The sequence below is a fragment of the Streptopelia decaocto genome (assembly GCF_964273445.1).
Source record: "Streptopelia decaocto genome assembly, chromosome: 3".
NCBI classification, from domain to species: domain Eukaryota; kingdom Metazoa; phylum Chordata; class Aves; order Columbiformes; family Columbidae; genus Streptopelia; species Streptopelia decaocto.
Window position 1 is genome coordinate 75,439,233 of NC_138656.1, and position 136,253 is coordinate 75,575,485.

General features: G+C 40.7%; 1 protein-coding gene across 3 annotated transcripts; it reads right to left on the bottom strand.

Moving 5' to 3' along the window:
- Positions 1-5,794: 5,794 nt before the first annotated feature.
- On the bottom strand, positions 5,795-91,057 carry LIN28B (lin-28 homolog B; the record flags this gene model as incomplete). 3 transcript variants are annotated; one of them, XM_082047191.1, is made up of 4 exons in its annotated part: positions 5,795-6,164; positions 42,334-42,518; positions 83,725-83,909; positions 91,024-91,057. In XM_082047191.1, 4 exons carry the CDS (start codon positions 91,055-91,057, stop codon positions 5,795-5,797), a joined length of 774 nt encoding a protein of 257 aa, XP_081903317.1. The 3 variants fall into 3 exon arrangements, with proteins under 3 accessions (XP_081903317.1, XP_081903315.1, XP_081903316.1); XM_082047189.1 differs by having other exon boundaries at positions 83,725-83,912; XM_082047190.1 differs by lacking the exon at positions 91,024-91,057 and adding an exon at positions 84,340-84,370 and having other exon boundaries at positions 83,725-83,912.
- Between the last annotated feature and the right edge of the window lie 45,196 nt (positions 91,058-136,253).

The following is a 136,253-nucleotide window of genomic DNA, read 5'->3' on the forward strand; positions in this document are numbered from 1 at the left end:
TTAGATGGTGGCATGTCCAACATGTCCCCTCCCATTCCTGAAAACACTGGGGTCAGGCAGGCCAGGAGCACGTGTAACGTCCCAGTGTGAACTGTGTTCTTCAAAGAAGACATTCCTAAGATGTTTTAAAGAAAGCCTTGCTCCTCACAACTGACCCAAGAAGTGGGACGTGTGGGAGATCTTAGCCAAGGGGATTTGGACACACCTCTTCCCCATTCCAGGGCAGTGATGAAACCATTTGGCTACGGGTTGGGGATAGGACTGGTAGGATACATGTTTGGGACACACGTTTGTAGCTCACTGTCTTCTAAGGCCATGAATTAGAGGTGAGGGAAGTAAATGAAGTTTTATTTGACTAGAAGAGATGATGGAGTGAGTAGATGGTAATCTTTCATTGCAGACATTTGTACAAATAGAAAAAACCCTTTTCTGCCTTGTAGAGATTGTTGCAATACAGGGCTCTACATATAGGGGATGAACAGCAATATTTAAAAGAGGCACTGAAACTAGCATATACATGCCCTCAAATATTTTAATACACAACGATGAGCTAACACTATCTGATTCACTAATACACTTCATGTAATTTAGAGATGGAATTTCAAGGTAATGGTCGATGACAGCATTTTTATTTCTAAAAAGTAACAACTTTTCAAATAATTTAAAACCAGCATGTAATAGATACATACAAGATTACAGATTATGAAAGAAATAATAAAGATGGGATGAGACAAATACTAAAAGGTTTTCATCCCAGAGAATAACCCAAATGTCTGATAACTTTAATGTCCAGTGTATTCTTACAGAGAGTAAGTACAAAAGCTGTAATCTTGCAGTTTTATTTTGATAGCTGAATAGAGTTTGGGGTGCAATTTCTGCAGCATTGTTAGTATGATCCAGGTGTGCATTAATAATTTATTTCTCCCTCCCCCCCTACAACAGCTTACATAACTAAAATTAAATTTTCCGAAGATAACAGCCTAAAACTAAGTGAATGTAGGTGCATATGAAAAGGCTGCCCAGTGACTGTACAGTGCTTTTTTATAATGCAAATAAAGAAAATACTGAACGCCTGCTGTAAATGCCAACGTTATATGTTTTATTTTCAATCAAGTAATTCTTTTAAACCTCACAATATCCATGACTGACAGGAAAAAAAGACATTAGGCATGAAATGAGAATATAAAATACATGATATGTAGAAAGGCAATCAGTGCTTTAGTCCCTCAAGACAGTAAACAGGTGAATTTACCTTCAAAACTTCAGCCGTCTTTTTTAAAAACATAAAATTCAAGTGATTTTTCTTTTATTTCACCTTGTAAACAACATACAAGTCAAAATGGACAATGAGGTAATCTATACTACAGAAGATAATTTAAAAACACTAGATAAGACACAGTATTAAAGACATATAGAAATCAGTGTTCACTTTGGTCTCTAGTATGGTTATTGTTATTATTACCACAAGCAACACATACTAGTTTAAGCCAGTCTGGTGATGTTTGTCAGCCAGTTGTTTCTTAACTTAGTAATCCAAGAGGTAGTCAAAACCATTATCTTCCATAAAGATGGTTGCTCTCACATTTGGTTCAACGACAATGGTGGCAAATACCTTGGTACTTTTCAACATTCTCATAAAAAACACTCCCAAAGCTGCTAACATACAGCTCTGGTTTAGTATAAAAAACGAAGCGTGTGTTCATAGATCAACCTCTTGTTAACAGTCAACAGTTGTAACAGGGGTAACACAACCAACGGATCTTAAAGAAGAGGCTGTTGATATACTAAAGCAAAATAAGATCGATGCATTTAACAAGGCTCTGCTTATTTCTAAAACAATACTCAAATCTCATTAAGACTTCTAGAAAATTAAAATCAGTGCATCTGCACATGTACATATCTTCCCAATTACTTTTATATCTAGCACAGGGGAATACATATATAATTTTATGATAAACATTTCTTACAGATAAATTAATTAAATTAAATTTAAGACTCGATGAGATTTCCCATGTTCTTTTATAATTCTTCTTACAAAGAATGTTACAAGATCTATAAACACTTTGTGGGGCTCTATTCACAAAACTAAGTATGACTAAGCAGGAACTCCAGGATAACACTGGTGCAGAGTAAAACTGGGCTGAAAGAGCTGGCCTACAACGGGAAGAGGCAGGACCAAATGTGGTGTTTGGCACTCCCTGAAAGCTGGCTAAAAGCAAAACATTGCCAATGGTATTACAGTGCCAGATTTACCATCAGCTTATGCAAAAAGTTATTTGGCTCTGCCTCCAAATACAAGTTTTCTTCAAGGCCTAACTTTTGCAGGCGTGTAAATAAATGCCATGACCTCTCCTTGGGGACAGTAACAAAATACTTCACAACATCCCTTATGATTAAATCAAATTGAGTATTCTGGAGTGGGGGAATGGGAGGGAGAGATATTCTTGTTCCAGGTTTAACCTTACCTCCGGTATTGTTAAGAGCAAAATACATCTCTCTGAGCAGATATTTGAACTATTTCTACTCAAACGAGTTTTATTGTGAAGCATTCTGGCAAGGGCAGGCTGGTGAATAGGGGAAATCTAGGCTGAGCCAATGCTGCAGAATATTAATTTCATCCTTGGACATGAAGGAAGAATCCTAAACTCAGTCTGTGCCTCTTCCTTTAAAGGGTTCTTTGCTTATTTGGAGCAGCCTATTGAAGGAGTATAACTAGATTTTTTTTTTTCTGCTGCAGCCCAGTGCTAAGTAGTTACCTGCCCCAGCTTGTGCTGCTATATGTTTAACTTACGCGTGTACATTTCTCTCTCTTCTGGAGATGTATCTATTTTCATGAACAGTGCCCATAATCCTTTAGACAGGAAAATAAAAACTTCAAAGAAATGTTTGGAAACGTCTCATCATTTCAAATGGATGCTTCATCTTAAACAAGTATTTGCCATAATGTATGCAGTGGTGAACTATCAGTTACATATTTAGTACAGATAAAAACTATGTACCATAAATCAACAGCCACCTTTAAGGCTAGAGCAGCACAAAGGTGTGTTTATGCAGTAAATATGAGGTAGCATTTTGCTGTAAACAGAGTAATAATTTTATTGTCACCTATGTAAACAAAGTGGACCTCGTCCCCCATCCCTCACCTCCCAGAAAAGCCAAGCACCAGTAACTCCGACTGGAAGTCAGTGGGAGCTGTTGGTTGCCCAGCATCTCTGAAAACTCAGACCCTGTGAACGTAAAGACACAAATGCTCACATAAGCAGCTAGTACAGAATACCACTTCATCATTTCACAGGAACTTATAATACAAAAGGCTGAGATCTGATTATCAGAAATGTAGGTCTATGTCAACTCAGAGGTAGTTACTAATATCAGCACATAATACTTATATAGAGATAAAAAGGTCTAAGACTATTTGGTTTGTTCTGAGTAAGCAGGTCTGTAGACTATTCTGTAAAAAAACTCCAACATTACGTGGTATATTCCCTGAGCAAAGTTCTTTGTCCTGAGTATGTTATGTAATAGTGATAACATTCTAATATATAAAAATAAAACCTTAAGCTTTCAACAATAAGATAGGGTTTGGTATGTGCTCTTAGCAGTTCAGTCTGACTTCGGTGCACACACTGGTTTCAAACAGCACCAATAAAAAATCTGCACGTTGAAAATATCACCTTATCTCAGCTCTGAACTTCTTACATATAAACAGGGAATGACCAGTTTTCAAATCCACAATTGCCTATTTCTATAAGGAACTTTGGTTTAAATTTTCAAAGTGACCTAAGTTTTGCATCTTTGCTGTTTAACCTGGTTTTTACACCGGCTAGAAGGTTACGCAATGCCACTTTGATTTGTCTACATAATTTAAATAAGTTTACTATCCTTACATAAGGCAAGGAAGTTCTTCTCTATAGATATATCACATTCAATATCGTCAAAGGTAAGCTTTGCATTAGCATATTGAGAACTTCAGTATAAACCATTGAGATACTCGCAAACACTGGCAAAGAATTCACACAAAATAGTTTTCTTCAAATCATGCCCTTCACTGAGGCGTCTGATTACTACCTGTTTACTGAAGCAGCAGCAGCAGCAACAGTAAAAGTCTCATCTGGCAGGAGAAGGGGGAGGCCGCGTAATGAGCCAGCTGCATACCTGTTGTAACTATCGGCTGCGAAAGAGTCACCACGGGTAGGACTTTGGCTCGCCGCAGCCTTTTTCTTCAGTTTGATTATCCGAGCTTAAACCTACCTGACTCTTTCAAGCTTTAATAGCCTGTGTTTATTGCCAATGTTAAGGATTATACAGGTTTCTCTAATTAACTTACATCCGCAATGGGATTTGTCAAAGTATGTTATCTTACGTATGACTTGGTAATTCAGAAGTTACAAATGGAAAGCGACTTGAAGTTTTGATAGGCTCCAACTCTATTAACCCCGAGCAAGGGCTGCAGCCCAGGGAGTCTCACTCTGAGGCCACCAATCTTTCTCCTATTTAATGCAGAAGTGTGTGGTCCCAGCACACGCTCAACCAGGGCTGGTCAGCAACAGTCTCCAGTTCACTAGAAGCTGATGATGCCCAGGGCTTCTGGCAAATTTGCAGGTCCCCTCACCAAGGCTTGTCTGCAGCAGGCACCTGTCCTTCTTGACTACACACGTGCCGTATCACCAGCAAGGGAGACTGGCTGAGCAACTGCAAGCAGTCATCTGCCTTTACTCTTAAGAATCTATTTAGCCCAGGATCTCATTAGCTTTGCATTTTGCTTTCTTTAAAACCAAAACAGAAGGCAACAACAAAAATCCCTAGGGAGTTCTCTCTGTGGCACTTCAACAGAAAACATGGGGGAAATCCCTTCAAATTGAGGGGCACTACTCGGGACCAAGAGAAATTGCTGCTGCTGCTGCTACTACTGCCACCAAGGTCCCTTAAATGTTCACAGAATACAAAGGGTTAAACAGGATGGTATCCTGATACCACTCAAAAGGGTCTGTTTGGTAACCACTTATACATTCTCCCCTACACAACAGTCATCTAAATTACAGTTACAACCATATTAATTTAACAAAACATTTTGAGAAACCAGCACAGAAACTACACATTCATTGTCTTTTTCTGGAGCCTTAAACTCCTTATCAACAAAGGATGGTGGCAATGAGAGCCGTGTTGAGTCATGACACTGCCCTGAACAGGCACAGGGAGGGGAGGGTTTTTGATACTTTGTGGAGATGAGAAAGAAAATTACTAAAATTGATGGTATGGGGGATGTCTTAGTATCTTTAGTACCATATGGCAGCTTCAAAATATGAAAGCATCCTTTGGTTCATAACAGAAGTAATGGTCTTAATCTCAGTTCTGTGTGTGGTTTTTCAGGTTTGGTTTGTTTTAAAATGAGATTTCTTGGGTTTTCTCGTTTGCTTTTTGTGGAATGCATTTGAAAATAGGTTCTAGGAATGAGTTCAGAAACGTTTGTGGATACTGTGCCTATTGCTTCACAGTAACGTCTTGTGGGAGCTGGAGAGTGGTCTGATGGAAAAAATATATATTTTTAGATATGTACACATACACACACGCGCGTGCACACTCATACACACACATACAGAAGGTAAAACGTAATGCACCCTGCTCAAATGTATTTTGCTTGGAGTGATTTGTCTATCAAAGAAAAAAAATTCACAGTTCCTCAACAGTAGTTAAAATTCCAGGTCAGCTACTGATAATGACATTATTTCCCCTGTACTTGCATGAGGTAGACATCCCAAGAGGATAAAGAAAAAGGAAAGTTATGACAAACAGTTTAAGTTTTTTTCCTTTTCTGAACAGAAGGCCCCTTTCTGCTCAGTTCTTCGGGCGATACAGACAACTTACTCGACGAAGCCTCCTGCGGTGACCTGCCCGAGCACTCCGAGATCTCCGACCTGCCCTCCTGAGAGTACGATGGAGACGAGTACCCGTGCGTTCCTCCCCCTTCCTTCGGGAAAGCAGAAGTGGAAGGCTGCGGTTCGGCTTCGTGTCTTCCCTGAGAACTAGTGGGCTGCTGCGAGACAGTTTTGTGGGGGCAGTTCGCCACCATGTGCATGATGCTCTGACAGTAATGGCACTTCTTTGGCTGTGGAGGTAGACTACATTCTTTCGCGTGGTGGTCGAGGCCACCGCAGTTGTAGCATCTAAAAAAAAAAAAAAGAGAGAGACAGCTCGTTATAAAATGCAGCATCAAACAGCAAGATTTGCTACATCAGGTAAGCTCAGTGTGCACAGAGTCTGCGGGTGAAACGGCAGAGACTTCTGCACTGATAACCCACTGCCACGGGCTGTGGTAGATTTGAGGTTGTGCAGTTTGAGGTTGTGCAGTTTGTGTGTGTGTGTGTGGGGGGTGTTGTTTGTTTTTGTTTTGTTTTGTGTTTTTTTTTTTTTTCCGTCTCACCTTTGTCGCACAGGTGCCAAAACCCACGTTGTGCTTGGTGCCGAGAGCTGCCTCCCCGGGGTCCCGGCCCTCCCGCGCCTCCCGGGCCCGGCCCGGCCCCGCTAGAGGGCACCAGATACTCGCGCATCCTGCCGCAGCGAGCACCCCCGTTCCCCGAGGTGTTCACAACGTTCAAACGCTGCGGGCACCCGCGCTCCAAGGCCTGAGAGGACGAACGCCCCAACGCGGGGCGAGGGGACGAGGTGACGCAGCAGCCACCACGGCCTCCTCACCGCTTCGTTCTGCCCGTGCCCGTCGCCGGGTCTGGGCCATGGCCATGGCGAAACGTGCGGAGAGATGCTGGGGATGCGGTACCCGGTCACCCGGCACTTCGCCTCCTCCAGCTTGGCTGAGGCACAGAGTGAAGGGGTGTGGGCCAAACTTTTACGTTGCAGAGGGTTTGTCACGGCACTTAACGGTTTCGATTCAAAAGAAAATAAATAAAGCTCCGACAAGAGTCGTAAAACAGGGTTGGTTTGTTTTCACTCAAAGTTCCCAAACCGCGTGTGAGTGGCTGTGCCCCAGGACGCCACCTACAAGAGGACACGGCTGCCCCAGAGCCATGGGCCACAGCCACCTCCGCCATGTCACACGGGCAAGGCCTCCCTGGCTCCCAAAACCACTAAAATCCACTAACTACTCTTCTGTGGACCTCGTTAGCCAGAGGAGTCCTGAAGAAATCTCCAGCAATTCCTTACTGAATCCTCTTGCTTTGTAACGCCAGCCCTTGCATTACGTTATTCTAACACGATACAAAGAAATAATTATACTCCTTTGGCATAAGTGACCCTATGCCAGTCATGTTCACCACTGAGCTTTCTATTTTGGATATTTTTCTATAGTTTCTGTTTCTCTGTTTTATAAAACTCACACTGAATGCACAGTCTATTTTATTATAATCTAACATTTAGAAAACAACTGCACAAATACTTAGGCCTATTGGAGTCAACTGAAGGATTTAAAAATACTGTAACTGTGTACAAAACAGTGTAATATGTTCTGGCTCGGGCCCACATAAAAATATTTTAAATGTTGAGATTCCTGGAAAGCAACAAGGCGCTATTTCAGCTAGTATTTAGTGGTAACTACTAGTCTATACAAACCCAAGAAGTTTAGTCCATGCAAAGCTGCAGGCACAGCTGGAGTCTCACCTACAGAATTTGCTTTACCTTCCAAAGAAATGCTCCTGATAAAATCTGTGTAATTTTTAAAAAGGTTGCAAAATGGCTGTAAACATTTTCAAATCCATTCCAAGAAACAATCCCTCAGCACTTCCCTCTTCGTACCACTTCTTCAGTATTAGCAAGATACTAACCATATCTTTGTTTCAACAGACAAATCAAAGAACAGTGTATAAGTTGCCCATGACATGCTGTCATGTCCTACAAGACTGACCTATAATTTAGAGAAGTTAAATGATGAGCAGAACTTCATTATCCTTTCAGAAAACATTGTGATTAAATTGTCCTATCTTCCCTGAAAATTAATAAGAAACAAGGAAACAAACGCATTATACTGAACTCTGCACTTCGATGACAACTGCAATAACATTCTAGGCAAACTGGTTCCATTTCTGTCACCACTGCACTGAAGCTTTATGTGGAATTTGAAGACTATACTTACACTAGGCTGTCTGCACATACTACAAAACATCACAGGAAGAGACACAGAACATAAAGTTTCCCTTGAACCAAGAAGAAAATAACATGTACAAGCCCCATTGTCATTTAGTATTGATTTCCCTAGCACGAACATAATAAATACGATGTAAAATACCAACATCCTAAGAAGAAAACATCGAGCTTTTTCCCCCTATAATAAAAAAAAAAAAATAAGGTACTAAACAATATCCATCTGACTACTTTTTTCCAAATAATGTTTTCAAATTAGCAACCCTCACTTAACAGTAACATTCAGTCTTTTTAACTGACATTCAGCTCTGTTTCCCCAACAAGCTTTCTAAATGCTTTCCGGATAAAGTAAAACACTTTCTGGATAAAATAGTAAGGAAGTATAACTCGCAATTAGAAAAACAAAAGGACAGCAACAACAAAAACTCTCAAGTGTTTTACTTCCCCCCGCCTCCAATAAATACATTTAGGATTTCACAGATGTGGTATTTTTTATAATTTAGGTTATATTAAATAATGATATTTATCATTACTTTCTTCATCGGTTTCTAGCAATATACTTGTTCCTGGGCTAAGTATAGTATAACAAAATATAACATGAGTGTGCAGACATTCCGAAAATTGTGCATTTTATCTTAATTCAGAATACAGAATTTTATAGCTGTGAATGCATCTTGCTTCCTTTCCTTCATATCACATGTATTTAGAGTGGTTTAAAAAAGAAAAAAGTTTGAAAATAGATTAAAGGGCCTGAGTAGCAGGGCGGCCATGGACAGATCAATTTAATCAGTCACTATGGTATGCACTGTGTTATCCAATTCAGTGAACCATTTCACCTCACCAATTGACCACGAACCTGCTGTCAGGGCCCCTGCTTCCACTCAAGAGGCCTCCATCACCTTGTGCATACATATTTATCAATACATCCTACTTGCAAAATATTGTAATTCCCTGCATTTATTCAAATCGCTGCTAAAACATCACCATAAAAGCAAACTCTATCACAAGCGGTTGCAATTAAACTATGATTTAGCTTTTCAGGAATGTTTTTTGTTAACAACTAACTCAAACATCTGGCTAAAGTGTCGCATTAGAATATATATGTGCCAGCCGGGGTGTGCCTGGACTTAAACAGGAGGGTGGTATTTATTCAGTTCTTTTAACGATTTATTCATTCCTTGTCAATCACTCTTACCAGGAGAACAGATCACACCCCGCTCTGAAATGCCTTCCCTCTCAAGGGATTTACACCAAAATGGAAATGGTCAGCCACCTCAGAGCTCACAAATGATACCACATGGCATCATCCATGCATATTAAGGTACGGTATTATTAACCCTTTTGTCCAAGATGCTTCGACTCTTTCCTCCTTTCTGCTGCATATACTTATGTTACAACATAATGAAACCTGATAGCACATGATATGCGCACACAAGCTTACACATCTACATCTCTATAGATCTATAGAACGTACAAGCTGACTCCTGCTAAGAAAATTAGCAGATTCTCTTTTGAGTACATTCTCAGAAACTCTAGATTAGTCCAATTACAACAAGTATTTCTTCTCTTCGGAAGCACAGGGAAATAATGTATGTTAGCTTAAAAGCAACACAGAAGTTTATATGTAAATTACATCATGAGATGAATAAACCACAAAAAGCCTTTAAAAGTGCAATTATAGTAAAAGTAACCCTTACAAAAAAGTGACAGCAAGAAGGATTTGTTAAAATAGAGCTGTCTTTCTCACAGTAGCTTCCCATGATTTACTATGTAGCTTCAGGCTCAAATAACAATGCAACAGAGTAAATAAAGAGACAGCAATTATCCTAACGGGGAATCCTTTCTTCACTACAGCACTGACAGGAAGGCAAATCAGGGCAATTTTTTGATATGAAAAAGATGAACATTTTAATAAAGGAACACTTTGAGGAACCTGCCTAGCACTATATTTCAATATTTTCAAGAAAACAGTAACAATAATACCTACTAAGGAAGACAGAAGACAGCATATAGCAAGGTTAAAAAACACCTCTAAATTCTCCTTCACTATGGTTTGTGATTGCACAGAACCATACATATTAAAGGAAACATGAACAAGTAAGAAGCACACTGATTCCAACATAAACTATGTTGTATTAATTGCAATAAACTGATGACTGAAATTCATTCAAGTACTTGATTTCACAAGCAAATGCAAAATAAAATACTCTCTACTGTTTTTTTCCTTGTCCCAGCAGTCAGCTCCTAGTGAGGATGCACATCCTAGGCCTGGTCCTTTTAAAACGACAATACCCCTGCCTTGCAAATACCCTCGCCACAACAACAGCTCCTGAGCTAAGCAGTAAGGAGGGTAAGGACAACTGCTTGCTTCTTCATGCTGCTTTATAATATGATTTAGATGATAATCCAATAGATATGACAAGTAGAGAATCATTTGTGTGACTCTACACTATTATCTGTTGAGAGAAAAAGCTTTAAAATTACCATGATGACTTTTTCGGGGCGGGGGGTGAGGGGGCGAGGGAGGAAGGGAGGGGTTAACATCTAACAGGGATTCTAAAGGGAAGAAAGCCAGTATAATCAGAGGAAGACTAAAATAATTCACCAGGATATTCCCCACACCAACTCCTCTTTTGTTTTTTCCTTTCTGAATGTTATCAGACAACAAAAAAAATGCATCTTGGCTGCTAACAATACTCTATCTAGCAATGGCAAGGTATTCTAACAGCATGTGCAAGTGTGATGTTTTTACGATATTCTGAATGCCAACTAAGCAGTTAAAGCATAAAGGAAACGTTTAAAACTGTACCTAAATGTGCTGTCTTTTTTAGCAATTACTTTCAAACATACCTAAAGAAAGGCCAGTTCTTGCAGACAGAACACACAGCAGATCGCTTTCACCACCTATCTATCCACAATCTAACAGAAATTTGGTTCTTGGACAAATTTAAGATGTTTTACTCTTAAGGGCTTCAGTGGCTTGTTTTGAGAAGCAGGCTGTGGGCCTCTGGGAGGGGACGCTTGTTGGCTGGTGGCTGTGAAAACAGAAAAGCTCAGGGAGGTGTGTGCTTGCTCAGGCACCACCTGGGACAAGTGAGAACCATCTCCAACACCTCCGCAGTACTGAAAGAGGCTTCTGGGCTGTCGTGGATCTGCTAATTTCAAATTGTCTTTGAGATAAGTACAAGTATATTTTAATTGATTACTTAAATATTCCATTAGCCAAATTCTGTATATCAAATTTGTCACAGCAGCGCTCCAAAGACTGACAGGATCACAGGTGACTGCTGCTGAACAGGCACTTCTTGTATATTACTGTATTATAAAAGGACTAATCACTTCAACTTAATACAGGTATAATATCAAAACCCTTCTTGCTAAGAACCCTACCCTTAAAAAAAATACAAAAACCTGAGCATTTTTTGAAAAAGGCCATTACCCTTATGCCCTATAGCAGCACAGGCAGACCTCATCCTTTTAGAACAATAAATGCTGAAACTAAATATGAAGCTGCAGTCGCTGCAACTTAAAATCAGGCAGCAGCTGTCCCTGGAAAGTAAAAAAGTTTGGTCGGCTGCCAGGGCAACAAGCAGCAGGAGCAGCAAGAGCAGCAGCAGCGTGTTAGCAGGGGGGAGCGGGAGGCAGCGGGGACCCCCAGGCACCTCACGCCTGCTGGCAGTCCCATGCTGGACACCAGCTCCCCTGGCATTTCACCCCTTCCTCTGTGGCTTTTATCAGGGGATTCCCTTGCAGGCATTATTTTAGGAGGTTTCTTCCACTCCACCCCCTCCCAGCGGGGAATTAACCTGCAGAAACGTGGCCCAGCTTTTCGTTTTTAAAGGATGAAAACCCACTGGTGAGTCAACGAGACAGACACAAGATGCACGGAATGTCCATGCTCTCTGCCTGTGCCCTCCGGGAGGGAAACTGATGGAATGTTTCTGCTCACATGCACATTGCCTGGTTTTATGCCATTTTGCTTATCAATCTTGAGTTCTTAAGCTGTAGCTGAATGCAGGTAACTTTGAAAACACTCTAATAAGGTATTAGTATGCAAAATACTGAAATAATAATGAAAAACTAATTTGAAGTCAAGTGAAATTATCTTGTTAAATAAACTAGAAAATGGAACATTTAGCATCTTCATCAGAGCATTTATGGTGTGCCCAGCAAGCAGGGTCACACTAAGGCAAAAAAACGTCACTAGCACCCTTATTTATCAATCTGTGGAAAAAAAAATCAGTTTAATTTTGAAACTGTAATTATTTTTAGCCAAGTATGTTAGAAAATGGTGTATTATCAATTCAGAAAGCAGCACACCAGGGCCACACTTAGATTCTGGGCGTATTTGCTATCCTGAACCCCTCATTCACGTGAAACACTGTGCAGAGACGACATGCTGGGAAAGTTAATTGCAGGCTGTTGTTCTTCAGTAAAATTCACTTAGAAAATTTCCTATGCTTTACTAGCTTTTTTAACAGAATATGATATTCATAGTCTAAAAAAAAAACCCAACACAAAACCCAAAACAACAACAAAAAACGAAAAAAAGAAAGATGTAATGAAAATGCTCATCTATCTATTTCTCTTTCAAATCCTACAACAAATGATAATGCACCAGAGATCGGAGACTTTCAATTTTGTGAGGAAAAACAAGGTCCCTCCATTTCTTTAAGCTCTCCTTCTTCCATCTTACAGATAGCCCCAGCCCGCTGACACAAACCCGCTGTCTGCAAGGCTTCCAATAACACAAGGTTGAATATTGATGATGTTTACTCTTGTTACAAATAAATAAATAAAAATGCTCTGTTGTAAACTCAGCAGATTGACTAGTTTTCTGTGGTTAGTCCTAAATCAATCTATTTTCCCTGGTGTATCGCAGGAGTAATATCAATAGGTTACAGTCTTTTGTTGCTTGGGTTTCCCCTCCCCCTCACCCCCCAACAAAGAAGCTGACAAACAACGTGGGGCATTTGTCTGATAAATCAGGCCTGTTGGGATACTATTTAGCTTAAGTTTGTGAGGAAATGAATTTGTTTAAAATTTGCCAATACAGTTTTACTGGTTTGTAGATTTTTTTTTTGAGAACCAAGAACAACAATGAAACAGAACGGTGGTTCAAAATGCATAAAATGCAGTCTTTTTTCTCCACAAAAATGGAAAGGACTACACAGACAGCAGCTCTTAAAAAATAACCTCGACGATGTCGCTTCCATTCTTTCTTCCTTTCCGTGAAACCTTATCTCTGCTATCCAGTCAGCCCTCTTTACAGCCACGGAGGAAAATTATTTTTCACATAATCACATAAAAATCCTTATGAAATGCATCCTCATGGAGTAACACTTTGGATGTACTTTCATTGGTTACAATAAAAGGGTTTTCTTTATATTGAGAGTTAAGGACTCCTGAAATAACAATTTACAAAGCAAGGTCTTTTTTTTCTAAATAACATAAAAGATGGTTTTGCTCCAATAGTATCAATATGGCTTGAAAAGAATGTGTATATTTTAACGGCTTTAACCCATCCAGATAAAGCAGATACAAGATCAGTGATGGAATAAGTAATTTATGTTTTAATCAGTCCTATAGCATGCATTTTGAACATGAAATGTTAGACCATCACTTCAAATAAGTCTCCTACTATTAATCTTTTTGCATTATGAAACCACACATACACAAATATTCACAACCACAAATTTCCCTTGTAAGACTTAATTTCTGTGTGAATATTCTTAAACAAACAAACAAAACACCAACAAACATGAAAAACCCCAAACAATCCCATTAAAACAGTTCTGTATGCAGTACTTCTTAAACCAATAAGTATTTTCCAGAGTTCATGTTGGTGGGAAGGCTGCCAATAAAGATTTGCTCTGGGTATTGCTGCAGTGAGCACCCACACCCGCAGCCCTGTTGCCCAAGTTATAATAACTGGGGTGCAGCGCTGGGCAGGCGTGGGGCTGGACACAACTACGTAGACCTTGTTTGTCTGTGTTTGAAACCACTCCTGGGTGCCCCTGTTCACAGAAGCATAGTTCAGTAACACCAGACGCCTTCACAGGGGTGGCTTGAGCCTCCTGGCCATGCGGATAAGGATGCACGCTGCATAAAACTGGCTCAACACTTTCTGGGTCAGTGAGGTGCTGCTCATGAGCTAAGAGGCACGCCTGACCTTATCTGCCTTGCAGCAGAGCCGGTTCTAGGGTTTCTACATCCACTCATCAGCTAATCCACAGATGAGATAAAAGGGCGGTAGGTAACTGGAATTTGTTGTTAAAAATTGCCGTTTCCCTTTTGTTCCTTATTTCGTCACTAAGGTTAGCAGCAAATACAAGTAACACCAAACAGGAAGCAGCAAATGGCATCCTGGCAGTTGCTGGGGCACTGAAGCAAGCAGTGGTGGAGGAAGAGGAGGAGGAGAAAGCCTGCTATGGAAATTCATAACCTATTCTTCTTCCCCAAATACCAGTTTAGAGTCACATGATTTCAGGTATCCCTTATAAGTCAGTATCATGCACCAAGTTTCAGAAATACCTAGTGACAGGAGTACAGGCTTGGATCCTGGCCTTGAAATGCATTCTCCAAAATGTAATAGAATGACTTACATTAATATAGGTTTCACAAGTGTTAAGGATTGCAGGATTTGACCAGCGACTCACATCTTCATTTCATTCTTCAGAAATAAAGGACAGCTACTGTCTGACACACTCACTATATGAGCTATCTCTATGGGGATTCTTTCCAGAGCTCATGGAGTTGATAGAGTATGTCATGTCACATGAAATACACACAGGGCTTCCTTTCCCAACTGTGTAACAAAAGAACATCAAACTTGGTGGCTGGTTTTCCTTGAAATAGCATTTACAAGTTCACAGGTTCAACACCTGCAAGAAAAATTCAGCCATTCAGATGCTCTATAACCACATTTCACTGGCAAGGGAAATAGGTATCACTCTGATGCACTGAGAAAGAAAGCAGTCAGTTCCTAATTCACTTTTCCAAACTTGCATCTTAACATGTCTAAAATGGACTATCTCCATATATCAACATTATTACTAAATGGCTGTGTTCAGCATTTTCTATACCACATTTTTCAGAGGCTTTCAATATCTTACAGAAAAAGTTAATTTTGAAATTTTTCACATCAAAATGCCGAAGCAACAGTAAAGTGTGAAAAGAGGATTTCAGCTGCAACAGGATTAAGCCTCATATGTTAAAGCTTTTAATTCCCACCTGAGGCAGGTATTTCTGTTGTCCCACACTGCCCGAACTCTGAGAATTAAAAATGAAGTAGGGCCATTTTCTGCTACTCCGCCCTCTCTCACCACCAGAATTATCTTTATTGTTAATTATCTCTAGAATTATGTACATAAAAATAGAAACCACATTTGTGCACATAAAAACAACATTGTTTATTCAAAATTTCCTGCCTCTTTTTTCTTAGTTTGACCACAGGAGGGCAAATATCATGCACAGGTTTAGTATGCCTTTCTCTGAATTCTGTTAGTTCTGTATACAATTAAAAAATAATGAAACATAACTGAAATAATTTCCCTGGATGTGGTATATTAGATCACTTTATCCCTCTTGGTTTTGATTATGTAGATTAAGTTTGATTATGTAGATTAAGTGGTATCACTCCAGTAAAATTATAACAATGGGGTTAATATAACTTTTTAAAAATATTGCATCTTCCCAGAAACAGAGTATCTTAATGGTCTTAATTCTGCTCTCAGTTACATGGGTGTAAATGCAGAGCAATTCTGATTACTTCCTTAAGCTTATTCTCCATTAACTTTGTTAATGTAGCTGAGAAAAAAATTCCCACTAGGTATGATACTGAAGAGTCACACTGCAGCAGGCAAGGCTGGTTGCAGAGGTCTGGCTGAGACAAGCTGCGAGGCAACGCAGCAATGCAGGCCGAGGCCCCTCCGTTCCACCTGTAAATCTGCGTTTGCTGGTTGATGTAAGACTTGAAAGCATAACACAGAATCAATCACAAAGTCAAAAAAAAAAAAGAAAACCAAAGAATTATGGCCAAGGTAGAAGAGTGATGTGTTTGACTCTTCTGCCCATTAATGCTCAGCCATTCAGGTTAAATAAAATGAATGAACAATTTCAAAAGAAAGGAAGTTTATAGGCCAAGGATCAATTTTCCTGGCATGACGGATGAACTCCGCATCAGGAGATCTAGATAAAACAGGAACCCTAGACTTAAAATATTTGAAAGCAAAGAACCATTCAGATAAGGGCACCACAGTCGTGATCAATGCAAAGGGACAGCAGGTTACAAGTCAGACACTCAGTGCACTGGCCAAAGAAAAATGCAATGGATATGCTGACTGAGCACAGCACAACCAGCTATCTGTGGTTTAGATCAGAAATTTATACCCAAGCCAAAACTTCAATTATGGGAGCCCTGAATCTACAGTTTTGAAAGCAGTCACAAAACAGAAGAGAGATTAATATCAGCACTGTGTCTGTGCCTGAACAATTCATCTATACTTGAAACCAAACAACCCTCCAGTTACCCAGTAGCACTCACTGTGCAAGGCAGGAAAACTGGACGTTAAGAATGGAATCGCAGAGAAGCACAAAGGGCAACACATTTTTAATGCAAACCCTGAGGTTGCTGTTGATGGATCAGACCCCTGGCTGGTGGAAGAAGGCACGTGTGTCTCTGCAGCCACTTATGCACGGGGCAGCACAGTCCTGAACTTCTGTAGGGGGAATGGTTAATTAGTTATTCTATTTTAGAGGGCAAACCCCAACTTCTGGCAAAATAAAGGATTACTCAGTTACGCTGGTAGCCTGTCTCTGATCCCAGGCTCTGGGGGCAGGTTAGAAAACATGGAAAGGTGACTGGGACTGCAGTGGTTAGGAATGGAATGTGTAACATGTCAAATCCATGGGATTTAATTAGCCCTGACTGAAACCTAGTTTCTTTCTGTTATTATTGGCCATACCGCTATGAGGTTATGGAGACAACTCTTAGTATTCATCAAACAGTTAATTATTCCAGTGGCAGATCTTCTGCAGGAAAAATTGAGAGCATCCTTCTCCCACAAGACCTTAAAATACCACAGCTGAATCATCTTGGGCAGCAGATTTGAACTCACAGCTAGACAGAGAACTGATCTATGCTTTTTGCCATTCTGGATAAACGCCCATTGTTGGGTAGCAGGAGCAGGGAGTTGGCTGGCAGGCAGAGTGAGGGAGCCTGGCTGCTCAGCACCAGCCTGGAGCAGGACCCCTACCCCTGGCTCAGCATCCTCCATTTGCCTGAACCCTTCCTCACAGCTCCTCTTGAGGGGTGGCATGCAGATGCCACAACCCTCAATCTGTGCAATAACAAATTGTATCTGTGTCAGTTTTAGGTATCTCTATTACTGCACCATTGTAAAAACCACACCACCAACCTTAGGAGCTGCTGTGGGCTTTGTAGCTGAACTCTTCTCCCTGTACTACCCAGAGCCCCCACTGCTGCCTGTGCTCTTCAGGCACAGTCTCCTCCCCCACATCCTCACGCTGCTTCTAACCCTGGGTGTAATCCTCCTGGAAATGGCCAGTGACCCCTGCTCCCCAGATGAGAAACCCCTGTCTCTTACCTAGTGTCTCCTAATCTTTCTTCAAAAGGCTGAACAACGACCAGCTGGAGATCACAGCAACCTCCTGGCTGAGGGAAGACTTGCATCCAAACCTGTCTTTCACACTGAGCAAGTTACGTGGTGGACTCTGAGGGGCCTTTTGTGTAGGCTGAAGTGTGCTCACTGGCTTGGGCCACAGAGGTGAGGGGAGGGCTCAGGAGCCAACCTGATAATTTTGTGGGGCTCAGCCGTAAACTAGAACACCAAGTTGCTGACTGTCTAGTAGAAACCCCGATTGATACAAGACACAGAAAGCAAGTAAATTCACATTTTGAGGCTCCTGGCAGTACTCAAACATTAAATCTAGGAACCCGACACCATGCGTGTCATTGGAAATAGTAACACCTGAACAGTTTTAGCCACAGAAGACAACGGACCAGACCTTTAAAATCCTGACACTTCCTACACTATTCCTGGATACTTCCATGAACAAATCAAATGTTTATTAAACCAGCCTCACTCTTGAAAACCTGGAAGGCCAGAAAACATGGCTCTTAAATCAAGACGCCTCCGGTCCTCCTCCTTACAAACCTTCTAATTCTAAATATCCAAAATACTTGAAAATAATCATTTCCAAATAACCACGGAGTAGAGGGAGACTGTGTCCCATACCTGGGACTCAGGACCTCAAGCATAGCCCACAGATTTCCCTCATGAAAAGTCTCATCCTTCCCAGGCTCAGAAGCTGGTGACATCACCTTCTTTCTCTGTCATAGGCAGCTTGTGTGATACTGTTGTGTATAATCAAATGTTTACAGTATTTAAATGCATAAGTTTCACTGACTTCAGAGGCAAGAGAGATCCTCATAGCTTCAAGGATCTGAGTCTGCGTCCATAGGGATTGTATCTGGTAAAGCAAAAAACCCCCCAAAAATTTATGAAAAAGTTATGGTACAGAGTAAAACTGTATGGGGGTCAGGCCACAAATTAATTGTCATTCACTGAACTAGAGCAGGAATCAAGCACATCCTGGACAATACGTAAGTACTTGATTTTGAAATTGTCGTCTTTGTTTTGGCTACTTCACTGCTGCCCAGATAGTGCGACTAATAGACAAGTTGCGAAAAGTCATTTAACTTATGTCTACAATCCAAACATCACATGGAAAATGAGGGCTATCATGAGCTTAATTGGACTTCTCAAACACAGAAACCCTCCCCATAGGTCTTTTTAATTCCCTGTTGGCAGGAACCACAAAAATTAGAATCAGATGCAGAAAACACAGTTTCTACATGGTGCAAAAGTCTGAACCAGAATGTCTTCAACAAAGTACTGTGCTTAGCTTTCACCCTAGTTTTCTACAAAGCTTTGCACAGCGAGTGCCACCACTGCTTGTTGTCTCGGCAGCATCAGCAGCAGCTCCTGGGGTGCCCTCCTGTTTTCACACTCCGTACAGTAGAATGAGCCAGCAACAGCATACTGTGCCAGACGGAACGTGGGGAACTGCCAGGGATCCTGCTCGAATGACGCAACCCAGCCAGAACTGTAAGCAGTGACCAGGACTCCAGCTCTACTACTCTGCATTTCATTCATAGCTTTTCTTCGGTAATGTGAAAATAAATGCAAGATAACCACCCAGTAAACAGCCTCCCTTTCAAGAAGAACACTTCCAAAGACATATCATATGCTTTCAAAAAGTCCTGAGGATGATTAGTGCAATAACTAAAACTGTTAGCCAATTCTCAACAGCAAAAGTTTTCAGTTAATTCATCTACTTTTTTTCAGCTTGTAGTGTTTGTTTAGCTTGGTTCACATCACACCTCCAGTTTCAAGGCAAAATAACACACCATTGCATTGGCACAACTGCAGGTGTGATAAACACTGGCAGGAGGTGGGAGGGAGTACGTTAATCAGTGAGATTCCCATCATCCTCTAACACTCTCACTAGAGGAACTGCAACGTGGAGTCGCACTCCATGTCTGGGACTTGCCCCTGGTCACAGCACATGCACAGCTTTCACATAAATCTATACCGGATTTCCACCTGGGTTCACAAATACGTCAGTCATAATATTTCATTTATCTGATCTGCACCAGTAAGAGTGTGTATGTGAAGAACGGATGAAAGAATCATGCACTGGAAGGTCAGGCACAAGATGCAGATGTTGAACTTAGTTTTGTAAACAGGGTAGTTGTGGCTGAATTCCCTTTCAGTTAGAGACAATGAGCTGGAAGAGAACTTAACTGACCAAAAAGTAGCCGAGTTGGCTGCAAAGCGTGCTGAGTTAAATACATGCTCAATACAGCACACAAACATGCATATTTTTCCTCCTCCAAGTAAATAGGGTTTTACATAATTCTTTTACATATTCCCCATAAAATCAAACATCTCTATTTCAGGTTGATTAATCCTGTTTTTTTGTGAACTCTCCCTTTACTTGCACCTAGCTAGCTGGGGCATCTCCCACCTTATGCACACGCAAGTGCTACATACAGCTGGACAATTTCCCTTCTACGTCCTTCACAGGTTCTGCCTTGCTGCATTATTCTTTCTTCATCTTCCTTCCACTGCAATGCTTGGTGTGGAAGCATTGCGCCTGTCAGGACTCAGCAAGAATAGCTCTCCAGCTATCTTCTGATAAAATTGTGAAGATAGAGCTTGAGTCAAAAGCTGCAGCTCATAGACAGAGGGCAATCTGGTAGCTACAAAAGCAGACTGTCAATGGTTTGTGACCAATTAGTCATGAGATGATTTCTCAGTTCCTTTTACCTTGCCTGTAGTTACCTCAAACGCGGCAAGCAGAAGCCTTTGAGAGGAGTTTGCACAGGTCACTGAGGAGGAGATGCAGCGTGGTGAGCTGCTGGCTTGGGGTGTTCCTACATGAGACAACTGACATCACTAGGGTAACTGTTAGTCAACATCTGCTGGTTTTATGGCCTGCAAGTTTAATTGTTTAACTTCAGGAGGAGTATGAAGTTCTACTCTGCTACTAAACTGGGTTCGAAGGCAGATGAGATGGCTAGGTTTCTTGTATTATATTTGTTGTTTGGTGGCCTGGATCTGTGGATTGCCTTGAGCACCTCTGCAGCAACAACAGATGTATTCTCTCTCAGGAAATCACCTTGTATCTTTACCACAGAGTTAAATGCTCAAATGCTTGTCTTACAGATCATAAACCAGCTCCACAATTACATTATCAACTTTGATATTCATTCAATAACAACTGAATTCTTATTCAAGAATGCGACAGCCTATAGGACTGTCAGGTTCCCTTGAAGCATCTCAAAGCCGAGACACAGAGCACGATATCTGCAAAATGCTCTTAAACTTCGAATGCTTTATTACACTCAATGGAATAGAGATTAACAGGCTAACCCACCTGTTGATGTATCACTGGCTCTCAACAGCTAAAAAACTTTAAAGGTCATTATTTGCCATGGCTAAGTATTATGGTGGCTCTGAAAGCAGAATGCTTTATAACAGAATACATTTCCATATATCGATATCCCTTTCAGCTTAAAAGTGGATTTGAGTTTTCAGGTTACCATACCATAAATGCTGGTGGTAACATTCCCAGGCCTCCAATAATTTCTGCTCTTAGCTGAATTCAGCCAGTTTAATTCACTGATAATATTTTGAGTAAACAATAATTGACTTTAATTCTAATTTATTAACAGGAATTTTGTTTTAATGATTTAGCAAAAAAAATAGCACTTACAAATAATCTAAGTGCTACTACTCTGTATCTTTCAAAGAGCATCAATACCGAAAGTATTCAGCATACATGTTAGGAGACCCTTGCCACGTGGATTTAGAATGGTGCTCCCTCCAGTCCAGCTCCAGAGTTAAAGCATCTGAAGTGTAAATTGTATGTGACACAGCCGAGGAAACCCACTTTACTTTAACCTTGTTAATGGCGAGGCAGATGGAACTGCTGAGGCCACCCATTGTTCAGGTTTGCATTTTTGTGTAGTGCCATGGTGTAGGTCCACAGGGCCTCATGAATTCCCCTCCTCTGAATATACACTGTGCTGTTAAAGGCACTGAAAGGATCAAGCTCTGCTCTGAGAGCAGCTGGCTTTGTATTTTTTAATGGTTGTTAGCAGCAGCAGCAGGTCCATTCTACTCCCCCATCCTCCCCCTGCCCTTCTTAAAATCCTGATCTGTCACTTCTTGAGTGAAACCAAGCCCTGTGTCCTATGCAGCACATCATACGTTACCTCAGATTTATTCCCCCAAATATTCCTCAAAAAGTCTCAGATTGTCCCTCCCTTGCAGACTCAGGCTATGCCCCAGCAGTTCTTAATCACATGAATAATCATCATGGACTTCATCAACACTCAGGTCGCAACTTCCTTCCTGCCAAAGCCAGGTCACCTGCATAATTTCTGTTAGTGATCATTGCTTTCTGAAAATTGGGTCAAATTTCCCTGTCTTGATCTATTTTGTGCCTTTAAGATGAAAATGGAAGCAAGAGGAGTTTTGAGAAAAGATTGCCTGCAGCAGACTCCTCCATCTGAGAAATCAGGGGACGCTTGCAGATTGTTACATGCCAAGACCCATCTGTAGAGCACTGGTGATGTAAAAGATAACATCTCGCAACGCCTGTGCTATGATGCTGCAACGTCAGATATTTGCTGATGAAAAGCTGCAACACACGATGAAGCAGAGGTAGTGAAAACCTGGCTGGGCTACAGCTGGATGCCTCGCAGGCTTCCAGCTGCGGTATGACCCAGAAGGGGTCAGTGGCTGGGAGAGGGGAATAGCGTTCTCTACGTTTACTCTAGCTGTGGTGCGTGCTGTTTTGAATGGGGTGAGGCAAGTGGCAGGCCATCCCTCCCTCCTTCTGCTATCAGAAAAGCAAACTGCACCTCACGAAAAGGAGACTGCAACTAGACATGACTGAATTGCACCACCAAGCACCAAATTGTGTGTCCACCTCTTTGAGAGAGGACCTTGACATACTGGCTCCCGAAGACAATGAAGTTAGCGTAACTTGCAATGATATTAGTGGGATACTGCAGACAATTAGCTGTTGTTACAGAAACTACACAGAGGCTTTTGCAACACTGGGGCTGATCAGGTTATTAAAAGGGCTGACAAACCATAATCAGTACTTCAGAGCAAATTCCCTGACTTGTTCAAAGGGACTTGCTTTTGCACTTCACCGGCAGAGTAAAGAAGGATCCCTACCAGATCCTCAGGTCAGTGTCTCGTCTCGTGTAGGAGACACACTACTCATTGAAATATATTATATTCCTGTCGGTCCCAGCTGGCTTACATGGCTTTGGGAAGAGGAGCCAGAAGGCACCTGAAGCTCAGCAGTGCTGAGCCTGCTGTAGTGTGAACCAGAATATGCAATCAAGGACACAATCATTTATCTTCTTTTCCTTCCCCAAGCTGCTCTACGCACCATTGGGCAGAGCAGCTTCCCTCTTCCTACATGTTCTCCAAAAGCAGAAAAATGCCAGCAAAACTCCTTCCAGAGGTTCCTGTAACTTGACATAAAAGCTCTGGGGCAAGCATGGCTGGCTGCCAAAGGGGAAGACCAATGAACTGCGGAACCACAGGAAAGATCCATTGGCATGAGAGGCAGGACACTTTCTCCCCGCAGCAAGAAGATCAGTATAAAATCTGTCCTTCACCCCTTCATCTTTTACATAGTCAGGTGCAACTTACGAAAGTTATTTTTAACTTGAATCGTTCTTTAACGTGCTTGTCCTTAAAGGCTGCCTAGATGCTATGAGATGACTCAGTGGGATACACTGCACAAGGCAGAGCAGTTTTGCACTGACCATTTTGTTAAAAACATTACAAATTCCAAATCATAAATCACAGGGGAGCACGGGAGGGAGGTTCAAAACCAAGTGAAGCTCTAGGGCTCAGTAAAGTATTTTTGATGAGTTTCAGAGTTCACATGATAAAGCTTATTTCAACTGATAATTTTCCCTCGCACACAGATCCCTTTTGAAGGCCAGATTACTTTTAGTTCATTTCCATGGTCTAAGAAAATAATCTAGTTAGCAAAATACAAATGCTAGGTAAGGTATAATAATACAGGTAAGGCATGATTTCCAATTGATAAACTAACGTTGCACTTCATCCACTTTTTCTGATTTTTCCAGGTCTTCTCTATTAGTAGGATGCAAGGCTGTCATACATATTTTAAGATCAGACTGGCTTGATTGCTGTTGCCTGCAGTTTTTATGTCCTTCTTTCATGAGTACTCTTTAGCCCTAAATCCATACCCCAAAGCAAAAGCTGTTAATAACCCTGGATGGATGTGATGCTCGTCACTTTAGCACCCTGGGATGGAGATTATATGCTCCCCTTGCTTTCAGCATGTTAAGCTTCCTTGAAGCTTTGTTTCTTTGAGAGGCAGCTGTCTGCATTTCCATACCTTACCCTGGCTCTTGCTACCAGAGTTAAAAATCACATGTGTATCAGTTAGAAAAAATATCTGCAAAATTTTTTTTCCTATGAAGTCTTGTAGAAAGAATTAGCACAGCTGGTAACTCTCCTCTGATGATGATGACAACAAGAAAACCTTAAGCTGTCTTATGGAAGCGGGAGTCATCACTAAATCAGAACTTTAGTTGCCAGTATCACACTCTTTGTACAAAAGGAACTCTGAATAACATTAGTATCACTGTAGAGCTTTATAATATTTTTTTTTTAAATGAAATAAATGGTTGGGGTATTTAAAAAAAAAATTAAAGTACTTGTTTCACTTTCCTGGTAACTGAGGGCAATTGCAAAATTAGCATTTTATAACATACTTCTATACTGTATCAGAATTTATGAATGCTTTGAAAGCTCACTGATTCCTAGCAAAGACTAGGAAAACATGCAAGTCTGGAAATACCAGGGAATATACACTTTCCTGTTTTGGAAGCCTGGAAAACACAACATTGAATGGATTGTATACTGAGTTTCACAAGGTTACTGACACTTATAAATACTTTTCAGCATTAGAGTACTACTAGCTTTAAGTGTTGATTTTATAGAATCCTTTCTTTACATTGAGTGAGAAAATTTCATTTGAAGAACTGTCATTAAGACACTTGAAACATTCACTTCTTGTGTGTTACACACACTGTGCAATTGACGCATGTAGTAAAATCAGACAGAAAGAATATAGTTTCTGCTACTCTGTGTGAAATTTATGTTATTTTTTTTCCTTTTCACAAAGGCAGGTTATCATTTTAGTACATTTAAGTTCCAAAGTAAAACTCTGGAACTGTAACACACTTAAAATAATATGATCACTGGTGAAATAGCAGAACACTACAATAGGAAATGCTAGTTTTAGTACATATCTCCAATTGTCTTCACATCATTCACAGCAGTTCAAATTAATGCAACAGAAGCAGAAAAAAAATGAAACATTGCTTAGAGGAAGCTGGCAGGGAAGGAAGAGCTGTGATTACACCACAGGCCGCACTCCTCCAAGCCTACCGCTCACATTTTGCAAGTTTTGAGGAGCAGCCAATGAAAGGCAGGAACTGAGAAATGACCACCACATACATGCTGCTCTGCCATACTAAAATGCCAGACCAGAAGTTAACAGTGAATTAAGCCTGATCACTGCAGCTTTTAAGGGCTGCCCGTCAGCCCCAAGAGGATGTCGGGCACAGAGCTGAGGAACGCTGCTCACCTTCCCCATCAGTCGCTGCCTTCCTGCTACAGTACAGTTCAACAGACAAGTTAATTGTGTGGTGGCACCAAAGTATCTCAAATACAAGCTGCAGCCCTGCTAAAAGCACAGCCCATCGTTCTTGTGGGGAACTGGTGTGCAGCAGGATCTGGTACTTCAAATCTGCACAGCAGTCTGACAGGACAACCTCAAATAGAAAAGACCTGGGATGCTCCCCAAGTATGAATCCAGAGGGTTCTCTGTGAGGTCTTGCCTTTTGGAGGCCAAACCCAACTCCCCGCTGGGTTTTGTGCTCCTGACGCTTCCGTCCAGTGAACCCTGCCAGCTCTTAGATGACCACCTGCCATGAGTGAGAGCAGACCTCGCACTGCCCCTGCTACAGGGACCACAAAGCCACTGCCACACTGTGGGGAACGTCTCTGCCACGCCGAGCAGAAAGTACAACATGTTTCATGCTGAGCTGTCCATAGGGTTTCATACCCCAGATAAAGCCACTGAATGCAGAGCTGCTACCGAGAGGCATTCCCCTCTCTGCCTCCACCCTATTTGCTTGCTACTCGGTACCTTTTTTTTTTTTCAGGATAAATTTTTCCTCAGTTAACCGTCCCTGAACCGGATCTCTGCAGGATTAGCTCAGCATCAGCGACCCTGCAGGGAGAGGACCACAACTCTGGCTGAGGGTGAGGAGGGGGCACATCAGCCAGCCTGGTAATGTGAAACTGCAACCTGGCAGAGACCTGCCTTACAGAGCCAGAAGCAGCAACCACTTATTTTAAAGTCACAGTTCCCCTATAGGAAAAAATAACAAATGGGGTTCCAATCTGTTAATGCTGTCCATTATCTGGGAGATTCCTGTTTCTTCAGCTTGTAGAACACATTGCAGAATAATCAACAACAACAACAACAAACTAGTATGCTTTATACTTAAAACTAGTGCAGTATCACTTTCTGAAATTCACAGTATTTTCAACTTAATAGTGTCTCTCTAACAAGCAAAAACACCATGAAAGGCATAATCAGCCACACACACACACAAAATCAGTTGGATTGTGAAGCACAGCTGTCTGAGTCTTTGGCGATTGTTGGGGAGAGTTTTGGCAACCCTGGACCAGATGTAGCTGAACACTAGCTGTGTGTCCCAGGGGATGTCAGCACGTGATGAGGAAGTCCCGAGACCTGGCTATGTATTAATAAACATATGCAGGAGATACAGAACCAGCTGCTGGAAGTTTATGCTCTTGATATTCAGCATATATGATTTACAAGCACATACAAAGAAAATAAAAAAAATCTCAGGATCTTCAGTGCCTACATCTGCAATAACCTAAATGTACATGTTTATTGCATGTTTAAGAACACTATTATTGATGCAAAAAATTTTAAGTTAACCGCTAAATCTGACGGAATCTGTCTTGAATTCTCCTTGAGAAAGGGTATGGCCTGGGGTTGTGCCAACGCCACCTCTGTACTTTTCTCATCTGGTGAGGGGTACGTAGCAATCCAATTGCACTTGGTAGGGGAACGCTGACCTGACTAGACTGCAGACTTCATCCTTCTTCCAAAGAGGCTCTTTTCCTCTGTTGAAAGAGACTGCAGCATAGGCAGAATTAACTTATTGGCACACTCTGCCAAACAGGTCTCCAGGGCTATATCCATTACAGCATCCTCAAGAGAACTCTCCTGGCCATGCTGTTTGACCATCTCAGCAGTCCCAGCCCAGGGGTGTGTTTGGCAGCATCACATGCGCTGCCTCCTGAAACACCAGGAGGGGAATTTTACAAGCCCCTGTTTTTACAGTGAGCACCATGCAACCCATCCTCTCCCAGGAGGGGCCACCCTGGGACACCTGAGTCTGCTCATCCATATCCCACCCAGCAGCAGAAGCCCTACCTTTGTGGCATCCTTCCTCAAATAGTCTGTGCAGACAGGAAATCCACCCTCCTGCTCCCCAGGGTACACAGCAGCCACGGCACACCTGCAGGGAGCCATTCCCTCACCAGACCACAGTGCAACCACAGCTGCAGCACATTTGCAGTCTTTATTTGTGCTGGCTTTCATAGATAATGACACCCCACACACATGCACACAGCATGCGAGGGGCCCTTGGGGGCTACAATGGGGTGAGCACCCAGCCTGCCCCAGCAGAGAGCCCTGGCCACCCCTTTAATCCTGGACCACAAGTGCAAAGCACACAGCCACGACCTGTGCTGTTCTCTGTCTTGGCCACCTCATGGCTGACTCATGTTTGGCACGCCACTATCTCTGAATCATGTGAAACAGGCATGTTAAAGAAGCTTCTGTAACTACTCTCCATTTTTTCTGGGAGGGAAAATAGGGGCAAAAGGAAGGTGAAGAGTACCACCTGCCTGGCTCGGGGAAGAAAGTGTGCTAAAGACCTGTCTACAGGCACTGGAAGTCATCAGACCACAGAAAGCATCAGGTCGGAGCAGCCCTGCCTCCCTCCGACTGCCATGGAGACGTGACTGCTGCTCACCCACCACTTCTCTGTAAACCAGTCAGCCCCAGTCTCACCAACTACCTAGTTCACATCCAGCAATAGTGTTACCGCATTTTTCTCCACATCTCCAGTTCTTCACACCCCCACGTTCACTTCCATCCCAATTCTGCTCATATTTAGCTTTTACACACCGATATGCGTGAACCACTTCAGAAGCCACACCTGGCTACTTCAAAGAAATAAGTATTTTTGAACTGACAAACTTGAACTACCGTTTAATAAAGCATTGTGTTTTCATCTTTCAAAAGAGATTTGTTTCAAGTCTTTACACATAAACCTGTCTCTGTGGAATCTTTTGGTTTTTAAATTAAATGAGAATCTGCTTTAAGAAAACAATTCAAAGTTAAATGAAAATGGATTGCTATGCCACACACAAACTGTGGTCCTCTACAGTGTAACAAAATATGCAAGCTTAAGCAAATTTACCACCTGGTACCACAGAAAGGGAACATGGTGGTATCCTGTTCCCAACACAGCATCTTATCATAGCAGCCGGATGTTTCCACTACAGTGATTAGCGTGCATACACCATCACAATTAATTTCCAGAACTAATACCACCTTACAGTTCATAAACTTTTTCACTTATAATCTCAACCGTAAGAATTTTTGCAGGTTTGTGAAAACTCTCAACTGACCTTCTTAACACAGGCAGGACTGTACATGCAAGAAATGCACGTCATGACATTGTTACTTCTGTTGTTACCTGGCGTCATGAGAGCAAGCTCACACAGCTACAGTAGTATTGCTTCATTTTGTCTAATACCTCATACTGCAAAAGGGGAAAAAAGTAAACCAGCACACTCTAGGATGCACCAGCAGAAAGAACCGGAGAAAGGAGCACACACTGTGGCCACACTGACTACACAGACATAGACTGGGGGCTGTTGGCTTATTAGAGGAAGATGTTCTACTAATGCAACACAGGCAGCATCTTTAAGAAGCCAGTCACATGAAGTCTTAGCTACCAGTGACAGCAATAAACTATGCTGGGTTACAAAGCCGGGATTTGCCATGTTCCACAGCATCAGTGTATTGCATGACTACCTGTACCAAGCTCACCTGGTGGAAGTTTGGAATAGAATGGGAGTATGACTGTCAGCATGAGAAAGAAAAACTAACGAGTTCCTGTCAGCTTTACCTTGCACCTATAAAACCAACATTTTTAATCGATGAGGTCATTAACCTGTACATCTCATGCTGAACTGATCTCTTCATAAGTCATCTTCCTTTTGATACCTACTTTATTAAATGCATCTGAGGCAACCTTTCATAAATTTATTGTGTATATATTTACGTGTATACTATAAATGTGTATACAATACATGGATACAAAAGATTTAATACATTTTTGTCTCTTCACAATTAAAGTAAAACTTCTGTAAAATGCATCTTAACATTGCACTAGTATAAAGACTATGATTATTCTGCCAAATTCAAAAGCTTTCAAATTTGTCTCATATTTTATGCAAAAATTAAGCAAGAAATGTGGGTCTTTAAGAAAAATGAGATCTAAGATCTTAGATACATTATGATATACTTCTATAGATTGTATGGATAGCTATCACCTGAAGTATCTCATAGACATTCATGTTCACCTGGCAACTGGGAACAACTATAACTACCACTTATGAAGAAAACCAACATGCTGCTTTGCTGGCTTCTCATTCAAATTATCAGCTAGAAAGAGTGGAGGAACACAAACCCCAATGGTCTCTTCAACAAAAAAGGCCTCCAATAATCCGCATTTCTGAAACCCTCTGAACACAACTGCATTACTACAAAAGGTATTTTCCGATGAGTTCTTACATTGAAAAGTAGGGGTGCAGTGCAGGCTAAACCCTAGAAAGAAAAGCAGGAGAAATCATCTATTTATGGCAGTTTGTGGTAAGGAAGTGACTCAACTGAGGCACATGAGAGTCCATTTGGAGACACTGATTCCAAGAGCACTGGGGGCTGCAGTCAGAAATCTGGCAGAGCTGCACTGCCAGAAATTTCAACCTTCACGAGCACATAAGGCTGAGAATACTATTTGCAGTAATTCTGATCAGTTCTGTCTAGCTCTGTAGCAATTTTTTGTTGTGAAAAGAGCATGTGAGGGAACCAAGGATACATTCTCTACCTATTTCTCACACAGATCAAGCAAAACCAAAGTAAGGTTTCATCATAAAAGCAAAATATCTTTTATGTAATTCAAAAATTGTATTATAATTTCTCTGAGTTTTGAATTCCCCCTTCCTCAAACTGAGCAAGCAGTCTACTCTGCAAGCTACTGCACTTAAAACTTGGAGGCATTTCTTAGTACATTTAGAACTAATGCCACAGGAATTAAGGAATGAAAAACCACCAGCACCCTACCCTCCACTAAAGCAGTTTTAAATCCATAGACCTCAGGTATCTACAGACTACTTTTAAAGTTGGGCAAAAGATAGTTAAGAAAAGCAGGCTTGTGGACAGGACGTTTGAATTATCAGACATCACAAAACAAGAGGAGACACACATCCAACAAAAATCCTGGGGAGCAGGTCTTCTGGACTAAAAAATATGTGTGTATCACTGCTGTCCAATAATAGCCAAGAATCACAATTACTGTTGTAATTAAAAACAGCAGTAATTTTAAGCATTGTCTGGACTACGGAGGAAAACAATTCCGCACTGAAGAGTGTACCATCTAAACAGAACAGAAGGAGGGTATAGAAGGGGCTCAGGCAAAAAGGGAAGTTATCTGAAGTCACGTCAAGCACACTAACTTTGTAGTTGCTTAACTTCTTTCCTTTATTAATTAACAAGTTCTCTGTTCCCTCACAGTGATTCATGTGTTCTCAAAAGTGGGTAACCAAAGCTGTTCTGTAAAACAGAAAGAATTAGCTCTCCATCCATCAATCCTACTGAGTTATTTAACCACAGAGAGGGCTGACAAGCAAGAATCACAAAATGGCTTGTCAGAAGCTACCGTGTTTTACCCCCAGAATTCAAACAGAGAACAGATCTCTAAGACAGAACAGCCTTCAGGGTTGGTCCTGCTCCCTTCAAATGCTCCCTGTTTCCTGCGGCACTCCTGGGGATGGAGGCCCCAGCCGGCTGTGGCAGTGCCACCAGGGATGCTGGGCACACCTGGCTCCTGCCGCTGGTAGAGCTTCTCCAGCCAACGCAGTGGAACGGCAGGAAGGCGGCACATCGGTGCCTGTGTCCCTGGGAATGGTCCATGGGCTGCTGCAGTTTGCACCAGCTCCTCTTGCTTTCCCTTCTTTTCCTTCCATGAAGGAGGAAGAAATGTTGGCGACCGTTTCGTTCAGTTTCCTCTCACATGCAAGTCAGGGCTAAAAAGCTACAGAAGGAAGGTTTCAGCCTTTAGAGGAATAGTTTGGAAAGTTATACGCTTGCAAAGGGGTTTAAATCTCTTACCCCTCACTATCTAAAGAACAATAAAAATGTGTGGAGGTTAGACTGAGGCTTACAAATGGCTGTTTGCCTGAGCTTAGCTCTATTTTATCATACTTGAATTAGTAGCCATACCTATAGGACAAGTATCAGAATACATGCACTGTTAGTCAGAGTCTCAGCTGTGAGATACCTGTAACTCTTCATTTTCCTTCCTGCCAGGTGGTTTTCCATGCAGAAACACTAGTCTGGTTTTTGTATGTGATACTGAAACCACTTTTATTTGCACATTAAGCAAGCCAGAAGAAAATGCTATTCCTTACCAAATCCTTAAACTTGAATAATTTTAACATGTGGAAAGGTGTCACTCTCTAGATAAAATAATCTTTGAAATCGATTGTACAGATGAAAGATTAAGTCCTCATTCTTCTAAAAACACATACTAATGAATTTTGGACTGTGACAGATAAGAACAAACGGATAGTGCTGTTTTCTTTTAAATCAATTTATAATCTATGAAAGAACATTCCTTGGTGACAAGTTTGCATTGGAAAGGAATTCACATTTGAAAAGCTGTAACAAAAATAGATGCTTACCAATGTTTTAAAGCACCACGTTCAGGAAATTTTTAATATGGAAATAGTATTTCCCATGTACTGAGAGCACCTGTATTCTCCGATGAGAGCCAGGGGTGTTCAGCAGACCACAAACAAGATTCAGGTTCCACAACATTTTATTGCTGTTTGTGAGAAATAGAGCTGATTGAGTGCATACAGGCTGTATGATCAGATCCTGAATTGTTATCCTAAAAAATGCTGCGCAAAAGCATTGAGTATACAAAATTAGTAGCATGTTTATACTGAACAGGCATTGTGTTTCTGCAATTAAAAAAAAAAAAAATTCTTCAGTGTTAATGTCCTCAAATAATATAAATTGCTTGCGTCAACAAACACAGTACAATTAGCTTGTTACCCTTAAACTGAGTTTAAAATAAGCAAATTGTTTGATGACTTTGATGTTTTCCACCCAAAATGTGCTGGCTAATTTTTCCATTCCAGTTCCCATTCCAATCTTTTAACTGCCTTAATCTCCTGCCCTCAGATGTTGACCTCCTAAGAAGAGAGGTCATAGGTTAGCACAGACAGACCTCAAAAGATCTGGACTATCAATTCATGCCTGAAAGATTTCTCTTCCACAAAAGAACGACTAAAAAAGCAAATTCCAAAATCCAGCTCCATAGGCTGTGTAAAATACAAACTTGTTGATATGTTACATTCACAAATATTCTTAAAAGTTTGGATCTAAACAGTATGAATTAATTTCTGTAGGATACAAAAATAAAACCAATGGCATCGACGTGGAACAATGACTGAACTTCAAAGATAAAAAACGAACACTCTAGACAGGAGAGAATTAAGAGTCAGCATCTTTAACCACAGATACATATGTTTTAAATGTTTCTAATCCCTACATTTGAAAGTGGCATTTTCCCACATCAGGCATTTTTAAACATCATTTGTTTTCTTGTAAGGGTGAAAGAGAAGATTAGCTGACTCAGAAAATGAAACAGCACCCATTTATACAAATTCTACTGATTATTAGTGAGACTGCTACCTCATTTTCTTGCCATACTCAGCCATACAACAGATTCCTTGCTGCTTGTTTGGTCAATGAGCGTGCAGCTCTCATTAAAAAAATGCCAGATGTTTCTCTTCTACGCATAAATGAAATGTATAGATTGTAAAGGAGAAAGGTAACTTCATTAGGCTCCAGTGAGTTAGAAACACAGGAATAACAGGAACAAACCATTTGATAAAATTATTTCTGAGCTCCAAGTAAAATTCGTATGTTATACAATGTGCCTAAGGACAATAATTCTGAAAGTGAAGTGATTAATGATACTCCCACACTTAATAACATAAAATCCCACTAACCTATTTAACAAAAAGTAAATTAGAACACCCTGTGGGTTCTTTTTTGACTTGGAAAACCGAATTGCTTCGCACATTTTAAGTAATTATTAACAGGAGAGGTAGGTACATTTTCCGAGAATTAATTATGTGAGCAGCTAACCATGTTTCTCCAAAAATCTATCACAGTACAAAACCATGGAAAAACAAGAAATTAATGATTTTTCATATACTTGCTAGAAAGAAATTATTTACAACAACTAACTCAGAAAAGAGAATGTAAATAAAACAAAACCTTTAAAAGGTAAATAAATAGGCTTTTCCTTACATCCGAGCTACATACAATTTCTAATCCTATTGCCAAATACTGATGATTCCCTCTCATTGATGGAAGAAGCAACACTGCATAATTTTGTATAACAACTTGTCTCATTATGCAGACAGAGACTGACACACACACGCTATGTCTTGTTTTACATTATTAGTTTAGCCTGACAAAAAAGTAGAGCTACTAATTTTAAGCACTAACAAATTTGGAGCTGAATTTGAAACACTGAACTATTTCAGCTTTTTGCATTGGTCAAAAGATATCCATTTATCATTAAGGAAATCAAAGCATTCTGGTTAAACTTTGATGCAAAGGCTGTTGCAACGTTAATTGCAGACAATGAAATAAGAGCAGTCTGTGGTTTGCTATTGTTTTCAGAGCTGTCTGAAGTAAATTAACTGCTTAGCATTTAAACTGTCCAACAGCTAAAAGAGTAAAACTCCAAGTAACTTCTAGGCTAAAGAAAGCCATTCAACACAAGACCAGCCCAATTTAAATCAATTTTTGTACTTAGAGCTATTCATTGTAAAAGCTCTAGTGTCAGGAGACTCAACACCAATAAGATTATAAATGAATGGAGATCAAAGAAAGGAATTGTTTAGCTCACTCCCACATTTCATAGTGACTCTTCACAACTCTTTCCTCCTTAACTGTTTCACGGGTCTGTCACTGAGCAAACCCAGCTCCCTCTGCTCCGTCAATAATGCCGACCTCAGCTCGCGATTCCTCCAGCTAGGCCATGGCCACCTTTGTTCTCTCTTGTCCATGGACAAGCAACTTCTCCCCCGAAACCAGTCCCTTCATCCTTGTCCTACCATGTCATAGTGCAGTTTCAAAGAAAAACTGGTCCAAATCTCCGAGCCTCACTGCTAGTCAGAGGACCGTTCAGGCTAATTTCTACCCATTACCTACAAATTCAGCATTCAAAAGAGAAGGAAACAGTTTACACTGTAGTAACAGCCTGTAAATCAACATGCAAATTCTCCTATGTGGCCTTTTTCTCATTTGCTGCATGAAATATAAAATAACCTTTTTATACTTCTTCTTTAGCCTACTCAATTCAAAGCTTGGACTCGCCACTAAATCCAGCTAAATCTTGAACACACTTACAGAGGTACTGACTTTGGGGGTCTCATTGAGACATCTTCAGGCATTACAAATATTGATTACTTTGCAGTGGCTCTATGAAATTCTGTGGTTTAACTGGTTTCAACAAAATGCACAGGATTCTGGAGCACAACAAAAAGTCAAAATCATGTTCCAGAGGAGCCTTATTCTATGACCCCAATTTGAAATATTTGAGCCCATAGAGCATTTAGCTATTTCATAGCACCTGATACGTTCAGGGCAAAGCTCAAACTGAGCAATTGTTACAGTTGGGAGCATTTGGTGGTTCTGCAAAACAAACTCCCTATGTGTCACGTTTGTCATACGGTAAACAAGAAACACACAATAAGCAGAATACTACAAAAAGTACCATTTCAGATCAGCCCTCCCAGACCCAACTGGGATCACCTCAGTCCAGGACTTTGGCTTCTTGCGCATCAGCTCTTGACTTGCGGCAATCTTTCAAAATGGAAGAAACTTTTCTTCAATCCCTGTTTGTGCCTGAGCTGTTTCAGGGTTCTCTGTACTCCTGGAAGAGTGCCCTAACCACTAGCTCTGAGGTGACCATTTGGAAACTGGGAAAACTCTGTACTTCTCATATTGACATGATTTTCAATGGTCTGTCCTCCCCTCCCCAAGCCTTTCTCTTCCCTCTCCTTCCTGATCCCCCCCAAGTTTGTGTTTTCGTATTCCTGCTCCTTTCCTAATCTTCTCCCTATCCACTGTCCTTGAAATATCTTCCTGTTGCCCTGCCTAAGGGACCATGGACATCACAGGAGCATTTCTACTTGAGCTCCACTGCCTCCTCTCTAAACAGCTTCCCATAACCAGAAGAAGCAACTGCAAAGTCCCACTCAGTCCTGCTGCTTCTGGATGGAGAATGCCACATTGCTGTGCAGGGGTGGCTTAAACCACTACATTTTCCAAAATAAACCTACTTTTCCTGGTGTAAATATGCCCTTAAAGCCATGATGTCTTTCAGGACATAGCCCATGTCTTGTTATCTGTTTGAGAAGTGCTCTGGCACACTGTAGGTGCACTTGGGGGGTGAGGGCTGTGCACAGTGGGCACAGCAGTAGCGTGACTGCACCACCATGACAGAGATGACTACCTCCGTGACACATTCCTCTTACATAATGAGCTGCTCAGCTTCTCGACAAAACAAGATATTGAAGTAAATCTACATTTTTAAATGATTCATATTTAAGTAGGTTTGATCTTTAAGTATCAAGGACAGAAACATGAAGCTACAGCTAATAAAAGAAACAGCTGCAGTGATTTGGAATTACATCACTGCACAGGCTTTATTTAATTTTAAGGGCTCCAGAACATTTATTCCTCCTGAAGAGTTTCAGATTCATCAACAGCAGTAAATCAAAGGCAACATTTTGGGAATATCTGATTTAGAAGCTGTACTATAATGCAGCTTTCTCCAACTTCCAAGTTCTTGGTATCTTTTTCAACAGGCCAGGACACATGGCAAATGTTTCCATCATCTGGAGTCACCACTATAATCTCTCTTCAGTGTTATATATTTATTACATGCTTTGAGTACACTTGCTAGGTGATGTTGGAGTGCAACACATCAAGAAAACAAAGAAACCCAAGTGTCTTCCTGTAGTAGAAGAGCTTTGGGGTTTAGTGATTTACACAGAACATTTTTGTAGCAAAATACAGCACAGACTGTGTGCATCTTTTTAAAAGACAGTTCATCCTGCAAGCAGTTCCGCTTGCAGTTCAGCAATAGCTATAGCACAGCACATGAGCAGAAAGCATCACCACACTGCAGTCTGTAGCCTGGGTCAATATCAGCTTTGAAAGAAATTTCCATGATTGGGGAGATCTTCTCAAATAACGCCCTCCTCCCTACTACTTTCAAAGCATAGTCTTAAGTACTTACTGAGTGGGCCCTGAAAATGTGTGCACATTTTTTGTTTATTCTTGTCTACTTGTAAGTAGTATATTAGTACAATAGTAAGAAATGAAACAGCAAGAGAGAAATTTGGAATTTGCATTCAAGGAAGAAGATGTAAGTTACATTAGGAAGGTTTTCAGAAACAGAAATTAAGTTTTGCAAATTATTTACTGAAATACTTCTAACATACACTTTACTGAAGTTATGCATAATCTGTAAAAATTAGCAAAGTTCTCAATTTTTTCTTGCTTCTAAATTCCTTTAGATGTGGGGAATCACTACAACAGGTAAGACTCCAGTATGATCACTAGGCATCAGTACACCATAGCAAAGGCATGAATATATGCTGTTACATTACTGTAAATGAGAAGGAGTTCTTTCCTGGGTGAAAGAGGGCAAAATACTCAGAAAACATGAGGCCTGAGAAGACATCCGATTAAAGAAAAATATTCTGCATTCCGAAAACAGTATATGTACTTATGAAACCCATCTGCTGTGCAGCTTTACTCTACATGAAGCTACATAAAAACACCACCTTCCTACTCACTTCATCTGTTCCTTGTACATTTTCAGAATGGTATCCACTTACTTTAGCATCAAATATGGATTTGTTTTCACAAACACTATGAAAAATTCGGGGCCTATCTCTTCTTAACTGTACACACATACAAACAGATACCAAAGACAACTTTATTCAAGCTCTACTCTGTTCTTAGTACAAGCTTGCAATGAAGAAAATTAGGCTTAGATACCACTTGGTGGTATCACTGCCAGCAGGTTGCCAGCTCTTGCTTTAGCACAGAAATTTGCATTCACTTGAAGCATGTGAATAGCCCTATCAGAAGGCACATCTGATGGAAAGGAAGCAAGTATTTTTGTGTGCTTTGTTAATTTGCACGCCTAATTGAAAAGCCCAGTTCCTGCCCACACGCGGGTGAGCAGGCTGAAACACCACGTGGTTGTGCAAGTTCACCAGCAATGTGGGCTCTGAAAAGAGCCCTTACTTTCAAGGTGCCTTGTGATGAATTTGGTAGCTAGATTGCATGAAACCAGAAAATGGCCTTTCAAACTATTACTATCCAACACGCTACAGTGTGCCTGGGTACCCCAAAATAACTCAAACTGACCCTGATCCCAGAAGCAGCGCAGCTGGTAGGGGATCAAATTAAGCTTTGTAGCTTGTATCTAACTATGGGCACTTGGCTTTGCAAATTAAAGAACATTCTCTACATTTAAAATTTGGAAGGGGATTTCCTCTATGTCTTCTGAAAAACAAAACCTTTTATTCTAATACTATACATATTGTTATGCACAACTGTAATCGTTTCTGCACCCAGTTTCAACATTCAAATATTGATCTTTCAGCTCGCCATCCTGCCTCCCGACTGTTTGTGCTATGGAAATAGGCAGGAAGAGAAATCCATTCTCTTCTGAGGAAGGCAACTCCTGATGCTGTGTCCTGGATCTGGGGTTAGAAGACAGGCTAGCCATGGCTTGCTGTCTCCTGAGGAGCAAGACTTTCCTGCTTGGGCTCTCACTCTGGAGCACTCATTCTACCATAGCTTTACACCTGGCATTTCCAGAAGACTGAAGTTTAGCTACACCCTAAGGCTGGAGGTGAAATCATGCCAAATAGTGTATAGTCCATAGATACTGGATGTTTTACACACCAGTTAGTGGCAGTTGTTTTGTCTTTCCTCCCTTAAGCCACTTTCCTTTGTTCTTCTGGCAAAGAAAATAATGTGGTCTTGGAGATCTGATTCTGTTCTCATCAGGATGGACAGACCAAGTCCTGGAAGCACACCGTGTGTTCGGTGTGCATGAAGGCTGTGGCTGCTGACCTCCCTTAAACACAGATGCATGATGTAGAGATTTTAACAAGGGCTGTTGGATATGAATATATGCAGTAACGCTTTTCAGAGGCTTCTAACTTAGAGTTGGATAAGTCTGAACAAAGATGAGGAAAGATTAACCCGTTGCCCTAGAAATCCATCTCCAAGCCAGCTTTCAAATCTCAGATCCACAGCACCAAGTGCTGTTTAAAAGTTTCCTATTTTTTTAACCCTATTAATAAAACTCTATAGTTTTATCCCACTCTTTGAAAAACCTGAACTGGTGCTAAACCTTCCAAAAAGTTGTCAGCCTGAAAAAAAGTGCAAATATGGAAAACTTTGTCCCTAATGACTGTAGTCAAGCAAAGATACAACCTTCCTGAAGTACTGGAATAGTGCAAAGCTCTCAGGCTTTTTAGTGGGTTTTGTCCTTTTTATTTTATTGTATTATTTTTTTTTAATCCAACAGCATTCTGATGCTCCTGTTACAAGCAGTTCATACTAGTTTGGTGGATTACTATGGCACAGTTAGCAAATATCCATAATAAAATAATGTAAGAAAGCACATCTCAGACTGGTGTTTATTGCTCTTCCTAGCCTATTGTCTAAAATAATCTCAAGTTTTGCTAGAGGATCCAAGAAAAAGTTGCATCCAGCAACTCAGGTACTTAACACATCATTTAATAGTCTTTTTCAGATTAGGTGTTGATACTGAAGAGATGCCTAAACCACTGATGGCCAGAGATGGAAAGCTATACCTCCCTATTTCTTACAGTCTCTCTCTCTTTAAGTACATGCTCCTGTTGGAAAAAGGACAGTAGGGACACAGTGACCTCATTTCACACAGCGGTTTTCTTGTAAGAGAACAAAAACTATGGTGGTATTTGCAGTCCGTAAGCCTAAGAAGGGTCTCAAACATCACTGGAAAGAAGAACTAAACACTCAACATCAATAGTGTTACTGAGCAGGTGATTAAGGTGTCAGTTCAGAGTACTTCATCTTTTTGCATCAGCTCCCCATGGTCATTCCTAGAGAGCAGCACAGTGTGCTTTGTGACAGCTCACTGTCAACGTTGAGCAAAACACAGAGTGTTCAGCAGGTGTTAAGAGCTCCTATGAAGGAAGCCACAACCTGACGCAGTGTAACTTGTTGCAAATTCATACCCTGCCTTACTTTGGTAGAGACCAGCCTCGCCGCTGTGCATCTCTGCAATAGAACACCACTTCTGAACCCAGCACTTGCCAGATGCAAATCCCAGCTGAGTCTCCTCAGAGAAACCTCCCCTCTAGCCCAGAATACTCTAGACACTGTGAAAAAATATGTATGTAAGACAGTGGGTATTACAATAGCCTAAAGTAAGGTCTGGGAATCTAAAGCCGCAAGCTGCTTATAGCCACAGTTTCATTTCACATGGACCACAACAGACTTTCTCTTCCTCAGTGGGAAAGATGCCCAAGTGCTCTGTATCACTGACAGCGATTACAAAGCCTTTCCATCCACGGTATAAAATTCATGTGGCCCACAGTAACCTTGCAGGGGAAATATTATCACAGCAAGGTCCCCACAGCAACAACACTCTGCAAATTGCAGAGACTCCATCTATTGTGGAAGCACCACCAATATTTGGTAACCTCAGTCTCATTACTTTTTTTCCTCTCTCTGCACATATTGCTGCTTTTCCCTTTCTTTTTCTCACCTTTGCTATCTCTTTCTGCCAGTCTTCCCTGCGTACACCATTAAAGTGTCATTGGATCTGTTCAAATGGGATCCATTTAAAGAGATTCAGTGAGGCTCAGTCCTCACACCGTTACACTGATAACGCAGAAACAGATAAACACAAGAATGTGGAATTAGCTTTCATAAATGGAGGCAGTTCTCAAAGTACAACAGCAATCTTCAAGAAACATGTTGGAGATGCACTTTTTAAATTGGCTAGGCATTCAATCAAAAATAATTTTCCTTTGAGCAAAGACACTGCTCCTCACCAAACTGTAATATCAATACCATTTCAGACATTTCAAATTTCAGATTTTTTTGGTGTCTTACGACTTAAGCATAAGAATTTTGAGACAGAAGTGGGTAGGTGGTTTTGCCCATGTTTCATATTCAAATAATTTCAACTTAATTTTGAATTTTTCCTTCTTTAAAGGCAAGTCAACATGAAGTACATTGTCTCCTGGATCATCCCTCTGCATTGTTTTTCATGGCGTATCTGTTCAATTTTTTCTATGCTTTAGCTATGAGAAAACATCATTGAAAGTAGGATTCATCTCACCTAACTTCAGAGCCTTGTAAGGGAAATATCTACAGCATTGGAACTAGGCTCCCTTTGTAGCTCCTGAAGAGAAACAGCCATAAGGTAAGATTCATCCCCCATATTCTAGATGCTTCCCTGGGATAAGACTAATCGCTCTCTGAAAGTACTGCTTCCTCTGCATTGACTATGCTGTGCACTACAGGTATCTACATTTGTTCAAATCCCTGTCTATTTCAATATGTAGTTTTTCCTGGTCTACTTGCAACTTGCCCTTTACATTTCAAGATTTTGAAGCAAGGACTGTCTTCTTTCATATATATATGTGCAACAGTATCGTGACTGCATGGCTGTGGCCTTTATTTGTTGCTGTAGTATGAAACATGAATAACAATGGTAATGCTAATACCCTAAACTAGATCAGTAATTACAGTCCACTGAATACCAACGGTTTAAATAAGAACTATCTTGGAAGCCTAGCATAGAGGGGGAAGAAAAAAAATTCAAAGCCATTGCATGCAACACAACTCTGAAAGGCCAGATATGGTGGGCAATCAAAAAGAAAGCTTTGTCCAGCTTACAAAGTCTCTCCTTGTTGTGGTTATGGACTCTGATCTGTTACAGCAGCAATAAATTTTGTTCATGGCCTCTAGCTTTTACAAAGAAGGTGAAAGAGGGACAACTATCATGTTGTTTCCAGTCCTTAATTAAAAAAAAGGGGGTAGGGGGGCAGGAAGGAAGCCTTTTAACAGAGGTGGGGACAAGTGGAGTTCATCTGCAGCCAGCAAAGGCTCCTAATCCCCTGTTTCTGGAGGCTGGGCTACACTGCCTTTCCAGGTGAGCCCCTCTTTCCCAAGCTGCTCTGCTTCAGAATTTGCAGCAGAAGAGTGTCAACTCTCAGCCATGCCATACATCAAATACTGTAGGCAAAACTTCGCTGTTTGGATGTTCCTACTACGATCTTTCACAAATGGTATGATTCCACTTAATCTCAGTCCTTACAGCTACTGGGCTGGGCAATACCGTGAGTCAAAAATGGGAAATTCACCTAAATACAAGAACTTTTGGGCAGGAAGGCTGTCCTTGTGGAACTAGGTGTAGGTGGCTTCAAAGTGAAGAGGATTACAGAACTTCAAGCCAGAGGCAGAAAATAAAGTGAAACAGTGAAAGTCCGTCTGCTGCACTTATGAGAAGTGCAGCTCTCAAGACTAATCTGAAATTTATAAAATATTGTTACAACACTTCTTCAGACCACCAGGCATTAAAACTTCTGGAAACACCTGATACTCTGTTCACTACATAAGACTATAATTAATCAAATTATGTACATCTCAACCCTGACTGCACCACCTACACTTTCCTCTGTATAAAACTACTGATGCACAGTTTAAAACCCCACTGCACACAATAGTCTCTTTAGGATGTACAATTCTCACCTAAACATGATGCTATTTCACCTGTATTCAGACTGACCTCTCTTCTCAATCTAATAGCAGTATTTTCAAAATAATATTACATTCATTTGCAGTTTCCCTCTAGTTCAATAAAACCTCCTTAAGTAAAACCAACCAAGCAGGTGATTTATGTAGTTGTATTGATACATCTTAATGCATTTAATTAAATTATTAGGCTACACATAAAAGCCAAATTTACATAGAATGGTTTCATTTCACAAATGAATAAATGCTCAAATCACAATTTCAAGAAAAACTTGAGAAGAAAATAAAGGGGGAATAGCAAAATAAGGTAATTACCTATCTCCCTTTGGTTTTCTTTTTTGTACTGTCTTCCCTTTGGGTCGTCTTTCACTTCCTAAACAGGGGCTCCCACCAGGGCCTGTTACCCGTATTGATTCAAGGCCTTTGGAAGATTTCTTAAAAGTAAATTCCACTGGTTCTCCTTCTTTTAGGCTTCTAAATCCTTCCATGTAAAGCTTGCTCTGTAAATAGGAAAAACACTCTTGGTTACCATTGCCTTAAAAACAGTATTTACATTAATAATCAACAGGAAAAATTATCCCGTCTACCGTCCTAGAACACATACAGGTTTAATAACAATTTCAGCTGTGTGAGCTATATAGCAGACGATACTACAAATTATAGTCCTGGATAAACTGAAAACACTATTCAACCTAAACAAGTAATAAGAACCTATTTTCAATATCAACAAAAATGAAATAACATTTTCCTTTTCTGTGATGAATGCTGGAGATATAAGAAGTGGAGAAAGTGCTGTATTCTTAAAAATCCTTCATAACAGGCATTGGGAACTAAAAAGGCTTTTAAAACAAAATAGGAGGAGAGTAAATGTACACTTCAGAGATAATTTGCTTATGATCAAAATTATCGTAATTCGTATTCCTTGTATCTTGGACATGGCTCTGCTGCTCTGAAAGTGAATCAAAGATACAACGAGCTCGAGGGCAGGAGGAAGGCACTCTGAACAAAGTCCACTGAAATGGGCAATTCACATATCCCTTGTAAGCTGCTAAATTTCTGTTCACTAACCCAAAAATCTTACCTAGTTAGAATGATTTATGTATGGATTTGTATTTTCATTCATAGAAAAGGAAATTATTATCATCAGGGTGAGTGAAAAAAATACTGATAAATCTTTTGATATTACACTGTAGCAGCAAATCTTGGACATGCTGAAGTCAAAAGGAGCTCACCAGTGATTTTGATGCAATGAAAATTTACATCTCAATTCCTAATAAATTATGTACAATAGTAAGTCTACATCCCAGGACAAATCTGATGAATCAAACTTAAATGATTTTCAAGTAAAGTGAGACAAGGTTTTTTTGAAAAAAGATACAACAGTAGACACTACTTGCACTACATGCTTACTTTACACATTATATAAATGAAATCAGTTGGACTCAGAGACAGAGAAGATTACAAAATCCATCAATTTCCAAACACTTGTAGTTTTTGCAGGAGAGTTATAAAACATGTTTTCTTACTTTGCTCATGAACTCTTCATAGCAAAGAGAAAAATGTACCCCGACTTATTCTTTCTTCATTCTCCAGCCTTCACTTGGCCAAATCATGGAGTTCAAGAAGAAAATTTCACTGCAGGTGCCATCCCACTCAATCACAATTCAAAAAGAGCCGAGTGACACTTGCCTTTGTAAATCATATCTACTACCCCACAAGTACAACTAGAGAACAGGTTCAAACCAGATGACAATCCCTGACATGGGCTCCTTGTATTCACGTTATGGGTATTGGGAGGTCTGCAGGAACAAGACACTATTGTAGCAGAGCACAAGACCTGACACCTAGAGAGTTCATAGTTGACATGCAAAGAGGGAGCTGGTCTCTTCACAAGGATGCTCAGAGAGCAGGACAGGAGGCCAACAGGCCCAAGTGCTTCAGGGGAAACTCCATCCAGACACAAGGAGATGTTGCTCACTATGAGAAGAATTAAACAGTAAAGCCCAGAAAAGTAGTATACTTCACTGAAAATTGCTAAGACTCAGTTTAACAGAGCACTGAATAACCTAATCCAAGGCCCTGTTTTCAGCAAAAGGTTGGATTATATGATCTCAAGAGGTCCCTTCCAACCTAGAGTTTTCTGTGATTCAGATATCTTAATCCAGAGCTGAATCACACCTGGTGAGACTGGAAAAGAAGGATTCCAGTTCCTTGTTCTGCAGTAGACTTACCCTGGGGAACCTGTGTGACTTCTGCCTGTCTTTCTAAAGAGAGACACCACTGCAAAGTCAATTTCCCACAACACTAACAGACTAAGTTAAAAAATATAAAATAATTTGGAATATTTATTTTAATGAAACCATGTAAAAGCACACGCACTTTTGCTTCCAAACATCCCAACTACTGTGCGAGGTGAGTTCTCACAGTCTACCTAGCAGCAACCATTCCTAATGCAACAAGACACACCAATGCCAGTCTGACTGAAGGGCTCAGTTGCTCCTAATTTTTCCAGCAGCCAAAATTAAGCAAGAACACAGCTCCACTGGTTAGGACAAAGGCTTGTTTTGCTTATCCATTTGGGCAGCTCTCATACACATGCGCTCTTCCACCAAACGTTCTAATAGTGTGAAGCATGAGACAAACAGCTGATTTTCTAGGTGAGAGGCTGAGCAGTATTTAAAAAGGGCGTGCGGGGAGGACACAGTATGGAAGAGGGGCATACAGATGAAAGAATAAATATATAATATTTCATAAGCTTGGCTGTTTTTTGAAATTAGAATATATGGTATGAAAAAGGAAATACACACATTTTCCACAGAAATTCTACATAAACCAATGAAACAAACCACCCAGGAAGGCAGTATTATTTCAAGAAAGCCCTCCACTTTGCAATGTCTGTATAGCAATACGGGAATTTTTGTCACAATGAAGAAACATCCAAGTTCATAATATGCCCCCAAAAAGACACGATCACGTCAACTGAAATAGCCGATTCTGCCTGTGGCGTGAATCCATCTCCAGGTCCACCCACACCTCTTCAGTCTTCAGCAGCTACCAGGGAAAATCTTGTTGAAAGAACTGAACAACATGTATTTTGTCCCAAACTCAAACATATAGTTCTAAACCAGATAATCATGACAACACAAATGAGTGCCAATCGCAAGGGGAACCTCAAGCAGGTAAACATGAGCCCATATTTCTCATGCATGGACACTTCTGTCTTTGTGTTTAATTACACCTTCATGAAGGTATAGTTAAGTCTCTGCAAGTCTTATGAGTTTTTCCTTTCTGAGTTATAAAACAAACATCAAAAGGTTGACATCTGATACGCACATAACATTACGTGTACTTCAAAATAAAGAAGTACTTACTTAAAAAGCAACTTAAACCAAGGCATTATTAGTACTCTAAAATGTTTTTATTTTTCTCATTTCACTTTTAGCAACAGAACTTTTATTTTCAAATAAAACACTATATTTACAAGAAGGATTTTTAAATATATTTAACAGCCAAAGTAATGGAACAATTACGCTTTCATAAATCACACATTATGCAAGTGTACATTTTTTGCATGTCTGTTTTTCAGGCACTTTTAACAACAGAAAATGTTGAAAAAAACCCCACTCCAAACAACTTGCACAGCACTCTCCTTGAATACACCTTAACAGCTTTTCAATGCTATAGATGGATTTGGTGTCGCCTGACTTATTGTGTAACTGTATACTACCATACTGTCAGCCAGTGTATGGTGAGATTCTCTGAGGGCACAATAACAATTCAAAGCCATAGTGAAAAAATGGCATTTGGAAACCAGCAAAACAAATCTAAAACCTGAATTCCTCTTAACGTGTCTGAAGAGTTGGACAAAAAAATGTCAGTAATGTTGATAATTTAATGTTGAGAGACCTAGCTCAGTATTTTCCTCACATTACTTAAACAAATAAACCCCACAAAACTAAAAGCAGAGAGAGTTTCAAGTCACTGAACCATTTCTAGAGCCCTGGATGGGGTGTATGGGCACACTGTCAATGAACAAAGGGAAAAACTTAAAAGCAACATGCTTTTCCTCCTTTCTCTCTCTTTCAGCTGTCAGAGACTTTGCTGTTATTTTTTACCAGCAGTCAATACAGTGATTTCAGACAAGAGCTTTTTTCTTTTTTAAACTAGGCAGGACCATTTCTATTTTTTGTAGGTACCCTATTATTTCTTGGTATTTTAGCCTATAATGTAAAGTCTCACACATCTCTGTCACAAGCACCAGCTTGGTCCAAAATGCTGGAAATTTCGTAAGAGTATTAGCAAAAACAAAAACTAAGAGTGGAAAAATCCACAATCCCAGTTTCTTGGAAAGCATTTCCTACTACAAAACAAAAATCAAAACATAACAAATATAAACTGCATTAGCAAGATGGTCCCAAAGAAAAGTACCATTTCCTGGGCAGTGTGAGGGAGCGCTTACAGCTCGCACCAGGCTCTACAAAAGAAAGGAAGTTTGGAATTAAGGCTCATTACAGGGGCCTGATTGCCTCTGATAGTGTGCATAACTTTTATTAACATGTGGGGAGGGAAGGGAGAACAGCGTCCAGTAAGCGCCTCCTCACAACTTCTTTGCAATTTCTAGTTGGGACTGCAAAGTGCTGTCGCAGACATTAAATTCTTTAGAGAGGGGGGGAAAAAGTTATTTGGTGGCATTCTGCTTAGATCGTTTATTTTCTGTATCTCTCATTTCTGCCCCTTTTTATCTAGTGATTGATTGATTGCCCGGTACAATGACCAGATGCCACCAGTATGCCGGGTTTCCCAAAAGAAAACGGTTTTCCCTCCAAAATTATCTACAATTAAATCCAGACATGAAGGAAAGCATATCCTGAAGCCCAGCCGCACTGAAGATCATAAGAAATTCTCTCCAAAACAACCTTGTACAGTTGCATCAAGAGCCAGCAACCTTTGAGTAAAGCAAGAGTACAGAGTAAGAGGACACAGAAGTAAAGCAATTTACACTGGATCTATAGTAGTGCTCCTATCCACATTAGGTCAAACCCAGAATTTAACTGTTGTACACTGCAAATGTTACAGGAAGCGCTGCAAAATAAAATCAGTTACACATACAAGTCCTGCCGCAAAGACTTCTGCTGCCCACCAAAAGGTCATTTGAGGAGGTTTGTGAAGATCATATATTTTAAACAAACAAAAAATCCACTACGCTGAACAACAGCCCCTCTGAGAGCAACATGTAGCTCTGCTGCACTAATGCAGACTTCGAAGGCCGGGCACCCACCCACCCACCAGACAACTCGCCATTGCTCCCGCTGACCTCAAGGGCTTTTTCCTGCTCCTAGAGGCTTATCTCGCACCAAATCTGGCACTTCTGGGTCCTCACCATAAGCCAATTTAACTCACTAATCTGACAGGAAACAAACTCAGTTTAAAAAGGTGGGGGGGAAGGATAAGAGGAAGCAGGGATAGATTTTTGTTTTTCCAGTGAGCTAAATCTGTTCACAGAAAGGTTCAACAAGCTCCAAGGCATACACAGTGGAAAAGGCAACTTCTGAGATCAGAATGTGTTCCTTAATAACTTATGTAAAAATGAAAGATCTACAGTATTATAAATATTTTTTAAAGCTCAACGTACTTACTTAAAAATAAAGCTATATACGACTCTGTTTCTGAAAGAGGTTCACTTCAGTTCTTAGGCAAACACAAGCTACGTACACTACATGTAAACAATGTTTAATCAGACAGGGTGAGCTACTGCACGTAACTTTACAGTAGGGAAAGAACTGGTATGTAGGCAGTTACTGCAATGCAGCTGGTACACTGCAATTTCACATCCTTATTTACTTGGAATTTGTTTGTCTTGAATCTCCACCTCGACCATAGTCATGTTCATATCCTTGTTCCCATTCATCATCTTGTCGCTGTCCCAACACTGTTACTCTTCTGAGAAGGGTGCAATGGTATTTACTTACCGTTTGAACAAAAGGTTCTCTCTAATTCAAAGTCACCCTCCCTATACAAAAGAAGATTTTATTCTTTCTCAATTTATTTATACGTCTAAAGAACTTTCACTAACTGCTTTAACTCTTAAGAACTTACATGAAATTCTAACTCAGTTTAGTATTTTCAGTTCCTGTTCCACCAAAACTTCCAGGAAGTGACTTCCTTTCATAATATACTCCTCCTTCCTTTCACATTACTTTTTCCTACCAATATCCCTCCCAGGAGAAGATTCCCTGCTAGAAGGATTAAGTAATTTCCCACAATCCTCCTTTTCCTTTATTTGGGATTCAGGATAAACCTTTTCTCCATTCAAACCTCCAGCACTTCAGCTCTTCAGTTAACTAACCAGTTCTAATTCAACAAATGTTCACCTTAAAAAAACCCTATTATTGATCCCATTTAACTCCAACCAAATTAACCCAGTTCATGTTTTGTCTTCATTTTTTAAAGGATCAGGTTTTCTATAAGGTCAGCAATTCCTTCCAAGTTTTAAATAACACAACTTCTATTCTGAATTACTCTTTTGGTAAGAAAGCTGTTGAGTGTCATGTACCGAAGTATCATATCATTATATCATTTATGCTTAAATATGGATCTAGCCTACTACATAGCCTACCTACAATGTTACTATTCCTACTAGTATTCCTCTCATAATATTGGTATTACATTGTCTGTACATAAATCCTAAGCTAGAGGCCTACAACAGGTCTTTCGTAATGCTTTCTCAAAGTGATTTTGACCAGATTCTACTGTGTCGATGCTACTGTTTGTTTCTTTACATGGTTCTACTTCATTCATGATACCTTACCAATTTGCTGCACAATTTTCAGTATTTGTGTTCAGGCCACAAATGCTATTTGACTGTGTTTCCACTGCCTATGTATCTGGTTACACCAGCTGTTCTAGTTTTGTATACTAAATAATGAGCCTGGATAACAAACATCTCAGTTGCTTCTCCTCCCTGACCTCACCCCACTTCTCTCGCTATGCTATTTTTTTGCTAGTGTAGCACCTACACAACTAGTCTTCTACTACTAGTTTTCACCCTTCTTTTGCATATACCATTTGTGTTACTGAATGTGCAATTCTCCTTCTCCCAATTTTCCTTTTTCTGTGCTGTAATACCAGGCCTGAAAATTAAGCCAGCCTTTTCTCCGATTTCTTAGTTTAAATATTTCCTCATCAGTCATGCTAGGCACAACATACAGTTTTAGGACTCAGTTCAGTCAATGCAAAAAGACCGTTCCTCTTCCCCTGCCTCAGTCTCATATTGACTCAGGAAGAAAACCGTTTACCTTTTCTTGGTATTGTCACATTTTCTGCTGTGGTTTTGCTCCTTGAATCAGTTCTATGCAGTCAAAAAAAAGGGCATACCTCAAAAGCAGCCTACGCGAGCATGCAGCCATGGCAGGTAATGCTGTCCTGTGCAGCACCTTGCCAACTCACCGCTTACAGTGCCTCAGTGACCTCCTGAAACCACGCTGTTAATCCCAGACAGTTTATAATACCCTCTGAAGTCCATCCATTGAGAAGCAGCATCTTCTCTTGACAGTCTCTCAATGGTCGAACACCTCCAAGCTCCCTCGCTACCAGCCAACCACACCGCCCCTGGGAGCCCCACAAGTGCCCCCAGGATGGAGACCCTTCCCTTCCTTCACTCACCACTGAGCTATTCCACCCTCAGGAGGATGCAGCTGAAAATGCCCCCATTTCCTGCTACAAACGCTCTTGTTTAATGTAACACAGTTTTGCAGAAACCCAAAGGTTCTTTCTACAAAAATTTGGAACAAATAGACATGACCTTTTACCCAGTCATTAAACAGGGAAGATTATCCTCTTTCTGTTTTCATTGAGAGGAGGTGCTATTTTGTTTTTCTTCTTTCACGAGACAAGGGCCTGAGGAGCAGATGAACAGGCTCTCTAGGGCACCGTGACATTCAGTTCATTTTAGTGAAGTGCAAAATGTCCCAGTGGAAGAGAAAACCAGCATGGCTAGGCTGTGGGTACAGTGTACCTCTTCCACTGAAAAATTAATGACAACAGTGAGCTTCATACTTTTATAGCGTCCACCTACATGGAGTATTTTTCAAGCCTCCTTTCTGTTAAAAACCCAAAGCTCCCAGGCAGAGACCAAAACAAGCCATTCTTGCAGCTCTTTTATGACCTGGAAAAAGGTGCCATGCAGAGTCTCAGACCTTCCCCTCTCCCACAGGCTTCTGGCAAAGAAAAAAAAACAACAAACTGCAGGCCACCAGAAAATCCATGAGTGAATCTGTTTCTCTCATTTCTCCCACAAGGGATACAAGTGCATTGAAACTTGCATGATGAATGTGGCTGAACTCTCTCCTGTCTGGCATCTCTACCATGAGTTTAATGGTGAGGACAGAAAACAGTATGGCTGCGTTTCACTCATTTTGAAAAACTCGCTGAATATACTAGAGCACAGTTCTCCCCTAAGAAATCTAAAAACTAGCTGATTTCAGTGTAGATTGTCCCATGAACACAGATGGAAGCACAAGAGCACAGGAAGGCGCAATGTACAACCCACACAGCTTGCTGCGTTTTTCAAGAACTGAAAATGTACTCCAGTAGAAAGCACAGTCTTGATGGTAGAGTTATTTCACCTAAACCACAGTTTCCTCCAGATTTGCAACACCTTTCTAGTGTCGTTAACCACAGGTTCAGAAGCAACTGCAGCACCTCTATTTTCCACGCCTGCCCTGTGATGTCTATACGCTTCATTTCTGTGCTCCTCTATACATCTCCATGTGTGGGAATGACAATCCCCTATGCCAGGAGATGTTTCAGCTATATAAAGCTTTCCTATCCACCTCCCGCATCACATGCCACCATCTCAAGAGACTGAATGTAATTAAAAGGAAATTAAGCCAGATTGTGCTCTGCTAATTCAGGTGTAGTGGGATCTCTCTCTGAACATGCACCTTTGCCTTCCCCTGCACAAAAGTGGCCCAAAAGTCATGTTTTCTTACTGCAGACCCCTAACATCCATCTCTGGGAAACTGTCCTTAACCTTTATATTGGACACCAGTAGTGAAAAATAGTACCAGGAAAATACTGAGAAAGTGGTTCATCCACCTTTCTGCATCCCAGTTTTATATGAGAAAATTGAGTAGTTCATGTCTCATCAGTAAACAGAAGAACAGCTTACACTGTGGGCAACTACAGAAGACTTAGGCTGACACTGAGAAAAGGCATTTAATACAAATGATTTGGCAAGTCAGCAGTACAGAGAGAGTCCTGAACCTGTTAAGACAGTCCAGCTCACCCAATTCTCATGGCAAAATACATTTCGATTACACCAACCTGCTTCTTTCTTCCTGAAGTGTGGCAGAACAGGTAGGTACCAACAACTCTGCAGATCAAGAGGGGAACTGCAGCTTGGAGAGAAGGTAACTGGGTTGTGTCGGTTGATACAGGCTAATACATAGCCAGGAGAGAAAAGATCTTACTTGTGAGCAGCAAGCTGAGGTAGGACTGTGGGGTCAGAAGGAGGAAGATAAGAGAGAGGATAGTGGTTTGATCATGCTGGAACTCAGCAACTTGACTTTTTCTTGGGACAGGTGACAGGGTGGTGGAAGGGCTGGGCCATACTGAAAGACCAGGGGTAGCAGCCTGCAAGTAATGGGCTGAGGCAATGGCCTGGCTGACTTTTCAAGCTAAAACTGATCTGTGGCAAAGAAGTGGCTACAGGTTCTCAAAGCTGCAGAAAAGAGAACTGCCCTCTCTTCCCAGGCTGTGAAGGCACAGGGAGCAGCCTAAGTCCTGGAAGCAGAACAAGGGTTTACAGCCCAATCCTGACCTGGACTGTGCTAGCAGTCCACCACTGCCTCTGGTTGGTCCCAGCTACCTATAGGCTGGAGCCTGAAGAACTCTCCTTACACCACCACCACCCTTCCCAGGTCCTGGGCTGAGAGACAGAGCCTGCCAGCCCAGCACAGTGCCGTGACTGCAACCTCACAGGACCTCACCTCAGAAACCCGAGATCCCTGCTGTGGAGGATGCTTTCTGAAAACTACCATCAGCTGCATTAGCACAAAGCCCCTCCATGCTTCAATGACCTCTTCTAATTCTTCAGAGAGAAGAAAACTGTCTGCTTGAAAGCTACTGCGAGCTGGGGAGTGAAGGAGTGAGTGAGCATGGATGATATTTTAGCCAACAGGGAGTAACTATGCCCTAAGCAACCCCAAGATAAAAATCTATTATCTTGTAAACAGGAACCTCTCTTGAACTATTCCCAAGGTTTTGGGCAAATACTGTTTTTACTTTTGTGGTACAGGTGTCCTTGGCTCCCACGAGGGACCTGCATTGCACTGTGAAAGGTCCTGCACAAATGATACAAGGCAGCATCATTTATCAACAAGCAATGCACCAATGCTGCTAAATCATTTGGAGGTCAGAACCTAGATTTACTATTTATTTTAAAATTCAATTTATTTAAAATGCCAGTATATAAGTGAAATAATACTGGTTAGAATATTTGTTTACTAAAATCAAAGTCACCATGCACACAAAGTAAGACAAGAATATCTGAAAATTGGTGGGGTTCAAGGGTCATTGCTCCTAAAGCAAAGAAGTGATAAATAGGCTGAATTTCATATTGGAGCTAGTTTATTTTTAAGTTGTAGTTATTTTCACATTATCTATACTGTAAAACAAAAAAGTTTTTTTCCTTCACTATAAAAGCAAAGTTAAACAGCAGCATTTATACTGTATTAACCATTCCTGACTTACGATTCAAGTTCTCTAGTATTTGTGTTTTTTGTTAATCTTCCTAGCTATTCTTATACAGCAGATTATACAGTTACTATTTTTTTTTAATTTTTTTAAATCTAGTACTAGATAATCTAGTATCCTATCAGTTCTACCAACTTACAGTCAGCTATATCTTAATGACATGCAATTTTATCAGAATTACAAATATTGATTAGCTATTCAGATATGTGAATAAAAGAACATCTTAGTCTTGGAGAAAGAATGAGCAAAAGGTTATTTTATAATTCAAATGTTTATCACTTTTTTTTGGAGGGGAGTGGCAGATCATCTAAACACATGACAGTTAAGGTACTATAGAGAAGTGAACTAGTAATAAATGTCTAACACAGTCTGGACAATAGGAAATGAGTGGGTGACTTCAAATTAAATTATTTTTTAGAAATAGCAGTAGGAGATAGCGTTGATGATTCAAAGGTAACTTGAACTTAGCAGCACCTTTCAATTATTATTTGTGAGAGTATTCAATTTGTCCCTTTACTGTGAACTAGTTCTCTAAACAGCTGTATTTTAAGGGCTGACAGACACAGTTGGTTCAGAGTCACTTCTGCTATCAAAGCATGAGCTATATTCTGTTACAAAGGACACATCTCATGTTTCAATGAAACACCACTGAATTTACAGTGATACAAATGAGAAAACGGCATTAAAGGCAAAACCCTTCTAAATGGAAGGCATATTAAAGCAATTTTTATGGAAGAGGACAAAGGATTTTAACTATAAAACTAGTTAAAACTATTAGCATAGGTCTTGTGGAAGTACTCGGAAATGCTTGAAAACCTTTAATTTTAAAATAATATCTTATTCTATAGTTATGCTTATTGAGGAAGGAATTGTGAAACTGGAATATCACGCATGCAACTGCATTAATCAAACGACAGCAATGTTGGCTTCTGCTCAGATTACACAACGCAAGACTACTTAAATATTATTTAAGACTCCAATATCAAATCTGTCATTTTTATGCCCTAATTTTAACATGCTCTGCTGAAGAATGTAAATGTTTTCCAGGGCCTCCAGAAAGAGGGTCAGACCAGCTGCAGCAGGAAGACACAAAGGGGTTCCTTAAGGACAAGCCCTTTCTCTTACAATCTGCTGACACAGCTCTCATCAACACTCATAGGGGAGAGCAGACTCAGAAGTATCAGCCCGTTAACTCTGAATTTGTTTGCTTTTGTGGGTTGGTTACACCTCAGACATGCCAGACACATCTCATTATGAAATAAATGCAGACAGGAGACTAGTTCTGATGCAGTTACAAGGCAAATATTCTGCAGGAGAAATCCTTCCAAACACACTTAAAGGTTTAGCTGCATCACCCAGTAATATCCTTTCAATATCACAATTTGAGCTGTAGTCTCTTCCCTGTCCTTCTGTCAATACTAAAACCACATTGTTTTGCAGGGCATCGGTGACACGCTCAGGTTTCCACTGTCTGCCAGGGGTACAGATCCTGGCTGACAAACGGAGCACAAACAATGAGTGAGCATCATCTCTTCCAAACACCCTTTCCAGGCCAAGGTATCACAAGATCAGGGACTGGCTTTGCAGTAGTTACGTTTTCTTAACTCGTGATGAGTTTATTTCTATTGTACCCATCTCTAATAACATTAAATCAGTCCTCTAGGTATTTGTTTTATTCCTCTCAGTTCTGGCTGAAGACTCTTCCTCCTCATAAAATTACACTTCATATGGGAGAAAAAACAGAACTGTATAAAATTGAAGTATTTTCACTACAACATATTTATGTTTCCACTCAGTCTTTTTGCTGCATTAATGCAATGGTCCAGTCTCACAGACTGCCTAACATCAGTGAAGCCTGCCAACCATCCCCACACTAAGAGCTCAGTACCTCCAAAAAACTCAGGAAAAACAGAATACAGCCTGAAATCTCTACCATCTATATTACTCCTTTACAGGTCCAATAAAAGTTGCCTGGTCCCTGAGCTGTTTGTTTTTAAATACTAGAAGTAAACAAATTCCAGGCTCTGTTTTTACCGGACTGTTTGAAAGAAAAAACTCCAAAGTCTAAAATCAAACGTACACCACTCAGATGCAAGAAATACAGCCGAGCTGTGGGAAACAATAAATTCTGTGTATTATTTCATTATTTGCACTAATTTCAGTGACATATCTTATTACCATATTCACACCAACATTTATTTTCTGGCTACTATATAAGATGCAGCCATTTGTAGCTGAAAGCACAATACATTATGTTGGTGGGAGTAGTAGGTGATCATAAAACCAAGTAAGTACAAATTAAAGTGAGAGAAATAAAAAGGAGTTAGACTTGCAGCTGTATGTGGAACTTCAGCTTAAGTATTTTCTAAGTTTTCTCCTCCTCGACTGTACAAACTCAGGTTTCCCTTATCACAGTTTATATATGTGTATGTGCATGCCCATGCAAACACATACTTATGTCATTTAAAGCCAATTCCATAAGCTAGCTTGATCAAACAGATAAGTCAAAGGCCAAATTAAATACTAGGTCACACAAGGTTAGCTAGAAAGATCTTGCTATCAGACAAAATTACTTGCCAGTAACAAGTTCTGCAAATTTCTCTTGTACATATAACGCTATGGGGGAACAGCTATGTTTAGTATTTAATCACAAAGACTTCCACAAATAGCTACGATACGCAGTCAAACTGGAGATGCAGTGAAGTAAAACTTACCAGGAAAAAATTAAAAACTATCCACATGTAGGAATGACACAGCTTTTGGTAAATGTCGTCTTGGAAGATGGTAGACGAAATTGTGTGTGAAATAACTTGAAAACCTTGAGTAGGAATACGGTGAATCCTCAGGGTCACCACACAGGGAAGATTTGCTACTCCTGTCATCTGCAATCCCCAAAATACCAAAGCACTTCCCAAGAACAGAGTAACAGCAAGCAGACTGTCATCAACATGAGTGGCAGTCCCACCTGAAAGGCTGTTCGTGTTCCACCTTAATTAGACCCCTGAAAGCACTGTAACACAGAACTAGAGAAGATTGCTAGACCACTCCCCATCATCTTTGCCAAATCCTGGGAAACGGGAGAGATGCCTGAGGACTGGAGGAAAGCAAATGTTACTCCAGTCTTCAAAAAGGGCAAGAAGGAGGACCCTGGTAACTATAGACCGGCCAGCCTCACCTCCATCCCTGGGAAACCCATGGAACAACTTATCCTTGGTGCCATCTCAAAGCATATCAGGGATAAGACGGTCATTAGGGGCAGTCAACATGGCTTCACCAAAGGGAAGTCGTGCTTGACCAACCTCATTGACTTTTATGAGGACATAACAAGATGGATGGATGACGGCAGAGCGGTGGACATGGTCTACCCTGACTTGAGTAAGGCATTTGACACGGTCTCCCACAGCATCCTTATAGCTAAACTGAGGAAGTGTGGTCTGGACGACCAGGTAGTGAGGCGGACTGTGAACTGGCTGAAGGGAAGAAGCTAGAGAGTCATGGTCAATGAGGCAGAGTCCAGTTGGAGGCCTGTATCTAGTGGAGTGCCTCGAGGGTCAGTACTGGGGCCTGTATTATTCAATATATTCATCAATGATTTGGATGAGGGAATAGAGTGCACTATCAGCAAGTTTGCTGATGACACCAAGCTGGGAGGAGTGGCTGATACGCCAGAAGGCTGTGCTGCCATCCAGCAGGATATGGACAGGCTGGAGAGTTGGGCAGGAAAAAATTTAATGAAATATAACACGGGAAAGTGTAGAGTCTGGGTAGGAACAAGCCCAGGTTCCAGTATAAGGTGGGGAACAACCTGTGAGAGAGCAGTGTAGGGGAAAGGGACCTGGGGGTCCTGGTGGACAGCAGGATGACCATGAGCCAGGACTGTGCCCTTGTGGTCAAGAAGGTCAATGGCATCCTAGGGTGTATTAGGAGGGGGGTGGTTAGTAGGTCGAGAGAGGTTCTCCTCCCGCTCTACTCTGCCCTGGTGAGACCACATCTGGAATACTGTGTCCAGTTCTGGGCCCCTCAGTTCAAGGAGGACAGGGAACTGCTGAAGAGAGTCCAGCGCAGGGCAACAAAGATGATGAAGGGAGTGGAGCATCTCCCTTATGAGGAAAGGCTGATGGAGCTGGGTCTCTTTAGTTTGGAGGAGACTGAGGCAGGACCTCATTAATGTTTACAGATATATAAAGGGTGAGTGTCACGAGGATGGAGCCAGGCTCTTCTCGGTGACAACCAGGCTCTTCTCGGTGACAAGGGGCAATGGATACAAACTGGAACACAAAAGGTTCCACTTAAACTTCTTCTCAGAGAGGGTGACAGAACACTGGAACAGGCTGCCCAGGGGGGTTGTGGAGTCTCCTACTCTGGAGGTATTCAAGACCTGCCTGGACGCCTTCCTGTGTAACCTCACCTAGGTGTTCCTGCTCCGGCAGGGGGATTGGACTAGATGATCTTTCGAGGTCCCTTCCAATCCCTAACATTCTGTGATTCTGTGAAGATATAAGTATCAGTGGTGACAATACAGAGCAGATGCTGTGCTCTATTTCCACCAGCCTTGGATAGCTGGAGAACACACTCACTTTTTACACTGAGTCAGATTTTCCTCACTCAGTCAAAACCTATGTCCACCTTCAGATAGAGACTCAAAACTGCTACAGATAAGAAAGGGAACAAGCAGGTCTACTACTGATTGTCAGGAGTCATCCAGGCTCCATACAATGACAGGGAGAAAATTCAGATTTGGATTGTGCATCCCCTTCCTGCCATGAGGGAGGAGGCCTGAGAGCCCTGGGGTTGCACAGGGACAAGCCAGGGACCAGACCTGCCTGCCCCAGTCAGATGGTAACATGAACAATGAAAAGTCTCGGTTTCTCTTATAGAACACATGTAGGATTAAAGACATAAATAGATGAGCAGTTAAGAATTTCATTGACTGAAAGACAAAGAAGGTATTGATACCCAAGTGAGGCTAAGGCCTGCTCCAGAAAAAAAGTTCCAGCAAATTTGGATAACGCAATAAATATGTCTCTAATTAGACAGGCACAGTCTAAGAAAATGTTCTGTGGTAGAGCAGTTCCATTTCTGCTTACTATGCTGACAAATGTAACCAGATAAATCTGCTTTATTAGTATTCTAAAGGTTAAAAAACATAATGCTACTAATGGCTGTGTCCACAAAAAAGTGGTGCACTAGTTCCAGAAGCTGATCACCACCTTACACAGCAGGCAGAAGATGACAAAGCTTTTGCAGCACCTTTTCAGCATCAAAGAACTCAATGATTATCCGAGCGTGGATATGACTGTGGATATGAGGCTGCATAAAGTATTGCATGAAGTCTTGGCAGGGTGTGTGCAACGTACCCAGCAGGCACCGTGACACGATCACAGCTGGTCAGGAGACTAGCCACCATGAGCTTGAAGCGTGCTGAGAGTGCACTTCCACACCCCAGGGAAAAACTGACGCAGGACAGTTACGACAGATCAACAACCTCCTTTTCCAAGATACAGATAAGTAACATGATCTACAGGACCACGTCAGCTCAGTAAACATTGTGCTTATGAGCAAAATGTGCTTGTGGACAGAGACATAAGGAAAAAAAAAACCACAACACACAACTTAGGAGAATTTCCTACATTTGTTCAGGTGAACAGATGTGAAGCATTTTGAGGCCAATCCTACATAATCCATCTCACTTTCTTAAACACATAGCTCTTGAATTCAATGGATCTTAGGGACAAATTAGTAAACCAGTTTTTTTCTTTATAGCTACTTTTGTACCTCCCGTGCCACTTAGACAAGACCACTATGTTATGTGAATAGTTATTTTAAGAATGCAATGAAAGCATAAGATTATGTTCATGATTAGTCACCTATGAAGTTTCTGCAATTCATATACCATGTGGGATTTCTTACAGCTGGTTTTGCTCTGTGGACACAGGAATATTCTTCAGAGTAATCTGATGCATGTCTGTTATGTAGACAGGCAAGACATTTTTGAGAAATTAAAAAAAGTTAACAAGAAAATAGAAAGACTACATAAAGTCAGATTGGTGTTTTGTGTTTTTGTTGTTTGTCTTTTATTTAACACAAATTAGCTTGAATAATCACTCCAAATGTTTCCAAAGAATCAAGCCCCTGAGGCTAACAATGAGCATGCGAAACTTAAGAGAAAGGGGACAACTCCTGGCAGAGTTGGGACATTTAACTGCACAGAAAAGAGACTCCATAAAAACAGATATGGAGCTGGGAGATACATGATTCTCCAGAGGCTCAAGACATCAGGCTTCCCATCTGCAAGTGCTGAAGATGCAAGAATTAGCCTTATATCAGTAAAATGTTTTTATCTTCAGTTCAGCTGTTGATTTAGAAGAGAATTAAAGAAGTATAAACCAAAGAGATACGCCAGCACATCTTAAGACCTGTTTTTTTTTTTTTTTTTTTCCTCAAATGACATAACCTAAAGTGAATGAAGAGCTTTCTTAGTAAAACTGAGGATATACTGCTGCTGCTTGGATGCAGCTTTTAAAAACTAACAATCCCCCTGCCCTTTCTTCCAAATGGTACAAAAGGAAAATGGGCATCTATAAACCTCCCTCTCTCATCAAAGAAAACATATACAGTGAATGTCCTCACAGACATCTAAGCCACAGGTATCTCCCACAGGAAATAACACACTTTTCCAATCCATCTTTCATTGCCTGATACAATACAGAATGAAGGCATATCACATATAAAATCAAAGCCAGTCGCAAAGTCATTTGTTGTCTGGTGAAAGGGACACAGAACTGGCTACGTATGATCGGTCAAGTAAGCACATGGCCAGGGCAGCAACAGAAAGCCTCCAGCAGTGCTCCACATCAGAACAGCCCACTAAAGCAGCAAGCGACAACTTGGACAAATGCTAGGATCCAGGATGAAGTAACCTAGATATCCCACTTGGAAATTAAAAACCAACACTGAAGAGTTAGAAAGGCCCTTCTCCATGGACAGGGCAGGGTCACTGCTCAGAAACTGAAACAATGTACTGACCCAAGGGGACTCCACCACAACTGCCTAAAGAAACTGGACTTTCCTCAGACCAGGAAATTACAGAGCATACCACTTCATTCACATGCTCTCTGGATTATGGTTTTTAAGACACTTTCCTCTCTGTTGCTTTTTGTTCTCTAAAAATTGTACTTCTGTTTGAAGGTCATTTCTGGTCACTGATTAGCACATCACTGCTCTTAAGGGAATAAAATGGTAGCTTATGAGCCTCAGTTGCACTTGCTGTGACAGAGAGAAGGAGCATCACAGGAACTTTTCACAAGGGACAGGATGACTTGGGACCAGGAGGCAGCTGGGTCATGGCTTCAGACCCAGAGAGGCCAGCCCCAGCCAGCAAAGCAGCTTGCTTCTGTGCCTGTAACACATGATGCTTCCCTGTTTTGGGAGCAAAAATTTTGGTTGGAGGACAGGGTTTTGAATACTGTTAAAAGTTTATGTATATACAAAGCCCATAGCTTGCCTGCTGGAGGTCTGGATCGCTTGTACTACAAATGTTGCTATTTTACTTCACACAGAGTCCCCTCCCTGCACTGGTCTCTTTGGTTTTCTGCCTCCCCCCTGGCTCGAGAATAAGATATAAAGGTAGAAACACTGTTTTTGTCTATACAAAAATCCAGATAATGTTCAATTACAGTTGTTGAACAACTGTAGGTGTCCAAGCCCTTGACTTCATAGGAGCAGCAATTATTTTGCTGGTCTAAATGTCTCCTACTTCAAACCAGGGTAAAACTCAGCAGAGCCAACAGGAGCTTCACTCGCTAAGTCTCGGAGCCAAAACTATCACTACTGGAGAGATGGACATTGATGGTGTTTTTCTGAAATCTGAAAAACTCTCACCCACCATTATGCATTACTAACAACCTGTTATATATGAAAACATTTGCTGCATCTGTTTTGTGGTCCTTTCTCTACAAACACAGCAACACTGCATCATTTCTGATACAGCCTGCCTCCAAGTCTTGAAAACCTTTTGACTCATTCATATGCTATTCCAAGCATCAGGAATATTTTTAGCATCCTTAAAAGGCTTCAACGTCAGGGCTTAACTGGAATTTCTAATAAATAAATGGTAATATGCTTAACAATATGCTTAGATTCATAATATATACTACTTTTGGTTTACGCTGTAACAACCTGTACTCACAATCGCATGTAATATTTTGGTTTTGTCCCTGCTGTTTTCTGCTCCATTTCACTTGAAAGTTTTAGAAACCGAGTATTTCTGCAATGACAACAAAACTAAAATGTGAGAATTACTCATATAAACTAATCAACATAATTTTTATCTTGAATTATAGCCTTCTCTGGAAAAGGGAGCTGCTCCCTTTCTGCTACTCCCAGCTGCAGATTCCTTCCTCCACCCCATGTACCTGGTCTGGCATTCATCTGAATCACCACTAGTTTAGGTAGCTATGCCAGCACAAAAAATCAATTCTAAAAAAAATAAGGTGAGGGTGTGGGGGTTGGGGAGTTGTTAGTCTGTTTTTAAAACAGGTTTAGCTTGCTGAACTGACTCACACTGAAGCCTGGGCAAGCGCAAAAAGAGCAAAGCAGGTAAGATTGCTCCTTGCGATGCAGCTAACCTTAATGGGCTAAACTGTGATGTCCAATCAGTCACATAAATCTCTAAAAGATAAATGAAGTTTATTAAATAAGAGCAATTTCAAAATACTTATCTTTGTGGGATGCTTCACTGAAGCAGTCACACACTATGGTCAGAATTCAGAGGGACAGAAATTAATTGTTCATGGAAAATCTGGGATTTGTGACAAAACCATTCTATCAATTATTACAAAGACCAGTACAGACTTCTTCTCTACAAAAAAAAAAAAAAAAAAAAAAAAAAAAATTCAAAGGTAAAAGAATACTTCACTGGGAAGTAAATCTGTTTGCAATAACATAATATACCAAATCTAGACAATTCATACCTGATAAATTCATTAACTGACAAGTCAATCAAGATACTATTTTTAACCCCTTTCTCATGTCTTCATCCTGCAGTTGATACATCCATTGCCTCTAAAATAATGGATTAGTAAATGCTAACATACTGAATTAGAGATGTCAGCTACTGTTGGAGTAGATCTGGGTAAATAACTGAGCTTCTTAGTAACTGGGGACTAATATAAAGGAGGAATTGAAAACATTTATGGGAAAAGATGAAGCTTGCAGAGCAGTGTACTACAGGGCTTTAAAAAGTATTGCCATGAGATCCCCCCCCCAAAACAATTAAATGACAAGAAAAAAATATTTCTACATCAGTACTGGAACTCAGCCTACAGAACAATCAATCAAACAAAATGGTGCTGTGCACAACGTGCTGATCCCTCCCACTCTGCAAAAGGTGTATTATGGATGGCTCACACGGTATTTGGAAAATACATGCAAGGAAACTAAAACTACCACCTGGGGTAAGTTTAACTCAGACTGTGGATTATTCTTTCACTGTATTATGAAGAAAATTTTCAGCTCCCTGCAAGAATCAGTAACCCTGACAATCAAATGTGAACCCACATTTTAGACTGTAACTGTGGGCTCATCTTCACTACTGTTAAATCAATTGTACTTAACTCAATTACAATGAGGTAATTACATTAACATGAGTCAGTGCATCTACGCGTGGCATTTGCACGTGTTCTTACTGAATTGCTGTTACCTCCCACATGGCACAAGCACTTCACTCAATCACTTTAAACAGTACAACAGTACATAGCTCAAGATGCTTTTACCTGTGGTTCAGGACAACACGAAACCACACTGCAGCCAAATGCCTCTGTGCCACTGGCACAGGGCAGATCCACTGCAAAGCTGGTCCTGAACCAGGTACAACCTAAGCCCTGTGTGGGTTTACCTACCCACTAATGAGCCTCTCATCTTTTAAAATTTACTATGTCTTAATCCTTTTGGAAAGAGGACAAATGCATTCATCTTTGTAATCTGTTATTATTAAACAGAAAGGTGAGGAGAAAATGAATAAATAAAAAAAATGAACAAAACTGTGTGGGCTACAAAAATTTCACCATTACCACAAACATTGTGATTCATGGGTTCCTGACTACATCTGCTGGCAGCTACATATCTACCCATTTCAAAGTCTCTCCTGCCCCTCCATGTCTCAGGCTACATACATGTTGCTAATTGAGCAGCTTGGGCATCAATCCCTGGCTCTGAAGCAAGGTGGCACAGCATAACTTAACATCCACCTGGCAAAATTATTTCCTTCCCCATCTCCACCCCATTCCCAAAAGGCAGGGTAGCTGTGCTCAGACTGCTGACCGGAGCGATGCCACCGGGCATGTGCACTTCTGCCAGATGTGCCAGATGCAGCAGCAGTTGCTGTGGGCAGGAACAAAAAAGCTAAGGAATACCACACTACCTCTCACACAGCAGGGAGGATCGCACCCCGCTGCCTCAGCCGGCTCCTGACCCTGGTGGATTTATCACTAGATGCAGTCCCAAAGCCCACAAAGTGAGTAACACTGGTTCAGTTAGTAAGGGAGACTTTCTGCTGGTGTTTGCAGCAATTACGTTTAGCTGGTCCATGTCTTAATTTAAGCAAGAACCTGTGCCCTGGTTATCTGTGAGCACAGCTCAACAGCAGTCCTCTTTCATCTCTGGATCCTGACAGAAATCTCTGCACAACTTTTTAACATAATCAACAAGCAGTTGCCAAGAAACTGAATCCATAGCCAGAAGTGTAAAAAGCAGACCCACGGGTACAGAAAAATAGCAAACTAATGCAACATGTATTTTCTCTTAAAAGACTGTTTAAAACACTGAACACAGTATTCAGAAGAGTCTGTAATCAGATACTGTATCTATTTTACAAAACTTGTGAATGCCTCCCATTGTCCATAGAGAATCACGACTGATAAACATGCAAATGCAGAACTCGATCCCCAGTGTTCAGGTATGTGCCATAGTTAACAGACGGTAGTGCTAAAATCCTATCAAAGATGAAAATCAAACTAAAGATGGATATGACTTTGGAGACATAAGGACAAGAGTAATGTAGATTTCTGACATTTGTTTAAAGCAGCACGTTCTAAAATGCTTTTAAATAGCTTCATCATCTACTCAACTACCAAAGAATAAACCTACTTTATCACAAAAGTACAAGTATTTTCTGCCTATATTCTGTACATTAATACACTGTTATACAAAACACTGAACCTCCAATACTAATGCCAAGAAACAGGTTATATATGTTAATACACGGTTTTGAAATATAATTATTACAAAACACTAAGTTAAGGTCAACTTTTGAACGAAAAACTGTATTTATGCACAGATCAGAGATGTAATTTCTTAGGAATAAAAGGCATTCATTTGTAAGGACCAATAAATATTTAAATCGTGTCACATGGTTTTCAAGGGTTTATCTTAGGGAAACTTGTTTGAAATGCAGAAAACTGGAAAGGAAATTCATTATATTTGGCACTTGCTTACCTTTTTTGACTGAGAGTGCTTTTAACTTGTCCTATTTTTTCGGAATTGTGATAACAAGTCACAATGGAAATACAGATTTTAACAAAATCTATTTAGGGATTTTTTAGAAATAGCTGTACTACATTTTAATATAAAACGTCAAACAATCTGTACAAAACCTCAAGTCCTGGCTTAAGACTACTGCATTTTTTTTTAACAGATAAAACAGTAGACCTTCACTTTCCTTCTGCTGCCTTCGCAGTCTTCTTCCTGACTTGCGCACTCCCGTTTTAATCCAACAGTGGTATTCTCTGATCTTACCAGTGCCCTGTGTGGCTACAAGCTCGCACAGTGGGGTCAAGAGAGAGCACCACCAGAAAACTCGTGAAAAAGGAAAACAAAATGGAGGAGGGGCACCCGCAGAAGATGAAGGAACGCCAGCAGAAATGCCTACAGGGTACGCTGCATTGTGCTCAGCTCTCCCGAAGCTGGTTTCCTTATCACTACTTGAAACTTTAAAAAAAGGTGTTAAACTCTTCCTTGGTAAACTTCCCCAAGTTTCCAGAGGCAATTCTGAAATTATTTTTTTACTATAAGTTATATTCTATTTATAAATAAATCAAGAGTTTATGGTAAAATGCTGACCCACAAATGCTAAGCTCATGGGAGAGAAAATAAATTTATAAACGTTCCTATTTTTGAAACTAGAGATTTATATATTTTTGCTCATAAAATGTAGATATTGTTTCATTTTTTAAAATAAAGAAAATCCTGTCCTATGCAAATACCTTTAAATGGAAGTTATATTTACATTTCACAGTCATAAGTTTTTCAACCATTACTTTCACAGCTAATACCCCTTTAAAAACATTTTCTCACATGCAGCTTATTCTTTCTTACATTAAATGTTCCATTTGTTTGCAACATACCCTCCCCCAATCACTAAAAAAAAAGATAAATTGCTTACTGTTTATGTCACTGTGGTAACTTATTATAACTATCTGAAATTTGGAAATCAATAACCTGAAGAACAACCTACAAATAAAGATAAATGGTATTTTGTTCACTTAACTCAGTCTTTGCTAGAATAATGTGTCAAATAATTCAATTTGTTACATTATACCAAATATTGATGTCCTCCTTATTTTTATCTGTGTGCTAGAAACAGCCATACCTACTTTGGTCAGTCTTATATTAAAGCAACTGTTTACAGCCATGATCCACTTAAACTGTGTATGTACCATAAGTGCACAAGGTGTACAACTTATTGTTTGCAAGAGTAAGTGCCAAACTAATCAACCATTACTCTATGCAATAAATTAAGGTTACTGAAAAGTGTAATGATATCCTCACAGTTATATGTTGCAGTTGAATGGATTTTTTTTTAGTGGCATCTAGCAATTTTTCTTTCTAAAAGAAATACCTAGACGCATTTACAAGAACAACAGCTACAATTTCAAACCATATATAATTTGACATATGAAAAGCAACTTTATTATGAGGATCCTGATCAAATGCCATTAAGCACAGAGCTTTGCTATGGGGTAGGCACCATTCATCAGTGGCAATCTGTTTAAGAGAAATATTTCCCAAAATTTCAGGACATAACTTTTTCTCCATTAAAAATAGTCACATGCAGCAGTTTCTCCCAAACCACACCAATCCCTGCCCAGCACAGACCATCAGCAGTGCCCTGAAGAGCTGCCAGATCTCCTACCCTCCTATTCTGCTCATCCTCAGCTGCTCGAGGCTACTCACCCCTGCCAGATGTTATGTATATTTATACGTATCTATATATAAAGGCTCCTTCAATTTATACACATCTGTACTATCTCCTCACCAAACGCTCATCGGGGAGAGGGGTGCACTGTACTGCAACATACCATATCTGTAGTATGGTACACCTCAGCCAACCATAGTGCAAGTTGTGTCAATAAATGATTTCAAGATAATCACCCTTGCATTTTATTAACTACAACATCCTTCTGACTGGTTGGCCCGGAATCTAAGTCGAAGTAGCCACAGAGTTCAGCTGATGTACATTACATAGGGTCTACTAAAAAAGTTTAAATAATGGATACTCTTCAAGGGAGCTTAACTTGATGCTCCTATAATATTAACTAAAAGGTGTGCCAGGCAAAGGAGATGGTTTAACTACACCTGCTAGTTACACATCAGCAGGGCAGTCTCAAATGTTGCCAACAGGAATGAGAAACTCAAATATTTCTAGTTTTTTAAAAAAGTTACAGACACAGACACATCTACACTTTGCAGGACTGGACTGTTAGCATCTCTTTCTAAGGAAATGAAAGCCAGACCAAGCACAGCACTGATACAAACTGCAGTCACAATGAGCGTACGCCAACGATGCCAGAGGTTCTGCGAGATGCAGTTATGCAAAGACTTGCTCTTTTTTTCCTAGCTAGCAAGTTAAATCAATGAGACCAAAGAGAAGTTCAGGGAACAAGATCTCCCATTTTATTCTGGCTCAGTTCCATGAAAATTACACTCTATCGTTGTCCTGACACCAAACACAGTGGTCGCATTCTGCATTTCCTCAGGCTGCGCAATTCCATTGCTTTCCTCAAGTTAGCTCCAATTTTCACGTAGCAAAACCAAAGTCCTGTCAGCTTGCTGATACAAATGAAATTCAAACACGCAAAATAAAAGACTGGCTTTCAGCTCAAAGAGCAAAGGATTGTCATTCCTTCTGCAGCTACGAGGCAGTGCAATCAGCACAGGAGTCCAGGTGGAAACATGGGGCCAGGGCAGAGGAAGGGGTGGGTGGCATTGCCTCTTCTAGCAAAAGTCTACAGTTGGGTGGCTTAATGCAATAATGGAACTGCAGGGTTATAAAAAACAAGGATCTTGTCCAGAAAACAAACAAACCCCACAAACACACAAAAAAACTAGGATGGTATCACATCTTCAGCAAACAATTACTTCTTCAAGATTAACAGAGATGCTTGCTTAATTTAAAAATAACCATGCAGCCTAATTCTGGGGCTCACAGAAACAGCAATGAAAAGTTTGATGTGTATCAACCAAAATGTCATTAAAGCACTGGTCTCTGGAGCGACAATTATTGGGCTCTCCAAGATTTGTGGTATGTTGAAAAGCATTTCTACCACTTGGGATCGTAAAAGCAACATGTAACATTAACCTTAAAAACAGACAAAGAATTTTACATATCAAGGTTAAAATAAGTTGCCAACTCCACAGGAAACATTGTCTAAATATTCCAGTTATCTGACACATACAGTACAAAAGCCTGTACGTTTTGTAAAACAACGCGATGTTTAACTGAAAATCTGCAGCACATGTGAATTAATCAAAACTACAGAAAACCTGAGACAAAGTTATCTGTACTTGAAATGTGAACTAGTTCTGCTTGACAAACACTTCCAAAAAGCATGTGTTACCTATTTGAAGTTAACAACATAAGCAAAGCAGCCTTTAATCCCTACACTATTTTGAAACAACCAAAGCAACCTTAGGGCTCTGGTAGTACAAATTCTCTTCATAACACAAGCATCTAAAAAAATCGTTTGCAAGTAAAAATGTTATCAGAAAAAAACTAAGACATTCCAGTGAGATGGATGCTGACAGGGGAGGAAGGAGCAACTGAGACAAACATCAATGGCATTACCCCAAACTCATCCCACAGGAGAGACTGTCTCAGTGGGGTGAATCATTACACACTATTCACAGCCCAGAAGTGCATTTTGAATTTTCAATTATAGTATTACAAACTACAGTCAGAGAACTTGTAAAACAGTTTTACACAACTCACACACATGGGTGGAAAGATCAACATATTGAAACTTGTGTTATTAAAGATTGCTTGATTTTATTTCCTTTGCTGCAGGACTGTTACTGTGGAAGAAACATGTATTTCATATACCGTATATAAGGTGTCTACATATGCAAATACTTTTTTTAAAGAAAAAAATTAACACACTATCAATCCTCAATTAAAAGAGTATTTTAAGCAGTGAAACTACATTACTTACATAAGGAAAAAAAATCCCATTGAGTCCACACAGAACTTTGCCCAAGGCCAAACTAAAGCAGAAGACCATTTTTAAGGGGTGAGTAGTTATTAAAAGTCACATATTTAAGGTTCTCATCTCAAAACCCTTATTTACATGAATAGTTCTTACTCTAAAGAACAAGTGTTTGCAAGATCGGAATCCTACAACCATTAATCTTTTTGAATGACTTTCTATCAGGCAGGACTATGTTCTCCTTCAAACCAAACAAAAGCAGATAATTCTGCTGAATATTTTGCAAAGCCTTTGTGTTGTCATGCTACAACACTCAGAAATTAAAGAGAAATTGTAAGCCACGAGGCCACTGAGTTCTAACAAGTTTAAGAAAAATTATTGGATGTTGGTAAAAAGATATTCACTTCAAAAATTGAACTATTTCTGTAAATATGACTACTTTAACACAGCGTGTTATTTAGTAGCATGTTTTGCTTGAGCACTAAGAAGTCTAGCTATTTACTGACAGGCTTAAGAAAAAACACTGTCTAACTTTGTCATACCCGCATTTAATTCTCCACCCAGTATTCTTCTCCCTCTAAACATCCACGAAGCAAACAACAACAAAACGCAACACTTAGCTCAGGTTTCACATGCCCTTTAAAAAGGAGGTAGTACTGTTTGCAAAGTCGTTTTTATTGTGAAAGGTGGGGGAAGCTATCACCACCCCCATCCCCAGACTCTGCAGCCCCGCTGGCCACCCCGGCGCGGGGGGGCGGCTCGCCCCGGCCCGGGCGTCCTCAGGAGCTCCAGGGGTGACCAAATACCCGCTGGGAAAGCCAGGGGTGCCCCGACACCGCAGAGAGGAGCGAGGCAGCGGGGAAGGAGATCCCCTCTGGACTCACTTCACTTCCACCCGGTCAGAACGCCTGAAGGCGGCGGGGCCGCAGGCGTGGCGCCTCCGCCGGGAAAGGCAAGGCCAGGCCAGGCCAGGCCGGACCGCCCTTCCCGCCGCCATCTTGCTGGGCAGCCCCCGCGCCTGCTCCGGGCCTGGGGTCAGTGCGGCCACGGCTGGTCCCGCAGTGCGGGATGCCGAGATAAACAACAAAGCGTTGGGTGCTCTTTGTAACCTTGGCTCAGTTTTAAAGCGTTCATGTCTCTGATGGCCTCTTGTATAAACAGATGCTCCCATGGCATAAGGCACTGTCATAAAGTGGCAAACCTCCGGGAAAAAAAATAAATGGGAAGTAGTTGTGAGCACGCTGCTGTTTATTTCCCCATTCTTTAATTCGCATTTGCTGTAAGTTAATTTGCTCAGTGGCCGATGGTAGGTTGGTCCTCCAACATGGGAAATGGCGCTCAGCCCCGGCACCCCAGCGCATGGCAGCACCAAATCCACCAACTCCTGCGAGTCAGACCCCCCGACAGCTATTTTTGATGTATCGCTATTTCGATTATCAAATATGCTAACATTTCCATTTCTGCACTGTGTGCTAAATTAACTTCTCTTTTAAACAAGGCAATTTAAAACATATTAAGAGAGTGATAAAACGGACATCTTCGAATCTTTCACGTCAATGACTTCTTCCTTGGGCCGTAGTGAACTACCAGGGCAGGACCCCGTTACAAATGGCCCCAGGAAGAGATAGGCGGTGAATAGTCCTGACCCTGTGGCTTCCCCGGCTGGATCGGAGGGGCTGCAACCTGAGCCGGGAGGGTGCAAATTCCTCCCGCCCTCCGGCCGGCCCAGGCGGGGAGAGGCCGCCCTTAAGGAGGCTCCTGCCCCTGCGCCGGCTCCTCCGCTGGGCCCAGCGCTGCCAGGTACGGGGCTCTTTGGGAACAACAACAAAAAAGCAAACAAACAAACAAAACACCCCCCCCAAAAAAAACCACCAACAAACAAACAAACCAAAACACCAAAACCACCTCAAAAAACAAACAAGAAACCGACTCCACAAACAAAAAAAACCCAACTAAACCTAAACATCCCCCCCCAACCCAACAAAATAAACCTCACTTTCAAATACCAAAATGCCTAGCTAAACTCTTCCAAGCTTGGTGTTAAAACTGGTTGTGGGTTTTTACTGCTACATGAAAAAGATACCAAAACACCCAAAACCCCACAGCCTTCCCTACCTGTTTTGCCACTGGCATGAAAAGGAGCAAAATTGCATAATCTGTCTCTACATCAACCAGTCGATAATTTTATAAACTTTATAACAGGATTTCAGATGTTTTGTTCGCTACAGTGGTAATGCTTTGCTATTGTTTATGTTCACAGTGATGATCTTAGAGAAAACTAGGCATAAGAATAATAACAAAATTTGGCAATGATTCCATTAATGCATGTTTTAAATGAAGTACTAACAGCATTTATCCTGCAGTCCATTATCAGAGCAGTCCAAGACAACTTTTATATTAGAAGCAACCTGCACTACTTGAATATTGCCAGCTTACAATAAATACAATATCTACACAGGAAAAATCGTAGCTCATTCTTTAGAAGACCAGAAGCCTTCCTCCATCCACACCTAATGTAGCACAGCAGAGAAGTCAATAGCAGACTGGCAAATCTTGTCAGCAAGCAGAAAAAAAATCAAGACTCAGAATCTTTACTTTTGCCCCATTCTAGATGCTAATTATATGGATTTGCAATGCACGGATCCAGAAAGGGATTGACGAATATAAGAAGCATTGTCACAATTGCCATCCGTATCTGCCATTCCTTTATGCAGGAGAATCCAAACTGACATACATTGTTAGATGTGTTTCCTAATGTAGGCATCAACACTGTATAAGATGATGTTTTAATTCATAATGAATATTTTAATTCATTATTAATATTTTCATTGTGTTTTTTGCATGATCTCTAAATTAATTTTGCTAATTTAGTTTCTTAATGTAGCATTTTAACAGTAACATTTTATCGCAACATTGTTACCAGAAAGGCCTTTATAAAATCAGTCAAATGCATGGAAACTGGACATTTAAAAATGTGAGCATCTGTTTTTGACCAAAAAAAAAAAAATTCTCAAATAAATGTATCAAAATTATTTTACAGTAATGTAACTGGTATATTTCAACAAACCAATTTTTAAAGGAAATAGCGATTACTATCTTTCATATTTATTTAGCATGTACCCATATTGTTTGATAACTTACTCCCATACAGACTTAATAAAAGCAAATTCGTTCCTTTTTTTGTTCGTTCATCTTAAAATAATTGGCAATGGGTTATGAGTGTGCCCAGAAGAACAATGTGATACCAAGACATACAGATTAACTTTGTTAAACTGTTGGAATTAACAACAAAAAACAACCCATACTAAACTTTCTACATGTTAAGTGGAAAAAGTCATAGAGAAGTACATATTTTTATGTTCTTACATATTATCAGTAAATAATATCTGCCAAGTTAGTCCTCTCTTAGACCTGAAATGCCAGAAATTTCAAACTTGTTCACAAAATGGCAAAGCTACAGTTAAATTAATGAAGACCCTGGTGAAAATGAACAAAGGAAGCCAATGGAGTATTTTCTGCCACATAAGATGTAAATAAAGAGGAGGCACATTTCTCTTAAGGTACATAGTTCAGCTGAATGTGCTGCAAGAAATTTAGATGAACATTCATATAGCATAAGTTCATACAACTAATACTGTTCTATAATTAGTTTGGGGGGCATTGTAAAGGTTGTAAAGCACTTACAGTGAAAACAAGTACACGGAATGACAGTTGATATATACCCCCCTCACATTTATTTAATCAGACTTTTCTGTTTTAAATACCTAAATTCCCAAATGAAACTGCCAGAAAAAAAAACCCTTGAGAGAAATTGTGCATACTTATCGAAGCTTCTTGACTCCTATTTCACTGATTTCACCAGGCTCAGCATTTAATCTCTGAGTAACATTTGGTCCTGAAAGCATAGCTAAAATACACTGTACCTTTAAAACACAAGTCAGAGAAAACAGAAACTAGGCTAAAGTTTACCAGTTTTAAAGAATTTAACAAATAGATTATATTCATCATCCTAAACCAGAAATACTAGAACAAAATCATTTAATGCCAATTACCTCAATACTTCTCAAGAGAATACAGTATACTATGTAGGTGCATTTCATGAAACCTATTGTGGTCAGTGCTGGTTTAGCTCCATGTAATGGAATAAATACTAATGTACATATGGATAAAAGGAAAACAAATTATAAAGCAATACTATGCTTTTATATTTATCTAGAATTAAAAATAATTACTGATTCCCATATGAAAAAAACCTATATTAATACATAGATCCTAGAAAATTTTAAACTTTAATTATAGTATTGAACAATGAATACTAAAATTAATTAATCTTTGACAAAAGGACAGTGCTGCAACTGTAGCCATTTTAACAGCCTAATCTTGCTCCATTCAGTTGTCACCAGTTAAAGTATTTCTTCCTTAGATGATCATTTCTATCTGTATGAAAATGAACAATTAACCCATTTAAGCATAGAATGAGCTATCACTTTCCAATAAACTATCAATAATTGTTGGTAAAAAAGAAACGACTATATTACAAAAATAAAATAAAATAATCTGCCTTTTAAAAAAGTATAATTGTCTAATGAAAATAAATTGATGAAGATTAATGTAAAATTTATTTGGGGAAACTCTATCTGCCAATTACATTATTAAACATAAAGAGATTTTGTTGCTTGAAGCAGACTGCATATTAATTCTGAAAAGTACTTGCTGTCTTGCAAAAATGTTATGTAGTCATTAAATGCAAAGACATAGTAAAATGGAAAATGCTTTTTTCTTTACAAAAGTTTGCTAATTTCTATTGAAGATCAAATTTAAAGGAACACTCAATGTTTTGAATTTAAATAATTTTAATCATTTTCAAATCTGATAGATCAAATTTTAGAATGTCTAGTAGCTCTTTTAAAAATTATTAACAAAGATAAAAGACTACAGTGCAGGAGAATTAAGCACTCCTTAGAGAAAGATGCGGGGTTTACTGTCACATTAAGCGTTTGCAAATGCATGAATTATCATGAAGAAAAGCCTATTCAAGTTAGTCTAAGCAAAGATTTCCATATTCAGATGTATTATATTTCTGCCTGAAAAACTGAATATGATTTTCATCTTGTCAATGCACCTTTAAAATCTTTTGCTTCCTTAATATCCACAGTTCAACCCCATAGTCCTCTCTTTGTGACTAGTCCTTTAAACTCAATAGTGACATGCAAAGTTCTCTTTTGAAGCTCTTAATTTCTGATAGTTGTTTATTCATGCATCTCCACACCCAGATCAACCACCTTACAAGTAAGGTCTATCTTTAACGATTATCACTAATTTCTAAAGCCAATTGAAAGCACTTTTAAAAACTATTTTATCTTTGTTTCTAGGTTGCAGTAGTTTCTAAACCAGAGTCACAGACAATGAACAGGATGCCCTGCTGAATGTCCTGTTGGTTAAAATCGGTGTGCACGCTACGGCCACACAGACCCCTATCCAAGAAGCCATGCATTCCTTTCAGGGTTAACTTCTACCTTGCATTTCCTATCCGTTAAACAGCTCTTGCAAAACACACTAAGGGGAAACATTATACAAATGCGATTTTGAATCATATAAAACAGCTATTACAACATACTTTCTTTAATTTACACACACAAACCTCCAAAACCAAACAATGAAGCAGACAAACAAAGGTTTGGCACAGCCAAATGAGTATTTAATCACTGTAGTGAAGAGCTATTAAGCACTGTGGTGAAATTGAAACTTTTTTACTAACTGCATTTACAAATATTTGAGGACCATATTATGCCTCCAAATCTGTAAACTGTCCACCCCCTCCTGTCTGAACAGAGGGTTCAGCTATTCCCCTCTCCCTGTAAGTCATTGCTCTCCGTTCTATCTGGGTAGGATCTCTGCATCCCAACAGAGGGGCCCAGGAAAAAGGCAGATCCTGAAGGACTCTGGAGGAGGATTCCCATCCCTCCCCTACTGAACATAGACACACAATTCTGCAGTTACAAAGTTTTTCAGAAGTTCTCCCAATACCTACCACATCCTATTACCCCTGACAGAAACCAAAGGCCCTGTACAGGTGGCCCCAACTGTCTCTAGATCACTGGAGAGCTGTTCAAGATCCCAAGGCATTTTCACTGCAAGGGTGAACTTCATTCCCCTTCAACAGATCCTGCCTTGCGCCCATAGTGAGGGGTCTTTTTCATAGGGAGAGCATTTCACATCTTCTACCCCTCTTCCCTCCTGTGAGGGAATAATTTGGGACTGAGCAATTTTTCAACAGGAACATGAAAAAGACCACAACATTATCAGAGCTGTGCATCAAAGCAGCCTGGCAGATTAGTGGCCAGGTGAATTTAGGTTAGACATTAAATATTACACATCCACAGTACAAAAAAAAAAAAAAAAAGAAAAAAGAAAAAAAGAAAAAAAAGGCAAGCATATTGTGAAAAGTATATACAAGTTACATAAAAGTCAAATTCATGCATACACATTATGTTAAGTTGTATCATTTTCAGTTAACTTTTAATTAAGCAGCACTGACCCAAATCCCAGCTTACTACTCTACATTTTAGGCACTGTACAGGGAACAAATCAGATCACAATACAGCCCTCAAGTTTTTGAGCACAAAAAGCACATTTACACACTTAAAAAACAAAAGGACGTGAACTACAAACTTCCAGTAAGAACATTCATGTTCTTAGAATTCACTCCTAATGCTGATTGCTTTGTTGAACAAGTTTCACAGGTCAGTGAGACCACTTCATGTGAGTAGACTGAGCAGAGCTTGGCCCATCAGGTCTGTAACATGCACAGGAAAAGAAGGGATGTCATGCTTTCATTACATTAAGGAGGAGTTTTAGCCTAGTATTAAAATAAGTCTCAAATTTCCATTCACCTGAGGTACTACTGATTTTAAAATCTGGGGGAGAGAGTAATAAACAGCTTTATGAATAATTCTTCTTATTCCGCTTTAGTGTCAACAATGGCTAATTCTCAAGATGTGCAAACTATGTGTCTTAGGCCAGGTAACTAAGCAGAGTAAGACAGCAATATGTATCTGTTAAAAACAGGGACTAGTTTGGGGTCTAAAGTCTACAGAAGCCAGCTTGGGTCTATTAGGTACCTTCTAGATTAGAACTTTTATTTATTTATTGTATTTCCAATATAACAAGTCTAAGAATATTCAGAAATTACTGCACATGGTCAGCAGAGGCTTTTTAAAGCACTGTATTTCCACTAAGATTGTATTATTACAAATAGCCCATAAACCCAACCAAGACTTTGATTACTAGCTTGCAAAACACAGCTGTAAAATGAAATAAAACTTTTTAAAAAATTATAGCACATGTGCATTATTAAGAGGTTTTTAAAGACACCTGTACTTTGAAAAAAATACAAGTTCATGCTTATTCTAATCTATTTAAAGTACACAAGGGCTATCACTTTTATTCTCAGTTTCAGTCCAGGTATTATTTTGGTGCATGTATTTATGTAACTATAAACAAAGTCATAACACTAATGTTAAAGTAGCCTCAAGTGGCACTATAATAAAAGCAATCCAGGCAAAAAAAATCCCTCAGCACTTCATATCTATAAATTACCATGACTAATTAGAAGAGAGCCTCTCTGGGAACAGATTACCTTTGATGGGAAAGCCACTATCAGCTATATTCATAAGATGTATGGATTTATGAATGTAATAACAACATTAATGTTTTCTTAAAGAGTATCATAATAATCATGGAATATTACTTCAGTTTTGTAGACAAATTCATACACTCCAAATATTGATTATACATGCATTCACTCAGATTTTACCTGTTAAACAAATTTAACAGATGAAAACACTAACCTATGATGCTAAAAAAAACAACAAAACAAGCCTTTCAGCCTCTCTCCTCAAAAAAAATGTAATTCTAGCACTAAATTAGAACTTTGGAATAGAAAGTATCTGTGTGATTTGCTTGGCTCCTGCAATGATAATAGAACAAAACAAATATTCTATATACTCTCAAACAAGTAAGTTTTCAAATACATTTAAGTATTTAATTTTCAAAGTTACACATAAAGAATAAATAGGGAGCTATACTTCTCAGATGATTGACAAATTTCACTAAACTCTCACCTGCTAAAAAGATACCCAAATCATTATGAGCAGGCCCTGTAAATATACTTAGGTCTGTTCTGTAGAAGAAACACACATTATTTTAGTGAAATTAAAAGTTATCCTTTTTTTTTTCTTTTATAAATAGTACTGTTTTAAAACTGCAATTCAAAATATTTCAATGCTATAACTGAACTGTAATCAATAAAACAAGAAATAATAAAAAAGAGAAACGTATAAGATTGAACTGAAGTGTGATCCAAAAGATTCCTGAAACCTTCCACTTCCAAGGAGAGCTCAGATGCTTGTACTCATTCCAATACCCACAAGCACCTTTTTTTCTTGAAAAGTCACTAACAGTCTCTGCAGCCTCACCTCAAGGTAACACCAGTATTTTGCTGTTTTGCATCAGAGGAAACTGCAGTTTCATTCACATTTCTGCAACAGCATCTTCCAGCTCTCTTTCCTCCCACACTGTCACCTCACCCTGGCAGCTGCTTGTTTGCATCCTTGGCCACCCTTCCACAGTGCCAGCACTGCCCACTCTTATTTGTGGGGACCATGGGGTTTCTCTGATACAAAAAAAAAAGATAAAAATCAGATACGAAAACCAGAATTTCCCCAGCTGGGTGCGCCATGCAGCTTCACAAGCACTTATGCTAGCCCAACAGGGAGAGTGCTATAAAAGCTCTTGCAGCTGACTTGGGCAGCAGCAAAGTAAAAGCAAAATCATGGCCACAGGACTCCCACCAAGAAGGGTGGCTGTAGGAGTTTCAACCTCCACCTGTTCACCACGCTGCTACCACAAAGCCAACTCAGCTGCTTGCAAGAGCAGCTGCTGACCTGCTGCACATTACAGCTTTGCATGTTAGGAAAAAAAATCAAAATCTGTGCCAGTTTTCCTTAATACAGCAGGCTGTAAAACTTGCAGGGGTTTCCACAGCTGCTCCCCAAGCAGCTGAGCCATCGCTGGAGTGAGGATCTGCAATTCCCTCTAGCTATCTCCCAATGAGTTAACCCCCCCATTTTAAGCCAGGACCAAACAGAATAACCTGAGGAAAAAGACGTGGACATCAGTTTCTCCAACTAATATGCTCGAGCAATCAGGAGCCCTTCCCTGCCTTCCATGTAGAAGTGTTTACTGACACTCTGCTAATGTAAAAGCAATTTAAGGATTCACTGCTTTCGCCAGTGATATACAGCAAGCAAAAGCTAGTCCAGACCTGTCCTGAGTACTGTCCCTTAGAAAGGGCTAAGTATCACATAATTCTATCAGTCATAGAAACTTTTAGCTGATTTAGCAAAAGGGTAAAAAAAAAAAGACCCTTAAATACAGGGAATGAAAAATGTAAACGTTATGTCCTTATTTCTATGTGTTCGCCTGTTTCTAGGTTCCTAGGATCTTACTTAAATTATACCTTTACAGTCACTTTTACACATCTTTGTGGAAACTGATGGGCCTAATTTTCCTTCTGTTAATAATCAGTGGGGAAAGATGGCAGGCTTCTACTAAGAAGCGTTACATACGGTAGATGAATTGAACAATATCTAAATGGGAGTATACTTTGTAAAGAGCTTAAACAAAACTCTAGACGGGTGTAAGATATACTTACTACAGCAGTAATGTAGTTGCAAACCAGGACAGGCAACAACAACAACATTTTTTCACAATTTGACAATTAATTTCCTTTTAGCTTTGGTTCATTTATCTGCTTTGATATCTTAGGTTTGTGCCCCAGACAAAATATCCTCTTCCTCCCAGCATCCCAACCCCTGTGTTCAACTTCCTCAGTCTTGGAGAAAAAGAGGATAGCAAGCTCTGGAAAGAGTGTACTTACTGCTCTGCCAAAGAGACAAAACAGTTCCATTGCAGACCTCTGTCTTTGGGCTGCCTGTGATTTTTTTCTTGTCAATACTTAATGTTTGAACTCCCTCAGCAAAATCTGATCTGGTTCGACCTAATTTAGGTTTCATGGGACTTGCTGTTCACTTAAATATTACACGTCTATTGATAAAAATGCACTGTAATGTTTGATTTAGATGTAAGTGGATGAAATCTGGAAGGTATTTCCACATATGGTGGCTCCATAACTTAAATACCAAATTACAAGTTTATTCAAACAAACATCTTAAACCATCGGGCTTCCAGTAAAGTATTTTGCCATCTGTCTATGCATCCACAGGTAGGACTTGAAATGTAGCACTGGGCCTAATTAATAACCAAAACAAAAAAAATCTTAAACAAGTCTGTACTGTTCCACACCACAAATCCACAGACTCCATCATTTAAAGTCATTTTTTTCTCTATGCTCCAGCTCAGCTGTTGAGTGCCAAAGCTTGGCTCCAGATCTCCAACAGTTACCCATCACAGATTCTACAAGTGTTGGGGCTGCTGAGCAGACTTTAACACCCACATCTTTAGTATAGGTCTGATCTCTGCCGGATCTCTGACACACACTCACTGCAGAGACACGTTTACTCCCCATTCGCTTCCTTCCTCAGCTTCCCTCTCTAAATCCTGCTAGTACTTTTGTTTTGATTAGGACTGGGCTTGCCTGGTCCCCAGCAGAAGTCAAAGATGACAAGTTTGTAATAGCATACTCTGCATGGAAACTTCTGTACTTCAAAGGGGCATTGCTATGCCGTATTTAACAATAAAGAGCAATGCAATATTGATCCCACTTGCTTGCCCAGAACTTCCAGTTATCTTGAGCAATTAAGTAGCTTTTCACAAGCTCCTAATAACATGGAAATGGAAGAGATGTGCTAGATGAATTAACTCATCCTTATAAAAGCACAGATCACATATGTCACAATATTAGAAAATCAGCATTCAGCGTATTATGCCATACCCAGCTTTATACTAGAAAAGGTAGTTCAACTGTGGCTAAAACACTAGGAATTTAAAGAATAAGCATCTGTTTCATCATCAAAAAGGATGGTCAGTCAAGGTGAGAGACTTTTTGGATGCTGCTTACATGTCTAATTTCCCATTTATTCTTTTGTTTACAATTATAACTGAATAGTCTCTGTAATTTTCCCTCCTTTTGTTATAGGTACTTGAACAGTAAGAGGAAAATTTATAATATTTGTCTTTCAATGAAAGAAAACCATCTCCCACTTTTATCAAATCTTGTAATAACAGTAACTTGTAGCAAAGAGTAAGAAAGTTCACATGAAAGTGAAAAGTTTCAAACCAGCTATGTTCCTTTTAATGAGAAAACAAAATACACCAACTCCTGCATGCTGCTCCTCCCTTCCTTCCTCTCCCCATCTCATAAAAGAGGATCCCAAAGAAGGATCATGTTTAATTAGGTCCCACTTCGGAAATCCTATATCAATCCCTTAACACGGTAAGAATTTTGGACTACAGAGCCAGGTCCCAACAAACATCTTCTAAACTGAACAATCCTTCTCATCCTGAAAGACAACATTACTCAGAAATGGAACATAAAATTATAACCCTTGATATTCACAACCATGTATTGTGCCTATTTACATCCAGCACCCTACCCTTCATTATCATCTTTAACATCTGGGCTTCATGCTAAGCAAAGGGAAACAGACATTTTTCTAACATTAGTCCATATAAAGCGTGTGCAAAGAAGAATCTGCAGCATTTCTGCCTTACTGCCAGCATCCAAAAAAGCTGTATGCATCTAAATTGTGTGTACAATTTTGAACATGCAAAAAAAATTAAACATCGTCCTTTTCTCTGATTTTATAAAACTTGAGCTCTTCTTAGTTCTTAGCAATGAAGACCTTTTCTCATGTGCACCACTAAAGGTTTCACTCACTTCACCTCTCCACTCTCCTTTACCCTCGGACAAATACATATTTTTCTAAAATTTAACAAGAGCTGTTCACACATAACTATGTGCAGAATTCACATCATAAAAAAGTAGCAAGCTGTATTATTCATTCCACGCTAACCTATTAAAACTCCAGATGACAATACTGAGACAAATTCAGTAAGGCGCACATTCCTTGGATTTAAGAGAGTTCCACAGGACTAAGATTGCTACTATTCATTTTTTTTGTAAGAAGAAACACAGTGAATTAGGCACACTGCTGCACTGGACATGGCCAGTTTTCAAAAAACTGAATAGTTTTTAGGACTTGTAATTTTTATATGACACTGAATTATTCAAACAAACGACTTAAAGGTATAAGTTGTAGCAGCATAAAGCTAAAAGGACAAGAATGCAGATGTTTTTAAGTGTACCCTTTTTACATTGTGCACAAAACCACAGATGATAGATGCACATATATAATGGCTGATGTGTTTCTACCTTAAATAATGCATCTAGCTCTACACACCTCATTACCAGAAGGGTAACAACAACCTGAAGGTAGATCAGAGATCAATCAAAATGATTAGTGCTGAAGGAAGGACTTAAAAAGTAGAGTTAAAAACAGCTGTTTCATGAACAGAACTTTCATTGGGTAAAGGGGAAGAGAAGTCAAAACAAAAGCATCATCCTCTAAAAATACATCAATATATAAAATTAGTGAAGCACTGACATCAGAAAAATGTGACTATAATCTGCACACAACCAACGTGAAACTCCAAGAAGAAAGCAACATTATTTACTGCAGGCTCTAAAGTCTAGGTATAACGAGCTTAAACTATTATAGGAATTTTAAGTCGACATCCAGTAAGCAAGATCTCATAAGCTGGCTATAACCTCACCAAGAAAAGGCAGTAAAAATATTGTTGCAAGGTTCAAGCTAGCTTTGACAAGACTTGGACTAAATAAGACAGAAGCTTCTTTTCTCTGCTTAGACTGTCTGATTCTATAAAATGATACTAGTAGCTACAAACATTGCAGAACAAGTGAATGCATGCAATACCATGTGTACACACTTAAATGACAACGTGTTTTCAAGGCAGTTTTCAACAGTAGTATTCTCATTCAACAGATTAATAAATAACATCTTTGCCTTGAAAAGGCCTTTTCACACGAGTAAATTTTTCAGATTAATGAAACTAATAAGAATAGGGTCCAATCACTGTTTAGGCAGCACTGTTAACATCACTAATTTAAAGACATTTTTATACTCTGCCTGCTACTGTTACAACTGATCAGCTAGTCAGCTTAACACGAAGCATTCTCTATAGAAATATAAATTATCTAACATGTGCTTTGAAATGAAATAGATACTGCTTTTCCCCATTACATTAAACAGAAAAATTCTGCTTTTGACTGACAGAAAGAAGATGCATCTCATCATGAAGTTCATGTGTATCCTAGATTGCATAAGAAAGAGAAAAGGTGAGAAATGTTTTCTTTGTTGTAAGAGCAATCTGTTGCAGAATACTAGTAACTTCACTCAGCAAGACATATCTCTAAGTAATACTCAAAATGACTGAGGTGCAGAGTTTATGTGCAATGAAACACACTATTTTTCACTGCCTTTTACATTGTGATATGTCTTAGAAAGTATTATCAATGAATTGTAGAATATTAAAGAGTAAACAAGCATGTCTAACATTTTCTTCTTGTCTCCCCTTTTGAACAGTGACGTTCAAATTTACCACATACTTTAAAAATTATTTTCTATGACTACTTTTCATTATGGAACAGCACACCTTGTCTAGTATTACTTCAATGTGTCATCATATCATGCAGTTCAACGCTTTGCTATTTCCACAGCACTACCAATAATCTTTGTTTCCAAATGTGTTTTTTTATTAACACCAGTGCTATGCTGCAAATGTTTGTTTTCCATTATTTGAGAAGAAAAAAGAATGACAAGCATTAACAAGAAATTAGATTAAGAAAAAGGTTTTTTATCATAAAGTAAATTTGTGGAACTGCAAAGAGCAGTTTCACGACTTTAAAAGGTACAAAGAAGGGAAGGGAGGAAAACAGGATGAAGAATGCTCCTTCTTTGATAAGTATTTCATTGATTTGGTTCTAAAAAGAAAAAGCAGCAGCAAAGAGGGGAGCACCTCGTATACCAATACAAAGCGGGAAATGTAAGAATTTAGGAAAGTTCACTATTGGATTCTACACTTTACGTAATTCCAAATGCAAACAGCTAATATTGATGTGCAGGGCCTTAGGCGCAGGGTACATATAAGACAGCAAGATCAGAAATCCAGTCCACTGCAAGGAGCAAGGCAACATGCCACAGCAGCAGCACTCATCTCTAAATTTCAATCACCTTTTTATTAACCTCATTAAAGGTGTATTATTAATATTTTTAAAAGCCTGATGAAAGCTACCAGAACATATGGCCGAGCCATCTAATGGAACATAAAAAGGGAGTCACTATTTAATCATGGTACAGTCCCCTGCCCCGTCATTGCAAACGTCATAGAAAATGGACAACCACGTAAAAAGTTAAGATGCCTTTTGACTTTCCTAACATGGCCCTAGCCAAATCCAAAATGGTCTCTTTACCTGATACCACTCCTCTGTTCTCTGATCACAGAGAAGATGGGTATCATTCAAAATAGTGTTGTTGCAACTGGAGACTAACAGAAGGACCAGGGAAGGTCTACACATGCTCCTTCTTCACAAACCACACTACAGACCTTGGGAAAAGCTCCGTTATAGTTTTGTATGTATCTTGCACCCGAAACTCCTTTGTGTGAAGGCATTCATGCCGGCTTCCACTTTCAAAATACAGTGTTAATGCTGCTACGCTTAAAAATAAAAAAGACTGCCACAGGCACCTTCTCTCCCAAACAGCCTTACAGAGGTGCTGCTTTTGGTCTGATTCCTTAATAATTACTTTTTCTTTTTTTCCTAGGAAGGAATATTTAAAAATCAACCAACCAAACGACAGGCACACTTCAGTGTATCACCACAGGGACACTCTCAGGTCTGAATTACTGCAAAATAACACTATAATTATGTCTCAGTTTCACTAACTAATCTCAGATGAGCTTTTAAAAAACGATTTGAGGTTTACAAGAAAGGCATTTAAAACTATTCAAATGCTATCTGAATGAAAACCGACATTTATTTATCCTTTTCCGAAATTAATTTTAATCAGTTTCCAAGGAAAGGCATATCTGCTCCTGATCTATCTCGTGACAAATAATAAATCTTGTTAAAATGAAGTGTGGTATTTTAAAATACAAGCACAGGAGAAGTTTCTAACCATGGAGGAAGATATAAAGAAACAACATTATCCTTTTGCACAGATCTCCAGCCACAGAGACTGAGTACAGCCTAATGACCTTATTTACTCAAATTGTACACTGCCAACAAAACCACTACCTAAGGCAACTTTTTAATTGCAGATATACCTAAATACCTAAGGAAAACAGGTTACTTCTATTCACATGAAACCAGGGTCCCACTGAGCTCAGTCAAATGTGGCAGGCTGAGATGGAAGACAAAAACGGGTCTTACTTGGTGTACAAAGACATCAACTGGAGACTCCAAGGGGCTTCCCTCTCGGTTGCTCATGGAGATGAACCCGAATCCCATTCTCACATTGAACCATTTGCAATGGCCGGTTCCGTGCAAAACCTGGGATTCCTCCTCTTCCTCCTGCTCCGGCAACTTCCCAGGCTCGTCTCCACCTTTACTCGCCCCTGCTGAGGAAGAGGGAAAGGCGGGGGGGGAGAAGGGGGGAAAGGAAGGGGGGGAGTGGAGGGAGAAAAAGAAGGAAGGGGGGGACAAGATGCACAGCAAAGAGTTAAATTCTGGTAACATCATTCTGCCACTGTATACGGGAGTTACTAGAGAAGAAACCGAAAAATAAAGAAAAAAAAAAAGGCAAAACAAAATCAAAAAGCAAACGGCGAAAAGAGCCTAATTTTTCCTAAATCCTAACATAAACAACCTTCTCACCAAAATACGTGAAAAAAAAAAAAATCACCGGAGGTTACAGAGAGGAAACACTGCGTACGGAGCCTCTCCCGCTCTCTTTGCCCAGGCCAGCCCACGTTTCTGTACATACGTGTATTTTTCCATTTAACTCCATCTTTCAGCCACATTACAGCACGGAACGCGATACTTTACTTGAATATTGCTGGTTTAAGACCGATCCCATTTCTCAACAAAAATTCTCAGCTCAATTAGTCTATCCTCGCAAGGCGCAGGACGGGGTGGCGAGGGGGGCAGGCCGGCCGAGGAGGGGTGGAGGAGAGCGAATAATCAAAATTGGGTAGATTGCACAACTGGTTATTGCACATGCAGCGCCGAAACCACTATTTTCCAACGTGTAGCCATCCCTCCTTGGAATAAACTTTCGATTAAAGTTGGGACAGGTGTACGGCCGTTTTCTCATCCCACCACTGCAACTGTGCTTAATCAAACAGGAACAATTCAAACAATAGCCCCCTGAAAGCTTTTCAAGTTGTGAATCGGTGTGGGCGGTACGGAACAGTTTCTGAGCTGGGTAACAATGGGTTTGGAGAAAGCCCCCTTGCGCGAGCTGCTAAAAAAGGGTAATGCATAGTTGGGTTAAAAGGGGGGTAGGGGGGAGAGGAGAGGGAGAGAGCGAGCGAGCGAAAATCATAGTAAAACAATAGAAAAAGAAAATTAACCTTCGGCCATGTTGCCCCACGGGCCCTCTGCTCCAAACTCGTGAGATGAAAACTTTCCCTGTGGATCGAAGTGGTCTTCTGCATTAATCTAACATCCTGATTTTCAACGATCGCAAATTTAGCTCGCATGGTCTAATGTGCTTTCCCTCTTTTGATTTTTCCCCTTCTCTCTCGCTCCGTTTCTGGCCCCCTGCGCACACGTGACTTGCTCAATTACATGCTTTCTTGCTACTAATTTCACATCGGATCCTTAAGGGGTTGGCAGGAGGCAGGAGTAGCCAATCGCCATTTCAACTAGGCTGACACACCAAAATAATTTATGAATGAACAAGAAATTTCCAACACGGCTCTTTTTTTTTTTTCGACAGCTAATCTGCACGCGTCTTTACGGGAAATCGAGATGACGTGTTATTGTGGGGTTTCTGCACTCCCGTTCATGCACAAATACGTAGGAACATCCGTGTGCTTCTAAATACAGCCCAGAGAACAACAAATATATGCAGAGGCGGATATGCCGATGAGATTATTAGGGTATCTGTGCACGCTCGAGGCGGGGTACGCGTACACGCACGAATGCGAAATGCTTACAAATGAGATATACACATGGGTACAGACATGCACTACGTATGTGGGCATCAGCGTGTGTTACCGTCTGCGCAAAATACGGGCGTATGTATAACCGGATCGCCGCTTCCACCTGAAGAAAAGCCGCCCGAAGCCCCCGCAGCGCTTCTGCCTCTCGGCACCGTCTTCTCCCGGACCGGCCGGAGCTCCTGCGGCGCTGCCGACGCCAGGGCTGGGTCCGTGCCCGGCGCAGCCCGCGTTCCGGGGCGAGAGGAGGGGCGGGGGGGGAGTGGGGGGGTAGATAGCTGCCTCTCCCGACCCCCGTGTGTGTGTATCTATGTGCGTGTGGCGCGGCTGCCGGGCGGCCGCCGCCACTCACGCCTGTGCTGCGCGTTACTAATTTCGCATTCAAATTAAAAGCGCGCCGGAAACGCGATATCACCTTAATATGGCTCAGAATGTGCGGAGGTTTAGCGTTTCAAAACATTTCTGGAGGGGGATGGGGCGAGGAATAGTACTTCACAGGTTTCTCCGCCATCTCTTTCCGGGGGAGGGGATGTGATTAATGACTTCCTAAATAAGAGCCCAGTTTTCAAGTCTACTATTGGAGTGAACCTCAATCAGCAGCGATTGTTCCCCAGGAGCGCGGGGGAGAGGGAGAAGAGGAGGACTACTACTGACAGAGAAAGGGGTTTGCTGGAGAGGAGGAAGGAGAGGGAAAAAAAACCCCCACAACACAACGGAGGAAGAAGACAAAGAGGGGAGCAATAACGCTGACCGGGGACTGCTGTTTTAAGTCTTTACTGCCAGCGGGAGGGGGATGTAACTCGGAAAATAAATGCGTTCAGTGTAACGGGCTTGGTACCAGCCTGAGTGCACCCCCTTACAAACGCACTCCCCTTCGGCTCTCGCAGGTACACAGAAAACAACGTGCTCGCAAGCTCCTGCTATTGCTGCACTTACGGTCAAACGTTTGATTAAAAAATATTTTTTTGAAACGTAAAAAAATACCCTAATTAGGTGAGATTCCGTTTTATGTTCCATCTGTCCTGTCTCCAGTGGAAAGGCACAGCTGAAGGTATGAACTCATCAGCTTTTGCCTTTTCTGTCCTCACCACCACCTACTCAGATATAACCTCACTTTACATCCAGTATTGTATAACCTTTAAACATTGACTATATCTTGTTAAAACCTGGGCTCAATTACTTTCTTATTAAACCCCCTTCCTCCTCTCCCCCTCACCCCCCGGCATCCTCTCTTATCCTAAGGACACACACAAACAAAAGCCAAAGCCACAAACCGACCTGTGCAAGACCTGAATACAAGGGGTTTACGCATTTGCAAAGCACTTGCTGTTGTTTTGGAAGTGGCGTCGATCAGTCTGCCCAATTAAGGGGGACGCCTTTGCCCCGATGGGCCTGTTTACTCTTTTTGTTGCCTTTCAGGAAAGCGTAAATTCCCCTGTGAGCGCCTCGTTTTTGTGTGAAATACCAAGGTGCTCGGTTTGATCGTTCGCTAGAAAGAAGCGAGGGTGGGCGAAAGTGTACAAATACAAGCAGCTTGGCAAGTGGAGCAGAAGCAGCTTTAAATCCTGAAATTCCTTTGCAGTCTTCAACCGTAAATTTCCTATAGGTTATTTCAACAGTGGAGGTCGACTTCCTACACTGACCTGCCTTACGCATTCGTGCAACAGACCACTTCTTTTTGCTCGTAACCTCCCTTTCCCCTTTACGATAGCGATTATTTTACAATATTAAATCACCAGTAATTTTATATGCTTGGATCTTATGACCGGGACAATAGCTAATATATTATAAATGTACGAGATTTTAACACAGTTGAAGCCCCAGCTATGAACAAGAAATTAAGGTTACCGGAAGAAAAAATGCTTACGCCATTTACTTGAAGTGCCCAAGACTACATTTATTGTAGCAGAATGGCACATTTATAAAACACGAGTACTCTCTGCCCCTCCCTTCAAAAATATCGAAAGTATTCTGTTTAATACCGTTTTAAAGGTCGTTATTTTTTTCAGATTGACTTATTCTACCGACATTTGGTATGAAAATTCCTTAGAGGCTAGAATATTGGTTAAACGGATGCAAATGAGTTGATTGAGTTCATTAAATGGAAAATTGTCTTGTTAGCAAATTTCAGTTGAAAGCAAATTCAGTATAATATGTTCTTCGATTAATAAATGAATGACTACAAAAACAGGTAAATAAATATATGTAAATACATATGTTGCGAGGTATTTCTTACATTGAAAAATAAATGTAGATTTTGTAAAAAAGGGGGGGGGGGGATATCTGCAAAGGGTCTTTACTGAGATTTTTCAGGCCTCCAGTATTAGTGGAATTAAGGTTGGGGTCACTGGACTGGTCACTGGTGTCAGATGTTATCGACTCATTCATTTCCTGCAAGGGACATCAGCCTTTCAAGTTTTGTGGAAGGTAGAGAGCTGTTGCCAGCTGGGAACTCTCCGGGAGGAAGAAAAAAAAAAAAAAAAAAAAAAAAGAACCAACCCACTAACACCCTTCCAAAATTCATTCGCAAAGAATCGGGGAAAGGCGGGAGCCAAAGGGGATAGGAGATAAAGGGGGTTAAAGCCCTACAGAACAAGCCAGTTCATGGAAAAACCGGTTTAATGGTAATAATTTAGATATTTTTTAAAAATTATATCCTTACATTTCGCAATTTATATGCTAATTATGGTAAAGACAATTATAGGATGCTCGATCATTATTTTTCTACATGCACAGTACGAGTTCGCTTGAAACTATGTAACCAAAACCAGTGGTGTTGCATTTCCAATTTGTCACCTTCCTAGAACTTCTAAAGTCCTAATTCTGGTTTCGTTTATTCCCCTCCCACCCCTCCACCCCCCAAAAAAACAAAACAAAACAGAAAAAAAAAAAAAAAGGCCAAACAAGTAACCGACCCGCGTGCATTTGAAACAAAACGCGTGCTTTACACTTGAAAGCAGAGCTCGGGGTGCTGCCGCGACTTCCCATTTCAAAGCAGAGCCAGCATTTCTCGCCGACAAGCGGGCAGAAAAAGCAGGAACGGCGCCGGAGAACTCCTACCCCCCTTCATCGTCACTTGATGGGGCTGGTCGCTTTGAACCGCGGCTGCCCCACGCACGACAGCGCCGGCCCACGCGCGCCTCTCCCGCTGATGACCGAATAAGACACCCGTCGTGTTTCCTACACGGGTTTAAGCGAAACCGACTTTTCCTAACGCGGAAGGGGGCGAGGCTTTCCGGTCGCTTCCTCAGGGCAGAGACCCCTGGCCTGGGGGGTCTCTGCTGGTGCTGAGCTCTTCCCGCCAAAACCCTCTCACCTACAGTTTGGGCGCCAAAACCGCCTTCCCTTTCCGCCGCCGTGAAGCGCCCCGGTCGAGGGCGGGGGTTGACACCGGCCCGGCGGACTTTCCTTTCGGCAGCGGCCGTGTCGCTCGGGGGAGGGGGGGCGGGGTAGGTAGAGAGAGGGGGGCCCTTTCCACTCGCTAGTCGCCCCCTGAGTGAGAAGCCGGGCGTCCACAGGCTGTGAGGGCTCGCACACCCGACGGCCGCGGCGGTGGGTCCGTTCCCGCAACTTGCTTTGCCTTTGGTGGTTTATGTTGCACGTTTCCAGAAAATGCGGTTTCTTTCCACCGGGGAATGTGGCGACATGCCTTCCTGCAAATTTCGGAGAGCAGAGTTGGTCGTCCCCAGCCACCACCCAGCTCTCATTACTCTCTGTGTTATGCCTTTGGGATTATTATTATTTTTTTATTATTATTATTTTTTTATTTTAACAAACCATCTTTGGGGAGGTTAACTTTAAGTACGGGTTCAGCGAGCCCCGCTGCCACCCAGTTGTGTGCTTTCCCTGGCTGGGAAGATGAGAGACGGGATTATCCTCGACGTGCCTCTGCGGGGTATGAAGTAACCCGGTTTATAACAGTGCCGTCGCACCGCGCCCGTTTGGAACGACGCCTCTTTTCGGGAAATCCCGTTCTCAGGCGCAGTGGGCGCCTCTCTCCCCCACACCCCGCCCACCGACTGCAACTGGAGCACGATTTTGGGAGCCCCTCCAGCAGCTGCCTTAGCGCCCCTCAGCCCTTACGCCTGCGGTAGGTGCCATCCGCCCTCACCCCGCGGGCGTGCACAGCTTCCCGGAGCCCGGCTCTGTCTTCTTTACGCAGACGGGGCGGCCCTCGCCGGAGGAGTCACGCCGCGGTTTGCAGGCGCCGCTATTTTAATTGACGGCCGGAGCGTGGATTCAAACATGCGTTTTACTGACGTTTTGCGCTGAAGTGAAAAGCGGCGACTATCGGTGCCGCAGAGCCTCCCGGCGCGGTCCACCCCCCCCCCCCCCCCCCTTCTGTGGACCTCTGCCGGCAGTGCCAGCGGTTTGCGACGGGCTTTATAAAATAATAGAAATCTCTCAATCCCGCGCGTGATCCGAGGGTAGGAGGATGCGGGAGGCACCCACTCGGACAGCTCTGCTGCAGGATGTGGTCTCAAGTACATTAACAGTCTCTCAGCTGTGGATTTGGAACCAATAGCGACCGCTTCCCCGGCGGATTTAAGGAGACTCTAGCCAGTCGTCGTGGGAGACTGTCCGACGGGGTTTACACCCCGCAGGGATGACCGGCCCTTATGGAGGCAGCGGCCCCAAGTAACCGTGCCGGCGGCCAGCGCCCCGGTTTCACCACTTCACTCCCGCCGTGCAAGCGGAGGACGAAGAGCGGGCGGCTCTGCGCCTCAGGTGCTCTCGTTCCAGCTCCTGTCCGCGCCCGGGCTCGGTGCCGCGTCCCAGCGGGGCGCACATCCTTCTCGCTGGGCAACCGCCTAAGCGTTCTCGCGCGCCGCACGGCAGCCTGAGCCAGTCCGGCTGTGACACACGCAGCTCCCTCCGCCCCAGCACACAGGTAAAGCCTGACCCCTGCCAGCGCCAGCTCCGGGCTATTTACCGCCGCACCGAGCGCTCCCCGTTGCACAGGACACGGGAGTTTCGGGGCGGCGGGCTCGGCCTCCCTCCCTTGGGCACGCAGCGCCTCTCCGCGGGGGAGCACCGACCCCTGGCCCGCCGCCGTGCGCATGCGCGGCCGGGCCCGTTGGGGACCGCACCCCACAGCCGGCCGGGAAAGCCGGGACGGGCGGTCAGCGCTGCCCGTTTGGGCTGCGCTTGGGAGAAGCGGCGTCGCGATCGGAGGCGGCTCCGTGGCGGTAACGCCCGGCCGGCGCTTTAACGTGACAGCGGCATGAAAGTAACTCGAGGAGTTACAATTGTAGTGGGGGACTGAGATGTGTACGGCCATCGGTACGCACGGTGTGGTGGCATTCAAAAGCATGGACATGTGGGCTCATACAGTTTACAACAGGTATCTGACTGTAAATAAACTTTCCTTATGTAATTGTTTATTTTTCTTACAGAAGCAGAACACTCAAACAACATGACGCAATAATTCCAAAGCTTGTGCACAAAATTAGTGATTTCCCCCTCAAGAATAAAATTCATCCGAGTCATAGGGACAGAGGTGCTGCAGGACCTCAGTTTCACAGATACTAAGTCAGCCATGTAAGACGCTATAGAGAAGACTGACCTGAGCCTGAGGAGACCTTCTTGAATGACCTCATCGTCTTCTGAGGAACCTAAAATCAGAGAGCTGGAGTCAGTACTGTGCACATTTTACCAGAGTACCATATTTAATTACCTCTTCTCCAGTTTAACGGCTCATTAGAAGGCCATAAAATGTCAGGGCATTGACTCTGTGAAGTGACCTGTAAACTTACTGTTTGAGACTTACCTAGCTCATCAGAACCACAATAAGGTAACGAATGCATAAGATAAAAATCAGCCGCTGCCTTTTTTTTTTAAAGTGTCCATAAAAGCATTGCCCCTTTCATTGGTCTCTTAGGAAAGCTATGCAGTTGATGACAAGAGGGAAAAGACACAGATTTGCAGGATATTGGAAGGTGTTTGTTTCCTTTATCAATATTTAATTGCAATAGGTAACCTAAGAGCTAGTAAGTTGTCTTTACTACACTTAAATTGTACAAATGAAGCAATCAGTCAGACCTTGTGTATGATTTTAAAAAAAGAAAATGATCCTTCAGGAGTCTTTCATGGTAAAAATCTTAACGCGATGCAACAGAAAAATGCTTTCAATTATGTCCGTTATAACACTGCAGAACGTAATATGTAACAGTGTTAAATTATAGGTCTCAATCTGAACAAAACCAATTAGTCATAAAAATGCAGATGTGTGACTTGATTGAAACTACATGATAGATGTACTTTTGATCTAGTTGAGCAAGGCTTGGCTAATTTTGTATAATGTCAATTAAAATCTCATTCAGGAAACAAGTACTGTAGATGGTAGGAAGCATGAAGGAAAAGACCTTGGTTCTGGAGTAAGCGTGTTACTTTGGCTGTCCAGTTTGTTTAGTAAATGAAAGATGCATAGGAACATGCACAAACTCACCTGCTATAAGCCTGTCCTCTTGTCACCCTCTACTGTCTTTTGAATAATCTATTTTATCTAAGACCCATGCAAAACAAACATGGAATTGCATTATTCTCCTGTTTAGGTATAAGCCAAATTCTGGTATCTTTTAGAGAAATGTGAGATTTGTCTTTTTCCAATTTAAGGGCACATCCTGATAGTTATCCTGCTCTCTTACTAAAAAAGATGGGATATTCCACTAGGACTGAGCAAAACCAAAAAAAAAATTACCAAAGACAACTGGGAATTTCTCTAACTTCTTTTCCCCTACAGTCAGCTATCCCTTGTCCTTTCCAACACCAGGAACTGAAAAGGGCATGGTATAATCTTTCTTTTCAATGCAATGACACTGGCAAGCTGATTCAGTTCCTCTTCTTTTGTAGTAATTAACTTTTCCACTGGAACTATGTGGACTTTTGCCTTATATTAAACCTAACTCTACTTTTACACCTTCAGGCATTGAAGCTTAATCTCTTGTGTCTGCTTCGTTGTTCTGCCAACCTGTGGCTATGCGGCTTTTGTGTCTTTCAGATTTACTTGCATTATTTATGCAACATAATGAAATATGCAAGCATAGAGTAAAGGATCCGTTCTCGGCTTTGACATGCAGTCTGCTTCAGTTTATGAAGGGATTAAAAACAAGTATTTGGGGACTCAAATATTTGGGGTGTTGGGACTCAAAGGGGAAAAGTACAGTTCTTAAAAGCTGTAGCAGAAAACAGCACAAGCTCAAGTTATTCTTGCTTCCAGTATCACTGTTTCATAACACATTTGTGAACATTAGATATTTTAGAGTGTCACATAAACATATCAGGTCATTAAGTAAAAAAAGGAGATGTAATTTTTTATAATGTTCTTATAAATGGCTTCCCAATATGATACACAAAACTTGGCACAGGGCACATTAGTGTAGACAAGCCTGAGCATTCCAATTCTATGAACTCATGAAACGAGATAATTTAAATGACAAACTAATTGGCATGTGTTTTACTGCATCCTACTAAAAGCCATAAGAAATCAGTCCATGACTTAAATGGAAGCAGTCTTGGGCTCTGAAATGGCTCATGGTAAAACCCCCTATGCCTCCTTATGCTGCACAAAACCAGAAAAAAAAAAAAAAGGCATTTTAGTTCTGAAACTATTGAGGCATTTGCATTAACTTTATAAGTTCAAATAACCAAATAAAGCTGTTTAGGAACTACATACTAGACAGCAAGATATTTTTAGAGAAGAAGTTACTTGCTTTGAAAGCAATCCTTAACTATGCATTCACAGCATGTGCAAGGATATTTTAACAGCATAAAAAATAATGCAACAGAACACCATAAGGAAATATTGCAGGGTAGGAAATACAGTATCAGTAGTATCAGTTAAAGACACACTGACAGACATTCAGCAAAGGTAATCCACCTTTCAGTACAGGTAGCACATTGTATAATTCAGCTTACTTAACAGTTTATATAGTTTATTTTTGACAACCTACTAGTCATTGGAAAATAATAGTAAGTCTATACCTATCTAAAATTGAAACAAAATATCTTTGATAAGCATTGTTTTGAATTCATTAGCTTGAGCAAGTTTGCTGCCAAAAGATTCAGAAACATAATTTCAATGGATAAAGGTAAAGCAGAAGTACATAGTTACCTCTTATAAATAAGTTGCATGCTCCCCTCCAAAAATAAGTTGAAAATAAAAATTCAGATGTTAAGCCTGTTTCTTTCAGAGCCACTTGTAGCCAGGGAACTCATTTTTTTTTTCCACAGAGTAAAGCCAGCAGTATTTTTTTGAAAGAATGCTAGATACTCTATGACCAGAGTGCAAAAGAACTACAGAAGAAAACCCACCAATACTTTATTTTACAACAAACAAGTATGATAGTGATGCAAAGGAAGAGGAGAAAACACTCCAATGTTAAAGGAGCCCTTTTAGTTAACTCATCAGGAGTGAAGGCTTACACGGATGAAGGCTGCCAAGTATATACAAAATTTTAAAACTCCCTATACAGAACCCAAGCATAGAAAAAGCATGAAACATCACCTTTTAAAACATATACACACACACACACTGGTCAAATCTATTAACCTACGAAACAGATTTTGTAATTAACACTTTGCTGTCTATCTTCTGAACCAGACAGTAAAAATAACACTTTATTTTTTACAGTTCTTGATTGCTAGCTAGAAGCACTATGCACACAGAATTTGATTTCAAACATCACAAATGACTGTTGTCTTATACTCAGAACTACCTTGGTTTAAGAGTATGTACATGAGTTCTTTAATGGATTTAATCCTGAGATCTTTTCATTGTTTTAACTCTCTTTTCCTTTTATTCAGTAAAATATAGTTAGCCTCAAATGCATAAATAAGAAAAAAAATTTTTCCGGAAAATGTATGTTCAGGTGTCAATGTCCTTATGTAATTATGGGGGGGGGGGGAGGAATATAATTTGAAAGCTCTCACTATTTTATTCTTAGCCTAGCCATAATTTTCTTCCATGCTTTTCTTCTTAAAATATTTTTTTTTCTAGCAGGATAAAAGTGCATGTAAGATGTCAAAACATTTTAAAAAATGTGGATTCAAGAAAGTTACTTGAACAACTAGCGAATTAATATTTAGTGTTTCTTTACTAACTTCACTTGATTTTCTCACTGATTTCAGGGAGGGCACTTACAGTTTCAAGTAAATAAAGTAGCTTGGCAATAGTCCAGATATGCTTCTCTCAGATACAAAAAGAGGCTATGCAGACCTTAGTTCTTAAAAGATGATGAACACATTTTTCAAGATCAAACATCCAGATACGCACCTTCTAACTACTTGTAAGAATGTAATTTGACTACAATGGGAACAGAGAAAAGTAAAATGTGCTTCTACCATTGTTAAGAATCTGGTTCTTTTGGGTGATACAAAAAGAGTAATAAAACCACCTTATCAGAATTGGAGCAAATGAAACCCTGTCACCTATTTAAATAGCATCGAAGTTTCTCTTAAAAATGAAACACTATTATTGTATTAATATTGACAATTATTTTAGTGTTGAAACTATTTAGGATTTTTTAATGTTAAAACTTTAATCATATGTACAAAAGGAACATGGTGAGCAACACTATTTTTGTTTTAAGTACCAAAATTAGGTATATACAATTCTCAAATTTAGTGTTTTCATTTTAGCAGAATCTGTAATTTCATACAGGCTGCATGTGAATATACATATATTAAGCAACTATGATAATTATTTAATAAAAAGCAATGTAAAATAAGTATGTTTCAAACAATATTTTGTAAGAGCAAAGATGAACTTTTAAAAATACACAATCAAAAAATAACACATCACCTACCACTACTGTTTTTCTACTTCCTTCATATTTAAGGAATTTTGTTCCCAGTTTACTGGGCATATTGAAACTGCCAAATATTTATTTGCTATACAGCAAATGAAACTATGAGAAAACTGTCTTGTGTTCTTAGAACATTTGTTTTCAGACAAAATACACCTTTGTATTTTTAAATTAATTAGTATCAGTACTTTGTAATTAAAAAGAACTTTAAAAGCTACAGTTCTCAAAGCACAAATAGATCAACATATTTTTTCAGAGATTGATCACTGATTTATTTTGTAGTCATTTCTATGAAAAACTACATATATCACAAGACTTTATTTCCCCACTTGAAAACTGTTTGCAAACAAAACAATGCCAAATGAAGCCCTGATAAAATACATGTTAAAGGTGAAATTAAGAAAGAGCCATTAAGGCAACAAGGTGAATTCGATATCTAAGTTTTTAGTTTAAAGAAAAACAAGGGTCTTTTTCCGTTCTCCCTGAGCACACTGAATTGAACGGGTATTGTTTACATTCAATGTAGAGATGTTACATTTTTAATCCAGAACTGTACATGCTTTTTCCTCAGTGTAAAACATTATTAAACCAATATTAAGTCTATTCTATAAACAAATTGAATAAATCACAACTTTTGTTTAGGTTATAAAAATACTCTAACTAATTAACACTTCAGCATCATCCCCTCTAAAGTGATGGCATTACAACAAGTTTTATTTTTACAAACATATTCTACAGATTTTTATTTGTTTTTAGAGCAACTTTGGTATGGTTTGTTCAGACCTCTTTTCTGAGATGTTTTACATTAATATTGTTTTAATGGAATTTATACATCTTTCACATACCCTTTCCTTCGCATAGAATTTTTCTTTTATTTGTACATGCCATTTACCTAAAAATCACAGGTGTTTTGTTTTGTTTTAGTCACTGAATTATTACTCGAGAGTGTTAATAAACATGGACATCTTTTTATCACTGGTATTTCATAACATACTTACCAAATACTGCTACGGACATTGTGGATTAAAATCTATCAAACCAAAGGTTATAAAAGTAAAACAAGAGATGAGTGTCTGTATTTTAAACACCAATATTCACTTTATTCGCTTTTCTAGACGTATGGCTAGTACCGGAAGTATGACATTTTTCTCATTTTAACTGGAGTGGACAGCAGTCCTGTATGTCATACCTTCTGACTGAGTCACTGTTTAAAACAACTCAACAAATAAAGTAATGCAATGGTCGTCTTTTTTAAATAAACTTTAGTGTAGATAGGTCATAAATTCAAACCAGGGAGAAAGTACACAGGAACATCAGTGATATACAACTAAAAATTTACAAACTCTAAAATCAAATATTAAAATCTTTAAAATCAGTGCACACATCAGTATTTGAAGTAGGTACAGGAGACACAGTGTCTGGAAGAAAAGCAAAAACCTACTATGTAATACAAAAATACTAGTGAGTGTACAAATTTTAACAGTATAATTTGCAGGCATTATCCTTAGGTGTTGCAATAATGTACATGGTCTAAATACATATCAAATCTTACCTATAGCATTTTTATTAAATACCTTTAGAATGTTTATGAAAACATGGTTTAGTGTAAATGTGATATTATCATAAACATTGATACAATCCCTTCAAATTCTTAAGAACCCTGAATCTTAACTAATGAAAGAATACTACACTGCATACAATAAAATGATAATCACATACTAGTTAAACAGTAGTTTTTTAGATATGTGTAATTACTGCACAGTGACACAGAGAATGTTGCAGACTGGAAGCAGGATTTTGGGGAAGGAAAGTGCTTTGCTAGAAATAATAAGTATGTGCATGAACACCAAAATGCACGGACCTGCAATTTAACTTAATTGAAATCACAGTATGCATCATCAGGATAGCTCTCTTTTTCCTTAGATCACTGAAAAAAAAAAAAGGACTACACTCTGTTCTCTCAGTTCTCAAGTACAAATACTAAATACAGATTATTGATTATTAAATGCTAAATTAAGAAATGTATTTAAATGTTTAGACAGACCTATTTTTATATGAGTAACAGTGGCAGAAATAATTCCACACTACAGCCACATTCAAGAGGGAATTGTGCATAACTACCTCTATTTCTCTGTTAAAATTGACTAGTTAAATATTACAGTCCTCACTTTTCTGTATAATTAAGCTTTTGTTCAACCATGAAAAAACTAGAAACTGATTGCTTGAAAATGAGCTGCATGACCTTTGTCCCAGTTTGTCACCTCTGACCTTTAATTTGAAGACCCTGCATATCAATTCATTCTATTTTTAGAAGCAGAACATTAAAGTCCATATATTTTAAAAATTATTATCCTTCCACACGAAACACATCACATTGTTTTTGTCTTTTGTAGCCCTTACACCCTTACACCAGAGTAACACATTTGTTTTTTATTATGCGATTGCATTTGAAGCACCCCCTGTGCAATTACAGAAAATGAACACTTGTCTCTGTGGTGAAAAAAAGCTTGCCTTTTTTTTTTTTTTTTTTTTTAATGTACTAGAGAAGCTGCAGCCTATTAAAGTTAATTTAGAAAAAAAATCTTCTGGATTGCACACTTTTCTTTACAAATGTAATTGTGTTTTCTGAAAAAAGAGGAAAAAAAGAAAGCTCATGTCTGTGTTCATATTGCTGCTAATGGATACCTGTTTTTTCTTGACCCTTCCCCATACTATCCATGGTTATTTAACTCTCAGTGATGACATGCTGTTTTGATATCAGCTTTCAGAATATCCTTTCATAAACTGAATCTGTGGTTAAAAATAGCAAACAGCAAGTCCCTGTCTGGTTGCTGGTTTCAGCTGCACTTCCATTTTATATAGGCAACATTATGCTTCGCAAGGTGTCTACCAGAAGTCTTGCTGGAAGGGCTGGGTGCCTTTGCTAAGAAGAAAGAACTACAGTATTTCTGTCATTGACATTACTACCAGTACTCAACACCAACGTGATGCAGCGTATTACATAAAGGCTTTTGGCCAAAGTATTTCCCTGCCGTGACCCCTTTGTGAACGATGCAAAAACACGCGGGACGGACAAACCACGAAGGCAGAGCCCGCCGCCGTGCCCGTGACACCTGACTCGCCGCGGGGCCGCGGGCAGGGCCGGGCCGGGCCGGGCCGGGCCGGTCGCGGCGGCCGCCAGCCGGCACCAACATGGCTGGCGGGGTTCAGCACCGCGGCCAGCGGCCGGAGGAGGCCCCGCCGCCCCGGCAGCTCCCGGCCGGCTCTCGGCGCGTTCGGGGACCGGGGCCGCCTTGCGCCGCACGACGACCCACCGGTCCGCCGGGCTCCGCGCTGAAGGGAAAAATGGTGCCTTTGGAAACCACCTCCCGCCCCAGCGCCCTGCTCGGGGCGTCACTTGGAGCCTTGCCCATTCGCTCAGCGATCGCGCTGCATGTCAGGGGGTTCAGCTGAGACTCAAACAAAACCCTGCCACGGAGATACAAAAAAAGAAAAAGAGGAGGAACAGATATTTCAACCACCTGGGCTTTAAAATTCATTTTCGTGCGGGGATGCGATCTAAACACTGCTCGTGACCTACTGCATCATAGCAATGGCTTAGACAACAACCATTCAGGCCTAGGAGAGGAAGGGATTGGAGCTTCCTTCTTCATTTATTTATCACTATTTTTCCTTTTCTGAAATGTTTAATAAATGCCAACTAATACATTTTCAGATTGGGGGTGGGGGGGAGGAGGAGAAGTTTTGATAAAACTGAGATGGCAGCACATGCCCTTTACAGAATGTATTTTAAAAGCAGTAGAAGACAGCTATTTTTGTCATACACACTGGCAGAGTTTTTACTACAGCTGCATTTTGTAGCTATTACACAAGGCAAACATCAGCAATAATCACTACTTTTGCCATTACATACATCATTTGTTTCACTTCAACAAAGGAAACTTGACTTCCCGGTGTATTAATAATTAAGGTTATAATTTAATTCAATATTGATTCTTACTACTCCTTACCGAGGGGGGGAAGAGGGGTGGGAGAAGGGGGGGTAAGAACTATCATCATTCTTTAAAGAATTAGGGCTTAGCTGCCTATTTTGTAAGTAGTTTTCCAAAGAAGCTTGTCAGCATTGTTTCCTCTGAAGTTTTAAGGCTTTTTTGTGTTTTAAAAAATAAATGACTTGTGATTTTGTAAAGCAAAGCACACAGCTATGAATCTAAGAGTAAACATGCACTATTGTGTTCTAGTACAATATTATATCCAGATACCTCTAAAACCATAAACAACTATATTTAAATGAACTACAACCAAATTTAACTATAATTATTTTCTTAGTATCTGATGACTTGTTCATGACAGGATATTTCCTCTGTACTTGCAATTATTGTTTCCATGCAAGATGTGAAATTCCAAATTAGGCTATTAGATGGGGAAAAAAACCCAGCCCTGTGTACGGCCTATTTAAAAACAACAGGCAAGATCAGTTACATAGGGAAAAAGCATAAATTCTGCAAATAAACTTATATACTACTATTTCATCCCACCACTGCAAGAATGTCATACATAATTTACTGACAACCACTACTGAGCTAACAAGTGGTAAGAAACAAGTAAATGAATAAAATCTCTTTAGCTAATGTTTATCAGATTAAAATGGATAAATCCCTTATGTTAAAGCAAAAAAAAAGATGTAAAATTAACCTAGACTTTTCAGATTTAATTAGGTGCGCCGGTTTCATATTTTTTAATAGTTCGGACAAAATATTTACACGCGCTCCTGTTGAGATGTATGGTTATTTATTAAAAGATTTACTAGCTGTTTATCTGATGCGCCGAACGATTCCTTACAGGCTAATCGCTGCAGCCGAGCGAAGCCGCCGGCGTTCAGGCTCACACACGCCCACCGAGACAGCCCCGGCAGCAGCGGGCGAGCCCGTAGCGGGTCCAGATGCCATTGTCCCTCCGGGCACATCGGCAGCCGGCCGGCCCGCCCAGCCTACCCTCACCGGCCAAACCGACTCCACCGCCTCTGCCCCCGAGCGTGAAACCAGACAAGGAGAAACGAGGCGTTCTGGAGGCACTTCAGCACTTTTATTTGTTCTCCCTCGCACTGCGTCCCGTCGGCACCGGCAGCTCCGCCTCCCGCACGCACCCCCGCCGGCGGGGACGCACCCCCGCACCTCCACACCGCCCCGGCCCTCTCGCCGCGGCCCCACCGAGGGCGGACAGCGGCCGCCTGCGACCCCGCTCTCCCTTCGGCGCGGCAAGGAACCATTCAAAATGGCGGCCCCGCCACCACTCACGTTTAAACCCCCCGCACCGCGCACACGGCGCTGCGCGTGACACCCGGCAGCGGCGCCCGCCCCGGCCCCTCGCCCCCGCCCGCCCCGGCGGCAGTTACCGCAGGCCGGTCAAACCCCGCGCCCTTCGGGGCGCACCGCCACACACCCGGCCACCTCACGGCGGACGCGCCGCCCGGCGGGTCCCATGCCTCTGTCCGTCCACTTTCCTCCCCGGCCTTCCCTTCCGCCGGGCCGCGTGCGCTCCGCACCGGTCTCCGCCCGCCCCCCTGCCCGCAGCGGTTCGCCCGCCGGCCATCGCGATCCGCCGGCGGGGCGCGGGCCGCCCCCTGGCGTCGGGCTGCCGCAGCGTCCCCGAGGCCGCTGCCCGGCCGTTACCTCGGTCCCGGCCGCCGCCGCCGCTCTGGCGGCTCTCGGCGGGGCGCTGCACCCCGCACCCTGCTCGGCGGCGGAGGTAGGCTCCGTCCCTTCACCCTTCCTCTACTACCACTGCTGTCGTCGTTCGTGTTTGACGTGCGGAGCGGCGGCGCCGCCATCCCCGGCCCCCCGTCCTGGAGCAGGTGCCGCGGCTCAGGTGCTGACAGCCGAACCGGTAGCAGCTCCGGCTTCGCTCGAGGGCAGCGGCTGCCGGCAGAGGAGGGTGCGCAGAGCGGCGGCGAAGGAAAAAAAGGTGCGAACCCGGAAGTACACCCGCCACGCCGCCGCCCGCAGGGAAACACCCGCGCCCAAACACAACAATGCGGAGCCACTTCGCCTCCGCCGAGCGTAACTTTTCCTCCAGCATCGAAAAAACCCGCCTGCCGCTCCCTCCTCGCAGCCGCCCGGGGCCGGCGGACCCGAGCACGCCCCGGCAGGTGCGGCACCGGCGGGAGGTCGAGACCCGGCGGCGGCCCCGCCGCGAAGTAGAGGTGAAGTGAGCTCGCTTACCTCCCGCGCGCCATGGTGGCCGGGCTAAGCGGGGCTGCGCCTGCGGCTGCCGCGGTGGGAAGGCGGGCGCAGGGGCTGGGGGCACGCACCCACCGACGGGCACCCCCGGCGGGGACTTTGCCTTCCCGAGCCGCTGGGAGGATGGAACGGAGGAGGAAGCGAACCGCAGCCGGCAGGAGGGAACCGGTGGTCACGCCGGGAAGGCGGCGGCAGCCAGCGAGGAGGGGCGGCGGTGGCGGGCAGACGCGGCCCCAGCGCCGGCTCACGCCGCAGCCGCCGCGCACCTGCCCGCCGCCCTCCCCGCAGGCGGGCGGGCGGGCGCCCGGCGGCTGCGCGCGGGGGCGCTCGAGGGCAGCGCGAGCCGGCGGGCGGGGCGGGGCGGTGCCGCCCGCGCCCGCCGGGAGCCGCCCTCCCGCCGGTGCCGCCTGCGCGCCCTGCGCCCCCATCCCCCGGGCGCCGGGATAAGCTGTCTGGCCTTTGTCCTTCCACAGGCCTCTTCCTGTGCCCTCCGACCTCCGTCCGCCGTGCCGGGACCGCGTGGGCCCGGGGCACCTCACAGCACCTCGGCCTGCCGCTAGCAGAGGTCGTGGGGCTGCTCCTCTGAGAGCCGGCTTGCAGGACTCACCACGTCCCACCAAGCACCTCCTTCCCCGGGGTTCGAACACGCCTCCGTGTCTCCTGGCCGCGTGTCCCGGAGGCGGTTTGACTCCCCTGATTGCATCTGGCTCCGCCGCCCCGGGGAACGGACCCCCCAGCCTGCAGCATGTTCAGCCCGCTTGCGCTGCTGCCGCTCCCCAGGTCTGTCACTGGCAGATGGGGCTTCACTCTTTGTATGGAGGCTCTTGCACAGCTGAATACCACCTTGGCCACTTGCAGCCATGGCTTGCTGGTGCCGGGTCTCATGATGTGCTGTCCACAATCCCGAAGCAGGCAGGTTTGTAGCCCTACAACTGGCTTGTCCGGAGCTTGTGGGTTTCCAGCTGTCTTGCACCACGATGGGATTCCTTTCCCAGCATGTGAGAATTTATCAGTCCTGCATTTTCATTTTCCTAGCTCGTTCTGATTTATCCAGAAACCACCCCAATGGTAGTTTACATACCATCATGTACGTCACCCAAGTGTATATGTTATATAGTACTCTAGAAATAGCAGGGTTAACAAAGTTTGGTTACCTATGGATTAATGTTCCACATTCTTTTTCTACCCATCCCTTCTATGTAGGCTCCAAGTGGCCACTTCCCACATGCACTAGCAAAATGGAGATGGTTCCCAGTGGTGTGACAGGCTCACCAGGTGCTCATGCTGAAGGTTAGCCAACTGGTAACTGGTGAAGTCATACCATCTTTACTCTGTTGAGGACACTGATTAGCAGTCTTTTTTATCTTATCACTGATTTTCATGATACTTAGTATTTTGGGGTCCTTTCTGTTGATTTTGGCTGAAAAGTTGGAAGCAAGGAGATGGATGGTGAATGCAGTTGCACTTTCTTAAGAGACCAAGATAAAAATGTGGCACATAGAAAGGATAGCTCTTTGAAGAGCTCACTTCCCACTCTGTAGTGAGCCCAGTCCACATAGGTTTCTGTCGTTAGGCATTTGTATGCCTGCCTTGATCACAACTTCCCATTCTTGGGATTTCCTTTGTGGATTTACTTTTTGAGGCTCCAGTAAGACTTTCAAGAATGTATCAGCACATTTTGAACGTAATTAAGGGCCAGTCAGTGCTAAAATATTTACGGGGCGTAGCTTTTAAACTTTTTTTTTCTCACGCACACAAAAAACCAAAAAACAACGAAACAAAAAACTTTACACAGAGTTTTGCTATGTGATCTTAGCCTGTGATTAAAGAAGCTATGGAGCCTCTTGAGTCTTCAAATACTGTGCCATGCTTGGCTGAGAAAGGTTTTGTGTTGGACAGATAAATATTTTCAAGGCTTAGGAGAGAGTCTTGTTCAAGGAGTCATCAAATGATGACATGCCACTTAGCCCTAGAAAGTTACTTCATTCATGTTTCCCAGTGAAATTTAAGTAGCCACATTTTGCTAATATTTCTAATATTTGACTATATTACCTAAAATTTAGTGTGCACTCTGTGTGTATATATATATAAATAAATCTAGCCCAATATATAGCTTTATTACCCTAACACAGCTGTAGCTATATTTTGCTAATAGTTTGAGAATGCATGATCTCTTTTCTGAAAGACAAACAAACAAAACCAAAGCACAATCAGATCTTGTTTTTTCACTTATTTAAAAAACATATTTCTAATAAATGAGGAAGAGTTCCCTCCTGGTCCGTGGTACTTGTGCTGAGATATTTTTTCAGAGAAAGAAACCTACCCGCCTGCTTTGGTTTTGTACCTTCAGCATATGACATAATCTAACTTTAGAGCCATTTTTTGTAAAACAAGTTTTAAATGAAACATAAGCAGAATTGAACTCTTTCAATAAATAACTGAACTGCAAACAGTTTGAAAAGCTGTGAAAACACTGCACGTTCTTTTCTATTACTTTCAATTTCTCAGCTTTTTTTTTTTTCACTGGGCTTGTTCATGGGGTTTCCTCTGCGAACTTGGTGGAAAATTTGTTTCTTCCTATGCTGATTAAACAGTTCTAGGCATTTTCATGAGGTACAAGATCTTTTCCTAAGGTGATATGTTAAAGTGGTCTGCCATTCCTGGTGAAAAAGAAAAGGCACTGAAAATATTTTCCAAAAACAAACAAACAAAAGGACTTGAAAAAGCACTTTTAATTTTTCATGCTGTATGTTCCACGCAAGGCAAACCAAAACATTTAGCCTATTTGTGTTGTGCTGCAACAAAAATAATTTCTGGAACAGTTCATGAAAATGTCGTAAAATCATTATGTATAGTATTTTTCTAGTGAGGTCTACTAAAGCTTTTTCATTTCAGTTAAAAAAAAAAAAGAAAAAAGAAAAGCATTCAGTAAATTGTGCTGTTTTCCATTCTGTAATGGTGTCTCCAACTGTGGGAAATATTAATTGAACATTTGAAAAGAAGGAGCTGAAACACTGATGTCAGGGCGGGAATTTCTGAGGTTCCAGGTAGCACCTTCTCCAGCACATTCCTGGGTTTCAGAAACTGGTCCAAAGCCAGAGGTTTTAGACTGACAGTAGTTGCTCCTATTCCACCCCCATTGCTACTCAGACCAGAGAGCACATTTGCTCGTTTTATCCCACAGAGAGTTTTCCTCTCCCACAGCTTTTTACTGCCCCAGGTTTCCCGTCCTTCCACGTTTATCCTCTTGGCATTCTGTTTCCTTGCCTGACGGTATCATCTCCCAATTGCCAGCCCCTTCATTAGTCTTGCTTTATGCCAGCTTAACTGGGGTCTGATTAGGCACTTCTGGAGATTGCATATAGGTTTATCTGCAATATTTCTATGAACTTTTATTTGTTTGTTATAGGTGGGTGTGTGTGTGTCAGCTATTACTAAAATTGTCTAAATATTTCCCATTGTGACAGTTTTCCAGTTGCTTGTATCTTTGGCAAGCTAGTTCTTTTGTATTCAATTTTTCATGCTTCCTGTTATAGACTGTTTACATTTTTTTGCAGTCATTTCCAGGAAAAATATTTTAAAAATACATTTAGTACATGCTAAGATATTGTTTTCTGTAAGATGATCTAGCAGTCCCAATGTTTAGAGCAGGCGCTTCAAATCTGGTGTAATGGCAGGTAGATACCTTCTGTTGTTCATGCAGGTGCCCTGTCCACATCTGGCTGAGCAATAACCTGTTGCTGAACAGCAGTTTGCACACACCGAGAGACTTTCTTAACAGCTAAAATCTACCAAGTCTCGAGTTCAATGAAAACCCAAGTCACTTTCAGCACTGAACACCAAGCAGCCTGTGTGAACCGCATATTTTACAGCGGATGGGTGCAGTTCACACACATACTTCCCCTCTTCGTCCAGGCTACAGAATCTCAGGGAAAACTTTCCATGGATGTTTTTAACTGCTCCTTTTCCCAAAAAGGTTCTTTTTTGGGAACCAAGAACAAGGAATTTCTTGTCCTTTTAGTGACCTTACTGTTAACACCCTGGAAGCATGAAGGAAGAAGCTGTCTGAGTCAAATGGGAAAAAAAATAAAGACAAATGCCAGGCCAGGATGAGGGGGAAAAAAAAGATTAAGAGGAAGAGTCTCCTGAGATCGGGACTGTTTAAGGGGCAACAAGCTAAGTATAGAAACTGCAGAGCAGAGGCAGAGACTCACTGCCCAAGAGCATTTTACCTCATATCAGTGTGTTTATTTGCCAGCATAGCGTAATCCACACTGTGTGAAGTACAAGTTGATGAAGACCAGGGTTACTGCTGGCTGGAAGACCTGTCATGTTATCTGTGGGAAGTAGCAGCATCTCTCCGATTAGTTGTGGGGGGCAGGGACTGGTAGTATGCATGGAGGAGACTGACTACAAAACCATGAGGGAAGAAGCGTGGGAAGTTAGTGGATGAATAGGACACACTAAAAGAAGGAGGAGAAAAAGTGTCTGGGAATGCAGTGGAGAAAGAAAATAGATGTTTGTCTGCAAAAAGGGCTGGTGTGTGAGGGTCCCATCTGCATCCCCCATTCTGGGACTCTGGCTACCTGGGCTCAGGGCTAGCTTAGGGACAGTGTATCTAGTAGCCTTGAAGGAAAGAGCTAGAAGAAACCTCAGTGAAGGCCTGCTGCTCCTTCGCCCAGGAGCTGGTTTTAAGCTGAGGCTCTCACCCTTGTTCCTGTCTTAAGCTCTATTGCAGCTGTGCTGCAGCCATGCCCATGCCTGTTGATCTGGACTCCGAGTGGTGTCAGGCTTGACCTTGGATCTGCCTCATCCCCTGGCCACCTGGACTTGGCTAGTCCTGGCTGCCACCAACAGACCTGCTCTGCACTCCTGTCAGTGAGGCCCCTGCCCCACTGGCCTTGCTGTCACCCACGGCTCCCAGCTGCCCTTCCCCAGTGGAGCAGCCTCCTCTTACTGCCTCTGGCACTGAGGATTTACTGTGCACCTTTCCCTGCAGCTTCACGTTCCACCAGTGGTCTCAGGAGTAGTAACATAGTAAGATTGCTCCTTCAGCTTTGGAAGGTGCATGCCAGGTACATATCCTAATGGTCTCGAGCCTGGTGATAAATGATATGACTACTGATACTCTGTTTAAGCCCCTTTTCATTTATTTTTTTAAAAACACATCAAGTGTACTGTAAAACTTAATTAAAGGAAAATTACTGCAGTTGCAAAGCTAAGTGTTAACTGCATGCTGGCAGGAAAACTGATAAAAATGTGCTAGAGAAGGACCCTGGTGAGGCTCTTGTTTTCTGTTTCCTGTTTTCTTTCCCCCAGAACCACTCATGCCTCATGAAGGCCCAAACTGTGCTCTGTTTCTTAGCTGGCTATAGCTGTATGCAGTTACAGAACTTTCTTTTTTCTCCTTTTAGCCGTTAGTCTCCTCCTTTGCCCTTTGGGATTGTTCTAATTTTTTTAATGGCCCAATGAAAGCATTAGTAACAGAGAAGTTTCCTATTTTTCTTCTGTTTTCTCCCTATTTCATTTGCTTTTGCCAGTGGGGCCAAAGAAAGGAAGTGGCTTTAAGTTAGTTTGGAAAAACTGTGCCAAAATATCCTGTTCTGCTTTATTTTGTGGCCTTGTGAAAATTATGCAGCATTTTATTAAGCTTTACATTTGAATATAAGATTCTCAAGAATCCAGACCAGATATCTAAGCACATGAACATTCAATATGGTTACCAGAGAAAAGTATTTTATCACAAGTGCCCTTTTAGACATTTATTTAGTTGCAGCCAGGTCGATTACATTTCAGTCAAGCCTTTATTACAGGCACACTGAAAGCACTCTTTCAAGCTCAGCTGTTGACTTCTGCACACCTTTTCTAAACCAGTATTTACCACCTTCACATGACTATGTTTAATTCCAAACTAGTAGGTATTTTGCCTTATTTGAGTGTGTGATCATTTCTGGCCTTGTTTAGTGGCTCAGATATGCTAATATGAATGACAGCTGAGGCTGTGCTCATTGTTTAAGCTGGTGCAGAAACCCAGTTGTGTGCATCCAGAAACTTGCCATGGCATCACCTGGTGATGGGTTGGTCAAGAAGGACCAAACCACAGAGGAAGCTGTGAATCCCCTCAGTCAATGCAGATCCTGCCACATGTGCAACTCCAGAAAAAGTGGTGTTGGCTCAGGCTTTCCTATTAATGTGAATGAGTGTGTCACATGTGAATCACACAGGTACTCGTTTTACATCAAGGAAAAAGACAAATATTTTGCTTCTGACAAAACAGAGTGAGTTGGACTACTGCTTGTGATCTGTCTGTTCCATCCCACCATATTTTATTTCACAGCTGAAAAATCCTGTGCCTGGGTCCTCACTGCTGTTTTGCCCGTACATGGATATGAAGACTCTTTGGCCACATCCAAATTAGCCAACTGAGCAGAGCTAGGGCAAACACCAGAACACAGGCCATACACAGCCCATGAAGAGGTTTTGTGCTAACCAGGTCTTGCTGAAACAATCGGTGCCAGGCTGTGGTTGGGGAACTAGCATGGGCCAAAGTCAAGCCCTAATATGCAGATTGCTTTTGGCTTGGTTGAAGAGATAACTGGTTTAAACCCTGTATGGCTATGAGATGTGCCTGGCTAGTTGGCCACAGAGTCAGAAAATAAGCCCTGTAATGTTTTGTTTACCAGTATAGACATGGCCTTTGGGTCTTGACCCCGTGATGAGCTTGGTTGGAGGAAGGGAAAAGGCGGGGTCTCTACTATGAGGACCCCTTTTGTAAGAGCCAGCTCCAAAAGAGACTAATAATTAAATGGCTGCTGGTCTGAATTGCTTCTGTCTTTTATACTACACTGTTACTGAAGAAAAAAAAAAGATAGTAGGGAGCAAATAAGAGCTCAGGTCTCTTTGTGTCCAGCTGACTAACCAGAGTGGTAGTTTGTGGCCAAGTTTTTAAACGTTTGTTCTACCCCTGATCCTGGGATACAGACTCCGGTTCAGTCCAGTTCAAACAGAAGAGTCTGAGCATGTTCCTCCATGGAATAATTATCAGAGTGGTGGTTGTGGCACCTTGTAAAAAGGAAAAATAATATGTAGCTTTTTATCTAATGTTCATCAAAGGCAACAGCAAGGAGTGGTTCAGGATGAGGGATTTATGGTGAAGCTGAATTAGTGCAATAGATCTTCAGACAAACAGTTATTTCAAAAAGACCACAGTCATGTTAAAATCCTTTTTTAGGAATTCAGCGTCGTATACTTGGTTAACCATTAACACTTTAAAGCTTTTAAAATCAGTATATGTATAGCCTTTAAGAATAAAAACCATAAGAAAATGTTAGCTTAACATTAGGAATAAGTTTTATTTTATTATGACCGAGACTGGCCTGTGGGTTTTATTGCATTATACTGTATGCAGTTTTCATCAACTCAAACTGTCTGGCTCCTTATAGCAACTTGATTTGAAGAGTTTGAAATAGTTTCCTTGGGGAATTGCAGCCTCAAAAAATTGAATTGTTAGCTGGTTGGAAAAAATTACAGAACATTTTTCAAAGTATACAGTGGTGAAGAAAGGAAATGATTACTTGAAGTTGGGGGCGTAGAGTGAGAGAGTGCCTGCTTCATGTGTCTGTGGGTGGTAAGCCACAGTTGGTTTATACGTTTACTTTGTTTCTTCATCTACCATGACTCCAATCACAAGAACTAATTAGAGTAATTTAGGTTAGCATTTCTCTGTTCTATTTAATATTGAAAAAACAGGTAGAGAAGTTAACATTCTGCATTTCCACTGGACTAGAATAATATGCAACTAGAATAATTTCCAAGCATTTATTATCAGCATGACTTTTATTGTTAATCACAAATTTTTAGAATGAAACCTTAATTGATAAGCAAGGCTTAAAATGCTCAAAAATACTGTCTCAAAAGATTTTGGTTTACTCCTGGGTTACCTCTGCCTCTTCAGTTTTAGTCAGTCAAAATTCACACATAGATTAATTGTAGAAGGAAACCACATTGCTAAAGGGTGAACAGATTGAAAGGTAGGCAGATTGAAATGGAGACTGCTTTCATACAGGAGAGCCTCCCTTCATGTTTCCCATACCCTTTTAAATAAATGAAAACAAAAACAAAAAAAACCCAAACAAAAACGACCACAAAACAAACAAACAAAAAATACACAAAAAAACCAAAACAAAACACCAATGGAAATAGTAGCATGGTGTTTTAATAGATTTTGAATTATTTTCTGACTTTTCTTTAAAAGTCAGCATAGTCTAAGTCCAATTGTACTTGCTGTCAGAACTAATCTGGAAGACAATTAGGCAGACAGAGTCCAAGTTAAAATGTGAGTGGGGAAGGAAGCATGGAATGGAGATCTTAGCAAATCCTATTTATTTAATCTTTTAGATATGCAAAAAAGTGACACACGTAACAGCCAGAGATAAAAAACACAGAATGAAAAGAGAAAAAGAGTCGCTACTTGGCCAAAGTAAAAGCTGAGCTGGGAAGTGAAGGATCAGCTTGCTGTGGGAACAGAAAGATCTTGGGACTTTTTCCAGCAGATTCTGGAGTATAAATAACAAAGACATGTCTGAGGCTCAAAATGAAGCACGAATCAGCTACAGAATGGCAATGGGAGCAAAGATTCTCCATGCAATCAGGGAAGAATTATGGGTGATGAAAAGGAGGGCAGAGAAACTGGAGCGTCAAAAATCTGACAATCACTGAAGGGCCAAATAGCATGAGTACTGGCAATATTTGGCTGGTTAATGAAGCCACTGATGAGAAGACTCCATGCCAGGGCCAGGTGGACATGGGGGATGAAGGGAGGGGGGGCTGACACGCAGCAGCTGGAAAGCTGGGTGGTGAACTGTGAATATATAAAAACCATCCAGGTGTCTGGCATTTTTCTCTCTCAGGAACAGAGCACTGGCATCATCTGATCGATACTCTGAAGTCATAAGGCTTAATTAGATAGGCTAAAAAAAGCAAAGCTAAATCCGTTGCTACAAAAGCTCCACTTCAGGCAATGGAAGTATCAAAGAAATTATTCTGGACCCCCAACACTGCAATTTATACAGAATGATGCATGTTCAAGTAGCCAAGCATGTAACTTCTAGCTCTAAACTCCATCCTTTTCCCCAAGCAGTTTGTCTGTACTTCAGTAACATATCCTTCATCTAAGGAGCTGAGAGCTGCTTTTTTGTGTGTGTGTTTCTTTAAGCACCATGCTTGAGTTTTCATGAAATAAAGTGTCCCTTCCTAATCCTAGCTCTATTTTAATTTCTCAAAATGCATAGACCCAAGTGTCCTGTTCCTCTCTTAGTACCAAGAGTTGAAAATAGAAATGACACAAATCACTGGACAGACTTTTCCACCCTTACACATACGATTAATTATTCATACTGGGAATTTTTACCCAATAAGTAAGTGTGGAATAATCTAATTGTTTGTGAGTTCTTTTTATGAAAACACATTCATAGCTCTATTCATATACCAACTTCAGGTTATTTATTAGTAGAGGCTGCTTGTGACCCTAATTAAACTAGAAGTTGCAGGTGACACAAAATAACGGAAGAATGACCATTTCCTGTGGCCCAGTTTTGTGAACACATTATCTTCCTTTAAACCTAGATTTCTGCATTGGGAACAATAACATACTGACACTGTCTAATGAAATCAGCTTCAATTACCATGACCTTTGGTTTACTCAATGTTTTGCTTCCGTTGTTAATTATATGTGCATTATAGTTGGTGTAGAGGAGATGATTTGATCATTATTATGACTCCATCAAGCTTGCCGCCTTCTAAAGAGAGGGGAAAAACTAATAGACAAGCCTGGAAAGTATTTAAGAGATAGAGCATTAATGAGAGAGATGAAAACTGAACTCTGCATAGCCTGGTATAGTGAAAAGATACAGAACAAGTAGTGGATAAGATATTACTAGAAAAAGCTGAAGATATTTGCTGATATACACAGGGTTTATACTTGCTTTGAAGGTTATTTTTCCTTGCATAATCAAGTGTAACACCAATAAAAGATTACGAACTGACAATCCTTTGAAAGATAATCAGATACACAGTAGTTGCAACATGGGAAGTAGCTGGGTTCTTTTGAGGCACCAACACCTTTTGGTCCTGACCTAAAGGATCTGTTTTCACAAATAAGAGTACTATTTGGAAGAGGGTGTAGTCTAGATGACATGATACCTGCCTTGGAGGTAGGTCTTTGTTCTTTTCCCAGACCTGTTCTCTTTTCACAGGGACAGTTTCTCATGCATCATAATTTGAGCCGTTCACTAAGCTGGACAGGCCACTGAAAAAAGTATTCTGCCTCAAGCTGATTCTGGCACAAATGATGCCTTCCCTCACTGGGAGCTCGCCTGTGGAATGGTCATGGCTGAAGTGCACTTTTTTTTCAGCTAGATAATTTTCACACAGAGGTGATTTTTTTCAGCCAGATAAGTCCCATGGTTGTGGTTCACTGTACAAGTGAACAAGAGTGAGTTGGGAGGGGAGAGAGGGAAAACAAACCCATCTGTCATGTCTGATTTAGTCCCTGACTTGCTGTGTTAATAAGGCAGGAACAGAGCTATAGAAGGTTCCTGTGGACATAGCAGGCTTTGAGCTGTGACAACAGCATGAGGAGACAAAGATTTGGGTGAGAGAGTGTTACAGATCTCTCAATTCATTCTGTCATGATGTGGCTGCTACTCAGTTTCCCTTTCAAGTAAGGCAGTGTATGTCTGTAGCTTAAAGAAAATAGGTCTTTAGGATACCATAAAACTGTTCTTCAGTGCTCAGTCAACAAAACAGTCCCTGACAGGATCACGGAATAGTTGAGTTTGGAAGGAACTTCTGGAGATCACCTTTGAGTTTCTCTGCTCAAAGCGGCGTCACCTTCTGCAAAGTGCTCAGGGCCATGTCCAGTCACATTTTGGTATCTCCAAGAACGGAAACTCTGCAATGTCACCAGGCAACCTGTGCCAGCATTCAACCACCCGAACAGTAAAAATGTTTTTTATGTTTAAATGTAACTTGCTATATTTCAACCTGTGCTCATTGCTTCTTGTCCTGTCAGTTGATACCACTGAGAAGAGCCTTCTCCAAGCTAAACAACCCCAGCTCTCAGCCTCTCTCTGTATGATAGGTGCTGAAATCCCTTAATCATCTTAGTGACCCTTCGCTGCACCTGCTCAACTTATTATATAGATATATAGGATGGTAACATTGCGGTGAATAATCACAGCTGCCAAACACTTTTTAGAAAAATATGCCTCTCTTAGGTGACAATCACCTGGTCTAAGTGCATACTTCAAATATGTGACATTGTTTTGCAGCTTGCAGTGCCCTTCTTACCTTTTCAAATGTACTGATAACCTTCATTGCTTCAGAACCTGCTATATATAGAAGTTAACTAGGGTACTGTCTTTTCCAGCTTCTCTTCAAACACTGATTGTTTCTATCAAAACCTAAAAAACACTGCAAATGTCTATTCCAAGATCTTGGTCTCTATCAAGTTCCTTTGAGCCTGCAGGATTTTATCAAAGATTCAGTTTTACTTTTTAAAGGAGAGTTACTAAGAGAAAAGACTTTATTTCCTGGCATCAGTTAGCTCTTCTGCAGTGAAACACCATTCAAGGCAGATTTATAGCTTTCAACAATCTTATTCAAAGAACAGGTCATTCTAGGAGTGTATCCCAGGATCGATGTGAGTTGTAAACTTGAGATGCATTCTATAAAAAGGGACAGACATAAAGAAGAAAAACAACAAAAAATGTCTATATCTCTTTTCTCCTTAAAAGTCATGCTAGCTTTGATATAGATTTTGACCTAGGTTGCTTTCTGAGACAAACCCCAGAAAGAGCCTGCACAAAGACTAAAAAGTCTCTTAGAGAAATGAGAGACTTTGTAAAGATGAATTTCAGATATAAGAGTGTTATAAGAGCTTTTTCTTTGCTCTTAGTGCAAAACTGGGAGGAGTCGCTCATAGACCACATAAGTTACACTGCCATTCAGTTCAGAGGGACCTGGATGGGCTGGAGAAATGGCCTGAGAGTTATCCTCCAAGTTCCACAAAGAGAAGTGAGTCTTGCATCTGGGGAGGAATAAACCCGTGCACCAGAACATGTTGGGAGCTCAATAGCTGGAAAGCAGCTTGGCAGAAAATGATTTGGGAGTCCTGGTGGACACCAAGTTGAACATGAGTCAACAATGTGTCCTCGTGGCAAATAGGGGTGACAGTATCCTGGGCTACTTTAGGAAGAGCATTTGGAGTACTGGGTCCAGTTCTGGACTTCCCAGTAGAAGAGAAACGTGCTGGATTGAGTCCAGCAAAGGGCCAAAAAGAGGAAGGGATTGGAGCATCTGCCATATGAGGAGTAGCTGAGAGAGTTGGGATTGTTCAGCCCAGAGAAAAGGAAGGCTGAAGGAGATCTGATAAATGAGTCTAAATACCTGATAGGGTGAAGGAGAGAAGACAGATCCAGGTTATTCTCAGTGACTCAGTGAAAGATTATCTCAGTGAAGTTGTCTCAGTGAAGAGGTGATGGACACAAGCAGAAATATGGGAAATTTCATTCAAACATACTTTGGCGATGATTGAATGCTGGCACAAGTTAGCCAGTGAGCTTGTGGAGTCTCCATCCTTGGACATCATCAAAATTCAGCTGGACTCAGCCCTGAACACCCTGCTGTAGGTGACCTTGTTTTGAGCAGAGGAGTGGACTAGCTGATCTCCAGAGGTCTCTTCCTACCTCAGTGATTTTGTAATTCTGTGATCTATGAAATGAGGCAAGTTGTCTACAAGATAGCACGGTAGTTATGCTAAAAATGCTAACTGAAGTGAGAGACGGGATATTGAAATAAATTTGTTTGGCTCTGAAAAGGTTCATTAAAGAGAAGAAAAAGGAAAGGGAAGGGAAGGGAAGGGAAGGGAAGGGAAGGGAAGGGAAGGGAAGGGAAGGGAAGGGAAGGGAAGGGAAGGGAAGGGAAGGAAAGGAAAGGAAAGGAAAGGAAAGGAAAGGAAAGGAAAGGAAAGGAAAGGAAAGGAAAGGAAAGGAAAGGAAAGGAAAGGAAAGGAAAGGAAAGGAAAGGAAAGGAAAGGAAAGGAAAGGAAAGGAAAGGAAAGGAAAGGAAAGGAAAGTTAGAAAATAGAGGGAAAGGGTGAAATATATCAAGCTAGAAATACCTAGCAAGGCAATGTAGTAAAAATGGGACCATTCTGTAATAAACATTAAATAAAGGGGTCCTGCAGAGGATGGACAGCAGAAGAAAGTATGTTACAAAACCAGAAATATATAACCATCAACACAAGGTAAAAGCTTAATAATAATGAAATGTCAACAAAAGTTCTTAACTCAGATGGTGCCTGTCTTCCATAGGTCTACAGGTACCTTCACAGAAACAAAACCCAACCATAAACATGCAACTGGGGGAGAAGAACCTTGATGCAGAAACAGAGCATTTTTCTAAAGAAGCTCTACTAAAGACTGGTTTTGACACTGGAAATAATACATAAGCAAAAAGTGAATTGCAACCTAGAAAACAGAGCTGAGCATGGACATAATCAGAGCCAGCATAAATGGCATAAATCATTCAACATTAAAAATGAAAGATAAACCCAAACTGTGCCCTGAGGGCAGATATCTGTAGCTCAGCTGGAGCTGTACGTAGCTGCACAGGCTCATCTGGGTGGAAGACCTTGCAAGATCATTCCCTAGGTAAGGCTGCGTCAAAATTAAGAAAAGTGAGAAAAAATTAAGTTCTTTTTGACTTAGGTTAAGAACACATCTAGCCAAGTCACTTGGGTAACTCCATACTGCCCGAGCAGAGTTTGTAGTGGTAGAACATGATATAAAGTTAGCGCAATGAAAGTGTATTGTGCAAATTGGAGCTGGTCAAGTAAGAAATTATCTTCTGAATTCAGACCATGGTTTTAAACTGGTCTCTCAAATGTATTTTTGGGACCAGATGCAACCAATGTGTCTATGTTGTTATTCAGCTTTCAATTGAAAAATAAAGGAAAATTGGAAAGTCCGTTATTTTCTGCACAATATAGAGCAGAAAGCTTTCAAAAATTTTTTTGTCATGGAATAGGAAACTATTTCCTTCTTCAGATCTGCTCAAATGAAACAGTGGCATATAATATATTGTGGTATATAGGTCTAATTTTGTCACCAGGAAATATATACATCATATAAGTCCTATTGAAACAGACAAAACAGTACTTCTCAGGACCAACAAGCTCCATGTCTTTTCATGGATGACGACTTCTCTCTGCCTCTTAGTTGGTTGACTTGGGGTAACGAAGCCAAGATCTATATTATTATAAAACTCTCTAGATTTCAAACAGTGGCCAGATACAACCTCATAACTGGGAGTTGTGTCCCCACTCCTCCTCACTAATTCCTGAGCTGTGCCCTAAAATTGCTGAGGAAAAAGGTAATTGGCTCAGTTTGTGTAGATGAGTAAGTTCCTGTCTTCAGACCCGTCTTCTGGCACTATTCTGTTTACAACTGTATGTGTATCCATGTTTCTCATCACAGTATCTGAATGCCTCATAGCCATTAATGGATTTTATTTCTTTTGACAGCCATCAAAGAAAAAAAAGTATTTTTCTAATTTTACAGATAGTAGATGTATACTGATAAAAAGTATTTTCTTGTTGTTGCTGATGGCTATATGCTTGAGTTGGAAGGTGAATTACTATCAATTAATTTTTAGCCTAGTATCCTATTCATTAGGCTATTTTTTCTTATAAAGGAAAACCTTTAAAAGTTAAGCAAATTAAATTTGATATATACAAACTTAGAAGTTAATTGGGTCATTAGCAAAGCTGAAACAACTGAACATTTGAAGATTTACTATGGATCACAGAAATCTGAATAAATAATACATCAGCTTTGAGTGCTGCTCCAAAAGAATATCTGAGCACATCATGAGTAGAATTTCACATTTAAGTAAGTGCTCAGCTTTGCATTAAGCCAAAGGGAAATGGCAGATCTGACCTGAAAAAATAAGCACAAGTTTCTGCATCTTTCATCACCTTTGATTTAAAAAAAAAAAAGGTGTACCTATCTTTACATGTATTGTTGTAATTTCTACACCACTGATCTACTAAGTCGTCACATGCTAGTTCTTTGGGTTCTCTATAGACATATTGTAACATTGGATTATGAGCTGATTTGAGGTAAAACAGTATGATATAAATTTTTTAAAATTGTGAAATTTACAATGCACTAAACACAAACATATCAAACACAAGGTGCCTTAAATGAACAACAGTGAACACCACTGTAATTATATGAAATAAATATCCTACCTCAAGAAAGCTGGTGTGAATATTTGACCAGTTTTGAAGAAAAATGACAATTTTAAAAAGGTAAAGTATTCCAAAGTTATAGCTTAGGTGAAACATAATAGGTGTGCTTACTTTTTCTTACTACAGTTAAGTAAATTCACTACCCTAAGTTCATCACAATTAAGTGTTAATTTGGAGTGCTTCATGAGAGTAGTTCAAGAGTCCTTGAACAACTGAAGAATTTTTTTGATAGCCCAAATAAATTATTTTTTATTTATTGGTTACTGCTATAAGATGATAATCAGATAAGATCAGTATTCTCCTAATTGTACATGCTACACTATGTAGCAGTGCTACTTGTCACTTAGCATCCTTCTAGTGAGTTACTTTTGGTACTTACAAAGATGTTACCCTCAATCTAGGGATAGAGAAATTAAACCATAAAATAATAAATTGTACAGCATCACACAGTGAATCACTGACAATATTAAAAGTAGAATCAAATGGAATTTGGGGAATCCATTCCGCCTGTTAAGAGTGCTCTCTTCCATGGGAATCAGATTCCTTCACTGTTCCCTTTTTACAGCATGATAATAAAAACATCCCTTAATGAAAGACTTCAGAGAAAATAATTTGTTGCAAAATTTGTTAACCACAGCTTTCACCACCTTTCTAAAAAATAATTGCCAGTGTAAGGAAGAATCAAGAAAGCCTAGAGAACAATCTCCCTCAGTATGCTCATTTCTTATTGTAGGTGACAAATACTGGGATTCACATACTTCAGCTTGGCAACATGCTGTGTATGCAGCTTAACAGCTAATAGTGGAACCCTCAGAGGAAAATTAAGTAGAAACCAAGCCACAACGAGGAGTTTTCTGTAACTACTTAATAGATATAGATACAGAACACTTCCTACACTTCATTATAACCCTTCCTAGGTCTGGATATCTAACTCTGCTTATAAATTCCTCTGCCATTCAACCACAAACTCGCACTTAATAAGGGGAGACAAGTCTCATGCAGCTCCGCAGAGCCATCCTATTGTGCTGTGCTAGACGTGGGAACATCTAAGTAACAGATTTGCTAACACAGCTGAAGGTCTGAGGAAAAAAGGATTCATATTTTTTTCTTTTCTTTTGTTTAACTAACAAGTCAGCAACTACGAGGAGGGAAATAGCAAAAATAAGGAAAGGAGGCAATAAAAGCTTTATCCCTTCATTATCTCTACAGTCAGAAAAAAAAAAAGAAGTCTGTTGAAAACAGAAGGGATTTTCAAGTCAGCCTGCATCCTCCTGCACTGATTCATTCTTTAGGCTCTGCTCATGAAAGCTGAACTGTAGCCATGCAAATCTTCTACAAATTTCATTTATTCAAGGGGACTTAGAGCTTAAAGAGTGAGTGGATCAGGTAGAGAATAGGTGAATTAGATTGTACGAGTGAATTATTTTTCTTGCTTGTTTTTTTCCTACCTTATATCTAAGTGTTGAGTCTATTTGTGTAAGGGTTCATGCAAACAGAGAGAAATAAAAAAATACTATCTTCAGTAAAGGTTTTACAATTCAAAATAAGAATGAAGATTTATAAGAAGGTATCAGGAAACAATGAGATAACAGTGACTACAGCACACCAATAATTTCACTGTTGTCATATTTTTGCAGGCATTATGGAAGAAGTGTGAGTGACCTCCCTGAAAAAGGATAATGAAATGGCCTTGCAGAAGAGAGCTCCTAATAAAGTGCGAGGACCAGCACAGGAAGAATCACAATTTTTTTAATCTCCCTTTCCCTGCCCCAGCATTAACTTTAAGAAATAGGCAAGGCAGAGCCTGACCTGAGACAGGAGCTGACATCTTACCACCAAATGACTTAATCACCACAAAGTGTGTTCGGTGGGGAGTGGTATGAGGAATGGCAGTCGGAGATGTGACAGTGCTGCCCGCTCCGAGAGCCAGCAGTCCTGTCACCTGCTCTCTCCTGCATGAGTGCTTCTGCTGAATCCCTGCTGACACAGAAGAAAGTAGACTGTGAGCAAATCAAACTCTTTGAAATGAAGCTGCTCTCTCATTCCCCCTTCCTCCCCCACCCCAAGGCACTCCTGACATCCTCCAAATTTTGTGTAAAGCTAATTGTCCCTTCCCTCCAGAGACTCCATCAAACAATGCTGCCATTGTCTCAAGCCTTCCCATGCGTCCACCCCAGGATTCAGCAAGGCAAGTGAAAAGCCTTTCTTAAATATACTTTGAAGAAACTAAATAATCTTTTATCCCTTTCCTACTTACATTTCGTGTTAAATAAAACTGGACTTTCTTTCTACCTGCTTTCCCTGGTACTCACCAAATAAGTCTGTTCTTTGAAAAAACAGCAGGTTACCACGCAAGTGATGTGCAAACTACATAATGGTTGCTAATCAATCCACTCTTGTCCAAAAAACACTACCTAACCAGGAGTCGTCTAGCAAGCAGACCTACTCTCCTGTCGTCTTGGAACCTCAAACAAAACCACAACAGAGCACAGAGTAAATGAAACTCGGGACAACCATTTTCTGTGTATCTGAAAGACACCAAAGTCCTCAAAGGCAAGTCCTCATGGAGTAAAGTACCATTGTTCCTATGACTCCTGAATCAATTCATCTGTCAAATGTGACCTACATTACAGATTGTGTCCTGACCTTTGAAGTATCACCACAGCTGTGCTCCTCTTGGACAATTCAAGGCTCTGCTTGAAGTAAGGAAGTTAAAACTTTCTCTGTCAAAGAGATGCAGAGATAGAGCAAACTTCCAGAGAAGATGATGATCTGGCATAGGAAATGGCACCGTCCCTTCTGTTTTAAAGACATCTTTCCATAGTTTGCGACAGCGATAGATGCTAACTTCCATTATATTTTTCTTCAAAGGGAGTATTAAAGAATTCTTTGTTCTGCTCTGGCCTGACAACTGTTTCACCTAGCAATAAAACAATATAGAAATGATGTTTTCCAATTACCAAATTTTTAATTTCAACACGAAAGGAGTTGGTGAGCAGTAATACTTTTCATAACTGTGAAAAGCTTTCTTGTCCTTTCTATAGTGTCAGATTTTTGCATACAATTGAAGCTGCTAATCAGTTCTGCTTCATTAAAAACAAAAACAAAAACCAACCAACCAACCAAACCCAGAAAACCCCATTTTTTTGAACTTGCAAGAGAAGATTGAAATTTACTGATAATTCTCCTTTTTTTTTTTTTTAAATTTTATATAGAAAGTCTCTTTCAATTTCACATTAAGAAAAGTACTAAGTTTCTTATGTACTTTTTCTGCATTACACCAATATCTATGCTTGTGCAGTCAGCCAGTGAAACTTTCATTAATGAACCTGGTTGAAAGGTAAACTCATAAAATCAGTCAGAAAAGCAAAAAATAGTTTAATCTGTATTATGTTTACATTTAAGCCTGTCAGTTTTCTGGACTTATGTGAGAAAGTGTTGAAAAACCTATAACTTAAATACCAAGTATAGGATGAGTTTTCTTCCTCAGCCAAACTGTGTCTCATCTCAGTCTCCTTGAAGAAACTCATATGTCTACGAGATGCCACCTGGAAGGCTTCTGACTTTGGTCTTTCAGATACAAAAAGGCTATGAAATATTTTTCATAGATAGCTCTTCCCTGGCTGCATGTTTGAGAGGATTCAGTTGTGCTGTTGAGCCCACCACCTGCACAGACTCATGTACACACCAGCACTGAGGGACGGCTGCTGATTTGCACACCATGCAACAGGAAAGGAGGAGAAAACAGCATGTGCTCTAGGGAGATGCAAGGGAATTGAAAGCTTACTGCCTTTAGGATGTCAAGGCAATATGCTTGGAGGTCTGCACATGTTTGCAAGACACAGTACTCATCTTACGGCTCGCTTTTAATCCTATGCTAGTTGTCCTTTCAGGCAATTCTGCCAGTTCCACTGCTTTCCCTCTGTCTCTGAATTAGCCAGCATTTCCACCTCACTGACAGTAAATTGCATTGCCCTCAGTGACTGTGGGCACATAAATATTTTTCTAATATGATTATTTAAGATACTAATATACAAATGAGCTCGAGAATGGAATAATGCAATGGAGTTCTTTCAGTGCCATATTTGGAAACCAAATTTCATAGGACTACATTTAAGATGCTCTTTTTCCCTTTAACCAAGAGATAACTTCTTCCACCAAGGTATCTTCCACTAATAAACATTATAACAACTGTTATTATTATAACATACATCCTGGGCTATTCCACTGTGGGCTCAGAATTCAGTAACTGCACAGATTTGTGTAAGAGAAAGTTGAGGCTGACTCAGCTGAGAGTTCACTGAGAGCTGCTGTAGACCTTTAACTATGTATAAGGTTGTGCTGACAGCAATCTTGTTTAGAGCTTCGAAAACTTTAATACCCTACAGAGAGAAAAATACTTTAAAATGCAGGTCTGCACAAGCTCATTGGCCAAGCTCTCAGGTGGTTACAAAGTAAAACCAACTCCTTTGCCTTGAGTAGTTTTAGATAGTGTAGTTTTCTTCTTATCCAACTCAGTAGCATAGATGCTCTGCCAGGTTTTGAAGGACAAAGAGGAAAAGTATGAAAAAATAAAAAGACACCTATGACAAACAGATGGAAAGAAATAGGGCAAACTTATTCTCACTGCTCAGCTTATAGGTTTGTCAGGATACTAAATAAATAAACTGTGTGACTGCCCAGAACTTACTACATTGATGCCCATTCTTCTGTAACTCACTTACTAACGATCTAATTTAGCAGAAATGTGGTCCATAGCTACATGAAGTTCATCTTTTTCAGCTTTGTTACTGAAGTGATTCAGCAGCTTAGTTGGCCTGACTTCAGAACTATTAATTCCTGAGAAATGGTAAGTAGAGACTTTGTTAGAATATTTTTTCTTCCTGTGAAACACTAATCTCCAAAGTCAAAACTCATACAGCTACTGAAGCTATTTTTATATATCCAAAGTTAATCCAGCTCTGAGCAACACTAATGATGATATATCCCTTTAACTACAGGCATGGAAGCTTTACTCTGTTCTTTTAAAACTGTCCCTACCATGTATTCAATTGCACATCTTGGATATCTGGCAGGCCAGTTTCTGATGGGGTACTATCCTTCTTCCTCAAAGTTATCTAGTCATTTAAGTATGGCAAAGACCCAAACCGAAGATTTTTTTTTTTTTTTATAAGGCCAACTTGAATTTTCATTTGTATTTAAGCTCTAGTTAATGAACATTAATTTGCTATAATGATTATATTATAGATGGGACACATACATTTTTGATTAACCGTGTTTAAGGAGCAAATATTAGAGTCATGGGACAAATATGTAAATAGTACTTGCACTATAATGTGTAATTGCATTAATTAACACACATTAAAACAGACTGACTGTTTATGAAATAGCCAGTGGGAGGTCATTAGATAATGGACAATGCAAATTATGGCCTGGTAGTAATTCATGATTAACTCTAATTAACTAAGTAATGAACTCTGTTGGGGAATAGAAAATAAGAATGATTTTACTAATTTAAATGTAAAGTCCAATATCCTAATTTCCAGCAATAAGCAGGATGATTCATTAAAGCATGTTGAAGCATACAGGGTTATTCTCCTGATCAGTATATTCTTCTGGTCCTGTCCACTGGCATTTTAGAACCAGAGCTGTATCTATGACTTTGTGTTCAACAGCCTTTGAACTTTTTTTTTTCTAGGAACTTCTCCAGCTGCTTTTTGATCCCGTCTATACTTTGGGCTACCCCCATGTCCTATGGCAATTAGTTCCAGTTTCCTATGCGCTGTATGAAGTAATCCTTCCTTCATATTCTGCTTTCTACCTGGCAATTTCACTTGATGTTCTGTAGTCAGTTTGTGTGCACCTTTTCTGCGCTATTCCTGACCTCACAGAGCTCTATTATACCTTCCTCCTCACTCCCAGTTTTGTTTTTGAGTATTTAGAAACTTGTCAGATGGGAAGAGTTTCATAATTTAACCATGCCTGACATCCTTTTGTATACTTTCTGAGCTGGGTTAGGGGGCAGAACTGCCCACGGTATTCAGTGGTGCAATGACATTTTCTGTTTGTTTTTTATTCTCTGTTGATCTGTCCGGGAGAACAGATACCATGGGTCATTGTTGCTGCCTGCCCTTGGAAGAGATGGTGTCTGCATGGAGACCATACCTTGTGGGAGGCTTGGGATTCCTTCTGCCAGACCCAGCATGGGACTTTCTTTAGGAGCCATCATCAGCCTTCAAAGTAAAATGAACTCATGTTTCATCCATGAAGGAATGTACTCACTAGTCATATAATTAAACACATTAGTGGTTCTGTGGGGCTGACAAAAACAGCCAGTGTTGGCCCTTTTTTCTAAATGATGGTGGTCATATGCATGCTCTGTTGGAAATGGTTACTCATCTTGGCCAGTTCCTGACCTATGACTGGAAATTGCTTGGGAGAGGCATGCCTGGGCAAAACTTCTAAGGACTTCTTCAACAATTAGCAATACAGACACTTCACTTCCATACCTGGTTACAGTCCCAGGAACTGATTTATTCGTACAGAGAGAAGCCAGAGGTGAGGAAGATTGGCATAGCGGTGTGTATGCTGAGTGGGTGCAGGTCCTCCCAAATCTGGGATGTTGTATTTGCTCTGTATTTGGAGCAGCAGAAAAATATTGAGAAATTAGATGAGTCCAGCTGTTTTCTTCTACAGTACACCTGGAAAACCTAGGAGACATAATAGCATAAGACAGCAATGTTTAGGATTGAGAAAATGAAAGATACACTCTATTTATATAGAATATATATTTAAAGAAGGAGATGATTCATGTTAATAAGCAGTTAAGTGTTTATAAGGCAATCCAGGAATCAAGATCAGGTGATTGCAGAAGGGAGGAGAGGATTTCCTCTGCTTCAAGATTAGGAATAATCAGGATTAGATACAGACATTGGAGCACACAAGTTATGCAGATTTAGCATATTCAGAAGCCAGATTTTGCTAAAAAACACATTAAAGAATTTTTAACAAATAGAGCCATGTGCAAATCTGGCCTTGCATGGGAATAGATATCTCCCTAATAATCTATTTAAATATTTACGTAAGAGCATAATTTGTATGTAAATAGAGAGATATTATTATGGCTGGATTCTGATTCCCTTACTCACAAGGAAGAATATTCTGCTCATTATTCAATGTCCTTGCTATATATAGAAAACTGACAAAAGATATTATTCAACCTGTTCTAGTTTTATTGAGTTTTTTTTTAAGGACAGAGACAAAAAATAACATCTTTCTTTTGTGTATTTATGGCTGCATGTAGCTTTGTAGATAAATATGTTTAGATTTTTGTCATTTGAATAACTATTTAGGTATGGTATGAAAATCAAATTTCAAATTAAAATAGTGATTGTCTTCTTTTATGAACAGTCAGAAACTAGGTCATTGCAAGAACTGAAAACACCCCAGTGGTCTGTCATAGGTCTGTCATATACTATATTTTTATGTGTAGGTAATACAGTATATTGTTAATGCGAGATCTGGCATGTCTTCTTCTAGCACAGCCTAAATTAATTTGTGTCAGCTGTGAAACTTGCCAAAGGAAGTAGAAGCCAAGCACAGTCTGGGGGTGCTAAGCTGCCTTAGCAATTTTTATGTGACAGCTCAGAAGGCTCTTGACCTTATGCTCTGAACCTCCTTGCATTTGCACATGAAGGTTTCAAAACTCAAGGTTTCTGCTCCGTCCCTCTGGGCTCTGCAGCACACAATCCTGGTGCTCCATGCAGCCCTGCAATGCAGCCAGGACGAGTGGCCTGAGGACGGCGCTCTGCTAGAAGTGTTTCGTTCATGGGAAACTCATTCCAGTCCCTGGAAGACAGCACCAGGAAAGAAATTAAACTCCTCTGTAGTACTTATCTCCCTGTAGCCTTCTGCTGCTGCTTTTTCCTGTGCATTCCTGTCTTCTTGTCCCACATGGCCACTAACATTGTGGGCAAACCATGCCCTTGCTCTTTGCTGTCAGGTGCCCTCTCTAGCATACCATGCATATTACAGGCAGCAGCTCGCTGGGGAGTGTCACTTTTCCTCGCTTCTGTAACTCGAGTTACAAATAACCAACGTATAAGAAAACTTTGCCAACTGGTCTGTGGCTCTGTGCCGCTCCTTGGCTATGGCTGCATCTTCTAGCACTTTACCGTAGTTCCTTTTATCATAGCTTCATTTTCCATGGGTTGATCTTTTTTATATATACATTGTCTTTAGAAGAACTGATCTATAAATAGGGAGGGTTTTTCCAAAGTGTACAAAGCAGACTATTCATCTCGCTGATTTCTCTTAGGTGGCCCCAAAGAGCCCAAAGAAGGAAATGAGTAACAGCCTAAAATAATAGCTCAGAGTGATGTAAAACATTCTGCTTCTTGTCTTGCACACCCCTTCCTCTTTTCCCAGGATCCACACCCCCTCCTTGCTCTGAGGAAGTTAAAGAGATGATGACATAAATAAGTGTGACAAGACTGGATATTCTATACAGCTATTTTTCCCAACCATATGTATGTTTTAGATTATTAACTCTTCATTTACAAAGTTGTTTTCACTCACGAAGTTGAATCCTTTGGCACAGACACAACCCAACAACAAACCTTTCTGAATAACAATAGATATTATAAGAAAGAAAAAAATACTAGAATAAGAAATAGTGAAATTACCATTTATTAGCAATATTACTTGTGCTCTAGTTGTCAGGGTTTGTCAGATGTTTAGATACTAACAGAGAATGAATGACCTTTCTTCTGAAATCTAGATACGTCAAATCATCCTTTAAAATTGGCGCTCACTCAGCCTCCCCCTGTTCTATGTTCCCAAGCCATGGCACCAAACAATCAGCTACCTCCAGGACGTACCCCCAAGCTAACCTGCATCTGTTTTCTGGCTCCAGAGTCCCATGGGCCAGGTGCAGCTCAAAGAGCCATCAACCAGCTGCATATGGCAAGGAAGACAAGGGAGGTCACAAGGCTCAGGAGCAACCAGCAGCATGTGCTCAAAACCAAACTCCCCAGCTACATGTCTGCTCCTCAGAAGGTCCCTTGTTGTATGATCCAGAGCTTCAAGGAGGAAGCAAGCCACAGGAGCCTTGTAATGTGTCCACATTCAGGGAGAAAGAAGTGGATGACAATGTCCAGAGGTCTGAAGATGTAAAAATCCAAATATGGGTTTCATGTAGTACAGGAGAACGCAAAAACAGAAGTCTGGAAAACAGCATTTTTTGCTTTTTGGAAGCTGAAACTAGGATAACACCAAGAATCCTATCCTTCCATGGCCCTGCTGTTAAAAAGAACACATCATCCCCATTCATCTGGCTAGCTCTTTAGACACACTACAAAACCTTATCCTGCCCTCTGGGAAACAGTCTAGTGTAAGGAGGAAAACAAGACTGCAACAGAAAATGGGTAACTGTGCATGTCTCATTGGGCTGGCTTGGTTTGTTTTCTGCCTCTAAGTGCATGTTCTGAAGGCCTGAAGTGACACTGGAAGCTGATGCAGAGAAGGATAAGGGTAGTAGTTGTGGGTGGGCAAGTTTTTAAGATCAAAATAAAGTGGCAGAATAGGAAGATAAGGAATGTGATTGGTAAGTTTAGGAATGCAGGGCAGGAAATGGATTGTGAATTAGTGTCTTGCCATGGGGGGAAGGTATACGTCGTCTGTCATCATCACTGTCAGTGGTTAAAACTGATGTTGAAGGAAACATTGATCTATATGTTAAAACTAGAAAAATCACATACTGAGAACAGGTGAACAAGCAAATAACATTTAAGAAGCTGAGTAAGCATCAGGCAAGGAAAGAAAACTCTCTTTAATGGAATAGAGTAACTCTACTAGCTGTTTTCAATGAAATTTGAGCTCGAGTTGTACTGACTAATGTAAAGTTACCCATGAAAACCAAGTGCTCTAAGAGCTTCTAGTATGAGAGCTGGGGAACTACACTAATCAATTTTTATTACTCTTTAAATGGCAAAGTCTAATAGATTGTGTTTAGAAATGTTGAAAAGAATATAAATACAATTAACTGGTCTGAAAATTTGATCTTTTTATGTTGGAAGCATTGGACTTTCTGTAGAAATTATCTATGTCAGATATATTTTTAGATAAGTTCTGGTATTTCATTGTCTTACTGACATTTTGTAGTTCTCCAGTTCTCCAGTACTCATTACAAAATAATTGATGAGTACTAAATCAATATATGTTAACTCCTGAGTCTATGATTCTATATCCCTTGTGACTGCAGTAGTGGTCAATATGTCTAGTTCCATTTCAGAGAAGAAAGTACACAGGAAGGAAAAGATTTTGTACCAAATCCCAGACAGATTCCAGACAAAGTACAAGACAGAATTTGAGAGAAACAACACCTTTTCATCTTTTACCTTTTTACTTTTAATATTTGCAAAGGATTACTCCAAGGATACTGTCATAGTAAATTATGTATCAGGAAGAAGCTTTAACAGCCCCAAACATTTTCCCTCCTAAATTTTGAAATGTCCTGCTATGACACATTCATTTTACAAAGCACAGAACAGATCTCAGAATAACATGAGTCAGACACACAAATATCAACAACAGAAAAAATACTAGAATAAGAAATAATGAAATTACATTTGCAGACACGCTTGTCCCAGATGGCAGGTGACTTTCAGCCATGGGATGCAGATTCAGACTTCTGAAGGCTTGACACCAGTGCATCTCCCTCCTTTCCCTGTGTGAGTGCATTTTGGCTGTCCCTGCTTTGGTGGTAGTATTAGGCAATTGCAAGGTCATGTCTCTGCTCTGTCAGCTTTTCACCACTCAAAACCCCAGAGCTGACCCCATAGCATCTTTTATCTGCATATTAGGATGCCTGCTCTCTTTATGAAGCAGAAGCAAATGTCCCAAGGGAGACTGGCAACCATCAGAGTGTTATGAAACCTGAAGACACAGCAGGTGAATTAAATTTTAAGGCCAAAGTAACTTTAGTAAAAGTGCTTTCACTTAATACCTGAAAGACAAGAGTAGGTCAACCTCACTTGTAACCACTAGTTTGGTGGTTTATAAGTCTAGAGGATGACAAGCCCATGTGAGAACTCTGTAAGATGGGAGCCAAGAGCCTGCCTGACAATATCGAGCTGAGGGCCAGAGAAGGAACTAATGGTTCAGGGATTGATTTCCTGATAAGTGTTGTTGTATCTCGGGGTATTTCAGCTACAAGTTGCTGTGTAAGGGTTATAATTTTGTTCTGGGAAACCTCTCTGTGATTGCCAAGGGAGCAAATGCTGCAGCTTGTCATTGCATCTCAAAAGGATGGCACCAAAAGCAAATCTGGGTCGAAGCACCCAGCATGTTTTTTAAAAGCGTGGGTAAGACCCTGCTGGGAAATTTGCCCGTTGTAGCAAGGTCTCTGTGCAGGTCCTGCGTATTACTTCAACTTTTTAAGCACAACTGCAAGGCTGTATGGACTGCAGAAAGGGTTGAGCACAGAAGCAGTCAGCAGCTTTGCTGCAGAACAGAGCAGAGCAAAGCAGTGCAGCATGAACAACCAGCAGAAACAACAGGAGGCTGTGACTGATGGCAAGCTAATGGTAAACCTGGCTAGTGTGAGCAACCGGTATCGAACATGAGATCATTGCTAGTGGGAGTAGTTAGAGGCAAATAAAGCATCCCTCAAAACCAAACCAAACCCAACCAAAAACCCTAAACAACAAAACCAACTGAGAGGACAACTCCTTTGTAAGCTTTTGAATGGTGAACTATGGGGAAATGGATTGCAAAGTATTCCAGGAACAACAATCAATATCTGTCACTTGGATGTCTCCAAACCTGGACTGGAAATGAAAATCGGACTTTATCTTACAAGCATTCAGAAGTGTAGCATGAGAACATGGTCAAGGATATTAGGAAAATAAAAACAGCTGTACAAGAAGAAGCTGAAAGTCCATTTAGTCTGGTACCTCAGCTCTGACAGCAAATGGTTAGAGAAAGAGTGTAAAAATGGGCAAGTGAGGAGTGGCAAATCCCTGCTACATCCTTCCTGTGAGTCTCAAGCAGACAGGTTAAATCTTCAGCTTTTTTCCTAGTGGAAACAAATGTGCACAGGGACTATATTTGGAGCTGATAATTCTTTTTTTTTTCTGAACATGTTTATGACTAGAAATATTATTCTTAGATTACTTTCTCCACAGATTTTCAACACGATAAATAGTTTTTCCCTATCTAGTTACTTATCAGGAAGAAGCCAATCGGAATGATCTACTGTAATTCATTAAGGCTGACATCTTGTGGTTGCTTTTTGTATGCTGTCTTCTTCAGTTTCGTAGAAAAGACTGAATTTCTCCCTTGGCTTAAATAGCTATTGTACATCTTCTGTACGATACTGATTGTGTATTTGCTACACGATTCTGAAAATTATTCAGCAACCCCAACAGGGAGTTAAGAAAAGAAGTAATGCTGGTATCACAATTCACTTCCTTTTTTTTTGTTTTTTTCACAGCTTTATGGTTTTGAATTGCTAATGTACAAAACCATTCTTAACACTGCAGTCACAGCCCGCTTTTACATGTCTCTCTTTACATGCTGATATTTATCAACTTAAATATATTTAAAACTGTTAGTAATCCTCCCCTAAAACACTAAACAATCTCAAAGGCATTGGCTAGAGTGACAAGGGAGTATACTTCAGTTTGAAAATCTAATGATCTTTTGTGAGTTAAAAGCTACCAGCATCCAGCTGGAGCAGCAGAATGTGTGTAGTGAGGCCTGACTTTTGCATATATTTAGTCAAGACGGTTACTGGGAGTACTGCTGTGCTCCCCAAGATTTCATCATGTATTTTATTGTGGTGCAAGTGTAAAAGACACACCTCCCATGCCTGCAAAATAGGATTCATTTCAGAGCATGAAATACTATTATTGCCAATCCAAACAGCAGAGCAATTGCTGCATTATTTTCTCAATCTTAGGGATGGTGTAACACTATAAGGCTACATCTTCATATTCTTCTGAATTTAAAGGCAGAAGTTTCTTAGACAGCAATTTGTAACTTGCCATGTGTTGATACAAAGCTGGAAAGTTAACCTGGATGTTTATCTGAAACTTTCTGATCTTCTATTAGTACTTTCTTACCTCGTTCACAGGCATCAACAGCTTCTGCAGCAATACCTTACAGGAGGCTTGGGATAGCAAGGGGAGTCCACCTGTACAGCATCAGCAGCAAGTAGCAGAGAAACAACAGATCAATTATCTTCAGTTATTATTGTGTTAGGTAAGGATAGATCAACCCAGTATTTTCTTTCATGTATATAATTCATTTATTTACTTATTTGCTTGAGAAAGAAAGGAAATTGCCTTCCTTTGAACTTTTCTGAGTGACAGAATGCTCCCTTGTCTCCTCAAAACTAATATTAACCCAGTTGTAATACACTTTCAAGAAGGAAATTAGTTGACCAGGAACAAATTAATAGATTTTTCTTGTCCTTCAAAATAGAATCTATTCTAGAATGACAGCAAATAGTGTCAGTCTGAATACAATTTTTACAGAGTTAATGAGGGCCTGAAACAGAGATAGATAATACAAATCTCAGTACACTGTAAACTCTAAATTTGCAGCAAGCACAACAAAATAATCAGTTCCATTGCTCATTTAATAAGTTTATGTTGTTGTTCAGGATGTGATGGAGTATTTCAGCATTGTTCACCTTGCTGGTTTCCTTGTTGTGACTTCTGCTTGAGTATAATGAATTACAGGACCTTAAGTTATGATTGCTATTGCAGAACTGTAAATATGTGTGTTCTGGAAGCATGAGAGAATATAAAGAAATTGCCATAATTATCTGGATGAGAACCCCCTCACATCTGTAGAGAACTGCAGCTGCACAGAATAAAGTTGAAAACACAACTAACGAAAGAAGTCGTAGGGAAAACATGACAGCCAGTAAGAATCTTACAAGAACGGCATCACTAAAGATAGACAGGCAAGGACAGAACAATTATTGACTTCTTATTGCCCATGCAGATGTTTAAACAGTTGGCTCTTCATTGATTCCACCTTGACTAATACCGAGAGAAGCATAATGATTAGCAGAACAAAGGCTTGTGTCTACATCTTACCCTTTGATATTTTCTGCTCAAAAATGCTTTATTGCAGAAGATGAGGTTTACTAAAAGAAGAGTGACACTGTTTTTTAAATATAGGGCATAGTTGTAAGCTTTTCAAGCATCAGTAAAGATTTTGCAAAGTTAAGGGCTATGACACTATGAAAATAGTTCAAAGTATATTCACTCTAATCCTTGAGCACTGTGGATTTATTTTGAGGCACAGTAAAACTTCCTTTTGAAAAATTAATATAATAGAAATATAGCAAAACCAGAACTGACAGAGTTGCTTCAGACCAGAAGCATGGATGTATTAGACAAAGAGAGAGTTAAAAAATATGTCTTGGAGCCTGGATGCTTTCTTACTCAGAAATTTCAGCAGCTCAGCTTTAAGGAAATGTGGATAGGCGTCAAGTAGCACTAACTGCTCCACAGAGAATAGAAATGGATGTTGCACAAACTGTAATTGATGGTCCTTTAGTTTAGAAATGTTGTTGAGAGTCAGTGTAAATCATGTGGGTCATAAAACCAGGCAATAACATTTTTAACCTTATGTTAGATTCTAATTAGAATGAAAGCAAATTAAAAAAAGACCTGTACATCTTTTGCAGCACTGCCATAAGTATCAGAAAGAGAAACCAGGAGTTAGTACAGTTCGTATAACAAAGCAGGAAAGAAACAGAAGGAAATAATTCAATAGTTCAACAATGCAAATAAAATTAAACCAGAAAAAGAGATGGGGAGTTTCTCTGATGTCCTGACCCACAGCTACTTACCTTTCAGTTGGCAGAACCAAAGCAACTGCAGTGATCTCAGAACCTTCTCTGAGTGAATTTCCTCCCCTGATGGAACCTCTTCATAGTAAAACCAAAAGAAACCCAGTCAATGTATACACAATTTGTACTTTTCTAGAACATGATTTTCAGCATTATTTAGGGAACCAAGTTTGTCCATCAAAGGAAGATACTAAAATAGTTTTAAGAAATCCCATTAAGTGATTATAAAACCAACATCTTTTTACATAGGATAATATTCCTCAAAAAAAAAAAAAGACAGGACACAGACAGAAAGGGACCTGGGGGTACTAATTGACAGGAAGCTCAACATGAGCCATCAGTGTGCCCAGGTGGCCAAGAAGGCCAATGGTATCCTGTCCTGTATCAAAAATAGCGTGGTCAGCAGGACAAGGGAAGTGATCCTTCCCCTGTACTCTGCATTGGTGAGGCCACACCTGGAGTACTGTGTTCAGTTCTGGGCCCCTCAGTTCAGGAAAGACATTGAAGTGCTGGAGCGGGTCCAGAGAAGAGCAACACGACTGGTGAAGGGACTTGAACATAAGACCTATGGGGAGAGGCTGAGGGAGCTGGGGTTGTTTAGTCTAGAGAAGAGGAGGCTTAGAGGTGACCTCATCACTCTCTATAACTACCTGAAGGGAAGTTATAGCCAGGTGGGGATTGGACTCTTCTCCCAGGCAGTTAGCAATAGGACAAGGGGGCATGGGCTTAAACTCTGCCAGGGGAAATTTAGGCTGGATATTAGAAAGAAATTCTTTACAGAGAGAGTGGTCAGGCATTGGAATGGCCTGCCCAGGGAGGTGGTGGACTCGCCATCCCTGGTGGTTTTTAAACTGAGATTGGACATGGCACTTAGTGCCATGATCTAGTAAACGGACTAGAGTTGGACCAAGGGTTGGACTCAATGATCTCTGAGGTCTTTTCCAGCCCAGTCGATTCTGTGATTCTGTGAAATAATAGGCCATTATTATTATTATTACTACTACTGCTGCTACTACTACTATAGCTTCTATTATATTACTTTGGTACCTATAGCACAAATAATGAGGCTCAGAACTCAAATCTGAACACAACCAAGTTCAAATTTAATTTAGTTGTAGAAACAAATGTGAACATAATCCATATTATTATTATGGCCTTATAAATCCTATTGACAACAAAGTAAGGTTGCATTGATTGTATTTAAGATGAATATGTAAATGAAACAATTGATTTCCAGTCCAGATAACAGAAAAAAGTGAAACAGCTTAATGGTACATTTTCTTGCCCTCAATACTATTGATAATAAGGCTAAAGATAGATTTTGGTATCCAAAAAGCATATGGAAAAACAAGGATTCATGTATATATGTAAAAGCCTATCCGTCCAATGATAACACAGCGAATATATCCTGAAAAGGTTACTGTAAGTCTCACTGCAGTAGAATTTTACATGGTCAGATGTACTAAAATACAGCTGTAAGAATTACTATATAGGACAGACACGCAGCTGTGTTAGTACTGGAATTCACAGAGATACACATAGATCCTTCATCATTGTTTTCACTGGTATGATGCACGGTTTTCCATCTGGAGTGGCTTGATCTGATTTCCTCAGTCTCTAAGAGAATCTATCCAGCAATAAGAGCAGTCCAATGGAGAGCAGAGGGAAAGCAGCATCGGCTTGTTTGCTGTGTCTTACGTTCTCTGATGGTATCACAGGACAGATTAAGGTAGCTGAAGCACATATCTGTGAATTAAGTTGATCTCTACTGTAATTCTGAAAAGGTCCTCATCTTCAGCACAGGCAAGTTCATGCACAGAAGATGCAGTCTCCAACCCCAGCCTGCTGGCATGTCCAGAAGAAGCCAGCTCAGCCCACAAGGAGCATGTGGCCGTTGGGAAAAGTGGCTCCAAGCCACACTCCGAAGATATGCTGACTCCTAACCCTGCAATGCAGTGGAGAAGAAAATCTCTGCTGGTACAGCAGCTTCCAGGGAAGACTCAAATTGCACTGCTAGGGAAGGGAAGCATGGCTAATGGAATTGCAGTGGGAAGCACATTGGGTCATGCCTGCCAATGTGGAGTGCCCCATAAAAATATCATACTCTCTTAGATTTTTATTTCATTCCTTGATGAACCATGAGCTACCATGCTATCTGCTCTTTCAGTACGAGTGTCAGACAAAATATCCAAACAAACAAACAACAAAAAACCCTCAAAACTTTTTTACCTATTTGTAAATATTTAACGACATTTTTCCTTTCTGAAGATATTTGATTTTTTTTTTTTTTCTAAGTAGTTCTGTATCATGGTGAGGCAGTAACTGAATAGGGCCTGCTAAAGTGAAACTGAACTTAAGTAGAATCTTTTTTTTTTGATAAAAGGAAACAACAGAATATAGCTGAAACGTGCTTTCCCACACATTCCATTAATTCCTGTATTTGGGAATTCAGTGATGCCCAACAGGTCCAGTTTAGGACTGGATGCTAGGGCTCAGCACTGTCCAGAGAGGACTCTTTGTGAAGACCTAGCAATCTAACGATAGATAAGATGCAACAAATATGAGATCCAAAGTTCACTGAAGATTTCATGCTGCAAATTTCTCTGGGGATTTAAAACAGAAATATCAATATCAATTTCTCTCTCTCTTCTATGCTGTAGGCTAACAAGCTTAAAGTTCTAATTTTAGAATCATAGAATCATTTTGGTTGGAAAAGACCTTTATGGGCCAAGTCCAGCCATTAACCTGGCACTGTCAAGTCCACCTCTAAACCATGTCCCTAAGAACCTCATCTACGTACACCTGTGTGAAGAAGGTACAGATGAAAAACAGAGTGAAAGAGCTGAGGGGTCTTATTTTCGCTTAGTACTGCATTGCTTTTCTGACAGCAATCTGCATTCCTCCAAATCCTGAAAATAATATAATTTTTATCTCTGAAGAAGGCTTTCCTCATAGCAAAATGAATGCCATGAACTCCACAGTTTTAATTATTTTGATGGTATTGTCTTTTTGAAAAGAAGCATAGTCTATCCCTACTCTCCCCTGAGAATGCTCACAGCAATGAACTTCCTGTAAAAACCAGGGACAGAGTTTCTCTCGCAGGACTAATAATTGATTTGATTCCATTCAGTGCGGAAGACCGATTTGACCAACTGCTCTTAGGCAGTTGAACATGACATCTTTAGATATCTGAGTGCAATGGATAGATATATTAGTGACTGCTTATCTCAGCACTGAAGAGAACTCTGCTGACTGCGTTCAATGAGCAAATGACTTTAAACCTCTAAGTGGTGAGCTGGGAATCTTAGTCTTTCCTTGGGATGACATTTTTTTCCTTGAGACCAAGGAAGTTAACAAAAGTTAGAAGTATAATTGATGATAAGTATCATGGTGTAACTAATTTTGACTAATTTTACTATTTCCAGCTATTTTTATTCACTTAAAGGTTTTCAGTTTGAGACCCAGTGTTACTACAGTCATCTTATAGACACCTTAGAAGGTGTTTCATCCCTGTATAATACCAATTTCTAAACTAGACAGAATTAATTACCACCTGGAGATGCTAATTCTCTATGGCAGTCAATAAAGTCACAGACAGTAGCAATACCACTGGAATTTTCCCAGGACTTACTAACGGCTCATAGGGTTGAGCTAAGTTTTTTTGGACGATAAAGTCTACTATAGAGTAGTCTACTAAAAAGAAAGACCCTTAGCCATTTATGCAGTCCTCAAACCAGCTGGTTGGACCTGGAGTTTAAGTCAACTTCTGAAAGTGACATTGAAATTTGTGATTGCTAACACTGACCACTGAGATCATATTCTAACTCTACCTGGTTTGCTTTTGGACCTCCACTGGATTTTCCTTCCTTGATTTTTTATACATTCATCAGCCACAGGAGCTGTTAGATTTCAAGAGATGCTCTTCCTTGTAGACTTCTTCCCACTACAGTGGAAAGAATAAGGCTTCAAAGCTGCAAATGCCCATCAACATGTCCTATCTGTTTGGGAACATCTTGGCAAGTAGAATGAGTTTATGCAAGCAAATCTGAAATAGGGTCCAAAACTCAGGAGAAAAATCAGTCAGGGGGTTGGCCAACAATCTTTCCTGATGAATCAGGGAAAAGAGTCTAGTTTTTCCTATTCCAATGAAGCCCAAGCTGTTTGGCTGGATAGCAGACCTCATGAGACAGTGAAAGACCCCGTACTTAGGTTGAGGAAGACCTTGTATTTAAGGTTGGGAGACTGTGTAGATATTATTGCTAGAGAAAGGAATCAGGTAGGGGTTATCCTCCTTCCCTTCTTTCCTGAGTACTTTGTTCCAACATGGAAAGTAACAGCCATTGATTCAATCCATTCTGTGCTCCAAGAAGAACTAAGAATAACCTGAAAAGCACTATAAGCTCAAGCAACTCTGGCTGAAGTAAGAGCAAGTCTACCTGATCTCTAGTAGCATTTCTGCCCTGCTGACTGCAGATCACAGTCCACTCAGTGTTTGACTGTAAAACATTCTCTGTTTAAAACAAAATTTAGTAAGGATTTTATATCACTGCTGTAACAAGCCTTTAACTT